Source organism: Rhipicephalus microplus, unplaced genomic scaffold, assembly GCF_043290135.1.
Source record: "Rhipicephalus microplus isolate Deutch F79 unplaced genomic scaffold, USDA_Rmic scaffold_14, whole genome shotgun sequence".
NCBI lineage: Eukaryota > Metazoa > Arthropoda > Arachnida > Ixodida > Ixodidae > Rhipicephalus > Rhipicephalus microplus.
Window position 1 is genome coordinate 32,477,709 of NW_027464587.1, and position 144,179 is coordinate 32,621,887.

The following is a 144,179-nucleotide window of genomic DNA, read 5'->3' on the forward strand; positions in this document are numbered from 1 at the left end:
ATATATATATATATAAGTTGTGTGCGAATGCCGCTGAGTTATTCCAGTTACAACATTACCAGTCCATTTTCAGTGCACAGGCCTAAGTGTGCGCCTGCGCTTGGGTCCGTACTGTTACCTTTGAGGATCAATGTGAGCGCAATGACTAATCTTGCTTCCGATATATGCCTGGTATGTGATCAGTTGCTTCCAACAGAAGGTTCGTGCCTTATCTGTTCAGAGTGTGATTATGGTTATCATTTGGTGGCTTGATCTGGTACGAGTAAGTCAAACTACAAAGCAATGGCAGACACTGCCAAAAAAAGCTGTAAATGTCAGATGTGCGTGATCTTAGCCGCTCGAGGGCCTCCAAAAGTACCGAGGCAAGCACAGAATGAACAGTCGCTCTCTGAAAACATATGCCCATAAAAATTAATAAAAAGTTGAATGAACTGCCCGAAATCAAACAGAAGCTGTATGTCTTTTTCCAGGTCAAGGAAACCATGGAAAGTATGTAAAAGCCTTTCCAGCATCTTTCAGATCAGTACGACAAAGTATTAGCAGAAATGAAGCTTCAGTCAACTGAAATTGTTGGTTTAAAAAAAGAGTTGCACATATTCAGACCACGAACGCCGACCGGGAAGACATGGAATTGCGACAACAAATAAACAGCCTCGAACAATATAGTCGAAGAAATAATTTGGAAGTGCATGGACTTGAACATTTTTAAAATGAATATCTGTTACAAATGATCAATGCAATTGCACAGGGCTTTGAGCTACCTCAGTTAACTAAACATGATGTGGAAGGCCTTCATAGACTGCCAACTAAACGTGGCAAAACCGCAGCAATACTGGTCCATTTTTCCTCGCGTGCAATGAAAGATCAGTGGATGGAAAAAAGACAGGCTATGCGGCTGTGTAAGTGAATGGTGTACTTTCTTGATAATTTGACTGCGCAGAACAAAAAGCTTATGTGAATGATGAGGGCAAAGGCCGCAGAAAAGCATTATGACTTTGCCTGGCCCAACCATGGGAAGCTGTTTGTGCGCAAGCGAGCGGTGAACCAGCAATACAGATTTCATGTGATGCCGACCTAGAAAAGGTAATCTAGAGGATTGCCGCTGTTTCTTCGTCATTTTTATCTGTTTTACTTTTTTTTTTCATGGCAACAAAAAACACGCAGCTTTACTACGATGCTTGATGTTTTAATTTAGCGGTGCGCAGTTCTCTGGTTTGTGAAACTGACAGGATGTCGCTTTTTCACGGTAATATTAGAAGCATGAAAAATAATGAGTTTCAAATACAGACAACTTTGCGTTTCTTGAATCACAGTTTCGATATACTTGCTTTCACGGAAACTTGGTTCATAAGTGAAACTGATGTGCCGTTTTTTGGATACAAATCTGAGGGGGTATGTAGAAAAAGTCGCAAAGCTGGTGGCGTTGCATTGTACTTCAAAGAAAATTTTCAGTACGAGGTATTGTCAGATTTTTTTTTGTCTGCACTCATTAAGAATCTATTGCTGTGAAGTGTTCTGGAGCTCTGGTTGCTTGTGCTTACCGCCCCCCATCAAGTGAAACTCAAATTTGTTCAATTCGTGCGTGACCTCCTTGAATATGCATGTACCTTCAATATGCCTGTTATCTTAGTTGGAGATTTTAATATTAATCTTTTGAAAAACAGCTTGCCACGACGTTTATTTCTTGAGGTCATTAATACATTTGACTGCTCTAATGTAATCCAGTCACCAACGAGAATAACTATGGAGAGTGATACATTGCTAGATCTTTGCGTCACAAATCATGAGTTGTCACGTATTTTAGCTGGAGTGCTCACATTTGATTGAAGCGATCACCTACCTATATTTTGTTTCTTTCCCAGATTAATAAGAAAACTAAAAAACCCACCAACACAACACATATATATACCGTAGTTATAACCAAGATAATCTCGCTACGTTTCAATCCATGGTCGAAAGCATCTCGTTGAGCGACGTTTACAATGAAAAAAATCTTAGTATTGCGTACGATATCTTCGTTGAGTTAATAAAAGACAAACATGATAGCGCATTTCCTTTATTGGTGAAAAAAAACTAACAAAAAATCTCGAAAGCAATGGGTAACAAGGGAGTTATACAAATGAATTCAGGCACGTGATCAACTATTTCACAAATTTATAAAAGTAAGAGACCCAGTTTTGCTTAACGAATATAAAAAATTAGAAACAAGTTAGGCTCTGACATTAAAAGAGCCCGCAAAAAATATTACAAGAATAAACTTACCGCAGTCTCAAACTGTCCAAAGAAAATATGGAATTGTCTCCACGAATTAATGGGCAAGGTTACCTGTCATGTCCCTAGTGCACTAACAATCGAACACTCGATAATATCGATTATAGTGGCGGTGCTTTGGCAGACAAATTTAATGAGCACTTCCTAGCTTCTGGAGAACCGTCTCACAATGAAGATAGAAAGCATGAAATTAATGGGTACATGGCTGCTCCAGTCGTCAGTACCATATTTTTAAAACCGTGCAGTGAGCATGAAGTGTTCACTTTCCTGAGTATATTAGATAAAGGTACTGCCGCAGGAGCAGATGCAATCAAGGCAGAACCAATTATTGCTGTTGCCGATTTATTCAGTGCCCCACTGCAGCACATATGTAATGATGCTTTAGATCAGGGTGTTTTTCCAGACAGTATGAAAATTGCAAGAGTGGTTGTTTTGCACAAAAGTGGGCCTTATGACGACATCTATAATTAGAGACCTATATCTGTCCTACCTTTCTTTTCTAAACTGTTAGAATACTTGATAAAAGATAGACTTTGTAATATTTTAACAGTAGACAAGTCCTCGCGAATGAGCAGTTCGGGTTTCGTCAAGGGAAGTCAACGGAGATGGCACTACTCAGCGTAAAAGAAAAAAATACTTTCTAATATAGATGAAAAGCGATTCACTGCTTGACTTTTTTTAGATTTAAAAAAAGCATTTGACTCTATTAAACACGATATTTTATTTTATAAGCTACCATTTTATGACATTCGAGGAGTAGCCTTAAAATGGGCATGTCAGCTGGCCGCAGGAAGCAGCGATGTCAAACCCTTTCGTCTTCTTAATGCAGATACTTCTGCTGGGAACGTCACGGACGGCCAGCGACTATTCACCGCCGTACCTTATCGCCACGGATCACGGAAACTGCGCAAGGGATGCACTACCCCACGTGGAATTCAACTGGACACCGCCCCCTACATCGACCGATATAAAGACCCAACGTGCGCAAGACTGCTTCAGTGGGCATGTCAGCTGGCCGCAGGAAGCAGCGATGTCAAACCCTTTCGTCTTCTTAATGCAGATACTTCTGCTGGGAACGTCACGGACGGCCAGCGACTATTCACCGCCGTACCTTATCGCCACGGATCACGGAAACTGCGCAAGGGATGCACTACCCCACGTGGAATTCAACTGGACACCGCCCCCTACATCGACCGATATAAAGACCCAACGTGCGCAAGACTGCTTCAGTGGGCATGTCAGCTGGCCGCAGGAAGCAGCGATGTAAACCCTTTCGTCTTCTTAATGCAGATACTTCTGCTGGGAACGTCACGGACGGCCAGCGACTATTCACCGCCGTACCTTATCGCCACGGATCACGGAAACTGCGCAAGGGATGCACTACCCCACGTGGAATTCAACTGGACACCGCCCCCTACATCGACCGATATAAAGACCCAACGTGCGCAAGACTGCTTCAGTGGGCATGTCAGCTGGCCGCAGGAAGCAGCGATGTAAACCCTTTCGTCTTCTTAATGCAGATACTTCTGCTGGGAACGTCACGGACGGCCAGCGACTATTCACCGCCGTACCTTATCGCCACGGATCACGGAAACTGCGCAAGGGATGCACTACCCCACGTGGAATTCAACTGGACACCGCCCCCTACATCGACCGATATAAAGACCCAACGTGCGCAAGACTGCTTCAGTGGGCATGTCAGCTGGCCGCAGGAAGCAGCGATGTCAAACCCTTTCGTCTTCTTAATGCAGATACTTCTGCTGGGAACGTCACGGACGGCCAGCGACTATTCACCGCCGTACCTTATCGCCACGGATCACGGAAACTGCGCAAGGGATGCACTACCCCACGTGGAATTCAACTGGACACCGCCCCCTACATCGACCGATATAAAGACCCAACGTGCGCAAGACTGCTTCAGTGGGCATGTCAGCTGGCCGCAGGAAGCAGCGATGTAAACCCTTTCGTCTTCTTAATGCAGATACTTCTGCTGGGAACGTCACGGACGGCCAGCGACTATTCACCGCCGTACCTTATCGCCACGGATCACGGAAACTGCGCAAGGGATGCACTACCCCACGTGGAATTCAACTGGACACCGCCCCCTACATCGACCGATATAAAGACCCAACGTGCGCAAGACTGCTTCAGTGGGCATGTCAGCTGGCCGCAGGAAGCAGCGATGTCAAACCCTTTCGTCTTCTTAATGCAGATACTTCTGCTGGGAACGTCACGGACGGCCAGCGACTATTCACCGCCGTACCTTATCGCCACGGATCACGGAAACTGCGCAAGGGATGCACTACCCCACGTGGAATTCAACTGGACACCGCCCCCTACATCGACCGATATAAAGACCCAACGTGCGCAAGACTGCTTCAGTGGGCATGTCAGCTGGCCGCAGGAAGCAGCGATGTCAAACCCTTTCGTCTTCTTAATGCAGATACTTCTGCTGGGAACGTCACGGACGGCCAGCGACTATTCACCGCCGTACCTTATCGCCACGGATCACGGAAACTGCGCAAGGGATGCACTACCCCACGTGGAATTCAACTGGACACCGCCCCCTACATCGACCGATATAAAGACCCAACGTGCGCAAGACTGCTTCAGTGGGCATGTCAGCTGGCCGCAGGAAGCAGCGATGTCAAACCCTTTCGTCTTCCTAATGCAGGTTAATGAAAAAAGCTCGTCTGTAAAAACGAGCAATCGATGTTTTCTCCAGCTGACATGCCCAAACAGCGTATGTGAATGCTTCTCGTTTGCCATGGATGTTATCCTTTCTCTCCTAATGCTTTCTGGGGATGTAGAGCCCAACCCAGGGCCTCTCATCGAGGAGGCGCTGAAGGAAATTCTGGATGGTCAGAAGAACATTCAGGATAGGCTTGAGGCTATAGAAACAAAACTTAAGAACGTTGAGGAATGTACGGCTGTAATCAAACAATTCCATAATAAGTTCAGTCAGCTCAAGAACAGCATAAATGCATTAGAAAACCAGATGGTAGACCTGGAGGACAGAAGTAGGCGCAATAATTTGATAGTGTTCGGGCTTCCAGAAGTCGTGAACGAGACAGCAGAAGGGCTCGCTAAGAGTGTAATCGAAGACTTATTTCAGAAAACATTAGACGTCACGGTATGTTCAATTGAAAGAATGTACAGGTTGGGACGCAAAACTGCTCACCGGCCACGCCCGGTTATAGTGAGGTTGATGGATCACCGCGAAAAATTAGCCGTGTTGATAAACTGCCCTAAACTAAAAGGGGGGGGGGGCATATTCGTATCAGAGGACTTTTCGGCCACTACCCGGCAAATAAGAAAGCAGCTTTGGGATAGCGCAAAAGAAGCCAAAAAAGCGGGCCAGAAGGTAAAGCTCATGCACAACAAAATCAAAATTGACGATGACATGGTTGAATGGGACAATGCCCAAGCGAAAAGAATTCCTATCTCTCAGCGCAATACCAGAACAGACTCGGCGCAATGAACTACTAAAGAGCGTAAAAAGAAGACACTCCGTTGCATGAATTTAAATGCTCGCAGCATAATAAACAAAACCACGGACTTAGAAAGCCTTATTATCACGTATAAACCACATATTTTGATAATAACTGAAACTTGGCTACACTGTGATAATGGCGATTCTGAAGTAACACCCCCCGGATTCAAGGTATACCACAAGGACAGAGGCTCTCGAGGGGGAGGTGTTACTATTCTGTTTTTAGAATCTTCACGTGTAGTCAGATTACCCGATATGGATGGACTAGAATGTGTCGTCGTTAAAGCAATATTTGAAGAACTTCACATCATTATTGGCACCTTTTATCGCCCTCCTAGCTGCGACACGTTTGTCGAAATATTTAACGAGTTCTTGTGCTCCTATGGCAAACATTCCACTAATATGCTCCTGGCGGGTGACTTTAATTTCCCTTCCGTAGACTGGAAAAACGACGTACCTGAAGCCCTTAGTGCTGGTTCGGAGCCGTTTGTTGACTGCGTAGTGCTTCATGGTTTAACACAACTGGTTACTACACCCACCCGAGTGCAAAATGAAGCTGAGTCCGTTTTAGACCTGTTCCTTGTAAATAACGGCATTATGCGACGAAATCCCCAAGGTGAGGTTTTTCAGAGTATATCGGACCATAAAATCACCTGCCTCACTATGCAATTAAACGCTCCGCTTCAAGCTACAAAAGAACAACGTCTAATACCCGATTTCACACGTGCTAGTGATGTAGACATACTTGATGTGCTTGACAGCTCGTTTCCTGAATTTGTTTCTATGTGCGGATCAAAAGAATATTCCATTGACCACATCTGGGGTTTCTTTAAATGCGTAGTGTTTGACACAATGAATAAATTTGTACCCTTCCGGAGGAAAGTACTGAGGCGGGATAATCCGTGGATGAATAAAGAAATCGTACGCATGGGACGAAAACTAAAAAAGCAAAGAAAGCAATGTAAGCAGCGCCCATCAACAGCTGCCTCTAATAGAATGTATGATTTGCGAATGCAACTGAAAAACAAAATTAAGACAGCAAAAGAGCATTATCAGCAAGTGTCGTTAAAAGAATTCATGATTTCGTCTCCAGACAAGTTCTGGCGTTATCTCGCACCGAAAAAGAACACTATTATCAGCCTTTACGTAGACGATGAGCGTGTTTACGACAGCCTAGATGTTGCAGATGCTTTGAACCGGTATTTCTGTTCAGTGTTTACTGATGACGATGGAAATATCCCGCAATTTCCTTGTTTTATTGAAGTGCCTCCTATCAGTGACGTGTGTGTCAATGAAGAAGGTGTCTTTTCCCTTCTGCTTCATCTAGATGTTAAAAAGTCCCAAGGTGTTGATGGCATACCCAACGCTTTTCTTGTGAGATATGCTGAGTGGTGCGCGAAGTACTTGTGTTTACTATTTAACAAATCTCTCGAGTGCTCTGAACTTCCCGAGGATTGGGTGTATGCTAAAATCACTCCAATACCGAAAGGTAACGAAAACCGTTCTCACTTATCGTCATACAGACCGATTTCTATTCTCTCAACATGTGTCAAAACGCTCGAACATATCATATTTAAGCACATTTCACAATTTCTCGAGAGCAATTGCATTGTGGACGCCCGACAGCATGGCTTCCGCCGGGGACGGTCCACTGTAACTCAGCTTCTGGAAACGGTTCACGACTTCGCTGCAACACTGGACAAACGGGGGCAAGTGGACGTCATATTCTTAGATTTTGAGAAGGCGTTTGACCGTGTGTCGCACTCAAAATTGCTGAGTAAATTGACGGCCATTTGGAAAAATGAAACTTTAGTGGCATGGATTAAATCATACCTTTCCTACAGGCAAGAGAGCGTAGCCGTTAACGGCGCATGTTCTGTGGCCTCGCCAGTACTTTCGGGCGTCCCACAGGGCTCTGTTCTCGGGCCACTTTTCTTTCTCGTTTTTATTACGATATTGTACATGACATACCGGTAAAAATTAAACTTTTCGCAGATGACTGCGTTCTTTACAATGAAATCTGCAACCATAACGATCAGGCCGTCTTAAACGCGTCACTTGAAAAAATACAAACATGGTGTACTAGGTGGCAGATGACTCTTAATTACAAAAAAAAACTGTTTCAATGACCATTACACGCAAAAAGGCCCCGTTGAAGCACAGGTACCAAATAAACAATCATAGTCTAGCTGAAGTATCATGCTTCAAATATTTAGGAGTTTTAATCACATCCGATCTGAAATGGAACGAGCACGTCACGTACATTCAGAAAAAGGCAATGCGAAAACTGGGATACTTAAGAAGAATGTTACCGAAAGCTTCTCAGGATACCAAACTGCTAGCTTACAAAACTTACATCAGACCACTATTAGAATATGCTTCAATTATCTGGGACCCATACACTCTAGTTAATACCAATAAGCTTGAGAGCATACAAAGAAAAGCCGCGCGATTTGTTTACAGTTCATACAGCTGGAAAACGTCTCCTACGAGTCTTCTCCGCAGGGCCGGTTTGGAAAGCCTTGCGGTAAGACGTTATCATGATCGGCTAAAATTTTTTTATTTGATGTATAACGATAGACTTCAAATTGACAAGGAAGCGTACATCCAGCCGAGCATTTGCCGCCCAACACGATCCAATCGCCCAATGAAAGTCGCTGAATTTTCGTGTAAAACAAACGTCTTCAAAAATTCCTTTTTTCCCCGTACGTGCCATGAGTAGAATCTGTTACCTGCTAATGTTGTGCAATGTTCTGATGTCTCATCTTTTCTTCGTGCCCTGTTGAATTCGGCATGATTTAGTCTTCAATAGTAGTTGTTATCCTACCGATTGCACTTGTACAGTATATTCCGGTTCCGTTTTTTTTCCGGTTCAAAGTGTACCCTTAGAAGTGATTGTTATGCTTGTATGTTATCCTGTTTTCTTCTTTTGTATCGCCCACGCCTGCTCAAAGCCTTGCACCCAAGCTAGCAGTAACCACCTGTAAATAAATAAATAATATAATTCGCAGTTATATTTCGCATAGACTGCAGTACACGCGTTATAAGGTGTTACGACCGGCCCTAGGGAACCAAGCAAGAGAAGTGGGGGAGAACCGGTTCTTGACCGACTGTGTCGTCCACTCCCACCTTCCATTCAGGCTCCTCCTCTCGCCGGGAGAACTCCGGAATCTGCTGTGCGTTCGTGACCATGTTTGGGCATTTTTTAGGGCGCCGTGACCATATATGGACATCGTTGTGCCACTCCATGTGTTGTGAGGTGCGTTTCCCCCTCTCTCGTGGCCGAGGTGCCGGAGCCACCGTATTGGCTGACGATGCGGACAGTGCGCCCAGTGTCGGCAACGCGGCGCTATAAAATGCCGAAGACGTTTTGTATCTCTTCTCTCTTTGGATCAGTTGATCACTTCTCCTCATGTAAATAAATCTCTGTCGTTCGTTTGGGCGCTTCTTCTCGCTGAATTGTTGGACGATGGATCCTGCGACGGGGCCAGCTACCGAAAACGAGACCGGCAGGACCCGGAGTTCCAACAACTGGATGGCAGCGGTGGGATGCTGATAACCCCGAAAGCGACCACTGGACGGAGTGAGCCCGAAGTCCAACAACGGGACGACAGGAGAAGGATGACACGAGCTCATCGACTTCCAGAGGGAATCTAACGGCACTTCTGAGAGGCACGACGCCGGAGACATGACTGCGAACTGGGTGAGTGCCGGCTTTCTCTGTTAAATTTTACCAGGCATTTACTCTATGTGTTAAGTAAAAGCTGGTAGAGAGGGGCTGTCTTGGTCATTGGGTTAACAGGTAACTTGCGTCAGGCAGAAATTGTGTGATAGCTTGGTTAGGCTCTTTCTGTCAGTGGCGTCAAGGTTAACAGTGGCAGGGCAGGATTCCGTATAAGAGCTTTTTGAAGCTTTATTTGTAGACTAAGTTAACGGAAAACTTGAGGCAAGGCAGAAACCTAGAGCTGTCGTTGCCGTCAAGGTTAAGTAGTTGCAGGACAGGAATCTTTGTGGAACAGAGACAGCGGTACTGGAGGCAGCCATGAATCTGAAATCCCTGCGAAAGTCCATGTTGTTGCTACTTGCAAGGGAGTTGAATCTGGAGGTGTCGGACTCTCAAAGAAAGCCAGATCTGATAGAGGCGATTCTCGCATTGGGGGCGGAGGATGACGAGCTGTCAGAATGTGTCGAGGAGATTCAGGAGAGGCAAGCGGCAGAGGCCGAAGGAAAGGCGGCCGAGGCCGAAAGAAAGGCGGCCGAGGCCGAAAGAAAGGCGGCCGAGGCCGAAGGAAAGGCGGTGGAGGCCGAAAGGAAAGCGGCAGAAGCCGAGGCAGATAAGATGCGAAAGCACGAGCTTGAAATGAAGCGCCCCGAGCTAGAGATTAGCCATAATAGTAGAGCAGGAGGCAGCGAGGCATTCGGTACCGCAGAGCGGGTCAGGTTCAAAATGACGGACCTAATGAGATCATACAAGCTAGGGGAGGACATTGGGCTGTTTCTCGTCAACTTTGAGAGAACTTCTGAAAGGCAAGGTTTCAGCCAGGATACATGGCCTCAACGCTTGTTGTCCCTAATTCCAGGGGAGGCCTCAGAAGTAATCGCGTGCCTCACGAAAGAGGAGGCTGACGAGTACAGTGAGGTAAAGTCGAGCCTTCTCAAGAAATACAGGTTGTCAGCGGAAGGTTTCAGACAAAAAGTTCGCAACGCCGTAAAAGAGAACAATGATTCATACCCGGAGTTTGCTTACAAGTTAATGGCCAACATGGGGGAGTGGCTCAAAGAGGCAAAGGCGTATGGGAATCATGACAAGGTGCTCGAGTGTATCGGTCTGGAACAATTCTATCAAAGGTTACCAGAAAAGGTGAGGTCCTGGGTGCAGGATAGACCGGACGTGAACACCGTAACGAAAGCCGCAGAGCTCGCTGAAGAATTCGTTACGCGCCGCGCCCTCGGGGCAAACAGCGAGCCTGAAAGGGAAAAATTCCTACTACCGAATAAGGCGCCGTTTAGAAAACAACCGACAAGTCTCGCACAAAAGGGTGAGGAAAACAATTCATCTAACCATGGGGCGTCGGCAGAGGCAAGCAAAAGGAAATTTGAGGCGAGAAAACCGGCTGCTTGTTTCAATTGCCACGAAACAGGGCACTTCGCGAAATACTGCCCAAAAGAAAAGGTGGCCTTTTTATCTGTAAATGAAGCCGACGAGAACATGAAGTTGTTAGAGCCCTACATGTACGACCTTACCGTGAACGGCAAGCAGTGTCGGGTTCTTAGAGACTCCGCAGCCACTATGGACGTAGTTCATCCATCCTTTGTTCAGTCCGGACAGTATTCAGGAGACTGTGCCTGGATTAGACAAGCCGTAGAAGCAAACAGTCAGTGCCTTCCCGTAGCTAAAGTTGTCCTTAAAGGCGCATTTGGTACGTTGGAAACGGAAGCCGCGGTATCGCCATATCTACCCCCTCAGTATCCTTACTTATTTTCAAATAAGTCAGATCAAATGCTGAAGCAGAAAGGTCTAACGTTGGAAGAAGGCATAGTGCAGGCACTGACCAGATCGAAGGCACGTGCGCTGGCTGCAAGAGCAACATTCACTGAGGCAAACAAGCCTCAAATCGACAACGGGCCTGGTTGCGAGTTGGACACCACGGTAACAAATTGACTTGTGCGAGAACAGGCTGCAGAAGCCGTAATCGCGGAGGCAACCATTCCTAAAGGCGACGATGAACCTTCTCTCGAATTGGAAGGGGTCAATTACGCCTTGTTGACCGAGCAAATAGAAAATGCCGTTGCTCCCAAGCCGATTCCTGGTAGTACAGAGGATAGCACAGAGGGTGACACATTCCAGGTACTAGGAAATACAAAAGAGTTGTCTGTCATGCCAACTTCGGATAATTTCAGTCGGCTGCTGCAGGTGAGCCCCGCTTCATTAATAACCGAACAAAAGGGGGACCCGATGCCTAAGCAATTCCAGGACAGTTCGAAAGAGGGAATCGCCAAACGAAATGTGAGATTCCAAGAGAGGAGCGGCATACTCTATCGAAAATATCTAGATAGGCGAGGAGTACAGTTTGACCAGGTAGTCGTACCTCAGGCGTATCGTCAGGATTTCCTTTGTTTGGTGCATGGAGGATCATGGTCAGGCCACTTAGGCGTAAAGAAGACAAAAAATCGTCTTTTACAGGAATACTACTGGCCTGGATGCTTTAAAGATGTAGAGAGGTTTGTAAAATCTTGCGATGTGTGTCAGCGAGTGGGTAAGCCGGGAGATAAGGCGAAATTTCCAATGAAGCTGGTACCCGTAATCACGGAGCCCTTTCGTCAGTTGGTAATTAACACAGTAGGTCCTTTGCCCAAGACAACTTCAGGCTACTGTTACATCCTGACCTTAATCTGCCCAGCTACTAAATTTCCAGAGGCGGTCCCGCTAAAAGAGCTAAGTTCCGTGGAAGTAGTGAACGCACTTCTGTCCGTTTTTTCCCGGGTAGGCTTTCCTGCCGAGATACAATCAGACCAGGGCACCATTTTCACGAGTGCCTTAACGACAACCTTTCTAGAGCGGTGTGGCGTGAAATTATTGCATAGTTCAGTCTACCATCCGCAGTCGAACTCGATAGAGAAGCTTCACTCCGTGATGAAGCGAGTGTTAAGAGCCTTGTGTTTTGAACGAAAAACTGACTGGGAAATGTGCTTACCTGCAACGATGTTTGCACTAAGAACTGCACCACATGAGACAACAGGGTTTACGCCAGCGGAACTTGTTTACGGCCGCAGATGGCGGTCTCCTCTTCGTATGCTAAGAGAGGCGTGGGAAGGTCAGGGTGATGATCCTGTAGTAGTGGAATATGTCCTCACCTTATTGGATCGTCTAACAAAAGCCCAAGCACTGACCGAGAGTGCGATGACCAAAGCACAGCAGAAGGCTAAGCTTTACTACGATCGGACAGCTAAAGCGCGACACCTTGCTGTAGGAGACAGGGTCATGTTGTTGAGGCCCTCCCAAAAGAATAAGCTTGAAGTGCAATGGGTCGGCCCGGCCGAGATTACTCGAAAATTGTCTGACACCAACTATGTGGTAAAATTACCAGGAAGTCGTAAGGTACACCAGGTGTATCATAGCAACTTACTCAAACCCTATAAAAAGAGGGAAGCCATCGTGAACATGACTTTAAATGTTCCGGAAGAGGTTCCGGCAGAAATTCCTGAATTAGCTCTCGAATCGGACGAAGTCCCGATCGAGAAAAGAGTTGAGGATTTAGTATCAAAGTCACAGCTGACAATGAAGCAGAAGCAGGAATTGCGTGGTCTTTTGACCGAGTTTCAGGACAGATTTGTAAGCGAGCCAGGCCGGACATCCGTCCTCACTCATGACATAGAGCTTACCTCGTCGGAACCGGTAAGATCTAAGACGTATCGGGTGTCACCTCGCTGGCTTGAGCTAATAAAAGCAGAGGTTAACAGGATGCTGGAATTGGGCGTGATTGAGCCGTGTGAAAGTGATTACACTTCCCCGTTAATTCTTGTGGAGGTACCCGGCAGAGATCCGCGTGCTTGCGTAGACTATCGTAAGTTAAACCTCATCACCATGGATCACACATACCCAATTCCCCACATTGAGGAACACGTCGAGAGGGTAAGCAGCGCGCAATTTATCTCAACGCTAGACCTAGTGAGAGGTTACTGGCAGATGCTGCTCACCGAGAGGGCGAGCCGGTATGCTGCATTTATTTCACCATTGGGGACATTCCGCCCTAAAGTGTTGAGTTTCGGCCTAAAGAACGCGCCTTACTGTTTTTCAAACTTAATGGATAAGGTTTTGCGGGGTCAAGAGGACTTCGCATTGCCTTACTTGGACGACGTCGCCGTGTTTTCCTCGTCCTGGCCAGAACACTTGGCGCATTTGAGAGCAGTACTGACACGCCTACGCGAAGCAGGTTTAACGGTAAAGGCGCCCAAGTGTCAGCTAGCACATGCAGAGGTACTCTATCTCGGGCATGTTATCGGTCGAGGGCACCGCCGTCCCTCTGAAATGAAAGTGGCAGCTATCCGAGACTTTCCCGAGCCCCGAACGAAAACCGATATTCGGGCTTTTCTTGGAATAGCTGGTTACTATCGTAAGTACATCCCTAGAGATTCCGACATTGCCAGCACTCTTACTGACGCGTTGCGCAAGACCGAGCCCCAAATGGTCGACTGGGATGAGGAGAAAGAAAAGGCTTTCCGTGTTTTGAAAGCGGCCTTGTCGAGCCAACCTTTGCTTAGTTCACCGGACTACTCGAGGCCTTTCATAGTCCAATGCGACGCTAGTGCTAGAGGCATGGGGGCAGTTCTTAGTCAAAGGGATGAGGGGGATGAAGAGCATCCCGTCCTCTATGTTAGCCGGAAACTCACCCTTCGCGAGCAGGTTTACAGCGCTAGCGAAAAGGAATGTGCGTGCTTGGTTTGGGCAGTCCAGAAACTGGCTTGTTATATTGCCGGAAGCAAGTTCATTGTGGAAGTGGACCATTGTCCTCTCACCTGGCTACAGACCATGTCCTCTAAGAACGGCCGCCTGCTGCGTTGGAGCCTCGTTTTGCAACAATATACGTTTGAAATACGCTACAAAAAGGGTGTACTCCATGGCAACGCTGATGGCTTAAGTCGATGTCCCTGACGCGAGAGGATGTCTCGAAAACTCTGGCATTTTTTTTCCTGACCTAGACAAGAGCTAGTGATTGTTTCTTTTACTCTTTTAGGTGTACTTGCTTGAAAACGTTGAAGACACGGCTATCCAGGGTTTCGGGATCGGTGTGCTTCCAGTGTTGTCGTCTTGTGTCACCTTAACGTGTGAGTAACATTTTGAATAAATTGTGTATTTGCTTTAATATCAGTTAAAGGAGAAAATTGCCTGGTGGAGTTTGGCGGAATTGTCCGGCGCTCACCGGCTGAGTAGTTGTGTTTTCATGTGCGTATGTGATGTCTGTTGAGCCCACAATGAAGCAAGTGGTGCCCTCTACTTCATCAAAGACGGTCGTCACCAAACCGACTGCCGGCGCTGATCTCTCCGGACAGTGGCTGCAAACCTCAGCCCATCGAGATCTTTACCCCCCCGCGCGAGAGACTGTTACGACCGGCCCTAGGGAACCAAGCAAGAGAAGTGGGGGAGAACCGGTTCTTGACCGACTGTGTCGTCCACCCCCACCTCCCCATTCAGGCTCCTCCTCTCGCCGGGAGAACTCCGGAATCTGCTGTGCGTTCGTGACCATGTTTGGGCATTTTTTAGGGCGCCGTGACCATATATGGACATCGTTGTGCCACTCCATGTGTTGTGAGGTGCGTTTCCCCCTCTCTCGTGGCCGAGGTGCCGGAGCCACCGTATTGGCTGACGATGCGGACAGTGCGCTCAGTGTCGGCAACGCGGCGCTATAAAATGCCGAAGACGTTTTGTATCTCTTCTCTCTTTGGATCAGTTGATCACTTCTCCACATGTAAATAAATCTCTGTCGTTCGTTCGGGCGCTTCTTTCTCACTGAATTGTCGGACGATGGATCCTGCGACGGGGCCAGCTACCGAAAACGAGACCGGCAGGACCCGGAGTTCCAACAAAGGGCTATCCATCAGAGTTTAAAGAATTATTATATGGCGTACCGCAAGGATATATTTTAGGTCCACTATTCTTTATTTTCTATATCAATGATATTATAGCCATCCCAAGAACTCCTGCAATCCCTCTGTACGCAGATGATAATAGTGTGTTTTCTCTGGCATGCAACTCGATAAAATAGGCGTTCAAGCTAATGCATGGTTAAAATAATTATCATTACGGTTCCATATAAATAAACTTAACCTGAATGTTAGTAAAACAAAAGTTATTATATTTAAAGCACGTAACAAACCACATAATTTTGAACTTCAGCTTGCATTTGAAAATAGTGTAATTGAACGTGTTTCTTCCTACAAGATTTTAGGTGTCTTTTTTGAAGAACGCTTAGATTGGTCCCATCTCTATAATAAAATTCAAGCCAACATATCAAGGTCCCTCGCTGCGCTCCACAAGCTTAGAGATCTTGTTCCGAAATCTATAAAGTGGCAGCTATATTACACCCTAATTCATTCACTTCACTACTGCATAATGATTGGGGGGTCTACATCTAAAAATAATCTTGTTAGGCTAATAAGATTGCAGAAGAAAGCAATACGATATGTAGAAAACCTATCATACCATGATCACACAGGTTCATACTTTTTAGGACAATGTGTTCTAAAGGTGAATCAACTATATGAGTTTCATTTACTGTGTTATATTTTTAACGAAATTAAGCTTAATCCTTCTAGATATATTGAACTGCAATCTAGTAGCTATGTGTCTTATGAATTAAGATACGACCATTATAGAATTCCACTTGTCCGAACCACCTACGGAACGCAAGCACTTACGTATTTAATTCCCAGTCTTCTCAACAAACATACTCAGGTTATAGAAATCGCACAGAAATCTTTGTCTCTGAAATCTTTCAAAAAATAAATCAAAGCTTACCTCTATCCTGCCCTCAAGATTGATAAGTTCTGTATATAGCAGTCATGTGTTTCTCTGGTTTTGTTATTTGTAGTGTTATGAATCTTTCTTTATTACTGTACAAGTATGTACTCAATTTACTCTGTACAAAAACAATGTTACACAGGCAATATTAGTGTGTTATATTGTATTTATTTTTATATTGTATGCTCTGAGTGGTGCTTTCGGGTACTTGGGTCCCGTCAGGCAGAGGACCTCTGCCTTTTGCCTTAGTATCCGAGACATACATTTGTCTGAAATAAAGACAACAACAACAACTACTACAATCCACGCTCATGATGCACTCACTGCCATTTCGCTAGCATCACATATACAAAATTTGGTATTGTGGTACGTGAGTGGATGACAAATTATATGGCTGGTGTGTACATGATAATCATGAGATGCGTGTGATGTGACAACATGACTACATGCCATGCTCATGATGCGCTGGCGGCCGTTTCGCTAGCTTCACTTATACCTCATTTGGTATTACGGGACGTGAATAGATGACGAAGGTATGAGACTGTTGTAAACATGATTTAATTGAGATGCGTGTCATGTAACAAAACATGACTACATGCTACGCTCATCATGCGCTCACGGCCGTTTCGCTAGCTTCACATGTACTGAATTCGGTATTACGTGACGCGAACAGATGAAGTAGGTCAACGACACAACCAAACAAGATACTCACGGCATGCGTTTCGGCGCACACGCTCGACGAAACGAACACGACGCGCGTGCGCGCCGGCGTTCGTTTCGTCGTGTCACGCCGGTGTTGCCACGCCAGGCGACGGTCGTGCCGTATACCAACACCACCTAGACTATTCACAAGGCCCGTTCATACCCCCCTCTCCAGACGGCATACGCCAAGCTAGTTGTCCGATGTTATGACCGGCACAGCAAGGAGGTGGCTTGCAAGGGACGCTCATCGGCGTAACGGTCAAACGCTGTCCGCGTCCTGCAGGAACGCGGGAGGCGTCTGTGTGCGCCGCAGGAAATGCACATCAGCGTCGCTGGGACACACAGTCAGCGTCTAGCACGTGCACGGACGGCTATAAAAGGAGCGTGTCGGGATTGCGCTGTGCTCGCTCTCTGGACTCCACTGACCCGCTCGTCTCGAGTGCGCTCTGGGCCCTTGTGATGGAAAGGCGCGTCTGTACGCTCTCGTTGCAATGTACTTCTCTTGCAAATATGTAAATTAAACGCATCTTCTACTTGTTCGTGAGACGCGTCGCAAGAGTCGTCCTTCGCCGGATCCTGGGTGGCAGCCTCAACCCCTCCCCGGACATATCACCGACTGTCCAGTGGCCGAGGACGCGTCGCTCAGGTGGTGGTGTTGGTCACCCCGCGCACTTTTTTACCCCGAACGGCGGACAAGCCACGACAGGTTTGCCTTTCATCGCTACCTGCTTCGCTGGTTAAACTGCGTTAGGCTTGGTGCTGCATCGCACTGCTCTGAGTCTTCGTCCGTTCCCACGTATCCTATTTTATTGGTGTTGTATTTGTGAGTATGTGATTACACATCGATCAGTGTGACATGGGACGTTGTTGTGTTCCCGGGTGCCGTGGCAATTATGACAGTGGTCCCAAAGTGCGTGTTTTCGCATTCCCTAAGGATGAAGCTCGGAAGAAGTCTTGGATAAAAGCCATTCTGCGAAAGGATTTCACACCAAGCATACACTCAAAGGTGAGAAACTGCTGAAGCTTGTTGTCTTACTGGCTCTATCGCATTTCTGGTGTTCTGGCTCTGTTACTGTTGAACGGAGCGAGTATCGTGAGTGGTGATGGTAGTTTTGTCGCGCTTCCGGTAGGGCAGTGCGGCAAAATAGAACAGAAATACTCAGGCTCATGTCAAAGTTCCCATTAGCCCGTTTCGTATGAAAGTAATGAAGTCACTGTTATGCTTGGCGCAGGTCTGTGAACTCCACTTCCTCGAGGCTGACTTCATCACGAAGCTGTCACATTTCGACGCAGCGTTGGGACGGACATTGACAGTCGACAGCGAGAGGGTGCGCCTAGTGTCAGATGCTACACCATCGGTGTTTCCGAACTGTCTGTCCTACCTGAGCACGAATGGCAATCGTCGAGAATCTCCTGTCTCGAAACGAGCTCGAATGGAAGACGAGGCCTTGAGCAAAGCGATTAAGGACTCTATATGCGCAAAAAAAAGCGAAGAGGAGAGAAATGCTGTGTCCTCTTTCGAACACTTAAGAGGCAAGCTTTCTGCTGTATGCAGTAATGATTTCTGCACCATCAAGGCCAACGATCATTGTGTGATGTTTCTCCGCATCGAAGATAATCCTTCACCGCACGTGAGGTTTTCCGTCACTGTGCTTGCTGATCTCTCACTGGCAGTCTCAGCAGATATGATCAAGCTGGTTTTATTACCTTGCGGAGGCACAGTTCCAGACGCAGTGCGCGACATCCGGACGTTGTCCTCACTGCTCCAGCAGCTGGAAAACCACATGACTGAGACGAATGAAGTTGCAAGTCTGTCGAAAACAGCGACAGTGTTGCAGCCTATCGGCTCCTTATTCAATGAACTGTCCCAAGATAGTGACACGACCGAAGAACAAAGTGCTTTGTTTCGTTTCTAAATGAGCAAATAGCTCTCGCACTCGCTGCCCCCATTCGTCGCTACAGTGCTGAAACATTAGTGTTTTCTAGCATCCTGCACTCCATATCTCCGCACGCCTATAACTTTGCCAGATCAGCGTCGACGTTGACTTTACCCCATCCTTCAACCCTGCGCCGCGTTTGTTCGAAGTATGGAGGCGATCCACTGAAGGAGCAACACGAAGCGAACTTCCTCTCTTACATTCGAGAAAGAGTGAAGTGCATGCAGCCGCACGAAAATACGGCGACGCTAATGGTTGATGAAATTCATATCAAGCCATACTTCGATTATAAAGGGTGCAGCATAGTTGGATCTGCAGCCAATTCTCAAGAGGCAGCCACAACCGCTCATGTTTTCATGCTTCGGTCGCTCTTGTCATCAAACAAAGATGTGCTTCACATTCTTCCTGTTGCTAAAATGACCACCGAAATTCTACATGAATTCTGCAAGAAAGTAATTTTAGAAGTGGAATCTATGGACCTCAGGGTCATTGCTGTAATTACCGACAACAATTCCCTCAACCAGAAAATGATGTCGTTTTTCTCAGAGAAACAGGAAGTAAGCATTGTATATCCTCATCCAGCCGACAACAATCGGCCTCTGTTTTATGTCGTAGACCCTGTGCACATACTGAAATGCATCAGGAACAACTGGATAAATCAAAAAACGAAGGTATATGCTTTTACTTTCCTGAAGTGAGCCTGTCAGGAATATTGCCCAACGGGCCGCCCAGAATGAAAGCAGCATCATTTGAAGCCGTACGGCAGCTGTATGCACTGGAGCAGACATCGTTTCTCAAGCTTGGCTACAAGCTAAATTCCAAGGCAATCAATCCAACCCCTATGGAGAGACAAAATGTAAAGTTGGTGTTAAACGTCATTAATCCGTTTGTATCAAACGCACTTGAGACGTTTGGCGATGCCCTTGAAACCACATGTGCCAGTTCAACAGCTCTCTTCATAAACATCATATCGACGTGGTGGAAAATCGTCAACGTGAAGACCCCTTCGAAAGGTCGCCCACTGAACGACACCCTTCGAAATCCACTGAATTCTACGGTGGATCAACAGCTGGTTTTCCTTAGTGGCATGGTAGACTGGCTGGATGCTTGGAGCAGCGTCAACATGAGCCGTGGCTGCTTGACAAGGGAAACACATTCTGCGTTGAGACTCACTTGCTACTCCCTTGTTGAGCTGTCGCGGTATTGTTTAGAAGAACTGAAGTTCAAGTATGTCTTGCTGGGAAAATTTCAAACTGACACTTTTGAAGATCGCTTCGGTCGCTACCGTCAGCTTGCTGGTGCACAATATCATGTTTCCATGAGGCAGCTTCTGGAGTCGGAAAAAAAATTCGTCTGCAAAAGCTGCTGATGCTTCCGCAGCCAGACATCAGCAGCGAAAGTGACACAGAAGTATCGCAACTTAACTTCTCTGTTCACATCTCAAATGATGAAATTTCCAACCCAAAGCATGACATGAAGGTCGTTGCTTATATCGCTGGATATTGTGCTCATTCAGCTCTGAAGAAGCTGTCATGCGCATTTTGCAGCAGCGTGCTCGTCCTGGAGAGCAGGAACATAGATGTGGAAGGTAACACAATGATTGACAACTTGTCAAGAGGAAGCTTAAAGTTTCCGCAGCCATGCACTGTGCACATGGTGCTGGTGACAACGCTTGTTGTCGAAAAGCTCACCAAGGGAGAATATGTAAAGGCGTTCCTCGTGTCGAACAACCAACGTGGCATTGTAAGCTCCATTACCACATCACTGCTAGGAGATGTTGAGCTAGAGACTTGTGAAATGGCCATACCTGTGAGACTATCGTGCGGCATGTAGTGCGTGTTGCAACAAATGTCGCTCTGAACAACTTTTGTAGACTTCAAAATGACAACATCCAAAGCACCGCACAAAAAAAGGCAGCTGACAGAAAAATCGAAACCTTGAGCAAGAAATGAGGTAGGATGGTTTTAGCCTTTCGTCCTAATAAAACCACTTCTACAAATGCATTTCTGACTATTACAGTTTGATCACTAAAGTGTAAAGGCAGGCGCAAACAAATACAGACCGCGCAGGAACAAAAAAAGAACAAAAAAAGAAACACCGGCTTTCAATAAGTGCCCACAGCAGATATAACGAGAACGAGTGGCGACGACGGCCGGGGTGCAGGTGGGCAACTAGCGTGACGTCGCGCTCTCCCTGGAGGTGCCTTGTGAATAGTCTAGGTGGTGTTGCGTATACTCGCAGGCACGCGCCGCACTGCGTTGCTTTGACGCATGCGCCTTTCAGCGCGCCCGGCATCCCTTCACCACGAAAAGACAGACGCAGTGCTGTCTAGGTATCGCATCGGCGCAAAATGCAGCATGCCGCATTTCGCGCCGGTTGACATCGGGCCGCGCCCCGCCGCAGTGGTCGAGTGGTTAAGGTACTCGGTTGCTAACCCGCTGGTAGCGGGATCGATTCCCGGCTGCGGCGGCTGCATTTCCGATGAAGGCGGAAATGTTGTAGGCGCGTGTGCTAAGATTCAGGTGCATGTTAAAAAAACACAGTGGTTAAAATTTCCGGAGCCCTCTACTACGGCGTCTCTCAGAATCCTATGATGGTTTCGGGACGTTGAACCCCATATATCAATCAAATCCCATCGGGCTGCGCCGATGGACGCTTGTCGCGTCGGTCGCGCCTGACGTGAGACTGTAGACTTCTCGCGTTTTCCTAACGTATAGTGTCGCTGTGCCCTGCGTGCGCGCGCGTCAACGTCATGTCGGAGTATATTGGGCCCTTCATGATGCACTCGAACCTGTTTCGCCAGCTCCTCACATACCAATATTGGTGTTACGTGACATCAATGGATGACGAACTTATATCGCTGGTGCAAACATAATCATGACACGTGTGTCACGCAAGAACATGACAACATACCACGTTCAAAGCGAGCTCGCTGCCTGACACGTGACGCGAATAGATGACGAAGGTAAGCGACACCCAAACATGATAATCACGACACGGATGTCTTACACGTCATAATTTACTTCCAGCTCGTATCGTTGTGGTGATTTTCAAGTGGCATATCAACCTTCCTAATTCATGCATCGCATATCATCGATTTCCACTGCATGTGGGATCAGCCAATTTTTTTCAAATGTGAAGCAATTATTAGCGAACTTCGGTGATATTGAGCCTATCTATCTATCTATCTATCTATCTATCTATCTATCTATCTATCTATCTATCTATCTATCTATCTATCTATTTATTTATCTATCTAGCCGCCTATGACTATTACCTCTCCTGGTCGTTTGAATAATGGTATCGATACGAAACATGGTATGGCATAACATGACTCTGAGGCGAGCATATCTGACTAGCCATAACATGAAAATCATGAAAAGTGTGTCATAAATGTCATGACTTTTATTTCATGGTCTTGCTGCCCTTGCGCTGGTCGCGTTCATATGACATGTTGCGAAACTGGTATGTTATGACATGATTGGACGGCGAACACAAGCGACAGACCCTAAGGTGGAAATCATGATATGCATGTCATGTAAGTCATGAGTCATGACTACACGCCACGCTTATGATGCGCTCACAGCCGCCTCGCTAGATTGACATATACCGAATTCGGCATTACGTGATGCGAGTGAATGATGAAGGTATATGACTGGTGCAAACATTTGATTTTGATTGATATGTGGGGTTGAGCGTCCCGAAACAGCCATATGTATATGAGAAACGCCATAGTGGAGGGCTCCGGAAGTTTCGACCACCTGGGGGTGTTAAACGTGCACCCTAATCTGAGCAAACGGGCCTACAACATTTCCGCCTCCATCGCTGGTGCAAACATGATAATCATGACACGCGTGCCATGTGACTTTATGAATACAAGCCAAAGTCATGATGACTCCCGGCCGTTTCGCTTGCTTCACATACACCAAAACTTGTATTGCGGGACATGAATTGACAAAAAAGGAATGTAACTGGTGCAAGCATTATAATCATGCGATGCGTGTCATGTAACACGACTACATGCTACGCTCATGTTGCGCTCGCGCCTGTCTCACTGGCTTCACAGGTACCAAATTCAGTATTACGTTACTGCGAACGGACGGCATATGTAAATGACATATCCAAACATGATAAACATGACATGCGTGCCATGTAACAACATGACTACATGCCGCACTCATGATGCGCTCGGGGCCGTTTCGCTAGATTCATACATGCCGAATTTGGCATTACATAACGTTAATGGATGACGAAGGTACGTGACTGGTGCAAACATAATACTTATGAGATGCGTGTCATATAAGAGCATGACTACGTGCCACTGTCAAGGTGCCGATACTTAAACGTTGCCCGGTGTGCGTGCGCTCCAGCGTTCGTTTCGTCGCGCCATGCCAGCCATGCCACGCCAGGCGCTGATATGCCTGGCATATATTTGCAGGCACGCGCCGCACTGCGCTGCTTTGACGCATGCGCGTTTCAGCATGGCCAGCGTCAATTCGTCACGATCTAGGGAGACGCAGCTCATTCCGAGTAACGTGGTTGATGTGAAATGCAGCATGTCGCATTTCGCACCGGCATCCGCCGGGCTGCGCTGACAGACGCTAGTCGCGTCTGGCGTCAGAGTGTTCGCTTTCAGCTAGCGTAGCATAGCTGCGCCCATGCATGCGCTCGTCAACGTTACGTCGCAGTATAATGGGCCCTTCATGATGCTCTCCCCACCGTTTCGCTAGCTTCCCATATTCCAAGTTTGGTAATACGGGACGTGATTGAATGACGAATGTATTTGTCTAGTGCAAACATGATAATCATGAGAGGCGTGTCATGTAACAACACGACCACATACCACTCTCATGATGTGCTCAGGGTCGTTTCTCTAGCTTCACATATACCAAATTGGTATTGCATGACGTGAATAGACAGTGAAGTTAAATGACACGCCCGAACGTGACAATAACTATATGTGTATCATGTAAAACATGACTACATGCTACGCTCATTGCACGCTCACAGCCGTTTCGCTAGCTCCACATATACCAAATTTAGTACCAGGTGGCATCAATAGATAATGAAGGTAAATGACACGTTCAAACATATTAATTATGACATGGAAGAAATGTACGGCATAATTTTTCTTCCGCCTGATAACATTGTTCTGATTTTAAACTAACGTATAAACCTTCGTCATGCATGCTTTGCATATCATTGAATCCCACTGTACGTGAGATCTGCCTTATTTGTTTTTACTCGAGCTAGATATTCGCTAGAAAAACATGCCAATAAAGAATAGCATGCACCGACGACTTTTTTTAAGCAATTATAAAGCGCCCCATGCACATAGTTCGAGTTGACAACGACTGAAGGTAAAACTCTTCCAAGCCTCAGCTGAATAACTACTCGTAGAAACGGGTATCTTGTGTCTCGAAGAAATATAAAACGAATGACGACCTGCCTTAAAAACAAATGTGAAAGACTGAGACCACCAAACCAAACAGAGCAAAAAAGATAATGCGACTAAACCGTTCCCACACTGATTCCCATGCAGGAAAATTGGCAGATTTCACGTATAGTGAGAATCGATTGATTGATTGATTGATATGTGGGGTTTAACGTCCCAAAACCACCTTACGATTATTAGAGATGCCATAATAGTGAGAGTCGATGATATGCGAAGCACGAAATAGAAATGTTGATATATATCACTTTAAGATCAGCACAACGTTAGAAGGTAGAGGTAAATGATGCCGTACATGACTTCCGTCTCTTATCATGTTTGGATGTTTCGGTTACCTTCGTCATCTATTGACGTCACGCGATACCAAAGTTAGTATATCTAGAGCTAGTGAAACGGCCGCGAGCCCGTTCTAAGCGTGATGTGCTTACATGACACGCTTGTAAGTATTATCACGTTTATATATATTTCAGTCTATATTTATATATAATATATATATTTATATATATAATATATATAAACTTTATAATATATATATATTCTATATTTATATATTTATTTATATAAATATATTACACATTTCAATCATATATTTTGTCATCTAATAACCTCGTGTAACGCCAACTTTGGTATATGTGGAGCTAGAAAAAAAATGGCAGCATATCCACGGAGTGAATGAGGGAGAGTGGGGCGGAGAATTCGTCCGTCCATTCGTACTTGCTTCCGTCCGTCCATGCGTCCGTTAGTGTGACCGTACATGCGTCCATCAGCCCGTCCGTGCGTGCGTCTGTTCGTGCGTCCGTCCCTGCGTTCGTCCATGCAGCCGCCCCTGCGTCCGTTCATGCGTCCATCCATGCATCTGTCTATGTGTCCGTTCGTCCATCTATTCAACACTCCAAGTACCACCATCTCGCATCTTTTCATCATATATTCCCCATACAGAAGCACCGCCATCCAGCGGACATTCCAAGGACTAAACGAGAGGTGGCACACGCACACTTTCTTACGGCTTGCGCTCCGGGTCCACTTCCCACCTTTAACCACCTCGAGTTCATGGTATATACTAGTTCACTGTATTCATGGCACTGCAGCCGAACGCTCGCTAAACCTTTCGAAAACCAAGGAGGTTACGCCCAGCGAGTACGACGTAGCAAACTTTTTCAGTCAGATAGTGCTCAATGTACATGCCAATGGCTGCTAATGGGAAATGAGAGGCGGAGAACTCGGTTTTTACTTTCTTGCGGCTTGCGCTTCGTATTTACTTCCCATTTTTAACCCCCTCAAGTTCATTCATGGTATATACAAGTTCATTGTAGTCATGGCACTGCGGCTCAACGCTCGCTAAACCTTTGTAAAGCTAAGGAGGTTACACCCAGTGATTATAACGTAGCAATCCTTTCTTGTCAGATAGTGCTCAATGTACATGCCAATGGCTGCTAATGGTGATCGCAGCCTGCGCGTTAGCTAAAAGCCGAATGCTCCTCTCTCTGATTCCCCATTAGCAGCCATTGACATGTACATTGAGCACTATTTTTTATTGTTCAACAACGCACAGAATAAGTCTCTCACCGGTACCACCTTGGAGGTCAAAATGTTGTACTTGTTACATACTACGGGGGACGAACGGGTGCCGCTATAAAGAGCTTCGCCCCTAAAAGGACCCTGAGCACATCACGAAGTGCTCAATATACTGATATGTAGCGTTGACGCGCTCGCACGCTGGGCACAGTGACGCTACGTTTGAAAAACGCGAGCACACTACAGTCTGAAGCCAAGTGCGTCTAGCGTCCGTCGGTGCGGCCCGACGGCAACCAGCGTGAAATGCGACATTCTGCATTTCGTGCTGATGCGTTACCCAGACAACACTGCATCTCACTCTTTTCGTGACGGAGGGACGCCAGACGCGCTGGAACGCGCATGTGTTAAAGCAACGCAGCGCGGCGCTGCGTTGCTTTAACACATGCACATAAATATAAATAGCACATAAATAACACACATAAATAGACGTAGCCACGAGCGCCGAGCCCATTCAGACATAGGGTATATTAACATGCAGGGTGGTAGGAACAGGCCGAAGTGGGAAGAGATAGAAGAACGGCTAAGAGAAGAGAGGCCGATGGTATACGGTTTTGTAGAAACACATTTCAGGGACATGGAACAACCTCCGAACAATCCGGACTACGCGTGGAAATATTGTAATAGAACAGAAGGCCGCAGAAAGGGGGGTGGTATTGGGGCATTCATTCATAAAAGTACAGACTGGCAAAGGGTCAAGCAGGAGCGCAAGGAACATTTATGGCTAAAAGGGAAAGTGGCAGGTCAAATGACACTCCTTGATTTCGTGCACTTGTGGACGGGAGCAAAGGCCAGAGAGGAAAACCAGGCAATGGTAGAGTGTATATTAAATGACATTCAGGAGTTAGGAAGAGAGTGCGAGATAACTATACTAGGAGGCATGAATGCGCACATAGAAGATATAGATGGGTATACCGACACCGACAGGCAAAATGATCAAGCGTATGTGTGAAAGGCTTGATTTGATCATTTGCAACAGTACCGAGAAGTGTGAAGGGCAAATAACATGGGAGGTATGAAGGGTGCAGTCGACGATATATTGCGCACTGATGTCACATAGGATGTATGATAAGCTCAGGGTAACGCACATAGATGAAGGTTGCTCCAGAAGTGTGTGTAGTGATCACAAACGTATCAAGCTTACTTTTGGAAGAGCAATTAAAGTGGGAAGGAGACAAGATGAGCAACAACATGAAAATTTTTATTCAGAAAGGCAAATTGAAATAGCCTATAAACAAATTGAGAAAGTAATCACGGAGGATAATAAGACAGTGTGGACATACACGAATCTAATTAGACTCTTTGAGCTAGAGCTTGCTAAGACGCGTAAAAGTCAGCCCGGAAAAGAAGACACAAACCCAAAAGTTGGTGGGATGAGGAAGTTAAGAGAGCCATAGCAAAACGTCACTAAGCCTCTAGGGAACACAGACATGCTAAGCAGCTGGGTGAACCGACAGATGATGTTGAAAGAAAATGGGAAACCCTTCTAAGCTGTAGCAGGGCTGCATCCCTTCTGATCAATGAAAAGATTAGAAGAAAGGGAGCTCAGTGGCTGGCAGAAGTACATAAAAAAGATAGAAAGGCAGCTGCGAAGTTTTGGAACCATCTAAACTCCCTAAGAAATGAGACGAGCCTAGAGCAGAGTTTTATAACTACAGCCCAAGGTGCCAGGCTAGAAGGGGACGAAGCTATTGAGTATATAAGAACAAGGTTGACAGAAAATTTTTAACAAAGAAGTACTTTATGCATCACAATAGACAAGGACGAATCAAGTGGTGCAATGGCTCCATTTTCACAACGAGAGTGGGAAACGGCTGAGAAAAGGGTTCCTAGTAGTACATCAACAGGCCCAGATGGCATTCCAATTAGGCTGATAAAGACATTAGGTCCGAAGTCTAAGCAGGCTTTAAGAGAGGCAGTGATCAAAATAATAATCGATGGTGAAGGTCCCGATGGATTGAAACTTAGCAGGATAAGCATGATCTATAAAGGAAAGGGGGACAAAGCTGACATAAACAACTACCATCCTATAACAGTGACATCAGTGGTCTACAGGCTGGCGATGCAGATTATAAAGGAAAGACTGCAGGCATGGATAGAAGATGAGGGGGTGCTGGGGGAACTGCAGAAGGGGTTTCGGAAACACAGGAGGTTGGAAGATAATCGGTTCTCACTGACGCAGTGCATCGAAATAGCAGAAAAGGAACACGGGCCCCTGTGGCTATCATTCTTGCATATCAAGGGAGCGTACGATAGCGTGGTTCAAGAGGAATTGTGGGGAATAATGGACACACTAGGCTAGGAACATGTAGTCACTATTCTTTTAAAGGGTATCTATAAAGGTAACAAGGTAGTTATAAAGTGGGAAAAACAGGTATCCAAGCCTGCAGAGGTAAAACGGGGGCTTAGGCAGGGTTGCTCCATGTCACCCTTATTATTCATGATGTACCTACAAGGATTAGAGGCAAAATTAGAGGGAAGTGGGCTGGGCTTCAACCTCTCTTTAGTCAAACAAGGAAAACTTATTGATCAGGCACTACCAGCATTAATGTACGCAGATGATATAGTGCTAATGGCCAACAGCAAGGAAGATTTGCAGAGATTGGTGGACATCAGCGGTAATGAGGGAGATAGGTTAGATTTTAGATTCAGTAAGGAAAAATCAGTCATGATTTTCAATGACAATGAAGGTAGTGAGCTTAGGATACAGGAGGTCACGCTAGAGATAACAGATAAATACAAATATCTGGGCGTATGGATAAGCAATGTGACCGAGTACCTGAGGCAACACGAAATATACGTGACGACTAAAGGTAACAGGAATGCAGCAGTGATGAAAAATAGGGCACTGTGGAATTACAATAGGTATGATGTTGTGAGAAGAATATGGAAAGGGGTCATGGTTCCTGGGCTGACGTTCACCATTTCGGTCTTGTGCATGATATCAGAAGTCCAAGCAAGATTAGAAATTAAGCAACGTGGAATGGGTAGGCTTGCTTTAGGAGCTCACGGGAATACACCAAATCAGGAAGTACAAGGTGATATGGGATGGACATCATTTGAGGGCAGGGAAGCTAGCAGCGAGATAAAATTTGAGAAGCGATTGAGAAAAATGAAGGAGCAGTGTTGGGCTAGGAAGGTTTTCAGCTATTTGTACATGAAGAATGTCGATACAAATTGGAGGAAGCGAACAGGGAAGTTGACTGGTAAATACTTAGAAAACATCAGGTGGCCAAACCAAAAAGAACTATCGGTTAAAAAGAAAGTGAAGAAAACGGAGGTTGACATGTGGAAAATGGGCATGATTAAGAAGTCCGCACTAAAGATCTATCGAACTTTTAAGCAGGAAATTGCCAAGGAAAGGATCTATGATAATACTCGGGGTAGTTCTCTACTGTTTGAGGCAAGGACGGGAGTACTGCGAACCAAGACATATCGGGCCAAATACGAAGGGGTAGACACAGTATGCAGTGCGTGTGGAGAGGAAGAAGAAACTGCCGAACACTTGATAATGTTCTGTAAAGGGCTTCACCCTATAGTTCAGGATGATGGAGCAGTGTTTTTCAAAGCACTGGGGTTTAGGGCCGGGAGGGCAAAATAGACTTTAAGCAAGTAGACTTAACTAGAAGGAGGCTATCTGATTGGTGGCTAAAGTCAAGGCACGAGTGAAAATTAAACTCTTCACTGCAAAGTACGAATCCTCAAACTCACTTTTAAAAAAATAAAAAATTAATATAGTTTAGGGTTCATTAAGTATTATGGCTTGGTGGCGCTAGCCACCGCCCGATTTGAAGGGTACAGCCATATCCATCCATCCATCCATCCATCCATCCATCCATCCATCTATCCATCCATCCGCGTTTAGCACAGGACGGGCGACTGGCGTGGCAACGCCAGCGTGACACGACAAAATGAACGCCGACGAGGACGCGCACCGCGTCACGTCGAAATGTATTGGCACCTTGACTGTGGCATGTATTCATGTTGTCACATGACACGCATCTCATTATATCATGTTTGAACCAGTGACATACCTTCATCATCCATTAGCGTCACGTAATATCAAATCTGACATATGTGAAGGTAGCGAAATAGCCGCAAGCGCATCATGAGAATGGCATGTAGTCATGTTCGTACATGACATGCATGTCGTGATTATCTTGTTTGGATGTTTCATTTCTCATGATGGCCGTTCGCGTCGCGTAATACCAAGTTTTGTACCTCCGAAGCTAGCGAAACGGCCGCGAGTGCATCATGAGCGTAGCATGTGGTCATGTTGTTAAATGAATCGCAATTTATGTTTATCATGTTTGCACCAGTATCGTACCTTCGTCATCCATTCACGCCCCGTAATACCAAGCTGCATATAGGTGAAGCTAGCGAAACGGCCACCAGCGTTTAATGAGCGTGGTATGTAGTCATGTTGTTACATGACACGCATCTCAGAATTATCATGTTTGCCGCAGCCACATACCTTCGTCATCCATTTAGGTACTATAATACCAAATTCGGTATATGTGACGCTAGCGAAACGGCCACGAGCGCATCATGAGCGTGGCATGTAGTCATGTTGTTACACGACACGCATGTCATAATTTTCATGTAAGAGTCTGTCGCTTGTGTTCGCCATGCAATCACGCCATACCAGACCAGTTTTGCAACATGCCATGTGAACGAAACCACGGCAAGAGCTCCAGGACCATGCAATGTAAATCATGACATTCATGACATACAGGTGATCGTTTTCATGTTATCACCAGTCAAATATGTTATTTATGCAATCATGTTATGCTATACCAAGTGTAGTTTGAATACCATTATCGAAACGGCCTGGAGAGCTGAAAGTCTTAAGTGGCTAGATAGATAGATAGATAGATAGATAGATAGATAGATAGATAGATAGACAAACAGACAGATTGATTGATTGATTGATTGATTGATTGATTGATTGATTGATAGATAGATAGATAGGTAGATAGATAGATAGATAGATAGATAGATAGATAGATAGATAGATAGATAGATAGATAGATAGATAGATAGATAGATAGATAGATAGATAGATAGATAGATAGATAGATAGATAGATAGATAGATAGATACGCTCAAGGTCACCGACGTTCGCAAAGAAATGTTTCGTAGTCAAAAATACTGCAAATACATGGTGCATCTTCTGCACGTTTGTACGCGAGCAATGCAAAACCTGTCTTACATGAAACATTCGAGAGGATGTACCCTAGTTATGTCAGGTGAATCACCGTTATGTTGTCAGGAAAGGAAGAGCCAAAGAAGGCGAAACGCAAAGAGGGAATAACACGCTCGATTGTGCAACTCCAGAAGCTCCTTTAGGGCCCTTATATATAGACTGGGCGTGCAAACACAGACAAAAGAGATCAATCAGTAAAGACACCGCAAACTCTCCTCTGGAAAGTTGCGAAACTGCAATCAAAAAGGTGAAATGATGTATCTTGCGGCTAGATTTCTTGCTGGGTTAAAATTAGACAAACGGTGGCACGCCACAATTATTGCGTGGAGGCGGCGGCGTGGACTTTCTCGGACCTTGGGCGGGGGCGCGAACGGCGTGAGCAAAAACGGATAGCGGCGGCGGTGCGGTGCGGCGGCCTTATCTCTAGTTGCACTTTGTCACAGTTAGCTACATTGTTCTGTGTTGATTATAAAGCAGAGTTGTGTGTTGAATGTTGGCTTTATAGAAGTGCAGCTAAACTTTCATGCTGACTGCACTACTGCCTAATGTTAACTGGTATTGGAATGCCTATCTCATGGTTATGGTGTGGTTGCTACAGTTGGTCGATGTAGCGGGCATTAGACCTGAGCACTTCTAGCTTCGTACACGCGAAATTACCTTTTATGAAACATTGGCTGTAGTATTCTTCGCTGAAGCAATTGCCAACAATTATGATGCAACGCAGGCAACTTCAGCCACGCCCACGCTAACTGCGTTGCAATCCAGGTATACCAGAATCGAGTGTACGCCTGCCACATCTGCCACTATGACTTCAACATCCGCTGGGACAACCAGAAGGTACGTCAAGGCTACGACCACATGCGCCAGCTGGCGTTTGACTTATGTTTTTCTGCATATCACACAGCCACAACCCATCCCTTCGAGAAATGTCAAACTTTCACTTTCCAATTTCCAATTTCATTTTCCAATACTTGGGAAGAGAAGAAACATAACTTAGCGGTTGTCCTAATTTTATTACCAAAGGTTTCAACCGGTGGACCTGTCTTCGTCGGGGTTTGCGAATAAGTGCGACGCTATGCGAACATGCCGCATCGACATGGTGGTGCAAGAAGGAAACGGGAGAGAGCGACAAATTCGTGGTGTTTTGCAGTGGTGACATGTGCTGTGCCCAACAGTTTTTTTTTCGTCTCATTCGCTGGAGCAAACCAAAAAGAAAGAAAAAGGAAACAAAGAAAAAAGAAGAAAATAAACAGGGGGTAAGAGGAGAAAGGAAGAGGGGGATCGGGCGGCTTCCGCGCCGCGTCTTTTAGGTGTGGCAGATTTGGCTAGTTGGTATGGCATGACGATAGTTAAAGCGCGAGAACAAAACGACGACACAGAGACAAGAAGGACACGAAAGACACGAGCGCTAAAAAAGACATGAGCGCTCGTGTCTTTCGTGTCCGTCTTGTCTCTGTGTCGTCGTTTTGTTCTCGCGCTTTCACTATCGTCACGTCTTTTAAGGTCACGGAGGGACATTGTGGGTGAGCTTGGATGGCAGGCAATTACCTGTAGTAAGACGAGGGACTCCGGCAGGGAGAGTGCCTGATTCGGCCCCTTCTGTGGTCAGTTAGAAAAAGAAAAAGCTAACCACGTGTTTCGTTTTCACTGAAACTATACTCACACATTCAATATGTGGGGGAGGGGCAGATTTCGGGGCAAAGATGGTGAAAGCACAAAAGGCTGTTTGGAAAGTAAAGCCGACATCTAGGGCTGGAAGGCACACGTTGTCATTATGACTGCGTGCTTGTGTCCAGCCCTTTTGTACCACTCCCCGAAGCGCGTTTGATTGAAATCGGCTGGAGCTGGTTGGCCTCTCCCACTTACAGATAATAAGGCGAACATAAGTTAAACAGAATGGCAAAGAAAATATAAAGAAAGGTGAACATTACACAGAAAAACTGTGTAACGCATTTTCCAAATTCCCTTACGTTGTTTGTTGCACAATCGCGTTGGGTAAACTATTCCACATATCTATTGTGTTTGGGAAAAAGAAGTGGCGGAAAGCATTGGTGCGTGTGAAATAAGGTTAAATTGCTCTACTATTATTAAGACGATCACAGCGCCTTCCAGGGGGCTGAAGATATAAATATTTATTTTTGTTTGCCCGCTTTTAATGTTAAAAATAAATATGAGGCGATGTTCGCGCCTGCGATATTCCAAAGAGTCAAGCTCACAGGACTTTAACAAAGCTGTGACTGAGTGTTTGCAACGGTATCAACCGCATATGAAATCGTTCAAATTTTGTACACCACACCTTTTAGTGAGGTGACCACAATATTAGCATATTCAAAAACAGGACGTATGAATGTTTTGTAAGCAGTCAGTTTTACAACTGGTTAACCACGTTCCAGTATTTTTTCTTTGGGAAATCCAGTTTTTGTTTGCCTTAGAACAGATGTTATCGATATGCGAGTGCCATTTCAATGTGTGTATATTACTAAGTCCTAAGTATATGAAACAAGCGGGATCATTTAAAGGGTGACTTCCGATGTGATACGTGAATGACAATTCCCGCCTACTAGATTAAATATGCGTAAATGTTGTCTTGCTATAGATTATTTCCATGTCCCATATTATACACCACTGATTCAATGCCTTTAAGCGCCTGTTCAGATTAATTTGGTCACTTTCGCAAGTAACCGGGGAAAAAATCAAGCAGTCTTCTGCAAAAAGTGTCATTTTATTAGGAACCTCAACTATTAAACATAGATCATTAACAAATATCAGAAAAAGAATTGGTCCTAAAACAGATCTTTGGGGAACACCCAAGTAGACGGTCACTGGTCTTGAAGTCTAATTTTCAATTTTTACAGCCTGTTGACGTGCGGATAAATAGGCCTCTATCCATTTTATTACTTCTCCACTTATTTATAATCTTTCAAGCTTGAAAAGTAATTTACGATGAAAGACTTTAGCAAAGGCTTTCCTAAAATCGACACAAATTACATCAGTCTGCCGAAGGGCATTGCTGTTTTTATTGAAATCATGGATCGTTTCAGCTAATTGTGTCACAGTAGAAAGGCCATGCCGAAACCCCTGTGGGCTTGTGCAAAGTAACCGGTTAGAATCGAGAAAACTAAGAATGTGTGTTGCTAATAGATGTTCCAGAACTTTACAGCAAACTGACGTCAAGGATACGGACCAGTAATTGTTTAATAAAGAAAGGTTACCATTTTTAAAAATCGGAATTACAACTGCAGTGCGCCAGTCTTCTGGAAGTGATTGCGTCTCAACCGATTTCACAAATATTATTTCTAAATCAAACGAGACCCACTCTGCGTATCTCTTCAGAAACTCTGTTGGTAGGTTATCCGGACCACTTTATTTTTTCGCATCTAGCTCAAGTAGTGACAGAAAAACACCTTAGCGTTTCAGGTTCCATTGCGGTTGTTGCATTGTTACTGATGAATGCCTCTATCTTATCGTCATGGTCTACTGTGAAAATGGACTGGAAGAAGCGAATAAAAGTATCGGCTAAGTCCTAAACTTTTGTCAGCATACAACCCTCGTGTTTGATCTGCTCAATTGTTTCCTTTCTGTCACTGACGTAATGCCAGAATTTCAATGGCGAACTTCTAAGGAAGTTCACAAGCGTTTGGCTAAATAACTCTTTGTTTTTGGAATTCACAAGGGCTTCTTTCAACTTTGCCCTGCGGAGGGTTAGACACACATGCGCGACCGCGCTTATCTCGTGGTTGGGAGAATCATACGCCTCGAGCCTTTATTGGAATGACAGTGTTGTAGTTATCGGGCTCACAAAGGTCACTGCGCTTGCCGTACAGTCTCCGTTTGCAAAAGGGTGTGCTTTTTTGACACAGCGAAGTAACAACCGAGACACTTGTTCTGTTCATCTCTACCTATAAGTACGTTTCGTGCGCTGTTTGTGAGCAACGCGATGCCTGTTTCGATCTACTTGCCACTGTTCACGTGACATTCCATTTTCTTGATATTGCATTAATCGCTTCAGCTTTGCTGCTGAGCCTTGTCATTTTTGTTATTTTTTGGCAAGCTTGTCCATGCCCGTCTTCTCTTTAATTTGCTGAAACATAAAACGGCTGTTCTTTCGAATGCTACGTAGATTTTGGTCATCATTGAAAGCAGCACTTCTTACAATGCACTTGAGTTGTCAGACCTTCTAGTGCTTAGTACTGCATGGAAGGTTTTCTGCTGAAAGCCCACAATACATTTTATAAATGAGATGCTGAGCTAGCATCTTGTTTTGCAAATGAGCCAAATATGGTGAATTTGTTCTTGGGTTAAATGCCTGGGCTTATTAGGATCACGTGCTACGTGACGCGAAAACAAGCAGAAAAAGTGTTTACACTCGCCGTCATACCTACAGGCAGCGCTGACAGTGGTCCCAACTTTCCTTCGCATATATGACCAATAAAGTGGATGGGGGGAAGCCGCTATGGTAGGCCAAATGGTAGAAAATCAGACGTCGCATTCGAAGATCACTGGTTCGGTCTTTTCTCAAGGCAAGTTAACTTTCTATTTAACTTTCTTCGCATATCTATTACATGTACTTCATAAAACAACCCGTATACTTTCTTTAGCTTAATTGTCTGTTAATTTCATTATTACTACGTTGTGATGTGTTATTTATACTGTTAATGACGTACACCATTGTCGGATGTGAAACCTTTTTTTATACTTTTAGTTTATAAAGTCCTTCTTCTTAGGTTAACCAACACACAAAAACCAGCAAGTGTTTGGGGTGACTAGCATACAATGTGTACCCGCAGAGTTTCATCGACTGGTTACTCGACAGCGACAACCTGGCCGACCACGTGCTGTTCGCTCTGAGTGTGCTCTTCACGCTAAGCCTGGTGCTGGTGCTGACGTTTGCCTGGCTCCAGGCCACGCAAACGCTGGCGCGCTTCTCCTGGCTGTTGGCTTTGCCACTCGCCCTTCTGCTGCTGCTGCAGAGCTTCACCTGGATGGGCTTCGCCTTCTACAGCCTTTGGCAAGTGCGCTCTTTAGGACATATGCAGGGGGAGTCTGATTACAGCACCTTCTAAATGAAAGATGCACCATGAAAGTTTTTATCGTCATTGTCATCCTTATCAGCCTGGTTAAGCCCACTGCCGAAAAAAAGGCCTCTCCCACGTTTTTTTTTTCACTAAACCAAAAGTTGTGCTTCTTAAGGCCACGTTACCCTCACCAACCTCTTAATATTCTCTGCCCACCTGAATTTAGGTCTCCTCATAGCGCTTTGGCCTTCTCTAGAAATGCAGCCTGTCACTCTTCATAACCAGCTGTTATTTCGCTTTCGCACTACATGTCCCATCCAGGCCGATTTCTTCTTAATGATTTTGTTTAAAACAGTCGTTCTTCGAAATAGAGAACCATGGATCCGAGGGAGTATGCGGCGCCTTTTTGGAGCACTGCGAAGCCCAGCCATACAAAAACTAGCGAGTGAGGGATCTCACGCAAGTCATGCTCCAGCCCACTAGAAACACGTCACAATAGGAGCTTCCGGGCCTGCTCCGGCGTGCCAGCTATGCGTCGTGTCACGTCACTGCTCCTCGCACTTGCGCGCAACTGCTCACCGTAATACACGCGAAAGTGGTTGTAAGGTCTGGCGTCTCAAGCCAAGGGGGGTGTCTTCTTTGTCGCAAAAGGGTGTGCTTCCCAAGGAGCCGATTCTCTGGAGACGATAATTCCGGCGTAAGGATGACCGTTCCGGTAAGAAGACCGTGGTCGGTGGCCACTTTTAGCAACCAGCTAGATGGTCCCCGGCCAGCGGATTGCCGGCTGCGACAAGAGGACAGTGTATAGACACCCATCCATCAAAATTAGAGTCCGTGGGATGGCTGTCATGCTGGACAGCGTAGTCACCTCGCAGTAATGGCAGGAGGCCCGCAGCCAAAGGCGCCACCATTGTGTGCGTGCGCATAGTTCGCGGACCGTAGTGTGCAGGCCGGTCCTTTCATCTCTCTCTCTCTCTGACCGAGAGGTTGAGTGCTTAAATAAGAAAGCGAGAGGAGAGGACCGCAACAAATATATTTGAGTCTACCCACAAACGGACTGAATTGTTTTGGTTGGCCGTGAGAAGGATTGGGAAGGGCAACGGAGGGGTTCAAACCTAGCTCCCGACTCCTCGCGGTGGTTCTGGTCGCAGGAAAGAGTGTACTGCACTATCGGCTTTGCCGAGGCAACATGCGACGGTTTCAACGGTGAAAGACTCTTGTAAATATGTACATAAGTTTCTGTACATGAAGTCGAGTTGTTGCAACGTATCGAAAGGCGCTGGTCTTCATCCTTTACAAGCAGCAGCAGCTACGACAAGACAAGATGGACACTAAGCCACCAACCTTCCACCCGCTTCTGTAGCAACAGCCACTATGCAGTTGAGAGAGCTCTGCTCAAGGAAACAGAGGGAGTGGGCAGAAGGTTGAATTTTACTGTGGTAAACTTTGGGAAAGTTAAAAAATGATTACAAAACGCTACAGAAATGACCAAGCTTGCCCTTATTCGCACAAGGCTTGAAAAACAAAAACGAAGCTGGACTGTTCTGAAGTCTTATTTGCTTGCTTCTAGGATGTGGAAAGGCGATTTAGGTAGGTGATTCGGGGTTGTTTCTAGGTTATCACCAAAGAAGTGTTTGAGTTAACAGACGTCCCTCGAAAATCCAGAAGCACAATCTCGCGCTGAAACCTAGCGTTCCCACCTATGCTGGTAGGTCGCCATTCGCGTGGGGCTTCTACCATCTTAGGTTCTTCTCGCAGAGACCGTTGTCTTCCTCTTTCATAGCATTGTTTCGTTGCATGGTTTTGCGACTTCGGCTGTAGACCGCACATCTTATTTGGAGGCTGCTGATGTCGAATTCACGTAGCACTTTACTTTGTTCTTCGCCAGAAAGAGACAAAACACACTTATTTCATGATGAGTGCAGTGTTACGACATGCCCAACGCATTTTTGCTCATTAAAAGGTGTCGCTTTCCACTATTAGTACAAGAAGGGTCCTCTAAACATCCGTAGCTGAGAACCAATGATTTAAGAGGTCATTTGCACTCACTCGTTTATGACCCACTCACTTATATTCTTCAACCAATTAAGCTTACGCCTACCAGTTTTTTTTTCTATCCATTGCTCACTGCGTGGTGCTATATTGAGATTGAACTCCTTTCTTAAAGGGACACAGACGCGGCTTTGTGCTCGTGAATTTATAGCAAATTTAGTATCTGCGACCTGTTAAATATGCCTACAACAGGTTTTTTTTTGCAATTTCAAATGCGAAGCATTTCTTAGCGAACTTCGGTGACTTTGAGCGTATCTATCTATCTATCTATCTATCTATCTATCTATCTATCTATCTATCTATCTATCTATCTATCTATCTATCTATCTATCTATCTATCTATCTATCTATCTAACTATCTATATATCTATATAGCTAGCTAGCTAGCTAGCTAGCTAGCTGGCCTAAGACTTTTTGCTCTCCTGGCCGTTTCGTTAATGGTATAAATGCCAAATTTGGCATGAAATAACATCACTGTATGACAAGCATAACTGACCAGTCATAACCTAACTATATTGACATGAATGCCATGAATGTCTGATTTACCTTTATGGCCTTGGTGCTCTTGCGGTGCTTTGGTTCACATAACATGTTGCCAAACTAGCATGGTATTCCATGGCAGCATGGTGAACAAAAGGGACATACCCTAACGTGTAAATTTTAATATGCCTGCCATGTAAGTCATGAGTCATGACTACGCACAACGCTCATGGTACGCTCACGATCGTTTTCCTAGCTTCACATGTACAAAATTGCGTGTTAAGGAACGTGAACAGATTACGAAAGTATGTGACAGGTGTAAGCATGATAATCACGAGACGCGTGTCATGTAACAGCATGACTACATGTCACACTCATGATGCGCTCGCGGTCATTTCGCTAGCTTCACATGCACCAAATTTGGTATTACGGAAACTGAATGGACAACGAGGGTATGTAACTGGTGCAAACATGATAGCCCCGCCGCGGTCGTCTGGTGGCTATGGGGCTCGGCTGCTGACCCGCAGGTCACGGGTTGGAATCCCGGCTGCGGTGGCTCCATTTGCGATGGAGGCGGAAATGTTGTAGGCGTGTGTGCTCAGATTTGGGTACACGTTAAGGAATCTCAGGTGCTCAACATTTCCGGAGCCTTCTACTATGGCATCTCTAATAATCATATCGTGGTTTTGGGACCTTAAACTCAACATATCAATCAAATCAATCAATGGTGCAAACATGATAATTATGAGACGCGCGCCATCTAACAACATGACTACATCCACACTCAAGATGTGCTCGCCGGCGTTTCGGTAGCTTCTCATAAACCAAATTTGATATTACGTGACGTGAATGAATGACAAATATATGTGACTGGTGAAAACGTGATAATAGTGAGACGCGTGTCATGTAAGAACATGACTACATATCATACTAACGATGCAGTCACGGCCATCTCGCTAGCTTCACATATACCACATTTGGTATTACGTGACGTGAATTGATCACGAAGGTATGTGTCTGGTGCAAACACGATAATCATGAGAGGCGTGTCATGTAACAACATGACTATATGCCACAATCATGATGCGCTTGCGGTAATTTCGCTAGCTTCACATACAACACATTTGGTATTATTGGACACAAGTGGATGCAAAGGTATGTGATAGGTGCAAACATGATAATCATGAGATGCATGTAATGCAAAAACATGACTACATGCTGCGCTCATGATGCGCCGCAGCCGTTTCACTAGCTTGCCATGGAGCGAATTTGGTATTACATGACGCGAATGGATGACATATCTAAATGTATGTCCGAACATGATAATCATGGCATGCGTGTCATGTAAACACATGACTACATGCCACACTCATGATGCACTCGCCGTCGTTTCACAAGCTTCACATATGTGAAATTTGGTGTTACGTCAAATGAATGGATGGCAAAGGTATGTGACTGGTGCAAACATGATAATCAAGAGATGCGTGTCATGTAAGAGCATGACTACGTGCCACACTAAACATGACTATGCGCCAAAACACTTTGACGAGACCCTGTGCGCGTGCGCGCCAGCACTTGTTTCGTCGCGTCACGCCGGCGATGCCACACCAGGCGCCGATCTGCCTGCCATATACTCGCAGGCGCACGCCGCATTGCGTTGCTTTGACGCATGCGCGTTTGCGCGCCCTGACGTCCTTGCGTCCCGAAGCTAAGCAGACGCGGAGCTGTCAAGGTAGCGTCGTCGGCGCGAAATGCTGCAGCATGTCGAATTTCGTGCCGGTTCCCACCGGGCCTCGCCGACAGACGCTGGTCGCGTCTAGCGTCAGACTGCACAGTGCTCGCGTTTTTTTTTTCTGCTAGCGTAGTGTCGTAGCACTCCGCGTGCGCGCGTGTCAATGTTACGTGCGCTCTCCGCCCTTTCACTAGCGTCGCATATACCAAGTTTGATTGATTCATTTGTGGGGTTTAACGTCCCAAAACCACCATTTGATTATGAGAGACGCCGTAGTGGAGGGCTCCGGAAATTTTGACCACCTGGGGTTCTTTAACGTGCACCCAAATCTGAGTACACGGGCCTCCAACATTTCCGCCTCCATCGAAAATGCAGCCGCCGCAGCCGGGAATCGAGCCCGCGACCTGCGGGTCAGCAGCCGAGTACCTTAGCCACTAGACCACCGCGGCGGGGCATACCAAGTTTGGTATTACGGGACATGAATGGACGATGAAGGTATTTATGTGACGCGTCCAAACATGATAATTGTGGTATTCGTGTCATGTAAAACATGACTACATGCTGGACTCATAATGTGCTCGCGGCCGTTACGCTAGCTGCACATATACCAAATTTGGCACCAGGGGACGTAAATAGATGACGAAGATAAATGACACGTCCAAACCTTATAGTCATGACATGAAAGTCATGTATGGCATAATTTACCTCTGCCTCGTAATGTGCTGGTTTTAACGTGTCATATCAACCTTCCTCATTCGTGCTTCGCATATCAGCGATTCCTCTTGTTTGTGGAGGCTGCCATTTTTTAATAAACAAAAGCGCTATAGAAGAGCAACCTTTGACCAAGGAAACGCACCCCGGAGCATGCGAACTGCAGGGACAGCGCGTGGGATATAAAAGACACGTGAAGAGGTGACGTCAACGCAAGAGTGAGCCACCGGGTGACCTGCGTCGCTCAGTCAGCTGAGCTTGTTTACTTCAGGATTGTGTCTAGTTTTTGATGCGATCTGCTGCCTAGCGAAGCATGTGTTCTGCTAGTTCGTAGGGATTTTTGGCCAATGCACCATTCTCTCCTTCTAATTAGATATTCGCTATCCACCGCACCGCGGATGTCTAGTAGCTAAGATACTCGGCTGCTGACCGTGCAGGTCGTGGGAATGAATCCCGGCTGTGGCGGCTTCAATTTATATGGAGTTGAAAATGTTGTAGGGCCATGTGCTCAGATTTTTGGCACGATGAATAACTGCGCGTGGTCGAAATTTCAGGAGCCCTCCACAACGGCGGGATAGTCGCTAAGGGGCCATGGAGTGTGGACGCACGTCGCATCGGCTCCACGGATTTTCTCCGGTTTTTGACAATTACTAGTATGCTACTCTTTTGAAATATTTCCAAGTGACTGCGAAAGTTTTGTGGACTCTCCCGATACCAGCTTTAAGCAGGTGAGCCCGTAATTTGGCTACTCCGAGAAGATTTTTTGTACCGCCACGCTGGCCCGATAAGCCAGTCGATGGGCATGCATGCCCGTCGACTGGCTTGTCGGTAGGCTATGGTACACTCTAAACCGGAATTCAGCAAAGTTGGACTAACTGCAGTCATTAAACCAACGGACGAATGGTTCGTCCAACAGGAACTAAATGCGTGACAGTGCGTGTCGTGCGTAAACGCCGGGTGATGAAAGGACGAACGGGGTGAGTAACTGCGCCGCGATCGCCTTCTGTCCATGCTGCACTGCAATGCTCGGCATGGTCAGCGATCACGAAAACAAGTTATCTCGGCTATACACCACTGTAAAAGCGAAGCACTATGAAACGAATAGAAGATGCTATGAGAGGCAAGTGCAACGCGCAATCAGTGCACACAGCAAGCGCCCTCGCGTTTCGACCATGCCGGCACGGGTGGGCCGAAACCAAGTGAAAGTCTCCGCGAACATGGGCAATGCGGATAACTCGCTTCTATGTGCTGAATTAGAATTACGAAGAACACTGACAACGCTAATAAAAGTAAGCTGTTCGTCAGTGGTCATGTACCGGCACAATCACTGGCCACAACTTCAAAGCGATATATAGAAAAAAGTAGGCTTCGTTCATCATCAGTATCAAGCTGGCTGCTGGTGTGATTGCATTGCCGGCACACGCGAAGGAGACGTCGCATACAATTTATTTAACGGAAAATAACGTCTTCTGCATTAAAGCTCAGAAAAACTTATGCCTTTTTCTAAATGTGACAATTGTTGTCAAACATCAAGCGTGAAGGCGATCGCGGATACGACCAATCGTGTGGCCGGCGTTGCACAGCACGCGACTTACCAGCATTATGAAAGAACCGTGCCTACGAACGGTCTCCTCGCTGTATGTATACAGATATCTACATCACTCCGTACGACACTACAAGCATTGGACACCTACCTATCGTTGATTTGTGTCTATAAAATAACAACGACACAACTTCTAGAAGAGCCGCGCGTTGCGATCACCGTTGGTCGTTTAGCCGTACTCCTGGTAAGCCTAGCGACGCCGTGGGCAAGCCGACACGGCATCACATCGTGGAGGCGCCTGGCTGCTTCGCCGGCTTTCCTGCATGAGCGCCACTGCTATGTTTCTGTTTGCGGACTCGTGCATCAGCACTGCGAACGCTGGTTCCGCCGACATTATCGAAAGCCAGCTGGTGATTCATATTCTCTGACTGGAGGGATTTGATGATTAGATAGATCGGTATTAAAAGATCGGTGCGCTTCGGTGTTACGAATAAGCCCATGCAAATTTTCACGTTACGGTATCAATGCATTATTGTTTTTTTGAGCTAAGTAAAAGTCACCCACTGGCACTACATGGAAGGTTAAAATACTGTGCTATATTTATCCGATAGCATCTCTGTATTGTAGCGCGGGAAGCCAGTGTTCGTGGTGTATTACTTTGAAATAATAATGCGTATATATATATATATATATATATATATATATATATATATATATATATATATATATATATATACATGTGTGTTGCATGACTATATAATGCCTTCTTCAGTGCTGACTGAATTGGCATAAACTTGAAAGATACCGCACAAGTGTAGGGCTGCCATTTTTTGCCGTTCGTCTAGACGCGGTTCAACTGTTAGTCCCACTAAAGCACTCTACTTGGACCGACATTTAAACCAAGTGGAGTAAAGGCTAGGGGGTAACAGCTGAACCCTTCCAGTTGCTCCCGCAGTTAGTTCAAAATGGTTCAAAATTTGTGGCTCCCCATTTAGTCCCCTAAAGAACCAATGGCATACCCCACTTTAGTTCTTTTTGGCTTACAGTGTAAGCCTGACGCGTTGATGTCGTAAACCGGTGCTACCCATCCGCTGGGATGGCGTCTTAAACGAACGTCGTGCAAGTCAACAGAGAGGAGCTATCACCGACGGAGTTCGGGCAAAAGCAAGGATGGCATGAAATAAAGCGTAAAACCAAGAAGGCGGCTGGAGGCGCCGACCAAGCGACAGACCAACAAGAAACGCTAGCAAGTTCCAACACTGTAAACAAAAATGAGCCCATAAGGGCGTTTTGAGCAGGTTATGTGCGCTGTTTGTTACATCTCAAAATACGAACTCTCTTGAATAGGCATAAAATGGACTGAAACCATTGTTGTACCACGATCATCAAGAATGGGAAAGTATGGGAGTTAAACCAGTCTGAAATGAGAATGACTGAAAAATAAATCGAAAAAAATATGGTGTGGGTCAGAAGGGTGTATCTGAATACGTCCATTTGGACAAGAAAAAACAAGCGAGAACGATCATTCGAAGCCTTAGCGTCAACGTCGCAAAAGTTATTTCAGTAGGCAAGTTTGAGATAACCCGCGCCGCGCCGATGCTCTTCAAAAAGTTCATAAACCGCGCCTTACGATCCGGCGTATCAAAAACGACACGCAAGCCCGGCGGAGAAAATGCTGTGGACTGTGCCATCATCTGTATTTCGGAGCGCGGAAAAGTGCGTCACTTCTGAACTACTTTCTGTTCGTCGAGGCAGCCAGCGGCGGCCGGAACGAAGTCGTCGATGTTGTCTAATTTTCAAGCCGAGGATACATGGTAAGTAAATCCGAATGAACTTAGTGCGTTATTTGTTCGTGTGTGTGTGCGCTACGGCAACCCAATCAGTTGTTTGAAGGCTGGCGCTGGGTTCACATTCGACATTTGTTCTCTCCATAGCGAAAGCAACAATACTCGCCAGGAATTCAATCGTTTCACCACCTAAGCCACCGAAAACCTACGCCGCGAAGCCGGAACGAAAAAATCGGTCCAATTTTCCCCGTCACGCGTAAGCAAATCCTCTTTTCAATCCACGGCCGACTATCTAAAAACCATGCGATCTGAATAGCCGGCCGCAGATGCAACATGGCTGTGAAAGCGTCGGCGGTGGTTCGCAACGGCTATAATTGCAAACTACTCGTGCAGCTCTGCGAAGCTTGATGGCCTCAATGAGGACGCGTTCATCGAGATACTAGTTTGCATTACAATCGCCGAGAACACTGGAAGTAGGCGGTGCAGCCAAGGTGCAGTTGCAGCGAGTCGGCATGCCCGGACGTGTCTCGTGTTTCTGCACAGCCGGCTGAAAGCGACGCTGCCGCTGCCGGTGCCTTCGCTCGTGCCGTTTTTGCTGGCGTATATCTCCCCAAACAAAGTTTCAAAAAGTGCGAGTTGTGTGTTTACAGTACTTTACGTGAAAACTGGAATTCGGTAAGGAACATAGCGCTCAGAAAGCAGGCAAACTCAAATTATTTCACAAAAGCAGCAGCGGCCGCATCATTCCCCGGGCCCGTAACAAATGTGATCATTTCAGACGCTTTCGGACGTGGTTTTCCGGCTGCTATGGTGTTTTCGTTTTACTTTTTAACAGGAGCGTAGCCAGGGGGTGGCACACACCATGCCCGTGCCCCCCCCCCCCTCTGAAATTTTTGTTCGTTGGCATATGGAGCAGAAAATACCCATTTTAAAAGAAGTGCCCCCTTCCCCCGAGAAAAAATTTTGGCTAGGCACCTAATTTTTATGTGTGAAGGCGGCATGTGTGTTGCAAGCCTGTACTTTCTACAGCGTCAATCGAGGGGAAAGAAAATTAGGAATGGCCATACATGCAAAGAGTGTGTGACGCAAATGCGCAATTTTGTTGCCAAGGCCACCGTGGGGTAGTCGTAACGCCACTTGAGGTCACCAAAAAACCTCGCATTGCTTTGGTGTGCTTTTATTTAGTGCTGTTAACACTCGGTGTTTTGAGCCACGATGTGTAGCATTCGGCCAGAAAGTTCTTCCATACAGAGCGAACTTACTTGAGTTGCTGCAGCGTGCGGTCACTCAGAATGCGTGCGTTTAATATTATTCATCTGATCGAAATGAACCATAATCAATATGTTTTTCGCAAGTTCAAGTTTAGTTTTTATGTTTCGTTTTTTTTTCGAAAAGGCATGTAGTAAGAGAGGCTGATTAATAGCTACGATTTTAAACATGCGCTGTAGGAGAATAGCGGCCGAAAGGCTGATACGTCGCTTAATCTGTTTTTCCTCAACACATGTGAACCTTTTGTGTCAACAGTCAATACATGTGACACCTAAATAAGTTTCTTTAAGATCCAGTCAGTAAAGAGTAGTCAGCCTCTTTCTGGGCTTATCTCCTCTGGCCCATGGGGAACTCGACTTGAATTATTTGACCACGATTATGTTTGCCTTATCGGGGCTAATTATGCTCGGCTAAATGAAGTGATACCATTATCAATTATGCCTAATTAGATTTGGATATACTTAACTTGACTCACCTCGTCTCATTTAAGAGTTACATGGATTAACATGAAAACAGCAAACGACATTGCCTAATTAAAATTAGCTTAATTTATTCTGATTATACGTGGCTTTTACAGGTTATATTATGCTACACTATGCTTGAGTAGTTTTTGCTACAGTTTGGCGCAACAAAGCAAGGTAAACTTGGCTTAAAGTGACAAGGGTAAGCTGGGCTGAAGAAAATTTAATTTTTTATACTTGGCTTCATTCGGTTATATGGTCATCAGTTAGCCTATGCTTAGTTAGGCTAACTGATGAAAAAAAAAAAAGCTACGCGCCCAGCACTTCAATTCGCGCTACCTAAGCTGCTGCGTCAAAGAGCTGCATAGATTTGATGGAACAAAGAAAAGCAACACTCGGTTGTTGTTTCGGCTACGAGCTCCGTAACTCCGTCAAACTAAGTGCTTTGCAAGGCCACCTGATTACGCCTAAACAGGCGGCAGACTTCAGCAGGCAGTGTGCATAGATGGCACGTCGATGCGTCCTGCCATGCAACCCCGTGGTCTGCACACTTTCGCTTACGCCTGTACGTTTGAGACACGTTGCAAGCTGTACTAGGCTGGTGCTGCATGCAATAACGTCCTTATAAACTTTTGAGCTCATCATGGCAGTCTAAGCAGTGCAATAAGTACTTGCACCTGAATGCTGCATGTTCTGTGTTTGTTACACTCATAATTCATAATTTTCGTCATTATTTTCCGAGTCACATTTTTTTTACTAGGCGGCATCCAACTTAACTCTTGCAACAAAATATAATTGACGCTTAACTCTGGCACCTTTCAGAAAGAAGATGCACACTAAAAGCCAGATATTACTTTACCTATGGCTGTTCTCTTTTGCGGTAAACTAAGCATTAGTTGTCATGTGCCTACTGATATTTCTTTTCATTTCTATCAAGCTGTGGCCATCATGTGTCGTTTGGACTGCTTTTTCATGCGTTGAGCAGTCATAATAAAACTGTGGGAAATCAGCGGGATTTGCGTGGAAGTTAGTCCATCTTACTGTGTGACGATAAAGTACGCAAATAAAATTTTGAGCACAGATCATGCATATAGGGGTGAGCAGTTGCATTCAAAAACTCAGTGAAAACCTTTCCAAGCTATACTACAATGTTTCTTCCGTCACTGTATTATTGTGGACGTGCGCTAGGCTCAATATAGTACTGCATGATTAAAAGACATTCAGCTGCGAAGTCAACATTGCAAGGGCTTTGATTGGCTTCATCGTGGCTCTTCTTTTTCCAATTCATATTGTCGTCACAGTATAAAGCTCACAGGCAATTTGAATTCACTGTACCAGGTAGGCAAGTAGCAGGAGAGTTGGCAAATTATTCTCTGCCTTAGTACCTGCTGTGCTGCTACCTCTGGTTGACGTTGTCAATTTTGTTCGAATATGTTATAAATTGATCATGTAGTGACAAATACGAGCTCTAAAAACGACGAAGAAGACGTTTGTTGTGGCGGAGGCTCGTGCTGCTGCAGCTGCTGCTGAAACCACAGGGTGCTGTCTCGGTGCTTTTAGGCCCAATAAACAGTTGCTCCACCCCGGCGTGCGTCTAACAGTATTCTTACATTTGGGGGAGAGTGCTGGTTGTTTCAAACTGGAACTTCGTTCCCAGACTCTACCTCAGCCCCTCGCCTCGCCAATGCCTGAAAACATGACCCAGCCCCCTGCAGTGATAATCCCATCTCTCACCTCTTCCGAAATGCCACGACAGCGAGATCCAGTGATTTTCAACGCGACCGACGACCAAGACGCCAAAGACTGGCTGTCTCAGTATGAATAGGTAAGCGCCCACAATAAGCGGATGACACAGACAACCTCGCTTACCTCAATTTCTATCTCGCGGGTGTGGCAGAACTGTGCTTTAACAACCACAAAGCGGAAATATTCTCTTGGTCAACCTTCCAGACGCGCTTCGCAGAAATCTTTGGCAGACCTGCTGTTCGCAAGCTCCGCGCCGAATAGCGCCTGCGCTGCCGCGCACAGCGCTCAGGCGAGGCTTTTACTTCGTATAATGAGGATGTTGTGGACCTCTGCCGTCGTATGGATTCCGACATGTCTGACACTGACAAAATACGGCACATCATGAAAGGTATCGAGGACGACGCCTTTCACATGCTCGTAGCGAAAAACCCGCAAACCGTCGCCCAGCTTATTCAGCACTGTCAGAGTTTCGACGAGCTGCGGAGAGAGTGGATTTCTACTCGACGTCCAAACCTCGACACGACCTCTACATCTGGGTTAAGCATTGGCGCTGTTTCCTCCGAACAAACCACGTTAATGCAGCAAATCCAGCAGTTTGTGCGAGAAGACGTTTCGCGCCAATTGTCTCTTGTGCCGTACGTCCCGACCAGTGCGCACACGCTGACCCCAACGCTCCGCAAAACAATCGAAGAGCAAGTTTCTGACGACCTGTCTCCCACATACAATCCTCCGCTTATCTCCGCCCCTCTCACGCTAAGGCCGCCAGACAATCGCCGCCGTCGCTACTAACCGTCACGCATCTTGCTAGACAGCCCCGTCCTCTGTACGCAGTAAGTCCACCTACCCGTCGCCACCCACCTCCTGTTCACCATCGCACACCACCATCAACAAACCCTTAGCACACTCCATACAACAGGCCAATTTGCTATTTCTGCCAGCTTCCTGGTCATGTAACACGCTACTGCCGTTGTCGCGATTACAACCCAACTGCTGGTGAGGCGACTTACGACTCCTATCGTCCAGAGCCACCACAGCTGTCTTCGTTTCCCCCCACGTTGGATCAGTCGCCGCCACGTAGCCGCGGCTTCGACAGGAATCGGTCACCCTCACTACGGCGCCGCTCTATTTCTCCGGTGCTTCCTCGATCACCATGCGCCTAAACGGAAAACTGACCATCGCAGTTCCCGAAGCTAGAGCTGCGCACATATCGAAACCTTCAAGGCCTCCGTTTTTACCTACTAATAAAATAACTGTGCATATTGATGGTGTACCTGCGAAAGCACTCGTTGATACTGGTGCTGCCGTGTCTGTGCTAAGTGGTGAACTGTGCCGCAAGTTGAAGAAGCGTACGCTGCCGCTTTCCGATATCTCTCTCCGCCCGGCCACTGCGCATCACATCCAACCTTCTGCGCCATGCACAGCTCGACTGGTGATTCAAAAATTTTTCTATGTAGTCGCATTGGTCGTGTCTTCTCCATGTTCACACGATATCATATTAGGCTGGGACTTCCTTTGCGCTCATCATGCCGTCGTTCACTGTGCGCGTGCCAAACTAGAGTTACCGACGATGTGTGAACTGCCCCTGTGTGAAGCGCCGACGTCTGAAGGACCTTTTTTCAAGCCGCTATCTTCCCGAGTCACCGTAGCCACGGACACTCACATCCCTTCTCTATCCTGTGGTCATGTGCCACTCTTCTGCGACGACGCACCCTCTGTCACCGGCCTCTTTATCCCCTCCGACACCTTCGGTTCTCGCAAAAGCTTCCTTCTCCCGTTCGCAGTTGTCACCGTAGAAAACTCACGTGGCTACATTTAAATAACGAACTCGTTTCTTTCCCCGGCCATTATATTCCGCGGTGAACTCCTCGGTCACCTTGAGGAAATTGATTCTGTTTCATACACTCACCTACCTGATGACTTGTCATCATCTCACTTAAACACCATTATCTCTGATACCGCTCCCACTTCATCTCCGAAGGTTGTTTCCCCATTAATTGAACCTAAACTTCCCGCTGCTCAGCGCACCCAACCCCTGGCTTTACTCAATCGTTTCAAGATGTCGCTTGACCATAGCCAACCTTCTTTGGGTCGCATGCCTACCATCGTTCACAAAATCGAAACCGGTAGCCGTGCACCTTTGCGCCAGCGCCCATATCGAGTTTCTCACGCTGAACGCCGTGCCATTCATAATCATGTGAACGATATGCTTCGACGTGGTGTAATAAAACCTTCAAACAGCCCTTGGGCCTCTCCGGTTGTACTGGTGAAAAAAAAGAATGGCGGCATCACATTTTGCGTCGATTACAGGCGTCTTAACAAGATCGCCAGAAAAGATGTTTATCCGCTGCCCAGAATCGATGACGCCCTCGATTTCCTGCAAGGAGTAGAGTTCTTTTCTTCTTCAGATCTTCGATCCGGCTACTGGCAGGTCCCTATAAATGAAGCCGACCGCTCCAAGACTGCGTTTGTAACGCCTGGCGGATTGTACGAGTTTAACATAATACCATTCGGCCTCTGTAATGCGCCTGCCACCTTCGAGCGTCTCATGGACAACATCCTTAGAGGCTTTAAATGGAACACATGCCTGTGCTATTTGGATGACGTCGTAGTTTTCTCGACGGACTTGAACTCCCACCTCAGCCACTTCGCAAGCGTCCTGACTTGTCTTTCGAACGCTGGACAGCAGCTGAATTTGAAGAAATGCCTCTTCGCTGCCCGCCACCTTACCATCTTAGGGCATGTTGTTAGCAAACATGGTGTCCGTCCTAATTCAGCCAAGCTTCACGCTGACGCCGACTTTCCCAGGCTGGCTACACTAAAAGAACTGCGTAGCTTCGTTGGGCTCTGCTTATATTTTCGCCGTTTTGTGCGTAATTTTACCACCATAATCGCACCCCTGACGCAGCTACTTGCTGACAACCAACACCTCTCGGCATGGCCCCAGCATGCTACGAAAAATTCGCGTCTTTACGCCATCTTCTGGCATCCCCACTTATTCTACGCTACTTTGATCCGGACGCTCCAAGCGAAATCCATAAGGATGCTAGTGGAGTTGGCCTCGGCGCTATTCTTGCCCAGATAAATCTGGCTTCAATGAGTATGATGTATCGTTCGCTAGTCGCAACTTCACTAAAGCAGAAAAGAACTATTGAGTCACCGAGAAACAATGCCTTGCCATTGTTTGGGCAATCACAAAATTCCGACCTTACGTATATGGCCGCCCATTTGACGTCGTGACTGATCACCACGCATTGTGTTGGTTGTCACCATTAAAAGACCAATCTGGTCACCTAGCTCGCTGGGCACTACGTCTCCAAGATTACGATATTCGTGTAATTTATCGGTCCGGCCGCAAGCATTCGGACGCCGACGCTCTTTCTCGCTCGCCACTTCCTCACAATTATGTTGCAGCGTCTGTTTCCAGCTGCGAATGTTCTTCACTTGAACAGGGTGACATGTCCGCTGAGCAACGCCAGGATCCTTGGATAGCGTCTCTCAGAGTACCTGTCTCAGACGTCCCCACGTACCGACAACCGTTTACTTTTACGAACTGCTCGCCATTTCACCATTCGTGACGGTTTTCTGTACCGGTGAAACTACCTATCTGATGGCCGCAAATGATTGCCGATAATACCTCGCCACCTACGTTCTGACGTCTGTGCCTCCTTCCACGCGGATCCGCAATGCGCCCACGCAGGTGTAGTGAAGACGTATGCTCGCCTACGAATTCGATATTACTGGCGCGGAATGTACCGCTTTGTTAGGCAGTACGTCTGTTCATGTTTCTCGTGCCAACGCCGGAAGAGCTCCCCTCACACAACCACAGGGCCACTCAAGCCACTACCTGGTCCTTCTCGGCCTTTCAGTCACATCGCAATCGACTTGTATGGTCCCTTACTATACACACCAAATGGAAACCGCTGGGTCATCGTAGCCGTGGGCCACCTTACGCACTACGCCGAAACTTCGGCGCTTCCCGAGGCCGCTGCGCGTGAAGTCGCCCTGTTAATTCTGCAGAACCTCGTCCTTTGGCATAGTGCACCTCACGAGCTTCTCAGTGACCGTGGGCGTTCCTTCTTGTCGGAAGCTGTAGAAGCCCTCCTACGCGAATGCAACATCGTGCGCCGAACAATGACCGCATACCACCCCCAAGCCAACGGGGTGACCGAGCGATTTAATCGCACGCTGGGTGACATACCCTCCATGTATGTTTCTGATGACCATATGAACTGGGAACGCATACTGCCATTCGTTACGCTTACAATAGCGCAATTCAATCGACAACTGGATTCTCCCCATTCTTCCTTCATTATGGTCGGGAACCTTCATCGTTCTTGGGCACTATCCTTCTGTACCGCCCAGATCCTTCAGAATCGACAACTTTGGCCGAAGCCGCCACATATGCCGAAGATTGTCGGCAGCTAGCACGTTCAATAACTACGCACGATTAGGCTCGCCAGAAGCACTCGCATGACCGACGCTCATCCCCTTCGTCATACGCACCTGGGACAATCGTGTGGCTCCGCGTGCCATCGTCTGCCCCAGGCCTTTGCTCAAAGTTCATACCCAAGTATGACTGTCCGTACCAGATCCTGCGCTAGACTTCACCAGTCAACTACAGAGTTTAACCTATTCAGCCACTTACAGATCAACAGCGCCGTGGGCACGAGACTGTGCACGTCTAGCGTCTAAAATCTCACTACGACCCACCAGTCCTGTCTGTGCCATAGGTCGCCAGGATGGCTCCTTTTGCACTGGGGAGTCAATGTATGAACAAATACGGGCTCTAAAAACGACGAAGAAGACGTTTGTTGTGGTGGAGGCTCGTGCTGCTGCAGCTGCTGCTGAAACCGCTGGTTGCTGTCTTGGTGTTTTTAGGCCAAATAAACGGTTGCTCCACCCCGGCGTGCGTCTAACAGTATTCTTACAATCATTACATATCTTTGCTGTGTTGTTTCAATACTTGTGAACCTTCGTAGGATTCAATTTATTGCCTCAACTGCTATTCGACATTCTTCTATCAACGACTACGGCACTTAGCAACAAGTGTTCAGCTGAGAGGTAGACCTAGTTTGGGTCCATTTTGAAATTTAAGACATTAGGACATTTTTAAAAATTTTAAGGCAAAAAAATCATTGGTGTATAAAGACTTTTTGCACTTACTTTGAGTATCACAAGTAGGTTTTTGCCACTATGCAATTCATAACAATTGATGTATAAAACTATTTGATATTTTGAAAAATTTTAATTCTCACATTTTTATCTAAGGCATTCCAAAATTGTCTGCTCCCTCAAGACATAGCTTGAATAAAATTCTTACAGAATATCTGTATGGTGAGAAAAAACATTTGAACCAGATTTTGCTAAAAGTGGACGTCAAAATAGTTGTTGACATGTAATGTGCCTGCTGAATGGATACTGTATGTCTGCTCCCAAAAGCCATTGAAGACTTCACGCAGCCTTTCAACTACGAATCAGATTCTGTGTACCCGAGTCTCACATACATTTGTGTGAAAGTGTATGAAACAAACCTAATAAATCCACCAAATGAGCTAACCCATTTGCTTTAGAAACATAACTGAATCAAATTTAGCAAGATTAAACAAAAGAGGAATAGCAAATAATTATAAGCAAAGTGAAAGGAATGTTAGCGTCATGGTGCAAGCTTTTGTATGGCGTTTTATTGCCAATTATTTTAGGGATGTTGATAGCTTCACATGATACTATGTGTTTCACAATATTGCCTATATAAAAAAGAAACATTTCTGGCTAATAAATTATTTGCTTTTTCACTCCAGAGCCGTGGCTGCTAGTGTGAAACTTTAATTCTGTCAATCGGGGTAAGACTTGTGTCTCAGGACCTGCTGCACAATATTCATAAGGATGTACTGGCTTCATACGGACATCGCATGTGCAATAACCACAGGGCCAGTTACGAATCCGAAAAATCAGAAAGTAGCGTTTTTGTTTATCCGACCAAGACATGCTCCTGTCTGCAGATCAGATGAATTGAACTCTTAAGTTGAGAGCTTTCAATCCTATGTCGAGCGTTCGGAGCTTCAGGGCTAATGACATAACTGGATAGAAGGAGTTGTGCCTATTTTACCAATTATTGGCACAGAAGCATACGAAATTCACAAAAATTCGGTTCTGTAATCGCCAGGAGAAAAGCTCTTCGTGAAAGTGGGAGAACTAGTTCAAATTCACTGCTGCTCGAAAATGTCTGTAATTGTGAAAAGGTGTCAATTAAGTCGCAAATTTAAGCTTCACAATGCAAGTAACGAAGATTTGTAATATATTTTAAGGACCCAACCCGGAATTGCGACTGTTCTGGCGGTTGATCTGCACGACAGAATGGTAGCTTGAATTTAACTCACGTTTGAAATCGCCTGCTTTTGACAAGTGATAGACCACAATACCAACTCCTAAAATAAAAGCTGGAAACCTGGATAAGCGCTTAAATGCAGTGATAAAAGAAGCATTGCTGAAAGTACTGTCCCTCCCCCCCCTCTCCCTCCGAAGACGCTGAGCAAGAAGTTCAAAGTGAATGGGCCATGAAACGAAACAGGTATTGCTGTCGCAAGGCCCAATTGCCAGAAAATCGATTTGACAAAAGGTAGTCATGCTCGCTATGCTCATCAACAAACACGTGCCGCACAAGCATAGATGAAGGCTAAATGCATGTAGTCGTTTTATTAAAACCACCAGAAAAACATGAATGCGCTACAAACAACTAAGCAGTCGCATCGGCAAAAAAAATTATTGTGGGGCGACGCTTACTAGAAAGTGCCGCGATTCTTAAATTAAGGTTTACACATGGCCACAGCAGCCAATATATGTAGAACTATGCTTCAAAATAGTGAATTGTTTGGCTAGTTTACACTTGGCCTAGTTTAGCGAAGGCTTGGAATCAAAGGAAGACTACTTAGAAGACGCTCAACTTGCAACCGAGTGTATCTTGAAAAATATCTCGGCGCAAAAACAAATACGCTGGCACAGAGTAATGTTTGGGGCACGCGAAGGATGGCCTGTCGGTAGATGGCGCCCGACAAAAAGGGAAGTTAATGAAAAGAGGCTGCCCAGACGTGAACTAAGCAGTTTTTTTTTTTCGGAACGCTTGTTTGTAGTCGAACCCCATGAGCCTTTGTTCAGCGCACCTTGTGCTGTGGAATAACGCGCACGGCGGTAGCGCTCTCACGGGGAGCCAGACTGAGGAATAAGTGGTCGCTGTCGCAACACGGCTCCCGAGAAGATAATGTGGCGCCATGATGTAACAATACGTGTGGATATACGTCAGAATCGTGTTTACTAACGCGAGACAGCCGACCGGCCGTCTAGACAGGCTTGTTGTCGCACTAATGTATCATTTGGGCTGTACGTCATTGAAATGACGGAGTTTTTAGCCGATGCTCGGAGGATAGCAAAGTGTGGAAACGCAGAGGTGGAGACCCATCTCTGAGGAAAGGGAGTTGTTTGCTGCATTGGTGGAGCATCGAGTAGGGCTGGTCCCACAAGGCTGTCTCAGTTGAGCCGGGAGGTATTTATTGAATAGAAATGGAGAGAAGGGGACCTTGGTGCTCGAGGTCGAGATATTGAAGCGGGGACAGAGGTCGTGCGTAGTGCAGACTCTTATCTAAGGTTGATACTACATCGAAAAGTTGGTGTCGATGTGTGGAGTATATGAAAGGCTCGGCAAGTACCGCGGACATTAATATTAATGCAGCCCAGTGCTTACTGTGTGGTTGGTTTAGTGGCCACCCCAACCTTTGTTTGTAAGTAAGTGTCAGTGTGTAAATAAACCGAAGTTTATATCAATCTCAACTCACAGTCACATGTGATTTCACTGAACCAACAGCAAATATCTGGGTAAAAAACGTGTTAACAATGTACTATATCATTAAAGGAGCATGCTTGATCGGTTTTTTGATTTACCAGCATTCAAGAAAGTTTATTTACTTCATTGTCAGATGCCCCGCCGTGGTGGTCTAGTGGCTAAGGTACTCGGCTGCTGACCCGCAGGTCCCGGGTTTAAATCCCGGCTGCGGCGGCTGCATTTCCGATGGAGGCGGAAATATTGTAGGCCTGTGTGCTCAGATTTCGGTGCACATTAAAGAAACCCAGGTATTCTAAATTTCCGCAGCCCTCCACTACGGTGTTTCTCATAATCATATTGTCGTTTTGGGACATTAAACCCCACATATCAATCAATCAATTCATTGTCAGATACACCGATGCTGCACTTATGCGTGCATCTGCGGCAACTTTAATCTTTCCCGCCTGTAATATTTTGCGCTCACACTTGTCCTCAGCCCTGCCCTTAACGTTCGCCTCCTCGAAAAGTGCATTGCAGCCAAATGTACTGCAATGCGCAGGAAAATGCATTCTATTGTTCCGAGCATTCATCGTAGTTGTGTGCTCTCAGAGTCTATCGTTGAGACAATGGCCTCTTAGGTCGATGTATGCTTTGCCACTGCTGAATGGTATCTTATATACCACTTCCGTAGCACAGCAGACAAATGGCTTCCTATGCTTTTTGACATACTTCTTTCTCTGTTCTTTCACATGCAAGAAGTGCACAAACAGAAAAGCTTTCAGGATGCCGTGATGACGAAGTTTGCGCCCTGCTTTGCAGGTATCCTCTTAACGTTGCGTGAAATCGTGTAATTGTAGCGAATTGCAACAAACTTGATGAACTTGTTGGACCTCTGTCGGGTTGGCATGCTGGGTGAAACCGCAATCTGCTCCAGAAGGTAGGATGCTATGCCAATGAGCAATGTGCAAAGAAAACCCAAAGTTTGAAGGCACGAAATCGGGTGGTCAAAGCTGAAGTTGACCTTTAGAGAGCATGACTCGGTCAGAGCCGAGTTGAGGCTCGAAGAACCAATCCCCCTTTTCACCAATATAGTATGTAAAGAGTCAAAAGGGAGAACAGCTTTTTTTGACCGTAGCTTATACTCCCAAAAAATGTGGTCATCACATGTTTTCTGGATGGCATCATTGTCGGTACGGTCCATTTTAAAGGATAATCAAGGTGAACCCTGCTTAAAGCAGTGTTCAACCAACAATACAATCCAGTTTTTGATTTAGCATTGTTTTTCAATTGTGACGACCACATTTGCTGTGAGTATTATCCACGATGAAAAAAAAGCTAGCCTCCCATACGACACTTCCCATACCATACTGGTGAAAAGAGGGATCACTTCTTCATGCCTCAACGCGACTGACCAAGTTATGCTATCATAAGGACACCCTTAGTTTTGACTGCCAGATTGTGCTCCTTCTAACATCAGGTTTTTATTGCACATTGCTCGTTGCCATGGCATTCTCCCTTCTCAGCAGACTGCGACTTCCCTGAGTGCGCTAAAATGACAGAGGTCCAACAAGTTTGTTGTAATTCCTTAGATTCACATGGTTTCACACAACCTTAAGACAATGTTCAAAGCAAAACGTAGACCTTGTCTTCTCAGCATCCTTGAAGCTTTTTCATTTATGCACTCTTGCACGTGACAGAGCATAGAAAGAAGTCTGTTGAAAGAAACTCAAGAAGCTATTTGTCCCCTGTGCTACGGAAGTGGTATATAAGGTACTAGATAGTTGTGGCAAAGCTTACATCGTCCAAACAGGCCGATGTCATAACGATGGACTCGGAGGGCATGTAACTACGGCAAATGCTCAGAACAATGGGGTGCACCTACCTGCGCGTTGCAGTACATTTGGCTGCAATGCATTTTTCGAGGAGGCGAGTGTCAAGGGCAGGGCCAAGGACAAGTGTGAGCGCAAAATCTTACAGGCGGGAAAGATTAGAATTACCGGAAATGCATTCATCAGTGCATAATTGGTGCATCTGACAATGAAGAAAGTAAACTACCTTGAACGCAGTTTAGTCTTAAAACTGATTAAGCATGCCCCTTTCATGGTATCGTAGACTGTTAACACGTTTTTTACCCAGATATTTGTTGTTGGTTCAGTGAAAATCACGTGCGACTGTGCCTGCACATTTGTTTTTGCTCTGAGATACTTTTCAAAATGATGTTGGTTTCGAATTAACCATCTTCCTCGAAGTCTTTTTTTTTCCTTCCAAGTCTTTGCTCTTTTAGGCCAAATATACCTAGGAGTGTGAGAAAAACTGAGTTTAACACGGGTCGTTGTAAGGAACAATGCATGAGAGAGAGTGAATGTGTCAGGGCGATGCAATGTATATGAGGAATACACAGGGCAACCTGCGGTTTTGTTAACTGCTGTCAAAGAAAGTGAACAGGAGTTACCTTTGCTGCTGTAAAATTGCTGCCTTAAAAAGGTTTCTTGAAGTAACAAATTTCTTTGCAGCATATTAGTAACAGAGCAGATAATCTGCATGCGGAGCCTTCAAGCACCTTTTTAATTGATTTGTGCTGTCAAAAACTTCAAAACACAAAAGCTTCTGGCACGACAGCATCGTGATCGGTGTAGTTAATATGGATCTATAGTGTCAAGTAGCCCAGCAAGGACTTGAGTTGAATAGCTGCATACGAGATCCTGTTTACGTTTTTATTTTCTGTACTGCTGTACTACCAAAATATGTGCTCAATTTATCTTCAAATGCAAAAATGTCCTGCTCCTGAAGTGCCGAGCTGCATGTTTTTGCAGCAGGAATAAGGAGTGAAATTCACGACTGAAAAAACTGCAGTGCACAGCTGCAGCAGTTATTAGGGTGAGCAAAAAAGTGCGCCTTTTTTGAAAATTATAACTTATGTTCTGTGCATTGATTCCTATGTTTTTTATTGATGCTGTGGGCACTTATGTCTTGCCACAGTACAGCAGTATGACATTTACTACACATTTGCTGCATGGAACATAGGAGACACCTTGCTTAGTTTGCCATCCATTCCAGCTACCACCACTTTTTTGACACCACACCTGAACAAGCCTGTTCATTGTAAAAAAAGTGTCAAGGGGGAAATTGTGCCTTCTAGATACTCTCTAGAGCTAATGTGCCTCCTGATAAAGTCAAGGCACTACACATGACCGGAATGGTTCTCGTTCACATGTCGCCTTCTTACTGGTTTTTCCTTTTTGAATCAAAGCTTCAGGAACATCTGTATGTGGCATCATATTGCTGCCTGCAGCCGAAGTGTGGTGTACTGCCTAAATGCTAAAACTCTGCATCTTATGGTCGCATGAACATTGAAAGCAGAATTCATGCATGACATAATTCTTCTTTTCACAAATTTCCAATGGGATGACCTAAATGACAAAGACATAGACTTTCAGCTTTACTGATGTTTAGAGCAGACTTATCACTACAGGGCAAGATGAAGAGGCACACACACAGGCACTTGTGTGTGCACGGAGTTCAAGGTGCCCTCCTTTCTTTTCTTCCATTTTATTTTATTAAGGCTGCACTTAACATCAACAAGGCCAGAAGTCAACCTATGCCAAAAGCTTGTGTGATTTAGGTCAGCACATTGGGAATTTATTAAAATAGAAATTGTGTCGTTATATATGAGATCTGCTTTCAAAAGCTTTTGTCAGTGTAAATTGCAGTAGAGCTTTAACACTCGGGTATTACATTATGTTTAGGTTGCAAGCTACAATGATGCTCCTAACGGCCGTTACCGAAGCCGTGAATAAAAAAACCGAGAGGGTGATGTATGACTATGTGCTGTCATGCTAGTTGTCGCACCTTACTTTCATGCTGTCACACGTCAACCCAAGAGAGTGGTTAGCACCAGCGATATTTCTATGGCTTGTTCTGTATGAAACAAGCTGGCTAAGCAGTGCTTCTGTATATGTAGGGGGGGGGGTAGTAGTAGACACTAGTCAAGCATGGAGTCTGCTATATCTAGCGCAGCACCTTTGATACACACCATACCTTACTCTAGTAACAAGACCTTCATCAGGCAAACTGGGCATTGAATAATTGAGCAACTTAAGGAATATGAAGAGTGCGTAAATGACATTGCAAAAAGAATGCATCTTGTTGCTCATATGAACTATACTGCTGCAGCTGTGCCTCATGATTTTGTGAGACACTGATTTTTGGCAGAAGCAAGAGTAAATATGTTAATATGTTGCTTGCACCTAAGCTTCCCAAATCATGAAAATGGGAAAGCTTCGTATCATTGATACTTCTATAATTTTTTCTAAACCCGTTAATTTTCAATTCGTGCATTCACTTCACTGTTTACTATCTGTGTGTTGGCATGTTATATGTTTTGCTGCATATGCAATGGCATGCAGCAATGGCATTTATAAGTGGCCGACTGTTTATTCACATTAGCAAAAACTGTTGAACAATCTGAATAATCGAGAGTCCGAAAGAAAGGACTAGGCAGAAAAAGAGCACCTTTATTGGATCAGTGGCCAGAAAAAGTAGTGCACGTCAGCACACAAGCACAGTTACAGGCGATTAGCCTGCCTGTCTTGCAGCTAGTGCTTGGCCATAACTGTATGTCATAGCACTGTTGAGACGTGTGCTAAGTCTGCATAGCATTGGTGTGGGCGGCACTTCAGGGGAGTCATTATAAGCCACTTTTCACCCATCGTTGCCCGACTCAAACTCCTAAGCAGCATCAGATTGAAGTCTCCCCACTTTGAACTTGTGAATTATTACAGCTTCTTTCACCGCCATCTGTGTCTTGTAAATTCTGGATTCTCTTGTTAGTGCCAACGAGAAAAATTGGAATTGGTAGCATCTGAGCCTTTTTAGCAGGCATTGCAACAAACAAAAAAGCTACACACAAAACACGCTTGACCACAGAAATCATTCAATGAATACCCGGCCAAAAACGGCCATTACGTGCAGCCCAAAAACACATGGCCTTCGAAATTGACAGTTGTGATTTCTGCATTGACTTTTACCCTGACACAATCTCCAGCCATCTCCAGCCATCTCCAGCCATAGCCACTGCAACCCTTTAGTTCTGGCAGCCTAATTATTCTAAAAACAATGCGGGCAGGTGGTCATGGCATTCGACGCAGCATTCAATCAGCCAGCCGGAATGCAGAAAATGTGAACAGTGCACCGTGAGGCATCTAAACTCTCGGTCCTTAGTTTTCAATGCTTCAGTAGGATAAGTGGCGATGCCACAGAGATGTCCGAATGAATGGGCATGTTCGAATTTTCAGCGTTCGAAGAAACGGTGGCTGACTGTGCATGTTGCAAAAAGAACAAAGATGTTAGGGCCAGTGCTGGTCTTTTTTATTCGTTGGCGGGTCTGCCAGGCTTGCACTCAAGACTTCTCCATAAAAAGGATGTGCTTTGTGACAGACAGTTATAAATATATCGAAACGCGCTAGCGAAGATTCGACGAAGAGGAGGACGAGACTCGACTGGCTCGCGAGCGACGCTGTGGATCCTTCGCTGAGCTACACCTCTACATTACCCATCTTGTATATAAACGCGTTCCATCGTCACAATTGTGGTGGAAGGTGCTTGGTAAGCTAGCTACTACCAAGTGATACCGGAGAGGCACCGTCCCCTAACGGCGGAACCGCTACACGAGCTTCGCCGCAGCCGTCGACTAGCGGGCTTGGCACTATTACTTCAAGAAATGAGCTCGGACGGAGACAACAAGCAACCAGCCGCAAGGACGTCACCCTACCACTACAGGGAGCCGCGGACCTTCATAGGGAAACCCGGCGATGACGTGGACGAATGGCTAAGCCACTATCAGCGGGGTAGCCGTTCGAACGGTTGGAATGCGGCTAGCCAGCTGTCTCACGTGAGGCTCTTCCTCGATTTCACGGCGCTGGTATGGCTTGAGAACCATGAAGACACATTGACAACCTGGGATCAGTTTGTGGAGGAAATTAAGAAATGCTTTGGAGACCCAGCAACGAAGAAGAAACGTGCCGAGCAGACGTTGTCGCAGAGGGCTCAAGTCACCAGTGAGACATGCCGAACCTACATTGAAAAGATTCTGAAGTTGTGCAAGTCGGTGGATGCCCACATGACGGAAGAAGACAAAGTGGGCCATATACTCAAGGGCATCGCCGATGACGTCTACCACTTCCTCATTGGCAAGGAGAGCCTGAAATGTGTGCCCGACGTGATTAACCACTACCTAACCTTCGAGGCTCTTAAAACTCGTCGCATCACATCGAAGTTCGGAAGTCTGGCCAACGTCACGACTGTTGCCACCGTCGATGTCTGCCAAAATTCTCTACCTGCCGACCTTTCCTCCACCATTCGTCAGATTGTACGGGAGGAACTGCGTCGCCATGTCTCTGTTCTCATGCAAGCTGGAGACCCGCAGTGTGATACACTATTCCCAAGCATCAATGCTGTGAGTTTCGATGAGCGCAGTTACTCCACCCGCAGTCCACGGCTGAGGGCTCCGCCACCACAGGCTACTTACGTCGAGTCGTCTTATGCGCCCCGCAGCAGTTATAGCTACGACAGCCAACCGCCTCCGTTTGTGTCCGAGTGGCAACAGTTCCCTGAGCATCCTCTCCACACCGCAGCATTCAATGTGCCTCGGGAACGCCCCGTGTGCTACCAGTGCGTTGTTCCCGGACATATCGCCTGGTTTTGCCCATCGCGACGTCGCCCACGCACGACGTTTTCTGACCGACCAGCGATGCTTGCACGGCGAAGCCAACAGCCCGATTACGCCTATTGGCCTTCGGCTTCAACTGCCCAGAAGCATGGGCACCGGCCGAACATCCGCAGTGACTCGCCTGCCTCTGTGAGGAGCTTGACGCCACCTACTATGCGCCAGTGACGGTCCCCATCTCCCCGTCCCCGACCGCGGCTTTCCTCTCCGCCACCGGGAAACTAGCCGGCGCGGCCGATGGAGGCGAAGTCGCTGGACGTACCGCTTTGCACAGAAGTATGCCTCCATTAGATCACATGCTTCACAACAAGGTTCATGTATTCATTGACGATGTTCCCACGATGGCTCTGGTAGACACCGGTGCAACAGTTTCTGTGATGAGTTTAGTTTTCAAGGAGAGACTTGGCCGCAAGGTTATGTTTTATTGGGATAAATCTTCTACTTTTCGAGCAGTCAGCGGCACGGTTTTGTGTCCAGTAGGTGTGTGCACTGTGTCTGTTCGTGTTGCTGGTAAAGCGTTCAAGGCAGAATTTGCCGTGCTCGCTCATTCCACGCATCAGGTTATCCTTGGAATTGACTTCTTGCACGAGTGCCATGCGACTGTCGACTGCGGGGCAGGCGAGGTTCTGTTGTCCGCCCTCGCCCAGCAGCCTCAACGTAGCGGAGACGACAACCTCGTTGTAGTTAAAGACACTATTCTACCGGCATGGTCTACTGCCAGCGTGCCCGTTGCTGCTTCGAATGCCGACTCGAGTTTCAGTTCTCCTGATATTGTGATTGAGCCGTTGCCTTTGCCTTGCATGAAGAAAAACATCTTTCTGCCGCGCTGCGTTGTGTCTCTCACCGAGGGAAAAACTAAATTATGGGTAGTTAACTGCTCATCCGAGTCTGTTGTACTACCAGAGGGAATGCGCCTTGCCATGTTTGAAGGGCAGTGCAGTATCTGCATAGGAGCTCTCAGCAATGCGGCAAATTCGGACTATGCTGATGTATTCGGCACGGAATACGAATTTTATAAGATGGTTAGCAAGTCTATTCCCTCGCATAAGCGCAAAGTGTTGGTTACACTGCTGGCCAGGCACGCTAAAGTATTTGATCTTGCACGGAAGTCGCATAGACGTCAGACGCCCAGCACACGCACTCGTCACAAGTTCGACACCGGATCTGTGCACCCCCTCAGACAGAAACCTTATCGAGTTTCCGCGACAGAGCGCAAGGTAATTTGAGAGCAAGTCAGCGAGATGCTAACCTCTGGCGTAATTCAAGAGTCGTCAAGTCCCTGGGCCGCGCCTGTTATCTTGGTCAAGAAAAAAAATGGGTCCTGCAGGTTCTGCGTTGACTACCGACGTCTCAGCTCTATAACTAAGAAGGACGTGTACCCGCTTACTCGCATCAATGATGTCACCGACTGCCTGCATTCAGCGTCCTATTTTTCATCGGTGGACTTGCGATCCGGGCATTGGCAGATCCCCACGGATCCGGCTGACAAAGAAAAGACGGCCTTTGTTACATCCGACGGTCTGTGTGAGTTTAATGTTATGCCATTCAGCTTGTGTAATGCCCCCGCCACATTTGAAAGATATATGGACACCGTTTTACGGGGCCTCAAATGGGAAATTCGCCTGTGTTACCTGGACGATGTGGTGATTTTTGGCCGAACATTTGAAGAACATAATCATCGCCTTGACCTCGTTCTAACCTGTCTCGAGAAAGCTGCGCTTACACTGAACTCAAAAAAATGTCGCTTTAGAGAACGTGAAACCTTGGTTCTGGGACACCTGGTGGATAAAAATGGCGTGAGACCGGACCCACAGAAAGTCACCGCTGTCAGCAACTTCAAGCAGCGGCAGTCCCCCAGGGAGTTGCGTAGCTTCCTGGGCCTGTGTTCTTACTTTCGTCGATTTGTTCCAAATTTCGCTTATAAAGCACAACCACTGACAGCCTTGCTGCAAAAGGATGTCCCTTTCCACTGGACACCGGATTTCGAAGCAGCCTTTAAGCAGCTTCGGTTCATACTGACTTCAGGACCGGTACTACGCCATTTCGATCCTTCTGCTGAAACGGAAATTCACACAGATGCCAGTGGAATCGGCCTCGGTGCAGTGCTCGTTCAGCGCCATGACAATACTGAACACGTGGTCGCTTACGCGAGTCGTTCGTTGAGGAAGGCAGAACGAAATTACACACTCACAGAACAGGAGTGCCTCGCAGTCGTTTTCGCCGTGCACAAGTTTCGCAAATACATCTATGGCCGTCGCTTCTGATGATCGGTAATCATGATGGTCGGAATGATGGTCGGTAATCACCGACCATCATTCTCTATGCTGCTAGGCCTCCGAGACCCATCTGGACGACTGACGCGATGGGCTTTCCGCTTCCAGGAGTTCGACTTCACAGCACGCTACAAGAGCGGTAACTGGCACGCAGACGCCGACTGCATATCGCGCCTTCCTCTACCGACGACTGAGTGCGACGCTGACAACTTCGACCAGTATATCGGAGCTATTGCCTCTGAGTTCCCTGATCTCGCGACTTTCCGGACAGCCCAACAAGAGAACCGCTCCTTAGATTCTCTGTTCGCCTCCGCAAATGAACACGCAAACCCAAGCTCTTTTGTGGTTCATGACGGCGTCCTTTACAAGAAGAATTATTCCGGACAAGGCGCCCGTCTAGCCGGCTAGCGAAGATTCGACGAAGAGGAGGACGAGACTCGTCTGGCTCGCGAGCGACGCTGTTGATCCTTCGCAGAGCTACACTTCTACATTACCCATCTTGTAAATAAACGCGTTTCATCGTCACAATAATCAGAGTGTGTATGTGTGAATGAAAGTAGAAGAAACAGCTTTTTTTCTCGCATGACTACATCGCAGGCCCACTTGCAAGGCGCACACACTGTGGTGGCAGATGTAACCTCCTTGACGTGCGAAATATCAGTCATCTGACTCAGTCATCAGTCAGTGTTTTATTCGGCTAGATCAAGTTTTAGTGGCTCATGCTGAGGGACTGTGCTAGTGCATAATGCAGCAACCAATTGAACAGCAACATGAATGAGCATGAACATTTGAGTTAACCTCCCAATACATAACAACCTGACCTAAATGAAGTATCAACAACTCCCCGATTCGCTTACTGCACTTACTTAGCACCAGTAGACTCTTCTCTGTTCCCCAAAGTGAAATCTACCTGCAATGCACACCACCATGCTTCTTCAGAGAAACTTGTGCGCATGCCCTTTAAGGAATCCTGACAGCGAAAGATTTGTTTGCAACTTTTTTTTTACAAAAATTTGTAGCTTTGCTTGACATTGTGTCGTTATGTATGAAATCCGCTTTCAAAAGCTTGTCAGTGTAAATTGCAGTAGAGCTTCAACACTCGGGTATTACATCATATTTTGACTGCAAGCTATATTGCTGTTCCTAACGGCCTTTACCGAAGCTGTGAATTTAAAAAAAAAATCCGACATTGAAACATAACTGCTCTAACGCATTGTATATTCAATACTAGTGCATTAATTAAGATATTGTGTCGATTAAAAATCCCGCCTAAGTATCCTAACAAACAAGCACCACACAGCGTGAAATTGCCTCAGACTGCATGCGCTGAAGCGTCGGTCAAGAGACACATGCTTCAGCGCATGCAGTCTCAAAATCGGGAGTCCTGCGGGTGGTGAAGAATCGATAAACAGTGTGAGGCCTTTGATCATATCCCCCTGAGATAGAAGGAGGAGAACCACTGCCGTAAGCAGCCTAAACTACTGTGAGAGCAACCCGGCAACAGAGCAAGGAGGGGCGAGGTGGCACTTTCCACCGGGTGCCAGTTTAGGTATGGTGGGCACCCCAGAAATGTTCTCTGTTCTGGACAATGCTCACCTGACTCATAGAACGTCACGCGCGACCTCTGTTTGCATCAAATCAGAGATGTAGATTGGTGCTAATAACTCGGATGAGCACTCACTCTTACTTTAAAATGAAATAAAATATTTTAGAGCAGCGCTCTTCAATATTAACTAGTCATAAGTGCCTCCGCATGCCGGACTGTCTGACAACACAACCGGTTCAATTTTTCAAATTTGGTGTCAAGGATCGTTTAAAAACCTTTCGAAAATAATCTACAAATATTCACTTTAGTATTGAAGAAGCCATCGGCAAAACTGTGTCGGTGGTCAAAACCTCTGAGGCTTTCGAATAACTAAGCAGCGCCTTGAATGAACTTTTTTTTTCAGAACCTTTTTTATATACAAAAGCCTTATCAAGGTAAGCTCGAGTTTTCAGGGAAAGAATGAACAGACACACAGAAGTGCAGGTTGCAAGAAATATAAAGCTGCATGAGGTCTGTATGTGCTGGAAGTGTTAACACTGCCACTAGCCTTGACGCCGAGTATGGAACACTTTTTCTGCCTGCTGGAATGGTGAAGTACGTAATATTTTATGAGTTTGAAGCTGACTAAATATCTTTACATACTACCTGAGGGCATTGAGTCTGACAGAATGAAACCCTTACTATGAATGAACAGATTAAGGGGAAGTTTAAGGGATTGTGTACACGCATTAGGTACGTTAGAAATAATGAACAAGTTGGTGGAGCATCGGACGTATTCCAAGCTTGAAGGTTTGGTCTCTGCCAAAAAAAAAAACATCTTTTTAAGCACAATTCTCGCAGTTACACTATAATTATTTTAAATAACACCCCCTGTATTTTCATCGGTTTCCTTCTTATTATTAACATTTTGTTAAGGTTGGAAAACGAGATCTTAACACTCCCAACTTTTTCGTTCATTTCCTACTATGAAGAGCTTTATGATGGTGAACGCTTTGCACGAAGCAGAATTCCAGCAAGAATCTTTTCACATGCACATCAGGTTTCACGCTACAAATTAAGGCATTATTATTAGGACGGGTTGAAGAAACAGCGAGACCATTCGCCTTTGTGTACCCTATTTGCAAATTTTACGACGTTATGGTAAGGCAATACTTCCATCTTTTTGTTGGGCGCTTTGGCTACAAGCTTCGATTTTCTTCTTTGAGAAACTTGTTTTCGATTTTGAAACTAGCCTTTTACTTTACCCAACATCACCACAGTAATTTCAATTAGCGCCCATAGTGAATAATGAACCACTTACGAAAATTCTTTCAGTACAATCCCTGTTTCGAACGCCGGTTCTTTTAAAATTTTGCTGGGCCTCATTCTTCGTAATTTCGGCTCACCAAGCACTTGAAATCTTCTTCTTGCAAAACAGATATAATTGTCCGTGACACCACCAAAATAAGACATGGTGAAACATGCATTTTAAACCTCATTTAGACAGAATGCGCGTGGTTAAAAAATATTTTTCTATTGGTTCAACAGCATCAACACACCATGTTACAGTTTCGCTCAGTTTTGTTTATTTTGCAATAAAGTTGCGCCTGTGATAGTCCGTTACCATGTGATATCAGTCCTAGCTACTTACGCTACTCGTAATGGCCTTTATGTTCAAACACAAAGTAGCCCAATGAATGACTCTTTTTAAAGTGTTGCTTTATTTCTTCTATCGCAGAAACGAGCGCTCTTTTGGCCTTATCTGGTGCAGAAAAGCATGCTGTTTCGGCGCTTCACTATGATTGGCAGCTTGTTTTTCAAGTGTAGTCAGCATTTTCTGGAATAGCCTATCTTCTGGCACCCCATGTGGAATACACATAAAAAGCACACAGAAAGTTGTTCACAGAGCATGCATTATTCAAATTTTATACAAACAGCTGTATTTCGAAGGTATTGACATGAATTAAAAATGGTGGTGTAAATTTTGCCCTGCTGCTTTTTTTTCTCATAAAAGTGTTTCTCTTCTAGTACTGGCTTGATAGGTTTGATTTCAGGTAATAATAACGTTTTCATTGACGCTACCTTTGCCTTAAGAGTTGTGGCAGGGCATTCAAACCACCACATATGTTGTATAAATGCTGCCTCAAAATGATTTTCTATGGAGTCATGGTTCTTGATTACTCGACTGGCTTTTTGACTGGGCCCAAATAGGTCATGCTCAATGCAAAATTTTGGTAAATGTAACAGGTTGATTGGTGTTACATTCTGTGCGGCATTGATTTTTCACCTGCCATGGCCTCTGTAATTGACACCATAATTAATACAGTACAGTTACTCTCAACAATGTTTTTTCTGGCCTAATTGTCAATTGAATAACTGTTGTGTTGCCTTGCGAAAAATAAGCCCATCGAAAACACTTTTTTTTGTTAATTTGCACTAAGTTAAGTCGTTGTAGCTTGGTCATGACAGGCCAAGCCAACCAGCGTTCTTCAGACCATCACAAGTATGGCCCACGAAATTTCACATTTCTCAAAAAACTCTCCTGGTGGTTTATTATGGTTGCCAAAAGTTTTCGTGCCTATTGTAGGTCTGTAGTTCTGTGCCGACTGAGCTAGAGGGCATCAAAAAGCAATTTTGTCTATAAAATGTTTTGCAATTCACTCGATAAACTGGTATTTGTGGCGATGTAATGAAGCAACGTGAGTGTAAAAATAATGACTCATTTAAGTATATCAATTCTTCAAGGGCTTCTCACACCTGCAAAACAGAATAGTTGCGAAATTCGGTAGTTTTTTTTTTTTTCAGGAAACATGGCAAGCTCAAAGAACACAGACAGATTATGTGCAGCTGGCCTGTTTGACATGCTAAAAATTAAAAAGTATTTAGGCACGGAACGTATAGCCGATCGTCTGAGAAAAAAATTTGTGATTTTCCCTTTGTTTTGGGGTGGGGGGAGAAGCTCTATATTCAGCGTCAATTTCACCATGATGCTTTGGCAAAATATATGCATAATATCTCACTTGAAAGCGTTATGGATTAGCTGAACATACGCGCAGTCCTTTTCTTTGTGTCCGCGTCTGAGTAGTTTGCTCACCCTTCAAAACAATCATGTATTACCAACTTTCCCAAACAACTATATTAGAAGTTACTAGAAAGTATCAATTTTAAACCAAAAATATTTTTTTATTTGAGTGTTTCCTTTACAGCTTTTGACCTACGTAACTCTGCAGCATGATCCACTTGCAAAGACAATTTTCAGCCCAATCGATTGATTGATTTGTGGGGTCTAACTTCCGAAAACCCTCATATGATTATAAGAGACGTCTTAGTGGAGGCTCCAAAAATTTCGACCACCTGGGGTTCTTAAACGTGCACCCAAATGAGCACCAGAACGGGTGGTCACATCCCTCAGAGACTGGGCATAAACTACAAGCGAAAAGGTCGGAATACTCAGACATATTTGAGAGCGCATTGTCGTTCTACCGTTGCCCACAAATATACATTCCACTCATCACATAGGTCGGCACGAAAAACCTGCGGGGGATCAGGGAAAAAAATTTGGCAACAGTCAAGCCGCCATTTACGTATAGGTGCGGCCCGTTACGAGCGGCAACGCGGTACGCCGTAGCCATCAGGAATCGCGCAGGAAAGTGCATCGCGAGCACTACAATACGCACGGAAGAAACGGAGGTGGCCGAAGAAGCAGTGATTGGCCTCGCTATAGCTACCACGAATGCCGAAGTGATCATAGGTGACTCTCAGGCGGCAATATGCAACATCGCCAGGGGCCGGATCTCCCGCGAAGCAGCACACATTCTCGAAATTCGAGAATGCAGTATTTGCCACAAAAACGGCAGTTTCCACGTATGAACCTCCGCCCACATAGATCCTCCACCCACGGGCAACTCGACTACCCACGCCGCAGCTCGAGGCATTGTACGCCAAGCTGTGGCACCTGCCGGCAGCCCCGATGTGTCGCCGATATCGAGGACAATGTGGTATTCGACGTGGGGGGATCGCATGACCACTTTCGGAGATATCACCCAACACTACAGACTGAACACTTGCAAATATGCCCCATCACACGAAAAACTAAACCAGAAACAGGAGGCTCCTTGGAGACAATTACAGACTCACACGTACCCGAACCCAATGATCCTACGCCTCTGTTATCCAGACATTTACACATTCGACGACTATAAAGCGTGTGGAGAAAGAGCGACGCTGCAGCACATGTTTGTGAGTGCACCGGTAGCATGCTACAGTCCTCTATGAAAACCGTAGACATGGCAGTCTCGAACCTCGAGGCGTGATGGGAGGCGGCTCTGCTCAGCCGCGACTTTAGGCGATCAACTGTGGGCCATCCGGCACGCCCAGGAAGTCGCCCGTGTCAAAGGATTCGAGGCCGTCACCGTGAGTGGGGTGCTTGTAGCCCCACCCCGCTAAATACCGCCGGACATTTTTTAATAAAGTATTTACTCGCTCCTCTACCGCGTCTCTCATAAACATATGGTGGTTTTGGGAAGACAACTCCACTAATCATCATCAAATTGGATTTTCGCCACCCGACACTTCCTATTTGTGTTTCAGCGGGGTCGAAAGGGACTCACGATGCCGAAATACGGCACGGCATGTTGTTCTACCGTTGCACAATCGGTCATGATCAGGTCGCCTTTCACTAGTTTTCTCGGGATGAGAAAATGGCTGCAAAGTGAGTCGAAGCAGTTACAATAAAAAGACTTCAAACCTCAGAGAAATTTGCTAGTATCAACGATCAAGTGTGTGCGACTGAACAGCGACGAGGTTCTTTCTGTGTTTCCTCACCAGAGGGAGCACTCGCAGCCCCGTATTTGTAAGTCGTTCCAATGACCCCATCTTTGCCATGTCCCATTGTTGCTCTAAAATAATTTCATGTGTGCTTCCGATTCGTTGGCGCAGGCCCTGGCGCTACCGGTTCAATGTTGGCCCAGTTTTAACATTTTTACCAGGCACTAAGTAATAAGACCGACTACACACCATTGCGAGAGAGGCCAGAGCAAAAAAGGAAGCGCTGCTCCTTCTGTCGGTCACAAGAGAGTTTTTGTGAGACGAAATATTTGATTTTCTCACGCAAAGGTCACCAACCTGATATTGAGCTGAATAACCTACTTGTAGCTGCAGCACACACTCTCCTCTCTAACTACGTGTCTATGAAGACAGGGGTTCAAAAGAGTACAATTAAACTGCAGAAGGTTTGCAAATGAGTGAGAACAGTTTTTATGCATGCTCTAGAAGGTGGGCGTGGGCGTGTTTGTGTAAATGAAGAATGAATGAAATTGAGCCTATTGATTTCCTCCCATTGTGGGTCCATCAAATTCCGCTCTTATAGACCGATCATACGTTCAATAACGATCTTTGAGTTTTTTCGTGGAAAAGATGGTCCAGAGGTGAATCTACAAACGCTTAAAGCGCAATACATTATTCAAACCAGTGACTTATTTGACTCAAAAGGCAGAAGGAAGCTGTTAAGCATGTAAAAGTCCTTTTTAGCGCTTTATCTTTTACTGGGACACCACGGTGGCAATAGATTCACAGCTTCCCGTACACGCGCTCGCTTGGGCAAAGCAAGTGACGTCACGGCGACAGTGAGCAGGCCTGATAATATTATTCTAGGTGGCATTGGCTGACTGCGCTCACCGGCAGGCAATACTGGTTCTATCTGTTGAAATTGGGTAGTTGTTGTACGGCAAAGTGGGAAAGTCTTAACGAGTTCGCTGTCCATCTGTACATGATCGAGCTGGTTGCCAAGGTAAGAGCGACGACCGAAGATGGTATCAGCGCCACTGATGCACACAGGCAATGAATCGACTCACATCTAGCCACCTTCACCCGCATCGGAAACATAGACTTCTACGTAACAAAGAGAATCACGAACTGAACACAACATAAAAGAGACTGTATTTCCGACACAAAGAATTCACCATCGCTTAAGCTTGCCTTCACCTTTATCTTTCTCATCTTTAATCGCCACACCAGCAGCTGTGGCTGCGCTCCTCCACCGTATTCACCATGCAACACTTTCCAACGGGAAAAGAGGTGGGGGTCCAGAAGAAAACGAAGGTTATCTATAATGCCACCCTGCAATGCGGCCGCGCATGCCTTCATTTATTTATTTATTTATTGGTACCTCAAGGGTCCCGAGGGACGTTACATGAGGGGTGGGTATCATAAGTAAAGAGAAAACGATAAACAATATAACAATACACATCAATAAGACTAAAACACAAAATGTAGATACAAATGGCGGCAATAAAAATAAGACAATTCATTTCACAAAAGCAAGTCCAAAGGCATCAATTCATTTATGTTCGATAGTATATCGGAAGCGTGTTGCGTCACGGACAAGTGCAACATCTTTTGGAAGGCCATTCCAGTCTCGGGCAGTTCTGACGAAGAATGACTGATGGAATGTAGTGGTACGAGTACGGGGTGGAATTACTGCGTTCAGGTGGCTTGTTCGGGATGTACGATGAGTCAGTTGAATCAACCGACTGTCGCGAGGCATGGTGTGAAAGAACTTGTGGTAGAGGCAAAGGCGTGAGATGCGGCGACGAGCGTCAAGGGGCACCAGGTCCAGCTTAGATGTTAGAGACGAAACACTTGTGTGATACGAGTACTCAGAAAGGATAAATCTGGCGGAACGTTTCTGGACTGATTGGAGAGCTTTAGTGAGATTAGATTGGTGGGCGTCAAAAATAGCAGAGGCATATTCAAGTTTAGGTCACATGAGCGTTATGTATGCAAGTAATCTTGCATGTGACTGAGCCATGAAAAGGTTTCGGCAAATGTAACCAAGCATTTTATTCGCTGAACTGATAATGTGGGTTATATGATCCGTCCAAAGACAGGTGAAGTCCTGTCCTTTGACGGATGTGGGTTATATGAACCGTCTTGAGACAGGTGAAGTCCTAGGTACTTGAAAGAATGCACATTAGCTATAATGCTGTTATTAATCCTATACACGGAAGGTGCATAGTTGGGTCGACGATGGAATAAATGTTCACGGTCTTACTGGTATTCAGTGACATGAGCCATGTGGTACACCAGTCTTGAATACGAAGTAGGTCTTCCTGAAAAGTACAAACGTTGGAGGAGTTATTGATAGGGCGGTACACGACGCAATCATCTGCAAAAAGACGTATTTCATAGGTTACAGTAGATGGCAGGTCATTGATGTAGATTAGGAAGAGGAGCGGCCCTAGAACAGTGCCTTGAGGCACGCCAGACAGAACGGGTGAAATGGATTATGTGTAGTTAGCGTATACGAACTGTTTCCGGTTGGGTAAGAAACACTCACTTCAATTGCTAACAAGCGAATGAATGTTTAGGCGTGACAATTTCCACAAAAGACGAGAATGAGGAACCTTTTTGAAGGCCTTTTCAAAATCTAGGAATAGAGCATCGGTTGGAATGTTACTGTCTAAGTTTAAAAGAATGTCATGAGTGAATAGAGCAAGTTGAGATTCGCATGAATGAACCTTCCTGAAACTATGTTGATTTAGATGAAAGAAGTTCACCGAGCTTAGCAAATGAGCAACTTGAGAGTAGATGACGTGTTTTATGATCTTAGAGCATATGCTGGTGAGAGAAATGGGACGGTAGTTTCCAGGGGAAGACCGTTCACTTTTTTTGAAGACTGGAATGACCTTCCCTGTCCTCCAGTTGTCTGGCACTGTACCTGTGTCAAGTGAGTGCTGAAAGATAATACAAAGAATCGGACTGCACATATATTTTGTACCTTTTAGTACTTTCGCGTTGATTCCGTCAATACCGCAGGATGAAGAACACTTCAGGGAGTCAATGACCTTGACAATGCCCTCTGCCCCGAATTCAATACCCTCCATTGAAAGAAAATTGAAATATGGAAAGTGTGGTAATGCATCTGTACTTTCTTTTGGGAACACTGAACAAAACACTAGCTTCGGTGTGTCGGGAACTTCGGAATCAGCAATGGGTGTCCCCGTGTTATGACATAATGAAATGGCACTTTTATTGTCAGGCTTCATCGATTTCCAAAAACGGCGCGGGTTAGACTGCAGCATTTTGGTATGGTAGTCGAATAGTAGTCATGCTTGGCGCGTGCTTTTAATGAGTTGTACTTTTTAACGACCTCATTATGCTTTTGCCAGGCCGAGGATGAACCAGTTCGTTTAGCACCTCGAAATAATCGCTTTTTTTATTACTAAAGCTTTTTAAAGACTTTTTAAACCAGGGGGAACGTGCGTTTTTTATTTATAGCTATAGTTGGGATGTAAAGATTCAATAAACGCAGCATTTCGGCTTTGAATAGTATCCAATAGCTCTCAGTTGAATGCTGCCGATATGTAAGGGCAAGTTTCTCGTGAAAAACAGAAAGTTCACGGTTGATGCTGGAATAATTGGCTTTGTCGTAAGCGTGAGTAATTTTTTAGATTTCTTGCTTTTTAAGATGTTGCAAGGAAATGTTGCATGAATGACGTTGTGGCCACTAAAACCACGGATATACGTAGGGGGGGGGCACATTATCTGGGTGTGACGTGAAAAGGAGGTCCAAGACTGTTGACGAGGGTCGGGTTACTCGGGTAGGTTTATTGACCAGCTGTGAGAGGCTAAAAAACAAACATATGTTTACAAATTCTGCGGCCTTGTTATTTTGTGCAAGACATGACGCAACATTACATCTATCTATTGAAGGAAAATTGAAATCACCGAATAATAAAACGGTAGTGTTGGGATACGTCGTTGTTCTAACAATGCTTCGTGAAAAGACGAAAGAAAGGAGCTATCGGCACTTGGTGGACGGTAGCAACAGCCGATTAACATGCGCGGTGAAATGGCGTGGCAGCACGTCTTAACCATTTCCAGAGAAGTTTTTACATTTACAGCACAGCACTTAAGCAAACGATGTATGGCAATCGCCACACCGCCCCCACGGTTATCATTAAAGCGGTCCTTGCGAAACATATCAAAATCTGGCAGATCAGGAAGAATCTCGGTATCAAGTATGTTAGAGGTTAGCCACGTTTCCGTCAACAGAATGACGTTGCTAGAAGAAGAAGAGATCAAGGCGCATAACGGATCACGTTTTGGCATCAAGCTGCAAATGTTAGTGATAAGCAAGGAGAGATCATGCTTAACACTCTGATTCGGTCTTCGTGGATTTTGCTCTCGTTGCTAGGCCTGACGTTTGACAACCAACTGCTTAGCCAGATCAAAAACGTATGTTTTAGTGCCACAGATGAGCTTGCCATAACGGAGCTTAAACGGGGAGTGCTGCGCTTTTCCAAATTCGATAAGGCGTCTTCTGGCTACACGAATTTCCGGGGCAAAGTCTTCACTGATGCCATAATCTGTGCCTTTCAGTTTACTCCTAGACGAAAGGAGTGTTTCTTTATCCTTGAAGTGGGCAAATGTTACTATTATCAGTCGCCGTTTCCCTTCGCGGTGAGCTCCGAGTCCACGGGCACGTTCTATGTCAGGACTTTGAATAGTCATGCCCAGGATTTTGTGACAGAGATCAATAACCAGTTCTTCACTGACACGCCACGCCTCGTTTCGCACATCACTGAACCCGTAAAAGATCAGGTTGCACCTTCGGGATGTGCTTTCCATGTGGCTAATCCGGTCAGACAGCCTAGTTACCTGAGCAGCGCTGTTAGTGGCAACACTTTCAATGATGTCAATTTGAGACTGAACATTTGAAAGCGATAGTAAGTCAGATTCTATTTTGGTCAACCGTGAGCTCAGGTCATTGAACGTTTTCTTCATGTTCATCAAGGGCTGATCTGATTGAACCTAACTGCTCAAGCATCGCCGACTACCCAGATTGCAACGTCTTCAGTATATCAAGCATGTCAGTAGGCACCACACAGCGTTCATTCCTAGGTCCAGGATTAGTCTCGATATCACCTGCTAATAACAATTTCAACAGCATTTTGGCACAATCGAGAACTACAGAGAAGGAGCACCATGGGCTCGGCAAAACAAGTAATGATCGGTATCCAGTTCGCTTAGCGTAAAGACAGTGGTAATTCGTTACCTGCGTAGCGAAGAAGTCAAGCGGGTTAGGATGACTCATCGCCGGTGTGCCGCCGAGCCCACTAGGCGCGGTGAGCGTCTGCCGGGGCTTTATATTGGTGTTCCAAGGAACGGTGACGCTGTCAGACGATAGCGTGCCCGAAATCCAAGATACCAGCTGATGACCACGAGGCAACCGTAGTGATAGCGTTGGTGGTGATGCGCATTCCGGTGCACAGTGCAGGCCGGGCTGGCACACCCCGTCATGGTGAGGTGACGCGTTCACAGGCAGGTGGCCAGCCCCGCATGGTAGTGGAGACCCGGTAGGCTGGTCGAAGTTCTGCAGTAGCATCAGGATCCAGGGCAGCACGAAGAACTGCGTAGAGTAGTCAAGTGCGTTAGGATGACCCATCACCGTAGTGCCGCCGAGCCCACTCCACCCTATTATGCCACCCTGCATTGCGGCAGCGCACGCCTTCAAGGTTGTGTTGGCACATACGAATGTTGAAAGGCTATTCGATGCCATGACGACCGTTACTGACGTGCTCTCTAGAAGCTGGACACTTTGGTAGTCCGTGCTTTCCTTTCGCTAGCTGATTAGTCGGAAGCCAAGAACCATCACGGCGATGAATATGATCATGGAACGCAGTTCGAGAATGTGACCTTTGCTCACGGGGCTTCGCAATATCTTCAGTTCTGCCTTGACGTGTGCAGATAGTTGGATTGGGAAGAGCAGTGGTGAGGTCAAGACTTCCTTCATCGGTGTTCGCTGGGATGGTTGTTATTGCTGTGGCAAATGTCACGGGTGTCTTATCAGACGGGGGCACGTTCGGAGGCTTTCAAGCGTTTACGAGATTCTTGCCGCAGTATTTAACACTGACGCTCCCGCTCCACTTCATGACATACCTTGGAGCTTGTACACCTTTCTCGTCAAGGTCTCTTTAAGTATAAGCTTTGTGGATTCCTTGCGTCGTCTACACTTTCCGTTCTTTTTTCTCTTTGTCCTTGCACTTGCTTTGAGCGCCACACTTACCACTACAGCATTTCTGCAAGATCGCGTCAGTAGAACCGCAGTTGGTAGATTCCACACGCACGGGATTGGCGGCGTTCGGCACTTTTTTGATATTCTGCATAGCGGTAATTTCCTAGATATCAGGGGTACTGATATCTAGGAAATTGCAAACTTATGCATTGTTCTTCCGAAAGTATTTGCTCTTTAGGTTCCACTGTCCTACAGCGTCAGTTACATCCCTCTTTGATCTCCAGTTTCGAGGCACCTTCACAAACCTAGCTAGTTGCGGACAATAAAATTGCTGCAGTGCTTCCTTCATCGCGCTCACGAGCTCGTTCTTGATTCCATTCATTCTTCCCATCCCACCACTGCCACCAAATGTAACGAAGAGAGTTGCACGAAGAAAACACCAGAAAAGAACACTATACTTCCGACACAAACATGTCCTCATTTCCTAAGCCTCACTTCGTCTTCGTCTTTCTCATCCTCAATGGCCACACCAGCAAGTGTCGCTGCGCTATTCTACCGTATTTACCACGTAACAGTATCGGATAGAAGCCAGTGCTTAATTTCACTATAGTAAACTGATAGAAATGATACACGCAATCGTAAATATTTACTCTGATAAGGAACAGCAGTATTGGCACTCGCTTTTAACCGTGCATTGGTAAGGTCCTTTCTAAGTGCGGGCATTGTGCGGAAACATCAGCTCTTCGTGAATTTCAAGGATCAGCGTGCAACGTAGTTGATGCAGTAAGTGTCGTGCTTTGCAGGAAGCAAGAAACATGCATTGAGCCATCGTTCTACCGCAATGTTATAGGTGGACAGCTAAGTGAGCGCTGCCACGTGGACAGCTAGGAATTTGATTATGCTTCATGAGGTGTTGCAAAGATCGAATGTTTCGGTAGCGATTAATTGTTGTCTAGGTAATGCTAAGAGTGATCGTTGCATCAATGCATTGATTATTATGAACTTTGATAGAAAAATACCACCTGAGCTGGAATTGAAATAAAAGCTTCCGTGTTGCGCAGTCTCTTTCATGGGTGATCAAGACTGGTGCTGATAAATATTCTGTAAAAGCCCCATTGAGAGCTGTCGCTGCAACAGTGAAATCGCGGCTTACTGGGTGCATGATCGAGTAAAAGTACAATAAATGATGTCTGCGTGACGGTTCGTGATGCGCGCGTTCTAGATTCGAAGTGATGGTCACGGAACTGAAGAAGCAGAATGAGCTGATCACAGCTGCGGTAAGCCCATGCTCTCCAACTAACTAATCACTGCATGGCACATAGGTTGTCTTACAGCCTTGCTTCAGTTCTAGGGGGGAAGCTCCTCTTGGTCTAACCTTGTCTTGCGTCAGGCGTAGCCCGCACTATCAGTGAAACACAGACAAACAGACAGATAGATGGATGGAAGAAAGGACAGATAGATGCACTAATGGACGGACGCACGGTTGGAAGGACGGATGTATGGATGAAAGCACGGACATACATACATACATACATACATACATACATACATACATACATACATACATACATACATACATACATACATACATACATACATACAGAGAGACAGACAGACAAGCAGACAGACGGACGAATGGACGGACGGAAGCTTAGCCCCAGTCTTCATCGTTCACTCCGTGGACATGCTGTGAATTCTTTTCTTGTCGCGAAGGCAACCCAAGTGAGAGCGAGGCTGCTAAGCACGAGAAACCTAATAGCCATATATTTTTGGGGGAGACGCTTCCAGCGCCGGCAAGTGCGAATGGATTCAAGTCGGCTCCTGCTTTTTCAACAATCTTCAGCGGTTTTCCCATCGACACCTCGAAGAATTGTGTATTTTCTAAAACAGCAAGATCCACAGATTCTGGCGATTTCAACTTTATTTGGGTGGGTGATTTTTTTGTACATTTCCCGGAACGTTGAACATTAGGGCCGCGTTAGGCCTACTTCGCTAGGTAGGCGGTGAGTGAGGCCTCAACCTAAGTTCACGGCCGCCTTCGTTTTAGAAATGGAAGAAGGTGGTAGGAATTATGCCAGCGACTGTAATTGTGGAAGAAATGGACACGAGTCCTGGCGAGCTGGGAAATGCCAGGTTCACTGCTGCATTTCTTTCCCGGAAAAGTGACGTAAAACGCGGATCGTCGGGAGGCGGCGGTCACCATGGTGGAATGCGAGCGTCCGCCTGCTATGGCAAGGTAGAGGGAGCGGTGCTACGAGGCTCATTGTGGGCTGCAGGATTTTTATGTATGTCGAGGCTGCCGTGGAATGATATTAAGGTTATAGTCTTTCCACGTTGTGGGCTAAATGTGGTGAAGGCGGACATTGTTCTCCTAGCTCAGGCTCTATCTACGGCGGCAGGCCTGACTGAGGATCAGACAAAGGAGGATATGGTATGCCACAACAAAGTGCAGAGTTTTGTTGTCATTTCTACCCCACACGAGTTCAATGCGATGAAGTATGCGGGTGTCTGCAAGATTGCACTCGTCTGTGGTCGTTTGAGTTGTCTGCATATACCGCGCCTCCTGAGAACTCCTGTAAAGGGGTTCTTCGCAAGATTGACGCATCGATTGTTGATGAAGCGCTTAATTGCATGATTGTTACTGGTCGTAACCCAACGGTCTTGGAGGTGAAGTGCATTAAAACCATGTCGGCTGTAGTGGTGCTTTTCGATGGCATGAAGGTTCCTAACACGGTCGTGTGAAGAACGGCACTTGCCCATGCCATGCTACTTTTATGGTGCATTCAGACGACGGACCGAATCCGGATTTGTCGTGGACGCGGACAGCTAATCCGCGGATGGTCCGCCTGCAGGCGCATCCACACGACGGACGGTGTCCTAGGGGAAAACAGCCGGATTACCCTCGACAGCAGATTCGGCGCTCACTTGCGCCCGCTGGCAGCAGACCGGTTTGAGAGTATTCAACATGGATGCCCGCAAGAAGCGAAGCTTGGCTGCGATGTCTGTCGTGTTGTGACAAATGAACGAGTAGTGTTATTCTTTCAGGAGAAAAGGGAGTTGCTAGCAGAATATTCGTTCAACTACATTATTCCCCACTTGTAGAACTTCTAAACGTGTCTCCCGCCTTTTTTTAGAAGCGGCACGTCACCGGTTGCAGAAGTTGGAATATTTCACCACCATGACGGCTAAGAATCTCGCGTGTTAAGCGACGGCGGCGACATTTCCCGAACCACCAAAAGTGATTTCTGCATATTTAATCACCTGAGAACAAAGACTTCGGAAACTAAGTAAACAATGCTCAAGCGTAGATGATGCCGACCAGTCATGCAGCTGTCCGCGAGCCATGGAGGACATGCCGCGAGCAGACGAAAAGTGTACTGGTTGCCACCGACCCCAAGCTATTCCGCTGAAGTACCGGCTCTCCCCCGCCAGAATCCCGATGTGAGAAACAGGTTGGGTTCATCCGTCCGCGAGCCGCGCGGACGAGTCGCGGACGAGGGGAATCGCTGATGTGAGGTCACGTGACGCGCCGTCCGTCCCGCCACATCGGGATTCGATCCGTCGTCTGAATGCACCATTATCGTTGGCAGGTAGACGTTTGTGATGCCTGTGGTGAAGTTGGTCATCGGGCTGACGTCTGCCCTAGCAGTGCAGAGGAGAAGGCAAAGTGTGTTGGATAGGGAGTTCCCGTGGACTCGGGCCCGACGGATGAAGTTCAGCATCTTGTGTGTGAGCCAAAGTATGGGTTGTGCGGGGGCCCGCATCTTACGGTCTGCAAAAAATGCAAAAAGTGCTTTTGGGTGCCGTTTGCGGTGAGGCACCGGAGGTGGTGGGCAGCAGTCTTTACACCATCAGGCGTCGGCGCGGTCCCGAAGCAAGAGTCGCAGGCAACCTTAGAAGCATACAACGTGGGCGGACAAAGTTGAGAATCAGCCGAAACCTGGGCATACTGAACGGAGATGCCAGTCACCGGTGAGAGGCATGTCAGAGCATGCTGTAAATCCACGTATGCAAGCTCTCGAAGCCGAGAATAAGCAGCTAAAGAGGGACTTAGTGGAACACATTACGGATTTTGAGGTCGTTCAAGGAGACGCCACAAGACGATCGCAAAGATGGTCCCCTTTGGAGTAAGCCAAGGGCATAGCCCTAGCTCCTTCTGAGGAGCAATCGGAAAGTACGGCTGCTGTCGTGGCAGTCGAGTTGAAAGCTACCCCGTATTCTGTGAGAGATTGCGTAGATATTAGGTCCGCACGTATGAGAAAAAATGTTAGATTGTACGATGAATGTTCTTACCTCTTTGGATGGCAGGATCATGGTGTTGGAGCTTCAAAATGCTCTTGCTAGCGGTAGGCATGAGCTGGTATACCGAATCGCAGCTGCGTGGGTTATGTCCTTGCAGGAAGACCAGTGCAGCTCATTATATGATGGTGTGTGCTATGTAAACATCATAGGGACGGCGGGGTGATTTAGGATCTGGCAGTAGAACTGTGCCATTTTCAGAAAACATTGGGATGCAATGGTGCAGATGGTCTGATCGGCAGAAATAAGCCGGAAGTCCTTTTGTTACAGTGAACGTTGAAGGGGAAGGATTCAACCTGTCCCATGCACGAAGGGGTCGCCAGCCGTGGAATCATGGGACAAGAGATAGCAATCCTGGGGGCGAAGGGGTTGTCTTTCCTCACGCATGATATACCTCAGTACAAATCTTGGCTTGAAGCCCAGTTGGTGGAAATTATTCTGGGTCACAAATGTCAGGTCTGTATTTTTGTTCTCAATGTATATAGTTCTCCTTCAGACAGGCAGAGAGACTGAGACTTTTTTTTCGGCTGTGGTTTAGAAAGCTACAGATGAGGCCTGGGTTGTATCAGGAGATTTTAACGCCCCCAATATTGCATGGGGCACACCCGCAGTACTCATAAGGGTACGCGTTAAGCCAACTGGGCCTCGGAGTTTGTGTTGACGTTGACAACATACCCTAGGTTTCCGACGAGAAGGGGAGATTCGGTTAAGAGAGGTACCCGTCCTTATCAGGTATTCCTTACGTATGCGGACGGGAAGGGGGGTAACTTCCGGGAAGACTCAGGCAGCGATGACTACCTACTGGAGACACGTATTGAGATACGGCTACCACCAACTTTCAAACACAAATAGGTGGACTGGGATAGGTGGACTCCTCAAATAGGTGGACTCCTCAGGCGCATTTGCAAGGGAGATGCCTCAGATGACAGTGATTTTGAAGGTATCTTTCTCGGCTGCAATGGGCAGTAGAAAGAGCTACGAAAGATATTGAAACGCAGCTGGAAGTTAAGTAAATGGACCTTAAAATGGCGCATTTAGTTGAAGATTAAAATGGCCTGCTTAGTTGGTGGAGTTTGCAGAGACTTGCTATGAGGTTTAGGGCGAGGATATCCTTGCTCAATAAAGAAATGGAGACTTACGCCAAAAAGCTTGGCGGGAAACGATGAATGTAAAAGTGTAATGAGACGGACAGCAGCATGCGCAGAGGTAGCAGGTGGGGCCTGCTCAAGAGTCTTCTTAATGACAAGGCATCGAAGGTGGCGACTTTCCTGCAAACGGGCCGGATCATTAGGAAGCAGATTCATATGGGACTAATGGAGGCGGAGATTTTCCATGAGCTTGCCGCTCAATACCTGTCTCTTAGAAAAGGAAACGTGACTGGGTATTACATGTTGAGCGATTATGGAGATGCGGACAGGCCGGAGCTTGATGCTCAATTTACATTGTCAGAAATTAGGCATGTTCTGGCCAACCTTAATGGTAAATCTGCTGCTGGTCCAGACGAGATCTCAAATAGGCTCCTAGTTTACCTTGACGATAAAGTGATTGAAATTCTTGCAAAAGAAATTTTTTACGCGTGGACTACAGTGGCAGGTGCTGACTGAGTGGCGTACTGCCATGGTAGTCCTCATCTTTGTGCCAGGTAAACCTCCACATGTAGGCAACCTGCATCCGATTTCACTGACGTCATGTCTGGGCAAGGCTGCAGAACATGCGATTCATGACCGGGTCACGCAGTTCGTTGAGCAACTGAATTCTTGAGACACAATCTGGTTTGGTTCCGGCTAGCATTTTTCACACACGATGCCCTTGTTTTTATTTAACGGGCCATTCTGGATAATCATACGCGTGATTCCAAGGCAATCTTGGTTTGGATCTTGCTAAGGCGTTTGATACGGTTGCTCATGAGCATATTCTGAGAAAAATCTCCTGTATGAGTTTGGGACGCGAAATTTATTCGTCCACGCAATCTTTTCTTGCGGGGAGGAGAGCACTTCGTAGCTTTGGCTTGGTCTTGAGGGACGAGTATGCAAGCCGCAAGGGTCCGTCTAGTCCTCTTTCCTCTTCAATATTGCTCTGCACAGGCTGTCAAAACTGGTACCAGGAGTGTCTTGCGTTGGGCAAGCTATTCAGGCCGACAAAATTAACGCATGGAGCATGGGTGGCTATCTAGCCACGCATGAAGAGCTCCTGCAGGAGGCGCTGGACGTCACTGAGCGTTTTCTAGAGGGTAGAAGCCTGGCGCTCTCTTCAAAGAAGTTGGAGCTCTGGCTATTTCGGAAGGCGCACCAGGGCATGCGGAATCTCGAGCCTTAAGTTTGGATGCCTTTCCAGTGAAGCTGGCGTGTCGAATGGTGATGGTAGTTCTAATAGTAGAGTCTATGAAGATCCTGGGTCTCTAAATTAAGCACGAGGCTGTAACGAAGGTGCCTTGAGCGAACAAAAGCTCAGGCGAGCAATGTCCTGCGCCTGATCTCTCAGATTACGAGCAAGCGTGGTAGTTTGAGAGAGAATCTTCTCCCTCAGGCGTTGAACGCATTCTTTATTATATATGTGAAAATGCGGTTTCATATTTGCAATGGACTGGGACAGAGGAGAAGAAGATTGATACGCTAATCAGGGTCGGGCTCAAGAGGATTCTGGGGATTCCACAGACTACTAGCACTGAACGGCTACGGAGCTTGGTTTGCGCAACACGATCGATGAGTTGATTGAAGCGTACTTTGCGGCACAGGTGCCACGTCTGACCCGCACCAAGGCTGACTTGACAATCTTGAATGAGGCTGGCATTGCGGCTCCTAGGGTTGTGGTGTACGAAGAAGTTCAGGTCACACGTGCACGAGCGGGAGGATATTTTGATGGGTTCTACTGGGCGCAACGTTCAGCCGGTACAGACACCGTGTGGCTCGAGCTCGGGCGATATTCTTCGAAAAGTACGTAGTGATACTAAAGTGGTGCTTTTTGTAGACGCTGCGCAGTACAGTACGTGGCAGGCCTTTAGTGTGTCAGTCGTCAATGGTAAATGGCAGCTGGAGTTCTGGGTTTTCAGTCTGTATAGATCAGGTGACAGTTGCAGAAGAGGTGGTCATTGCATTAGCTCTTGAGGCAGCAGAGGTGCCTTTTGCGATTTACTCAGTTCCAAGGTCAGTAGCCCGGCCCTTTCTAGGAGGTTTGATTTCGCAGCAGGTGGGCAATCTCATTCGGAGTGGTCACACACAGGCGAGATGGGCTGATGGTCACAATATCTCTTGGTTTCCCGCGCACGTTGAGGGCATTGATTGGGTTAATTTTAATGCCAGCACTCACACTCTTTCAGGTGAATGAATGAACCGTGTGCGGGATGGTGAAGTGTCTGGGAAGAATATTGACATCAGAAAGGATGCTTTGACAACGTTCAATGAGATTGCGTCCGGCTACAAGTTGACTCGGAGGCGTTTTCTCGCTTTCTAATGTCTGGCTCAACAGAGCCCAAGGAATCGCTTTTCGGCTCCTACAGTCGGGCACATATTTCTGGCCACGAACGTACCATAGGATGGAGCCGGACTTTCATGGAGGGTGTCTTTGTTGTGACTTAGAGAGTTGCTCACTAACGCACACGCTCTGGCATGGGCCATTGAATGTGGACGATGATTTATGTAATGAAAACTCGTTGCGGCCGAGCCTATACAGCCCGGACTTTGGTCTACAAGGACTGACTGTCTGGAGGGCCGGGTCACGTGTTTTCATATTATAATCCGAGAGATGTATGGGGGAAATGCGCCGCCGCTATTCGCTGAAGTTGGTAGCATGATATAACACACTTCCAGCCTTTTTTTGGTTTTTTGTTTTGTTTTCTTTGAGCAAAATGGCGGGGCCCACAGAGTGGTTTTGCGAAGCTGGTTGAAGACTTGCGACGTAAAAATTGGGGTATTTTTGCCAACATGTGTTGCGCGCAGCTGTGTAGATCGTTTTACAATGAAGGCAGCGGTGCTTAACAATAATCCGGGAGTGTGTAGTGCACGCCCCTTTGGCATGCAATCATGTGTTTGACACGATGCAAGAAAATTTCGTTTGCGCTCCCACGCTGAAGTCACGCTCCGTACAGATTGAGCCGTCCGTGTGCCGGATGACATGACGGACGTCAGATTGTTTGGGCTTTTCGCTCCCAAATGTTTTTGCGGTTGCTGGTGATGCATGCGCGGATTATTTCATTATAGACGACGTGGTGTATGCTTAGATTGTGTTACAGTGAGCTAGATGGCTCACTTTATTTGTGTGGTGATGGGTGAAGTGGTGCTCAATGTAAATCAGAGAGCATGTGCACGCCTTTCTGGCGTGATATTTATCATAAGATTGTGTGTTTGCCATGACGCAAGAAACTCGAGGACTTAATTTCGCTCGCGTATGAGTGAAGTCTTATAGAAATACGGTGAAAAAAAGACAAGAGGCGATTTGTAAATATTATTAATTCATCACAACTTGGCTCGATGCCATTGTAACTAAACTTGATGGTATAGAAAGGTTAAATAAGAAATAAGTTTCAGAAAAAGCGTCAATTTAAACTTATAAGCAGCTTCTGGTAAGTGTACCTCATTTTGCAATAAACAGGCAGCAGTCATTTCTCAGCCTTCCGTGTGAGCTAAGTTAGTGTTAATCAGTACTATGACTTGAGCATGTTAGAGAACACCTTATGAAAATGTCGGCGTGCAATGAATGAGGCATGCACAACCAAGTAGTAGCATCAATAGGTTGCCCATCAGGACCGGAGCATCGAAACCGAAAAAGCAAAGTACATTTAAGGGCTTATTTTCTTTGTTAGACACAATGTTAATGAGATCCAACAGGCAAAGATGTCCAAAAAATGAGTACACTTAAGGGCTAGTTTTGCTTGTTAGACACAATGTTAATGAGATCTAATAAACAATCAATCAAAATGGCACGATGCCTTGTTAGATTTGAATAATTGTCTGTCTAACAAAGCAAAGAAGCCCTAAATGTACTTATTTCATTTGTTCATTGCCAGCGTCTTATTCTGACAGACTTGGTGCCTTCAGGTAGTATACGAGAAATTAGTGGTCACCTGCCAGCTCATAATAAGCTGATGGATTACACGACACCAAATAGACACAAAAAAGTGTTCCACGCTAACAGTCAAGGCTACTGTTCACGCTCTCACGTTTGATTTTCATGTACCCTGTTGAGTTGATGAGGAGATGGCCGCTGTGATAGCTCAGTTGGTAGAGCATTCGACGTGTTATTAGAAGGTTGCAAATTTGGTCTCTGCCTAGGAGGTATTTTTTTGTCCAATTTCATATCTTCGCAGTTGCATTTCGAAACTAAAACAGGGCATATTGGTAAACGAAGGACAAGCTTAACAACGTGAGCTTGGAAAAAAAGACACCCGAGCGCCTGGAGAACAATTAGCAAATGTCGATACACGAAATGATGTGCCTGGAGAATGTGTCCATGCTTTTAGAGTTCTGCTATGTCAAATGTGATACACGATGGTGGAAACACGTTTGATGTAAGAAATATCTAAATATGCACATCGCCTACAACTGCCCTGCAAAGGTTGAGAAATTACACAGATAAATGCACCTACCACGTGTACTCACCTTGCCGAAACAATGACTTATGTCATGGTATTTGAGCACAGGCTCTTTTAAATAATGAAATGTGCAAGGTTCACTAATGAGATTGATGTAACAATGCAAGATTCTTTGCCCTCTTAAAAAGCGTTTGTTTTTCTTCTACACTTTTTATTCAGATGCATACATTATAACTTGCCCAAAAGGTCATATTTCGTAACTAGAAACCAAAGACAGCAATTAATTTTTTATTGCGAAACCAACACTACCTTGACCTTCTTCGACATGTTAACTTTAAGCTATTTTCCTTCATATCTTATTTCCTATTCATTTGCATACTGTGCCTAGTTTTTCATCAGGCTAGCTTATTGCACCACTAAGAAGATTGCTTGTTTGCCAAAGGCTCAATACTTCATTAAATATGTGCTCCTTTATTCATTAAAGCAAAACATATAACTGCTTCTTGAAGCAGGCCAGAAGATTTTTGAAGGTACTTCAGTAAGCTATTGGCATCTGCTCTTACCAAATAAGCATCTGTTTTTAAAGTAGGTAATAAGTTATATGGATGCCGTAGTGATTGTTCTGGAAAAAATGTTGACAAATTTTGAACAAAGTGAACCAGGATAATTAGCAGGTCAGGTTAGCTCTCCATTGCATAAACTATAATACATTTGCCATTACTTGGCACTAACCAATCTTCTTGAGGGACATATGCATATGCGGGAGTGGTCAAAATATGCATGAATCATGTCATGCTTTTTAAAAGGCATTTGTATCTTTTATCACAAATAACAGGGTGCTCTATAATGGTCATCGCATGACGGAGAATCAATAAGCATTAAAATGCTTCTAGATTTCAAGTATTTATGTTACCTGTAACAAAATTGTACAATATTTTTTCAGGAGAGACAAGTCGGCGTGAGTACTACAATAACAGAGCAGAGTGAGTTGGTTTGTATTCCTGTTAGGAGACAGCGCACACAAACAAGAACGTCAGAGAGAAATAAAAGTGCTACAATCACCGACTAACAACTGAAAAGATGCATAACAGCAGGAAAGAAAACAGACACACAAATTTGCAGGCGCATATTACATTTGTCTGTGTTTGCATGCCATATATTTTAACTTTGCGCTAGTGATAACAATAAACTACTGGTGTAGATTCCAACCTTCGCATCTATGGTTCTGTTAAAGCACTTAGTCACATCATTATTGCTTCGAGGCTGAAGTGCTGCTCAAGTTATTTTCCAAAAAACTAAGTTATATGAAAGCAGTTGTTATGAAATATATGTAAAAAAATTTGCAGATACCACGTACAGTGAGAATCGATGATATGTGAAGCACGAATAAGAATTTCTGATATGTCACTTTAAAATCAGCACAACATTACGAGGTAGAGTTAAATGATGCCGTGCATGATTTCCGTACCATAATTATCATGCTTGCATGTGTCGTTTACCTTAGTCATCTATTCACGTCATGTGACATCAAATTGAGTGTATGTGGAGCTACCGAAACAGCCGTAAGCACGCTAAGAGGGTGATATGTTGTCATGTTCTTAGATGACATGCGTGTCAGGATTATCAGGCATTGCACCAGTCATATATTGCGTCACCCATTGACGTCATGTAACACCAAATTTGGTATATGTGGAGCTATCGAAACGGGCGCGAGCACATCATGAAGGGCCCAACATACTCCAATGTAGCGTTGACGCGCGTGCACGCTGGGCACAGTGACGCTACGTTACCAAAACGCGAGCACTCTATAGTGTGACTCCAGGTGCGACCAGCGTCCGTCGGCACGGCCCGATAGCAACCAGCGCGAAATGCGAAATGCAGGATTTCGCGCCGATGCGTTACCCAGACAACACTGCGTCTCCCTTTTTTCTTGCCGGAGGGACGCTGGACGCACTGAAATGCGCATGCTTCAAAGCAGCACAGCGCGGTGCGCGCCTGCTAGTATATGGCATAACAATCGCCTGACTTGCCAACGCAGGCGTTACACGACCAAATGAACGCCAGCGAGCCTACGCACTGCGTCATGTTGAAATGCATTGGCGCCTTGACAGGGGTATGTAATCATGTTCTCACATGACACGAATCTCATGATTATTATGTTTGCACCAGTCACATACCTTCGTCATCTATTGGGAATACGTAATACCGAAATTTGCATATGTAAAGCTAGTGAAATGGCTGCGACCGCATTATCACTGTACCATGTAGTCATGTTGCTACTTGACACGCATGTCGTGATTATCATGTTTGGACGTGTCATTGACAAATGTGATCCGTTCGCGTCGCGTAATACCAAGTTTTGTACATGTAAAGCTAGCGGAACGGCGGCAAGCACATCATGAGCGTAGCATGTAGTCATGTTGTTCATGCCACGCATCTGATTTTTCTTGTTTGCGCCAGTATCATACCTTCGCCATCCATTCACGTCCCGTAATACGAAATTCAGTATATAAGAGGCTAGCGAAATGGTGGCAAGCGCATCATGAGCGTGGCATGTAGTGATGCTGTTACAAGTCACGCATGTCATTATTTTCATGTTAGGGTCTGTCGCTTGTGTTCTCTATGCACTCATGCCATGCCATACCAGTTTGACAACATGCCATGTGAATGAAACCACCGTAAGAGCTGCATGACGATGAAATGTAAATAATGAGATTTAGGAAATAGGTAACATAATTTTCATGTTATGACTAGTCAAATATGCTTCTCATATAGTCTTGTTATGGCACACCAAGTTTGGTGTCGATACCGTTATTAAAACGGCTACGAGAGCTAAAAGTCCTAAGCGGCTAAAGTGATAGATAGATAGATAGATAGATAGATAGATAGATAGATAGATAGATAGATAGATAGATAGATAGATAGATAGATAGATAGATAGATAGATAGATAGATAGATAGATAGATAGATGTTCGAGGTGTTCAGGTAGACAGTGCGACATCTTTTGAGCAGCTCATCGATGGAGTTCGAGAGAAACACGCGTCCACGGCTACTCAGTAATTGACGAGGTGCACCGTGCCGCAAAATCAGATGTTCAAGGAGAAAGGACGCAACGTCTTTTGCAGTGGTAGCAGGCAGCGCAGATGTTTCAGCGTAGCGTGTCAAATGATCGACGGCGACGATAATCCACCAGTTCCCTCAAATGGTTTTGGGTGGAGGACCTTAAATATCAATTCCGACGGGGTAGGATAGTCTCACTAGGCAGGTTAATGGTTCCAAAGGGCCAGCAGTGCTGTGAGAAGGCGTCTTGCGGCGTTGACAAGTGGTGCATGACTGAACGTACTGGCGAACGTGCCGATACATGCCGTGCCCGTGATAACTTAGATGAAGGCGAGAGTAAGTCTTGAATACTCCAGCCACACTGGGGGTCATCGTGAAAGGCAGCGCATATGTCCGAACGCGAATACGAGCGATGACAAGGAGCCACCTAAGGCCGTCCGTCGCGTAATTGTGGCGATACAACAAGCCTTCACGGAGAGCAAAATGTCTTGCTTGATGAGAGGGGGAGCGTGAAGTTGATTCTGACGAACTGTGAGAAAAGACGTCGAGCAAAAAATTCATCCAGGGATCCTTGCACTGCTCGGATGGCATGTCAGTGATGCTCAGTGAAACGCTGTCAGTGAAACGCTGTTATTGGACGGTCTAGTTCAGCCATTGGCACTTGCCATTAAACACAGCGCATATCCAGTGAAGAGAAAAACTCCGCACCTTGAAGGTCATCCAAGGGGTCATCAATGCGTGGCAGGGGATAAGGGATAAACATCCTTGCGTGTGATCTTGTTTAGTCGAAGATAATCCACGCAAAACCTGATGGAGCCATCCTTTTTTCACACGAGGACCACTGGCGAAGGACAAGAATTGTGTGAGTGTTGAATAACACTACGTTGCAGCATCTCGTTGACGTGTTGAGTGATGACGTCACGCTCAGCCTGCGAGACGTGGTAGGGGCGCTGACGAAGTGGACTATGATGACCCGAGTCGATATGGTGAGCGACAACTGACGTGTGTCCCAAGGGAGGTTGTACGTGGTCGAAGGAGCTGCAGAAACGGTCAAGTAGTTGAATGAGCTGATTGCGCTGGTCTTGCGTAAGGCCGGTGTTTACACTGCGCAACAGAACCTCTTCGTCAGGTAGTGAGGGTGCGGTGGCAGCTGTGACAGCATCCACGAACATCGGCGTTGTATTAGAAGGGGCATCGAAAGGAAAGATCTCATTATAATGTATTGGGAGTGTCAACACTCCCAATACATTCGCCATGCAATAGGTAGCGGGACAAATGAACGAATTGCACACGTACACGGCACTGGAGCCATCGGCAAGTGTAATGACTGCAAACGGGACAAGAAGGTTCCGGCGACGAGCGCATGCTTGCGATGGCATAAAGAGAGCAGTAAAATTGGGGACGTAGTTGCAAAAAAAAGATACCGCGGCGACCGCAAAAGCAGAGATGACGACGTCAGCGGTGACGACCACCTTTTTGGGGGAGCAAGGGAAATCTATAAATGTCGGGCTGATTGGAAACAAAACGAGCGGGAACAAAATGGAAACAAAACGAGAGGGGTAGACGGGACACAAAAACATTCTTTAAAGTGTGTTTGTTTAACATGTCTGGGAAAAGTCGCATTACACCACCTACAAAGCAAAGGTGGCGTTGAACAACCAAAACAGTTGTCTTTGAACAAGAACACCGGTCAGCTTCATTAAAGTTTTATCCGTGAGGCCGAAACCACGCGAGCAAAACTGAACAAAGACGCTCCGGTCGCAAGCAGACGGGAGCGACTGAATGTCCCCCAGCTGCATGTGAACGCTTTTCTCTGCTTCGAGTTCTGACATCTGAGAAGAAGTGCACTCTGTAACTAGAGGCCCCACTAAAAACCCAGAAGCTTCGTCTGCACTGAAAAAAACTGGTCTCTTGAAATTTATCGCCTCTTATGTCTGTCTCTGAACCTTCGTTGCATTGCATAGAACCCAATGCTTCATTAAGGCAATATTGCCTACCCACGTCGCTATCTCCTGGCGGTAGCACCTCCGGCTGTATACTTTCTGGTTTGACGAAAACTCTTCTTTTATGAGCAAATCATCTTGGCATTTTATCAACTTCGGGACACCTGTCATTTCCGACTGGCGACAGACGTAGCACTCACCAACTACCTCAGCTGCACCTTTTCTGTTTATCATGTCTGGTCTATCTTGAATCTCTTCGTTTACTCTGCTCTGACCACGGGCACGTTTTGCCAGGACACTGTGAAGCTCAAGCCTCAATCGCTTCATTTCCCTTTCATGACGAGCAGCTTGCCTTTTCCGTCTGGAGATCTCTCTTCCAATCGCAATCCGCCCTCCTTTTTCAACTTGCTAACGCATCGCCTGTACGAGCTCACAAGCATCGCAAAGCCTCTCCTCATCGATGCCGGAATCTTCAATTACCTGTAATAAATGCGGCTTCCTATGTACCCTAGACTCATCAACACTCAGCTCTTCACACAAAAGGACCAAATCTGTTTTTTTTACTTGTTCAACCTGGTGGTCGCCCAGTGCAGACTTCTGTTGCTCAAGCTGCTGTGAAATACTTCAATACACACTGTCTTTACAAAGCAGCAACCAATCTACCCCTTTAGAAAGACATCACCATCTAACCAAAACAGCTGGTAGAATCTCTACGGAAATTGAGCACTCACCAGCATTGATTCCAGGAAAGAACACGACTAGATCCAACCGAATCCCACCGTTGCCGACCAGTTTATATGTTCGAAGAGTTGGGCCTACGCAGACACATAGGTGCCGGAGCAGGAGGACTCTTGCGATGCTTCTTGCTCACAAAAAACACAGATAATTTATTAAACTATTTACAGAGCTTGACAGACTACGTGAGCAGACACGCCTTTGAATGGTATGACAGGCCCAAGCGAAAGCATGAGAAAGAGCACCCAGTGAACATGCGACGCGCTTTGTATACCCACGTCCGTGCACGCGCTTCTTGTCCGACGTCGAATGCGGGTCTCAGCGACGCCGATGCGCGTTCCATGTGGCGCACGTGGACGCCTCTCGCGTTGCTGCAGGGCACTAACAGCGTTAACAGGGTCCACCGATGAATGACTCTTGCATGGCTATGTCCTTGCTCCGCCAGTCATACCCACCTCTCATTTTGTTGCATTTGAAACCTCACCTACGATTAACAATATTTAAATTATTGAATCACGATTGTTTAACCTTTAAGCCACATTCTGTGACTCTTTGAAGCGGTAACCTTATGTTATGTGACCACTTTTTCATAGAAGTGTGGCAGCTTGGGCTAGTTGGTATGGCATGACGATAGTTATAGCGCGAGAACAAAATGACGACATAGAGACAAGAAGGACATAGTGTCCTTCTTGTCCCTGTGTCGTTGTTTTGTTCTCGCGCTATAACTATCGTCACTTTTTCATGTTATTCTTTCATGCGATTGGTGGAAAGATGTACGGAAGGCGAGGGTCTCGTGCTAAAGTGATATTTTTTGTCCCTCACGACGCAATCTTGCGTCTTTGATGAAGAACAGTAAATATTGAGCATGCTGCCAGTCCTGTAGTTAATGTTGAGCAAAACACAAGGGCGACTAATCTTTCTTGATGACGTATACATAGATAGATGTGTGAGGTCTAACGTCCCAAAGCTACCATATGATAGAGACGCCGTAGTGAAGGGGCCCGGAAATTTCGACCACCTGGTGTTGCAATTAACGTGCACCCAAATCCGGGCACATGGGCCTACAGCATTTTCGCCTCTATCAATCCTGCATCCGCCGCAGCCGATATTAGATCTTGCGACATGCGGGTCAGCAGCTGAGTGGCTTAGCCAGTAGAACCACCTCAGCGGGGCTTAGGCTAAGGGTAGGAGCACACATATCTTTTGTGAATGGATTTCTGGTGCCATTTCCTGGCACCTGTTCAAGGTACTAAAACATACAATTTGCTTCAAAACTTAAAACCACTTCATATATTGTGGTGTTGTATTCCTGCTTCCAGTGAAAAATCATCTAAGTTTGGCTGCTGCATGGTATGGTAACGAGAGCAGAAGTGTAATTTTATTGTGATCATAGAATTATGTCTCTTTTAAATAGCATGCATTGTGAAGTACTTTTCTTTCACATAGGCAATTTTATTATGTCACAGTTTAGTAGGCCTATTCGCAGTTAATGAGTTTGCAGAATATTTGGTTTTGGAACACAGTGAAGTGATAAATGGCACAATAAAACACAGACAAAAAAGACAGACATGTGCAGTGGCTCAAAAATGAGTTCCTTTTCAGAAGTTCACTAAAGATAGAGCATTTAGTTTTTTAATGAGTGAATTTGTCTAACTCCTTTTGTCTGTCTTTCCATACTGTGTATTACTTCATAAACTTTTTCGTAGTTCTTTTTTCTTGCAAAGCAAACTTTTCGAGGTCCACTTGTAAATATTTGTATCAACAACACTTTTGTGTAACACATGTTTAGCGACAGTAATAAAAAGTGCGTAAAATATTTTGAACAACTCTCTCTTGAAATGGCACATGTGCCTGTGCTGTGCAACTATGTTTCTGAAATACGTAGTCATGTTTTTGTTTCACAATACACTTCTTAAATATTCAGGTTAATGAACAACAGTGGACTCTACTACTTGCCCTGCATGTTTGAATCAGCATGACAGAGGTGTGCATTAAGGTGACATCCACCGTTCTGTGCTTCACATTTTAATTTTTTTCAAGAAAAGTCCATTCATGGTTAGACGTTAGTTTATCTGTCAGTTTGGGATGGACAACTGGGCTATTTACTTTTTATTGTGGCAAGGGTTATACTCTGCGCATTTCGTGTCCTTCCTAATTGAAGAGTTGCATCTGGGGAACGCCTAGGCTCCAACCGCTCTACTCTACTACACGAGTTTCATGAGCACTGTGCGCGTTAACAGAGCGCCAGCTGGCAGTGCGTCACGTGATATAGAAAGAAATAAGATTGCAAAGGACCCTTGGGTGAACGCGCAGTGTCGCGAGAAACAGCACCCCGTCACAAAACGACTAAGACTGAAACAAGTTCGTCTCATCTTAGTTTACATGCAAAACAGAAGATAATTATGTCGGGTTTAACATTCCAAAACCACGGTATGATTATGAGAGACGCATAGTAGAGGTCTCCGGAAATTTCGACCACCTGAGATTTTTAACGTGTGCCCAAATTTGAGCACACGGGCTTACAGCACTTTCGCCTGCATTGAAAATTCAGCCACCACAGCTGGGGTTCAGTCCCGCGTTGAACAAAAGACCACAGCGCAAATTCTACATGTGAAACAATCCTTTTACCTCATAACAGCTGACATCCGAAGTAGTACAAATGGCACGTTTTCTTCGCCAGCTGGCCGCCTGAACGAATGAGTAATAAATAAAAAATAGCAGCACACCAGCTGTCTACGAACAGAACTTGTTTCAGTGACACTGTCACCGTTCAACTTAAGGCTTCAACAAGCTTCACAGACGTATTGCTAAACTAGCGTCTACACGTGCCACCATTTTGCTTAAAAAGATGTAAAAACAACAAAAACACGGGAAGCGCGTTTAGATCAGGTGACCACCTTCAGCCAATAGCGGTGCCGCATTTCTCCCATACATGTCTTGGGATATTATGGGTACGGCGAAGCGGCAAGGAACATGCCGATAACCAAGCAATTCTTGTTCACTGTACAGGTTTTCCTGCTAGTCAACTCAACCAGCACGTGTCAAGCGTTTCCTGTGCATGACGCAAGGTACGAAAGCGTATTCTGCCAGAACTGGTCACCAACGGTTCTACATCTGATTGGACCTCGTGACATACTCTAGACCGGGACAACACCACTGCTGGCTATAAAGTACGGCCCACAGCATTTCTTCTTCAGTGGGCACGGCGAAGCGGCAGGGAACATGCCGATAACCAAGCAATTCTTGTTCACTGTCCAGGTTTTCCTGCTAGTCAACTCAACCAGCACGTGTCAAGCGTTTCCTGTGCATGATGCGGGATACGACAGCGTATTCTGCCAGAACTGGTCACCAACGGTTCTACATCTGATTGGACCTCGTGACTTACTCTTGACCGGGACAACACCACTGCTGGCTACAAAGGACGGCCCACAGTATTTCTTCTTCAGTGGGCACGGCGAAGCGGCAGGGAACATGCCGATAACCAAGCAATTCTTGTTCACTGTCTATGTTAGTTCAACCTATTCCAACGTACGCAGTGATGATCGTACACTCCTTGTTCTGCCGTGCCCATAGACATGTGTTCTCATTGCGTATAGTTGTTTTCATGCCTGTGAACTCGCCGTCTGTGGTGACGTAGAAGAAAATGCTGGTCCAACAGTCGAAGAAATGTTTGAGCCACTAATGAAGGGTCAGTCATCAATTATAACAGAGCTTTCTGATATACGAAGTAGGCTGACAGACACCGAAAATGTTGTCACTTTGTTAAATAATCGTTGGACCAAACTGGATAAGGTATTACACGATCTACGCGAAAAATCTTCGCAAATTCAGACCCTACAGAATAAAGCACTTTCCCTTGAGAATGTAATTGAGCAACAGATAAGCAAACAAACTGACCTTGAAGACCGCAGTCGACGGTCCAGTCTTGTTGTCTATGGTATTGAGGACTAGGCTGATGGAAGTGATCAAGTGTTGCGTACGCAAGTCATCGATAATGTGTTCACAAAAATACTCAAAAACCCCAGCACATCCGTTGCAAGAATTCACTGTCTCGGGAAGCGAGTTGGAAATAGACCAGTGATCGTATATTTCCAGGATTTTCTAGAGAAGGAAGCTATCCTACGTAGTGGCAGCAAACTCAAAGGTACTAATATATTATTCCAAAACGATTTCAGTAAATCCACGCTACGCAAGCGCAAACTGTTATGGCAATTCGCGAGAGCCGATAAGGCAAACGGCGAAAGCGTCTCGCTTATCTATGATAAGCTGAAGATCGATGGTGTAAGTTATACCTGGGATGACACTAGGCAACAACGCATTGCCTTGAGCACTCGTGTAACTCGTGTTAAACCCTTTCCGGGTACTGCGCACATGGCATCTGCAAACAAAGTCACACCTGCCGAGCTTTGACGGGAAGCTTGCGGTGCACCAAAACAACTAAGGATCCTAAATATGAATGCCCGAATCATAGAAAATAAAACTGCTGAGTTATAAAGTCTCTTGTACAAATATGATCCCCATCTGACGGTCATAAGTGAAACATGGTTGCACGGTGGTGCCAGCGACGACTGTATTGTACCTGACTCGCACCAAATATTCCGTCGCGACCACTCTTCTCGGGGAGGAGGCGTTGCTGTCATATTAAAAAAATTGTTCTCAGTCACTCTGCTTCCGCAGATTGATTCTCATCAAACCCTCTTTTTGAAAGTGAGTTTCTGGGGTCATGTGTTTACAGTTTGCGCTGTATAGAGGCCACCGTCTTCACCACCCGAGTTTCTAACGATGCTTTTGGATTATATGACAGCAACAAATCTGGGAAAGATTATTATCGCGGGTGATTTTAACATGCCATCTATGAACTGCACGACTGACCACCTTTCCAAAACAGATGATAACCCACTTCTTGACATACTGGTGGCATGTGAATTGGACCAAGTGGTAAAGGAGGTCACCCGTCCGTCTGGTGATGGTGGCACAATTTCGGATCTTGTTTTTATCAGCAAATCTACGTTACAGCATGATGTTTGCTTAGAAGAGGGTATATCAGACCATAAGTTCGTTTTTATTACTTGTTCTGTTGAAAACTGTGCTAAAAACGCAAAGCCCAAGGCAAACGTTATTAGTAACTTTGCCCGTGCTGACGACCAGGCAATCTTAGACGAGCTTTGGGCGTTTGCCGACAACGTATCAAATGAAAATCCCCTCTCCCTATGGCTTGAATTTAAGAGGATGGTCTTCGGTTGTATTCGTACCTATGTCCCTCGTAAAAAAATCAAAACAAACCGAGCTAGTCCCTGGGTAGACAGGAATATCGTTCATTTAAAGCGGAAACTGAAACGGGCCAAGAAAACAAAACCACCAAGAGCTGAACTCATTCAGAGTCTTAAAACACAGCTTTAAGCACGTTTATCTACAGCCAGAAAGAAATATTTTTTGACCACGTCGCCAAATTTTATAAAAACACAACCACAAAAGTTCTGGCGCTATGTGGGCGGCAGTAAAAAACGCTTGGAACAAACTGAACAAAACAATGTCCTTATAGCTCAACCGAGGACCATTGCTAATACAATGAACGAGTATGTCCATTCGGTCTTCTCTCTCCAGACTGAAACAAAGGGGCTGTTCATGAATGTGACTGATATTGATCCTGGATTTATATCTTGCGAAGGCATTCTTGCACTTCTGCTGGATATAATTGAAAAGTCGTCTGAAGGACCAGACCTAATTCCAAAAGCGTTTTTGCGCCATTATGCCGAGCCGATATCGCACATTTTGACCGCCATCTTTCGTTTATGCTTGCGCCACGCAGTTTTGCCTGAAGATTGGCGCCTAGCTCGCGTTGTGGCTGTCTTTAACAAGGAAATAGCTTGAAAATAGAAATTTATCGACCCATCTCACTAACATCAACCTGCTGCAAAATTTTGGAACACACAATCGCCTCTTTTATTAACAAATTTCTGAAAACAGCGTCCTTTCCGAGTTCGAACATGGGTTCCCCAAAGGCCTTTCTACCACTACTCAACTTGTTACAACCACTCATAAAATGGCACAAGTTTTATATTCATCCAGCCAAATAGATTTAGTCTTTCTTGACTTCAGTAAAGCTTTTGATCGCGTACCCCATGATAAACTACTCACTAAGCTTTCTTCTCTGGGCCTTCCTGCGTTTATAATTAACTGGATCAAATCATATTTAACAAACAGAGCACAGTTTGTGAAAGTCGACGGGTGCGCATCTGAAAGACATGGTTTGACATCTGGCGTTCCACAGGGCAGTGTTTTGGGAGCAGTTCTTTTTTTAATTTACATCAATGACATAACATCTGCTATTGACCCGAGAGTTTCCATAAAATTGTTTGCAGACGACTGTATTATTTTCAAGGAAATCACGGGCACCGATGACCAAGTCTTGTTAAACGGTGGTTTGACGGAAGTTGGTCAGTGGTGCACCACCTGGGGTATGAGCTTGAACGCTGACAAAATAGTTCTACTTCGTGTAACGAAGAAAAAAACAACCCTTTCAGTTTTCCTATTCATTAAATGGTGCACCAGTGGTAGAAAAAAGCCAGTACAAATACCTCGGGATAACGTTCACCAATACTCTGTCGTGGTCAAAGCACATAGAAAACATCTGAGCACCTGCCACACGCAAGTCAGGCCTTTTACGGCATAAACTCAGAGCGTCACCAACTCATGTCAAATTACTGGCCTTCAAAATGATAATACTTCCTAAACTGCAAAGCGCTTTGGTCGTATGGGACCCCTTCCTTAAAAAAGATAAGTACGTGCTTTAAATAGTGCAAAGACGTGCTATACGCTTCGTTTTCAATAAATATAGGACCACCAACTCGCCAACTTCTCTAATTCTGGCGAATAGCATTTCAACCCTGGAATATAGACGAAAAATTGATAGGCTGAAACTGCTGTTTGCTCATTATACTGGTTACACAAAGGTAAACGCATCGGTATACATTCAGCCATTTCAATCGCGCCCCGCGAGATATCGGCACACGCACAATTTGCTTCCGTATTGAGCCCACTCAAACATGTTCACGAATTTGTCTTTCCCACGTACAGTATCGGAATGGAGTTCACTGCCTGAAGTGGTTTTCACATCTCAGGCTATTTGCCATTTTGAGCGTGCCATATTGTCTACACTGTAGTCTGTACTCGACTTGCTTTACTGTTTATCGCAATTGTGAATCTATAACAGGGAGATAGACCCATTACCGTTGTTCTGAAGGTCGTATTAACCTGTGTTTAAGCTCATCTATATATCTCTGTATAATGTACTTATCTTCTGTATTTTCTGCACATCATTCATCTATCTCGCTCACGTGTGTTTTTCACTTAATTTTTGTGCATCTCCTGCTTGGTCTTTTTCAAGACCGCAGTATGTTGTAAATAAAAATAAATAAATAAAATTATACATAACACGCACCCGGGCCATCGCTGAGTGTCTTCCCCATTTTGTGCCGACCTGTGAGCAGCCGCCAACTAGCTGATGGGACTATAGGACCTCGTTCAACCAGAGCCTCTCGTGTTGCAATAAATGTTTTATGTATGTATATACCGCAATTTGAGTGAGTTTGTACTTGAACATGGCGACAATTAGAGCGCGTAAACAAACAACAAACGAAAGACAGAGTCAAAGAGACGAGCGATCACTTCAAACAGAAGTTTATTCACAAGCAAGGCCCGGCATTATCTTACACTGAACACGGAAATGCATGCGTGAAACTACAATTAAACATTGGCCCTGTATCTTCATATTTCAGTGTAAATTTCATCGCAAGATACTAGTTTTGCGTGGGGAAAGAGTGAAAAAAAATATTTGATGTTCTGTGCGAGAAAACAGTGAATTGCATTCTGGAGGCGCTAGGTTGCAGTGCCTAGATGCGTACAGCGGATGCGAAAGAGCGCACCAATTCATGTGAAATATCAGCTCTATCTGGCTGTTATCAAAGAAAAAGAAGGATGGCGTGTGCGGCTGTCTCGGAGGCGTGAAGGTGTAAAACGTGAAACGACGGGTAGGTCCCACCACCTTAACGTCTTAAACACTTGCCTTTTTGTGCATAGCGTTGAAATGACAGCGCAGCGTGATAAATGCTACAGTTCTTAGAATTACTTCTGTATGCCTTCTATAGTACGAAAAAAAACACCGCAGAATGTTGACGTGTTCCTATTCGCCGGTGTTTGACGTGAACCTCAGATATGCACAATATTTTCTTTTTATTTACCATCGCACGAGTATGAACGCTGAAACTGGAGCAGTATTGGTCGGCGCTACGAATGGGATTAGGTTTCGGCCATACCGCAAAATATTTTAGTGAAAAAAACAGACAAACTGACAAACATAGAGACAGGATTACCAAAATGTTTGCGTCGAACTTCCCTAAGAAAGACTATCGTCTCAAAAAAATCTGAGGTCAGCTGTCACCTCAGCGTTAAAAAATGTAAAAGAAACACGTGTCTTCTAATGTCTCCTTCGCATGAAGACATCAAACAGAAACATAAAAATTGGCAGCATACCCACGCAGGGAATTGTTGAGAGTGGGGCGAAGCATCCGTTCGTTTTTTTCGTTCTTGCTTCCGTGCATTAATGCATCCGTCTGTGTGACCGTCCATGCGTTCATTCGCTCATCCGTGCGTGTGTCTGTTCGTGCGTCCGCACGTCCATCTGTGTGTGCGCCCCTGCGTCCGTCCATGCATCCGCCCCTGCGTTCGTCCATGCGTCCATCCGTCGGTGCAGCCATCCGTGAGTCTGTCGATGCATTCGTCTGTGTGTCCGTTCGTCCACCTATTCAACACTCCAAGTACTACCATCTCGCATCTTTTCATCATATATTTTTCATATAGAAGCACCATCATCCAGTGGACATTCCAAGGACTGAACGAGGGGAGGCACACGCACACTCTCTTAGGGCTAGATTTTCGTGTATACTTCCCTCCTTAACCACCTCTAGTTCGTAGTATATACTAGTTCACTGTATTCATGGCACTGCGGCGCAACGCTCGCTAAACCTTTCTAAAACTAAGGAGGTTACACCCATCGAGTATAACTTAGCAACTTTTTCCTGTGAGATAGTGCTCAATGTACATGCCAATGGCTGCTAAGGGATAATTAGAGACAGGAGAATTCGGCTTTTAGGTAACGCGCACACTGCGATTTCTTTATTGTTAAACAATGCACAGAATAAATCTCCCACTGGCACAACCTTTGAGGTCAAAATCTAAGACTGGTTATACACTAGGACTACGACTACGACTACGAGGGACGAACGGGTGCTGCTATAAGGAGCTTCGCCCCTAAACAACAGAGGTGAAAGACCACACATGTCATGGCAAACAAGCAAGTGGCTATCGCTAGCCTGCTCTCAGCGTCAAAAACCTATCTCAATAAGCCACTTCACAGGTTAGTAGGTTAATAGATGTCTGGCTGACGCACGTGGAAGCAATTTTGTGAGTATAGACGGCCTCCAGTAGTTCTCTTGTTCTGTTTTTGTGCCGTAAAAAAAAAGTATTGCTCAACTTGAAACTGCACCCACATATTGACAGTGCCGTGCGAGGTGTGAATATGTAGCACCTTTTAGGGAGCTATAGTGCTCCCTTAGCCTGATATTAAGGCAGCGGCCAGTATTGGCTGCATGCGAAGGGAGTGCTATTAACAACGTTTGAAACACAAAGGAACAAAAGACAATCTATGGTTAATGTATCATGTGGACTGCTTCGACAATCTTTTGTTGTGTAGGCGCTTGTGAAGAGCCTGACAAATGAAACCTATGTTATGCTTGACATTGAAAACTACGCCCAGATTGTATCGGGGGGCGACCTTCTTCAGTCGATGAGAAAGAGCAGGAACATATGGAAAGATGTCGTAGTTACTGCTCTCCTCCACGGGAGCAACTATTTGTTCATCATTCGTTTTTGCCTTGACGAGACTCAAGCGCCTTTGGCTCGCTGTGGCGATAGTGCGTTCAATGTAGCCAGACTCGCGCAGTTTTTTAGCGTCGTACCTAGATTGGTTTTTAAAACTCAAAGCAGGCCAGCGACATCCACTTGCTTGCCATGACATGTCTGTTCTTTCACCTGAGTTGTTTGATGATTCTGTATCATGTCTTCATACGTAGGGAACACGTGTTGATGTAGCATTTTTTTTAAACTATCAGGTGATAGTTGTGCTCCGGTTTTTTTAGAATGTAGTTTCACGCATGCATTTTCACGTTCGGTGTATGATGAAACCTGTCCTTTTCTGAAAATAAACTTATAAACTTTAATTCGAATCGAGCGCTCGTCTGTTTGATTCGGTCTTTCGGTTCTTGGCTGCTTGTAGTGGTTCTAAATACCACTATGATAAACTGTTGATGAAGATGATGATAAGTCAGGTTTAACGTCCCAAATCCACCATTAGATTGTGAGAGATGCCGCAGTGGAGAGCTTAGAAAATTTTGACCACCTGGGGTTCCTAATGTGCGCACAAATCTGAGCACACGGGCCTACAACAATTCCTCCTCCATCGGAAATGGAGTCGCCGCAGTTGTGATTCAATCCCGCGACCTGCGGGTCAGGAGCCGAGTGCCTTAGCAACAAGGCCACCACGGCGGAGCAGAATGATAAACTGCTCGGCAAAATAAAAGAGATCCTTAAGTTCAATAGCTGACTCAGCCACTCACGTGGTACAAATAAAGTTTTTTTCAAACGAAACAGAATTTTAGAATGTTTCTGATATAACGAATAAATTTTCATTCTCTCATCTCCGGCAAGTATATACACAGGGTGTAATGTTTCACTCAACCCTAATTTACCGAATTGTTTGGACAGAAACCCAGCTTTTCCTGAAGAAGCTCAGGGAGAAAAAGAAGGTAATTTTCTTTCTATTTTCACAAGCACGGCTCTTCCTTCGAAAGTGCGCTCTAATGCTTTAGCGTTCAACGCTCGCTCGCCCTAGTGTTTGACTTTTTTTTTGATGAGGCCGTCCTTTTTCTCCGCCCCCCTCTTACAAATAACAGTAGATGTACCACTTGGTAGCACTTTGTATATGGTAATACCGAATGGCATTGGGAGTGCCAGTGGTTCCTTCCAATATTTTATCGTCTCAGTCGACACTGATCGCCTACTCGATCGACACTCTCTGCTCGGCCTGCACGCATAATTATTGTGTTCATTATCCGAATTGATGTATATATGTTGCCTGCCACAGCTAAATTGATTGGAATAATTTCCCGAAGCTGACTTTACCGCTTCCGGTGAAGCACGCATGTTTTGGGAGTGACGGCCGCTCGGCTCGACTTTCGGTGAGGCCGTGTGGGATGCGCTTCTGCGCAGCCCAAACCTTCACAAAATTTTGGCTGTTCAGTGCACCCGTGGCAGTGTCGGTGGGCTGGACCGGCCATTCTCTAGGTAAGAGTAGCTAGGTGACGCGGGGCAAGCTCAGCGTCTGCACGGGACCCAACGAATATGGCTTTGTATTATTTCTCTTGGCGTAACCTGCATCGTCCAGAAAACATGTTGTACACCATGACAGCAACGCCTTCAGCAGCCCTGGTGGCTTTTCTTGGCGCTTCTGAGTGGGCTACTACCAAAAACAATGCTGTGGTAGCATTTCTGTGTCGCTTGGTTACAATGTTGGATACAGGAGGACCGAATAATTATTTATGCAATTTTATGCCATCCCCGTTTTAACAAAATAATCGGGCCAGGAGATAACTTCGTTAAGTGAAATTTCATATGCACGTTCTGCAGTCTGTCACCTGCTAATTTTCGCTTGCAGGTTATACCGAAAGGCGTATCTGATATGGAAGGTCCAGTCGCCGCCACCAGCTCTTCGTCACCGGCTGGAGTCGCAGGCGGTGGCATCGGGACGTCGTTGAGATTTGGTATTGAGTGCGTCGACTTTCGTGGCTTGCCGACGACACAGCGTGCAATGCAACGCTTGTCGGCAATTCTGTACGAGCTGTATGGTGCTCGCACTCTTTAGCTCGAGTCAAGGAGCCGCATTGAGCGCGTAATTGTTACTTTGACTATTTTACATTTCATGCCTACAGAACTATAGCGCTCGCTTTGCATATAATGTATGATATCACACTTTCTACCACATAAATATTTTGAAGTTCTTTCCAACGCTCATGTGCTCTGTCGTAGGATTAGTGAGTAGTTCAAGGCTGTGCCGTAACATTTAGGATTATGATTACACGTTCACTATAACAGAAACTCTGTGGCACTTCTCACAGCGACATTAGTTTCCCCATCAACTACATCACTTTCCCGAGATCTATCAGCATAATCTTCCAATACTAATCACTGAATATCGGCGCAGCATGCCCGAAGTCGCTTTTGCATCACTAAAACTAAGCCAGTCAAATGATGTGCAAGTTGCAGAATAGCACTCAATATTTCACACTGAGGAGGTTGACTAACCTTCTCTTACCTTTGTTTCGCGATTTTACTTTCTTAGGACCTTTGTCTACAGTGAATGTGTTCTTGTTTTCTTAGAATATATATTGTTTCAAATTCAAAGTTAAGGCTCTTCAAAGCGTAACCTTCTCTAGCGCATAACAACTTGGTCGCTATTTCTCGGTACCTTCATGTGTATGTTGACTCGTTTATTCACATTTCACTTTTGCTCTTGTCATGTGCTTTTTATGATTTTTAAACTGTTTGATTGCTGCTTTTTGTTTTTCTGTTTTATTGATTTACAGCGCCTCCTAATCGTAATACCCTTTAACTGAGCCTTCAAAGGTATGTTTTAAATACACAAGCAAAACAAAATAGCTTCAGTGTATATAAACACATTTCGCTTTATTGCGATGCCACAAGGTGCAATATTAAAGATTGTTTGCCGTCCTACGCAGAATGAAACGCACACAATTCATTGACTAAGCTTTCCTCGTTCGTCTTTCGTGTCTTTGAATGATTGATATGTGGGTTTTAACGTCCCAAAACCACCACTTCATTATTAGAGACGCCGTAGTAAAGGGCTCCAGGAATTTCGACCACGTGGGGTTCTTTACCGTGCACCCAAATCTGAGCCCATGGGCCTACAACCTTTCCGCCTCCATAGAAAATGCAGCCGCCGCAGCTGGGATTTGATCCCGCGACCTGCATGTCAGCAGCCGAGTACCTTAGCAACAAGACCACCACGGCGGGGAAGTCTTTCGTGTCCTGAAATCCGTGGTAGCACAATTGTGGCTATCATGACACGCCACAGACACTGGGTAAATCCCACTTATCTCCACAAAGGCAACAGCTAGCCGTACAGACATTTATATATATATTGTAATGAAGAGGAAGTAGATAGGCGCAAGGACAGCAGCATCGTGTGTGCAGCAGAGGCACGAGCGAGTGGACCAGGCTTGGAGCTGTGCGCTCTCACTGGCTCGAGTAAAACAATTCATCTTTATATTTGGTCGAGCTCTGCTAGGTACCATTTCCCTGTGCCATCCTGGAACTCTGTTCTCGGAAACTACCATCTGCCATGCCAGACACGGACCAGCAGACGCTTCCTTCGCCACGCATCACCTGCGCTCAAAGTTTTCTGCTGCGAGAGCTTCTAATGTTCATTGATTGATTGATTTGTGGGGTTTAACGCCCCAAAACCACCATATGATTATGAGAGACGCCGTAGTGGAGGGCTCCGGAAATTTAGACCACCTGGGGTTCTTTAACGTGCACCCAAATCTGAGCACACGGGCCTACAACATTTCCGCCTCCATCGGAAATGCAGCCGCCGCAGCCGGGAATCAAACCCGCGACCTGCGGGTCAGCAGCCGAGTACCTTAGCCCCTAGACCACTGCGGCGGGGCAGCCTCTAATCTTCAGCGGAACTGACGAAAACGACGTTGAAGCCTGTTTGTCGACTTACAAGCGGGTTTGCGCCCTGAACAAGTGCGACGACGCGCAGAAGTTGACGCGGGTATCGTTCTATGTCGCGGTTGTGGTAATTCTGTGGTTCAGAAACCACAAGGACGACGTTCGAACGTGGTCACTCTTCAAAACAGCAATCACGGCAGTATTTGATCGACCCGCCATTAGAAAAATCTGCGCCGAATAGCGTGTGTGCCCGACGTTCACAAATTACATTGAAGACGTTGTTGATCTGTGCAGACGCGTCAACGCTGACATGATGGAAACCGACAAAATAAAGCACATAAATAAAAAAGGATCGAGGTCTCCCGTTTCAAAGAATACGATGAAGACTTGTCCATACCTCATCAGCTGAAGGCTTTTCAACTCAACCATCACAGTTACGCGAAGTCTTCCCGCAGTAAGCGTATTTCCCGAACAAGACTTCAGAGTAAATATTCCACCATTGTACCATCATATGACTCGTCCGAATACACTTCACGCATTACGACACCAACTAGAGACTTGCACCTCGCATCAAAGAAGGTAATGCCACCGTATGCCGATAGGAATGTAGACCATTTTGCCAAAAGAGCGTGCCTACGGTCGGATTTTTCACGGGCAGTTAAATCGGCATTTCCAATGTATTTGCGGCACCATAATACTTCAAGTATTACTGAACAACCCGAATCACTTGATGCTTCGTGTCGCACACATGGCCCACACGGCTTCGGACGCGTGACGGCATTTACGCATGACGAGTTAGCAAATCCGCATGAAACCAAACCAGACAACGAATGTTCACAGGAACATCATTCGTTCAAAGTATTCAGCTTAGCAGTTCCATCTCCTGTCATCAACTTTACTGATAAACCTGATGAAGCACCTCATAAGTTCGTAGCATTTACGCATGACAAGTTAGTGAATCCGCACGAAACCAAACCACACAACGAATGTTCACAGAAATCTCATTTGTTCAAAGTATTCAACTCAGCAGTTCCACAAAGCCAGAAGCATTCACAGTCAGCATCTTGCGAACAAAAGTGTTCTGCAGAAGCGTCGAGTGTTCATCAATGTCAAGATCGAAGCGACGTGAATCCAGTGTACAACCTCACTGCCTATAATGAAAACAAAACTGCAGGTGCGACTTCTGATGACATAAGTACTCTTCAGGCAACCAATGAACGGTTTATAAATACAGAAGATTCAAGTGCACAAAACCCGGCACATTGTTTTGCGCCGGAAACAGTTGCATTGGTTGGCGTCGTAGAAGCCTGCGGAGAACTTGCCAAGAATCCTGGCGCACCACGATCAATCTCACACCATAAGCAAGTTGACAAAACCAAGAAACTACAACGTCAACGTATACTTCAACATTGTCAACGACGAAAGAAAACGTCATCGAGTGCACTCTTAAGGCTTAAAGAACATTACAAAAAGGCCCATCGTGGTGGATACATTGTCCACCGAAGATCAAGAATGTGCCTTCCATCAAAACATCTGCGACATCGCCATAGAAAAATCTCCAAAAGCCACAAAAGCACCCCTGGTACTCGGCAGAAACACAGGCAGCACCCAATCAACCTCGATCAACGCGCACGCAAGCTGCCTGCACGGTCGGTGCCACGACGAAGAATTCAATGCCTACGATATCCGAACTGTCTATTGTGCAAGGCGTTCGAACCTCTTTTGTTCTTCACAAGAAAGCCGGCTGCGATTTCAGCTATCTCCATGTCCAAAGCATTCTTGTGTTATCCAGGACGCAACCATCAGCCTCGCCCGCCAGATCTCTTATTGATATCACCGGACTGCCACACTCTCCCCTCAAGTCTTAGCGGCGAAGAAGACAACACGTGCATTTTAAAACTTGTGAAACTACCTCTTTATTTTGACATTGGTGACTTCCAAGCCACTCCTTGTTTACTTTTTCTTGTTTGTAAGTTTTAACTCATGCCTTCTCTCGGGGGGAGGGGGAATCGTGTGACGCATGAAGCGATGGTTGGTAAAGGCAGAGAAGGAAGAAGTCAGAGAACGGCATAAACATGGCGTATGAGCCAGGCCGCGTCACCCAGGCGTCATAGCGTCACATATATATATATATATATATATATATATATATATATATATATATATATATATATATATATATATATGATGACTGGGTGACGTGGCCTGGCCATGTTTATTCCATTCTCACTTCTTCCTTCTCGGCTTCTACTACAAGTCACTGCCTTCCTACGTCACAGAATTCCCCCTCCCCCCAAAAGAATGAGGGCGTTACAATCAAAAAACAACACAAAGCATAAAGTGAAGAATGTCACAATACACAGTAGTTCGACCTCAGAAGGGAGTTTCTTAACTCGCACAAAAGCTTCACAGCAGAGGGCAGCAGTCCGGTCATATCTAGGGTAGCTCTGGTGGACGAGGCAGGCTGTTGCGCCCGGGATAGCATAACCCCGCCATGCACATCTGCACTGATGATGACACGACTTGTGGTCTTGTGAAGAACGAACACGGCTTGAAATCTGTGTAGCATGGGATCGACGGATGTCTTTGGCATCGGATCCAGCGCCGTAGTGGCAACAGACGCTTTGCTTCTAGTCGGCGTGCGTGAGAAGCAAGGCTGATGGGACGATGTCTTTTTTTCTCCGTTGTGTACGTGGTAGCTTCATGTCTCTCTCGTAGCTTTATGTGGCATTCTCTCAGTTTATTGGATTGCAGACTTGGCCTTGGAAACTGGTGCAGAAAACTTTTTCGACGTTGCTTTCAGCGAAGATGGTTTAGGCATTGATTTTGTCTTTGCTCCTTTAATTGCTGTTGTCTGTGATGACCTTTGAGCCACAAGTGTACTCGTGAGGAGGTTTCACTTGATCATTGTTCTTGTTCGAGTAGCCGTTGTAGTTCCTGGAGTTCGTGGAGTTGCCTTTGTTGAAATTGCTCATTTTGTTGCGAAAGTCGGTCAGATGGGCATCTTTCAGGAACATGAGTCTGCTTTTCTTTGCATGATGATGTGATGAGTAGATAGCCGGTAGTAGATACTGTACTGCTGGGCTTGTCTTGCGATGAAGGCATCGTGACAGACTGATAAAAAAGCTCCCAAGGTAGTTGTGAGTCATCATTGATTGTAAATGCTTCTGTCAGTTCACAATGCGCCGGTGCTGGTGGATTCGAAATTCCTGCAGTGCTTTGACTCACATGTGTGTTATCACTTGACAATGAGAGCACAACAGACATGGCTTCGAGTGGTTCTGATGGCGTATGTTTTTTTTTTTTTTTTGCAGCGTGATAAGGCTGAGAACTTTGTCTGTCGAAGTACCCTGGTCCGGAACGTCAAGGTATGTGCTGGTATTGTGAGGATTCACCAGCTCATCACGCGTAAAATCCGTCGCACGTTCGAAACTGTCTGGGTCTTGTGTGTTACGTGAAGCATCAACGGATTCGGTGGTTGAGTAAAATGTGAAGCGTTGTGAAGCAGTGAACACGTTGAAAATGCCGATTTCATTGCTCTAGGGAAAGCCGGCTTTAGGTTTTGTCTTTTGGTGTAATAGTCTAGATTCCTTTCGGTATACGGAGGCTTTATCTTGCCTGTTGCGACGTTCAAGTTGCCAGTCAGTGTTTGAATGCGTGACGTTTTTTCTGAAGAGTCATATGATGGTACAATGGTGGTATATTTTCTCTGAGGTCTCGTTTGGAAAATAGGCTTACTGCGGGAAGACTTCGCGTAACTGTGATGGGTGAGTTGAAAAGTCTTCCGCTGATGAAGTATGGACAGGTCTTCATAGTATTCTTTGAAACGGGTGATCATTTCTTCTTTGATCTTTTTCCAAGTCTCATCGTTCTCGAAGATGTGGGTGAAGTAAAATTTGAATGCCTCACCTGGGATGTAGTCAGTAAAGTTGATTACCATCTCCCGTTCCGACAAGGATGCAGTGGTGGCGTGGAGCTCGAACAGGTTAAACCAGTCCTGTACGGGTCCGTCGTCCGCTGATCCTGTGTACTTAGGGATGTCGAGGTCTGTCCTTGATGATGCCATGGTGCTATATACGACATACAGTGATGATCCGCCTCTGCAGCCCACACACGGTCAAGGCGTCATGTTGAGGGCTTCGTTGATGATGCGTGAGAAGTGGAGTGGCTTCCAGGTCTTTATCCTGCCTACTCGTGTGAAACTATGATGACTCGCTGACGTGGCCTGGCTCATACGCCATGTTTATTTCATTCTCACTTCTACTTTCTTGGCTTCTACTACAAGTCACTGCCTTCCTACGTCAGCTCGAACAGGTTGAACCAGTCCTCTAAGGGTCCGTCGTCCGCTGATCTTGTGTACTTCGGGATGTCGAGGTCTGTCAGTGATGATGCCATAGTGCTAGTTATGACATACAGTGATGATACGCTTCTGCAGTCTACATACGGTCAAGGCGTCATGTTGAGGGCTTCGTTGATGATGCGTCACTGGTGAACTGGCTTCTAGGTCTTCATCCTGCCAACTCATGTGACGCCATCATGACTCGGTGACGTGGCCTGGCTCATACGCCATGTTCATTCCATTCACTCCTTCCTTCTCGGCTTCTACTACAAGTCACTGTCTTCCTACGTCACACACACACACACACACATACACACATATATATATATATATATATGTATATATATATATATATATATATATATATATATATATATATATATATATATATATATATATATATATATATATATATATATATATATATATATATATATATATATATATATATATCTTGAAAATCTTCCTGGATTCCGGTCGAGTTATAAGTCACCAGATGAAGCGAACGCGCAAACGAAAAACAATTCTTTATTGCCACCGTTACGGCGGTGCCGGCCTTCGTCAGGGCATACATGCATATGACAGTAGCACACACTTCTTAAGAACGTAGCATGGGAGCGCCCTATTGCGAATAATCCCTCTTAACAATATTGACATACATAAATGTTAACAAAAAATATATCCAACCATACGCAGCGTTTTGCAGAAATTGGAGCAGCAGTGCGCGATACGGAATATGGGAAGGCAAGGTGACCTGAAAATATATGATACAAATAATATGACGGGCACTTGTGATGTCGCAACATTTGTGTATTAATAAAAACAATTAAAGAAGGCAATGCCATGTTAAGTCATGTTCGTTGTCAATGAAATGTACATGAGCATAATATCACCATTCATGTCACAATGTGGTAACAGTGTGCATGCGTTCTGTTCCACTGATGTGTCACCGATGGCACCACAACGTAACTACAGCAGTGAACAAACGTGTATGTGGGCTACGGTGGTTGATTTATCTGTTTTGCCGGCAAAAACGTAAGGCTCCCTGTGTTCTCGTTAATTTCAGACGCTATCGTGTTAAATTTATGGATAAGAAAAGATTCACAAACTTCCGTTTCGTACTGTGATTTAAAACCGGATTCGAGTATTGTGGCAGTTATGTTGTCGAAAGGGTGGACTGGGGTAGCGAGGTGTTTGGACAGGGGAAGGCTAGGCAGGCCCAAAACGTGTGACTTGTGAATATTGACGCGCAACCGGAAAGCTGTCTCCATTTGACCAATACAATAGAGGTCACACATTAAGCATTGAAGCAAGTAGATTGCATTTTTCGTGTCGCAGTCGAAATTTTCTTTTATCCCGAAAGGGAAGTTTGGCGCAGAGCTCTTGAGAATTCGCGACATGGTCATGTGGGGGCACACCTCGCAGCATGCCTTGTTACATGGGTGACATTCCACATGGACTGGCTTTGATATTTTAAATGACGTAAGTATGTCTCGTAGGTTTCTCCATCGGTGGTAAACTGCTCGTGGAAGCTGGGGGAAGACGTCTTTGAGACGATTTCTCTGTATTTGTATGTTGTAGGGCTTTTTGACGATGTCGTTAGCATTTGGGATCGACGAAGAATGTGACAGAAATAAATTAATGTGCTTCCGGTGCGCAGGCTCTTTATTTGATTTTAGAAGTGCTCTTCAGTCCATTGCATCGGTGCGCATGATCGCATTGTCGACAATCTGAGGCGGGTACTGTTGTACAGTTGGGGCATCACGAAGCTTATTGCAGTTTTCAATAAAGTTTGAATTTTCAGAGCACAGCCTTTTGAAACGAAGTGCTTCACTGTAGGGTATACTCGTCTTACAATGTTTTACATGGCTGCTTTTGAAATGAAGGTATTGGTGAACGTCGGTGGGTTTTCTGTATACTTTAGTAGATTATTTTTCGCCGCAAAGAGATACTGTCACATTTAGGAAACAGATGGATTCCTTCGAGTACGATTATTCAATGAAATGAATGGATGAACCTTGTTAAAGTCTGCAATGAAAGCCACGAGTTCCGCTTCGCCGCGATGCCAGATAAAAAAATGTCTAAGAAACGTTTGTAGTAGTACGGTTGTAGTCTACACGTTGAAAGAAAATGATTTTCCAATTGGCCTATAATTATATTCACGTATTTTAAACTAATATTAGTGCCTATTGAAGTGCCACTGACTTGTACGTAGTCAGTGGCACTTCAGTGGCACTTCAACACACCATCAGTGGCACCGCCAAACTCAAAATTGTTAAGCTCCAGGATGAGTTTTATAATGTGACTAATGTGCACCTATAAACAGATTTGTCCCATGATGAGTCATCATAAGCATCCACTACTGCACGAATGCCGTCTTTGTGGTGAATATTAGTATAAAGTGACGCAACATCTAATGTTACCATAAATGAGAGTTACGGTTAGGTCGATGATGTCAGCGAGGAAATAAGAAGCGTCCTTCAGATAGGACGGAAAAGTTGGAGGTCTTATACTAATCAGGCCAACGACATAGCTTGAAAGCAGTTCAGTGACAGTGCCAATGCTTGACACTATAGGACGACCATGGTTATTTAGCTTATGTAATTTAGACAATAGGTAGAACCATCCTGGAACAGGGCTCAGGGGGTCTAATGAGTGCTTTGCTTTGTCGGGAAGTTTGTCATCCAGTATTCAATGCTTTATTGTATCAGTAACGACGTCCTTAATATTTCCGGTGGGGTTTTCACTGAGTAGCTTGTAAAACGTGTCATTATCTAACTGTCTTTGAGCTTCATGAACGTAGACCGTTGTGTCCATTATCACAATTGCGCCTCATTTATCGGCGGGTTTTATTACAATATCTGCGGTTTCTTGTAAATTCTCCGGTTGCGCTTCAATAATCACAGGTCACACGTCTTGGGCCTGCCTAGCCTTCCCCTGTCCAAACACCTCGCTACCCCAGGCACTCTTTCGACAACATAAATGCCACAATACTCGAATCCGGTTTTAAATCACACTACGAAAAGGAAAATCGGGAATCTTTTGTTATTCATAAATTTATTGCCATAGGGTCTGGAATAAACGAGAACCCAGGGAGGCTTAAGTTTTTGCCGGCAAAACAAATAATTCAACCACTGTAGCCCACATACACGTTTGTTCACTGCTGTAATTACGTTGTGGTGCCATCGGAGACACGTCAGATAGTTGACCAGAACGCATGCACACTTTGTTACCACATTGTGACATCAATGGTGATATTATGCTCATGTATATTTCATTGACAACGAACGTGACTTGACATGGCATTGTCTTCTTTTATTGTTTTTATTCATACACAAGTGTTGCGATATCACAAGTGTCCGTCATATTATTTGTATCATATGTTTTCAAGTAACCTTGCCTTCCCATATTCTGTATCACGCACTGCTGCTCCGCTATCTACAAAATGCTACGTATATCTGAATATCTTTTTGTTAACATGTAGGTATGTCAATATTCTTAAGAGTGATTAATCACAAAGGGGGGCCCCCATGGTACGTCCTTAAGAAGTGCGTGTTACTGTCATATGCATGTATACCCTGATAAAAGCCCCGGCCGTAACGTTGGCAATAAAGCATCAGTTAAGTTTTCCTTTTCGTTCGTTGATCTCCTTGATATGGATTGAAGTCCCGTCAAGGAGATGATCGGCGTCGATGAAGCAGGAGGCAGGTTGGAGGTAATGAAAACTTGAAGGTATATTACAGCGAAATATTTACAGTCATATGTACATCTTGCCGAAGCACACTCATGATAACACAGACATCAACAGCGTCTTACTCTTCTACTTAACTTTTCTTAAGTTAGAGCCTAGAACACTGTTACTACATACAACGTACTTAGTCTCACTGTTCGACCACCAAGTGGTTACGGCCCAGACAAAAGTTGCATCGTACGGAGTCGTACTGATCTATCAGTTAAGTGATTGCAGCCTCGACTGAAGAAGAACGGATTCCCCCCAGTCTTAAGCATCTTGCGGTAACAAAGAAAAAGGGGAGGGGGCCACTGCTGGTCCGCCTCAACATTCTCTCATCCAATCTGTTTCCACTAAGACTAAGTCACTCCCTACTGGGCTGACCTTACTCTCGACATCAGCGCTTCTACAGTTTAAACAGGCGTTTTGGTACTCTTTCCCATCATGTCTCTCTCTCTCCACCTCCCACGCGCTCAGGAATTCTAACGCTCGGGAGATATTGGCATTGTAGACCCGGTACATTCATGCCCTTTCCCACACCCAGCAAGCCAAGACGAACCTCCAAAGCCGGAAATTGAATGATTGCGCGCGGAACGTAATTGCCCCCGCAGGTAGCAAGCGGCCTTTGACTTTCTCCGCTTACCTTGTGCTCGGGCCGTGCATCGCTGCGAATTTGAGCCGATCGCCAGAATAGAGCGTGTCGCCTACTCCTACTGAGCTCGCGCCCGGCAGCCGAGGCAGGACGGGGTCGCTTAATCCCATTGTGCGTTTGCCCCCGGCAGCGGCGACTTGTCTCTAAACCACAAACATTCCAAGCCGGTTGGCAAAGCGGGTTCGTTTCACATTGTGTGTTTGTCCCCAGCATCGGAGGAGACGAACGTAGTTTGCATTCCAGAGGATAAGTGGTGTATAGTTACACGGGCATACCGAGAGAGAGTCGAGAAAGAAGCTTTGTATAACGTAGCTTCCCGCGCTGTCGTCCCATGCTCACAGGAAGCAATTTGCGACCTTGCCGAGAGAGATCCGAGAAAGAAGCTTTGAATAACGTAGCTTCTGGTGCTGTCCCATCCGCACGATCAACTTATGAGCGGCAAAACCTAACACGTCCCTCCCAAAGAGTATACTGGGCTGTCTTACGCTCAGTGATACGATAAAGCACTGCCGCGATTAAGTCACTGGATTTTCTAACCACACAACAGTTGTACACAAGCATCAAACACAATTGCAAGTCAACACTACAGGAGAATACACTAAACGAAAACAAATACATGCTAAACAATCAAGTACAGCATTGCTGCTTCAAGCAGTGAGATCACTAGTGTCTGTTTCTTGAATTGTCAATCACACAGTCCACAATATACAGCAGCACGTGGGCAGGAACATTCACGTCCCCCCAAGTTGACATGGCACTGTTATTCTGATGGCTTCCATGAACTATTCTGAAGCCTAGATAACGCATCCGCATTACCGTTACATACTCCCTTCCGATGTTGCACCGACACATGATATCGCTGTAAAGCCAGCGCCCATCTTGTTAATTTCGCCCCGTGCGGAGTCGAAGTTGTAAGGTACGACAGCGGATTGTGGTCGGAAACGACGTTTACTATGGCACCGAAAAGCCAGTAGTCAAACTTCTTTAAGGCCCATATTATTGCGAACGCTTCCCTCTCAATTGTCGACCAACGCATCTGGGTCGGTGAGAAGCGGTGGCTTGCAAAGGCAATAGGCTTCTCTTCTCCCTCGGCCGACATTTGTGCCAAACATGCTCCCGCCGCCGTAGCTGATGCGTCAGTGAAAAGCCAGTAGGGCTGAGATGGCTCAGGGGTGTTTAGCGCCACAGCCTCGCACAGAGATCGTTTGAGAGTCTCAAATGCCGCCTGAGCTTCCTCCGGCCAGGGTATCTTATTAGGTACCGCTTTCTTTGTTAACAGCGTGAGCGGGCTCGTCACCTCTGCATATCCTCGGACGTACTCTCGATAATAGCCGCAAAGTCTTAACAGGCTGCGTAGTTCCTTTTTGGTGCGCGGTGGTACCAAGTTCTTAACTGCTGCTATCTTTTCTGGGTCTGGTGCGTGTGTCCCTGAACCCACAATATGCCCCAGGTAATGTATGTGGGATTGCGCAATCTGACACTTCTCCGGGCTGGCTTTCAGTCCCGCCTTCTCTAAGACCTTAAGAATAACGTCGAGATGCCTTAAGTGCTTCTCCCAAGTGCTAGAAAAAATAGCAATGTCATCTAGGTATGCCGTAGCATACACTTGATGTTGCGACAAGAGTTTGTTCACCATTCTTTGAAAGGTTGCCGCGGAATTTTTCAGCCCGAAAGGCATCACTTTCCATGCGTATTGACCTTCATGCGTTACAAATGCGGCGAATTTCTGACTCTTTTCTTCCATCGGTACCTGCCAGTACCCGCGCCTAAGGTCCACTACCGTAATGAACTGCGCTCTGCCTACTCGGAAAATCAATTCCTGGGGATTCATCATCGGGAACGCATCCGCTTTGGTGACGGCATTTAGCGCTCTGTAGTCCACACACATGCCGATAGTCCCATCTTTTTTTCCGACGCATACTACCGGGTGTGCAAACTCACTCTCCGTGGGGTAGATCAACTTCCAAGTCAAAAGTTCGTCAACTTGCCGGCTGACTTCTTTCTTTAATAGTTCCGGCACCCAATACGGAAACGCCTTTTTTGGCTGGTGACCCGGTTCTATTTTTATTTTATGTTCATCTACCTTTGCTATACCCGGAGTGCCGTCAAAGAGTGTGCGATATCTTTGGAACACCGCCTGTATTTCCTCCTGCGCGTCAGCATCAAGGTGAGCAACCTTCTCGCTCGTTACCACTAGCTCTTACCGCTTCACAGTGGCTGGCTGTGGGGCATATTCCACCTCCCCAAAATCATGGTCCTCATCGAAGACGACCCCAACATGACTGACTCTTGCATAGTAAGGTCGAATGTTGTTGGCGTGGACACTTTTCACCTTTCCCTCAGATGTTTCTACGCGGTGAGAATGTTCGCGCTCACGTCCAACCACTGTGAATGGGCCCAGCCATTTAGGTGACATTTTACCACTCCGATCATTGTCGAAAACTACAACTTGGTCGCCAACGTTAAAAGTTTTGAGCCTGCGGCTGCGATTATAACCACCGGCGTAACTCTCCTGCTGAGTTGCACTAGTTAGCTCAGCTATATTAGCGGCCGTCTCAAGCTGCTCCTTAAGCTGTTGTAAATACTTGGCGGGGTTTTCTCTCAATGTTGCGGGCACCGGCATTTCTCCCGTCCAAGTCTTCTGCAGTATTAGAAGCGGTCCCGTGGGATTCCTTTCATACAATAGACGAAACGGAGCTACTCCGGTTACCTCATGGGGGACTTCCCGATAAGCCCATAAAACCATTGGGATCAATTTGTCCCAATTCTTGAAGTCTCTTTGAATGACATGATACAACATGTTTTTGAGTACTCGGTTCCACCTTTCTACAACTCCATTACTCTCTGGGTGTTCTGGGATTGAAAATCTTGGCATGCAACCTAATTTCTCCAGCATCGTTTGCGTGAGCTGCGATTTGAAATTAGTGCCCTGATCGGAACAGATCATCTCCGGAACGCCTGTGCGACTGAATATCTTAATCAGTGCATCACAAGTCGCCTTAGCTGTCAAAGAGCGCAGTGGAATCACCTCTGGCCACCTTGTGCAAAGATCCACTAAGCACAGTGCGTACTTATGCCCTCTCGCTGACGGTGTGTCTAGGGGTCCGATCACATCTACATTGACAACTTGGAAAGGGTGCTCGAGTCTAGTGAGCGGAGTTATAGGCACTTTATCCGTGCGACGCTTGTCTGAACGAATTTGACATTCATGGCACGAACGACAATGCTCTATTATCTCCTTCGCCATACCCGGCCAAAAAAAATTATACCTAATGCGAGCTCTTGTTTTCTTTGACCCTAGGTGCCCCCCGCATAGTGACTCGTGTGCTAAGTGCATCACCTCAGTGCGCTTATCTTTGGGGACAACTAGCTGACTCACTCGAGTGCCTGCTATTGAGTCGCAGTGTTATAATAGTCCGTCTGAAATAAACATGCCGGATTTCCCACTGCGCGCATCTTCCCAACATTTCTTTAGCGTAGTGTCACCCAACTGCACATTGCGGAACTCTACTCTTTGGCCTAATGACGCCTCCCTTTCTCCATCAGTTTGCGCCTCTTCCCCGGAATCATCTTTCTCCTCCAAAGTAAGATTGCAGGCAACTACCTTTTGTTTCTCTACTGCTCGTTCCGCCTCGTGAGCAGGCTCGGACAGCGCTCGACAGGGTGCCAGAGGGCTGCTGGCCTTCAACAAAAACTTCCAATCGTCCTTGGTCAACAAACAATCTGTGCCCTCGACGAGTTCATCAGTTAACGCGCACAGTAGGTCGACGTTCTGAGGCTCCGTAACCTCTCGCGGGCTATTTAATTTGACCGGTAACGTAGCTAGCCTTGCCTCGATAGTTTTACCGAAAGCGGACACCAATCTTACCGTGCCAGACGGCTCTACCACACTTCGCGGAAGCAGACTCTCCCGGATGACGGTTATCTCACTCCCCGTATCCAAAATCGCGTTTGCGGATATGCCTGCACATGATACACGAATTAATTGCAGTTTATCTGTGCCTTCACCCTCGTGTTTCAGAGACTTCACCTTTGTGCTAAGTACTCCAGTAGGTATTTCAGTATCCGTCTCGTGGGATAACGTTACCTTTTGAACCTTCCGCTTTGGCTCGGTAGCCTTCTTGGGGTTGTTCTCCTTATCACTAGCCTTCGGGCACTCTTTAGCGAAATGGCCTGAGCCGTGACATGAGTGGCATTTCAGAGCCCCTTTCTCAACTCGCGTCGCCGGCTTCTGCCCCATTTCTACACTTGGTTGCTTTGAAGCACGCCCTTTCCCTTTCGCTTGTTCGAACGTTTGGAGCACTTTCGCGATCTCAGTTGGCCTAAGCCATCCCTCGCCTTCTCTTAATCTCACATACTCAAGACCCTCCGTACTAAAGCCCGATTTTATGCGGTCAGCAACCATGAGTTCTGCCATCACTTCTACCGTGTCGGCTTCTCTCACTTGGAGGTAGTATGAGAAATAAGTTTTCACGCGGGACGCGAACTGTGCCCACGTCTCTTCTTTACGCTTTACGGCTCTTCCGAACCTCAGCAGGTACTCTGCCGGAGAAAGCTTCAGTTCCGTCAGCACTGCTGCTTTAACTGACTCATAATCTGCACTCTCTTCAGGGTTGAGGTTACGCAGTAGGTAACGGACTCGCTCAGTTAGCGCTGGCATAACCAAATGCACGCGGCTCTCGTGCGGTACCTGGTAAGTAGCAAACAGTTTTTCTACTTCCTCAAACCATAATGGGACATCCGCGTCACTCGGCAGGTGGAACCCTTTTAGCACTTGTGCACATTGCTGAACATAATCGAAACCCCGGCGCCTCTGATCACCCGTCTCCGACCCAGAGTTGAACAACGTGCCATTGAGACGTTCCGCGTTCATTCTAGCCTGCAATAAATTTTCGTACTGAATCTGAAGATTAAGTTTTTGAATTTCCAGCTCGAGCGTTCTCGCTTCGCTTGATTTCGGCAAAACCTGAGATGCCTGATTGATCGATTCTTGCCTATGAGTAGGCACTGTCAATACCATCATTGGATGGTTCTCGGCTCCGACTCACATCTGCCGCACTCGTACCCTCATCATCATTAGACTCCATTGTTTTAGCACCCCCGCGTGTTCTCATCATGTGCTCTACACATAAACTGCCATGCCAACTAGAGAAGAACGCAAGAAATCCTGCTCACTCTTTGCTGTATGAACTGTCGTTCCCGGATCTCCTCCACGGTGCCGGCGTTGGCTGCTGTGGGAGCGTCTCGACTTTGCCGCTGGTGGCTGTTGGATGCCTTGCCCCTCGGTCCTCTCAGCGCTGGTCCAGTGTATGGTGCTGCAGAGCTCGCCGATCCCTGTCGACTGCGCCAGTTAAGTTTTCCTTTTCGTTCGTTGATCTCCTTGATATGGATTGAAGTCTCGTCAAGGAGATGATCGGCGTCGATGAAGCAGGAGGCAGGTTGGAGGTAATGAAAACTTAAAGGTATATTACAGCGAAATATTTACAGTCATATGTACATCTTGCCGAAGCACACTCATGATAACACAGACATCAACAGCGTCTTACTCTTCTACTTAACTTTTCTTAAGTTAGAGCCTAGAACACTGTTACTACATACAACGTACTTAGTCTCACTGTTCGACCACCAAGTGGTTACGGCCCAGACAAAAGTTGCATCGTACGGAGTCGTACTGATCTATCAGTTAAGTGATTGCAGCCTCGACTGAAGAGAAACGGATTCCCTCCAGTCTTAAGCATCTTGCGGTAACAAAGAAAAAGGGGAGAAAGCCACTGCTGGTCCGCCTCAACATTCTCTCATCCAATCTGTTTCCACTAAGACTAAGTCACTCCCTACTGGGCTGACCTTACTCTCGACATCAGCGCTTCTACAGTTTAAACAGGCGTTTTGGTACTCTTTCCCATCATGTCTCTCTCTCTCCACCTCCCACGCGCTCAGGAATTCTTACGCTCGGGAGATATTGGCATTGTAGACCCGGTACATTCATGCCCTTTCCCACACCCAGCGAGCCGAGACGAACCTCCAAAGCCGGAAATTGAATGATTGCGCGCGGAACGTAATTGCCCCCGCAGGTAGCAAGCGGCCTTTGACTTTCTCCGCTTACCTTGTGCTCGGGTCGTGCATCGCTGCGAATTTGAGCCGATCGCCAGAATAGAGCGTGTCGCCTACTCCTACTGAGCTCGCGCCCGGCAGCCGAGGCAGGACGGGGTCGCTTAATCCCATTGTGCGTTTGCCCCCGGCACCGGCGACTTGTCTCTAAACCACAAACATTCCAAGCCGGTTGGCAAAGCGGGTTCGTTTCACATTGTGTGTTTGTCCCCAGCATCGGAGGAGACGGACGTAGTTTGCATTCCAGAGGATAAGTGGTGTATAGTTACACGGACATACCTAGAGAGAGTCGAAGAAGAAGCTTTGTATAACGTAGCTTCCCGCGCTGTCGTCCCATGCCCACAGGAAGCAATTTGCGACCTTGCCGAAAAAGATCCGAGAAAGAAGCTTTGAATAACGTAGCTTCTGGTGCTGTCCCATCCGCACGATCAACATATGAGCGGCAAAACCTAACAGCATCGTTTTTCGTTTTCTCGTTCGCTTCATCTGGTTACTTTGTATATATATATATATATATATATATATATATATATATATATATATATATATATATATGTGTGTGTGTGTGTGTGTGTGTGTGTGTGTGTGTGTGTGTGCGTGTGTGTGTGTCTGTGTGTGTGCGTATGTGTGTATTTGTTACTATACGAGGAACTCTAACATGCGATTACTCTAATATGCTATGCACTCTAAGGCAAAAGGGTGTTAAAAGGGTGTGTGGTTCGTCTTTTTGGGGACTAATGGGGCTGCCACAACCATTAATTTCTTTAAGGACTAACGGCACCGTGCCTAATAGTTAGTCCCCTCAAGGGAATAACATTTAGTCCCTACACACCTTAGTGAGTAACCACTAGTCCCACAGTTTACCCCAAAGGACTACTATTTAGTCGTCACATTTGCATTTGATAGAGCAGCTGTTAATCTCTACATTTACACCTTACCCGGCAACCGTTAGCCCGCACAGTTTCACATTGCCGGACGAACGGTTCATCCAGTCAAATACTCCAATCGGATGAACTTTTTGTTTCAGTTCAAACATTCTTTTTTATTTATTTTCCGCCAGGCCTAATACTTTTTTCGCTTGTTTTTCTGCGCAGTGAGCAACAAACTGCGCAGGAAAGAACATGCGGAACAGTAGTTAGCCACCTATCTGTAACTGCTTTCGCAGTCACGGCAACAACGAACGACAAAAGTGAGACATCGAAATATTTTATTTTTCTACATACACATGAAGTTTCTTCATTAATTTAAGTGAATTCATGGTGAAGTGTACAAGTCCAGTCTCGTTATCAAATATTGTTCACTTCTTGATGAGCTCCTTCGACTGAAGCGATAGATGACAGGCATTGCAGACGCCAGCTCACGCAGCCTTCTGCCTGCTGTGTTCCCACGGCTGCACGTACAATAATACAGTAAAAATAGTTAGACACACGTGACAGAAGATGAAGATGCACTCATGTGACAAGTACGTGCACGTTAATATAAAAACAAGCGTTAAAATATGACACACAAATAACTTCATCTTCACATCTCGTACAATCTTTCTGAAGCTGCTCGGACGAAAGAGACGGATGACAGGCATCACAGATGCCAGCGCACACAGTTTTCAGCATGCTGTGTGCCCACGGCTGCACCATAAGTATGTAAAATAGTGAGTCACACATGACAGAGGATGAATACAAATGCATATGAGAATTACGTGCAAGGTGGAATGAAAACATACGTGAGATATGACGTGCTAATAATTTCACCGTGATGTCACACATAGTCAGACTCATTTCGATCCCCGTAGCGCAACAGCTTGAGAGCGGCGGCTGCAGCCACAACTCCGCGAACCTCCGTGCCGCTAACAAGTCGGCGAGTCCTAAGCGAACGACGTCGTTTAGCTCGAGCAAGCGAAAGCGAGACCAAACACGGCGTTGCACGCGGAGTGTTTGCCGCCAGCGAACTTCGAACAGAAAAGCGAGCGTACACTTCGCCGCCGCCACGAACAGCGCCCAGCTGGTTTTGAACTAGTGCCGAAGAAATCGACAGTAATGCAGCCCTTTTTTCATGAAGTCGAGCGAGTGCAGCGCGCAAATGCGATTCCGCCGCTGCGGCCAACGGACGGCGCCGAGCTGCTTGCGACCGACTGTAATGGCGACCGATTTTCAGTGAGTTCCGACGCTAGCAAAAGCTCCGCCAGCCCGTGATGGTGCACTTACAGCGCGCGACATACTACAACCAAGCTCTTTACGAGAACCCGCAACGTGTTTTCGACGACTACCAACACAGCGATGAGGTCTCAGCCTAATATCGTCAGCCTGGAGCTCACCGCGGTGGTGAAGACAGGCGAGCACTCGCTGAGATAGCGTTCGGGAGGCCGACGGCAATAGTGGCCAATTTCAAGGCGGTCGCAAAGCGCAGGCGAACTGCAGACGTCCAAGCTGACCTTCGCAAAGGATTTCGTGCGTGCGATATACAACACGACTGAGCCCATTGCTTGCAAGTGCGATCCTTATGGCACAAGCGACAAGTAGAGTAGAAGAAAGAATGATAACCTACTTGCCTTAGAATCCAGCGCTGTTTTCTGCCCTGAGTCGGACTGAAGTATATATCTGATAGGCCTGTTGACTTCTCGGCCGCCATATTGGTTCCCAACTGTTGCTGTCGTGTGTTGGTCGTGACTATCTTAAAGCCAGAGATATACAGCGTGGCGTGGTGACGTGTCGAGGCTTGCTCCAGACATCATGGGTGCAGCGAAACGCAAAAGCAGCAGCCCACGATCATCCAAGCGTACACACAAGAACCACGTCATAATTCTTACATCATCGAATCCAGGCGGCCGTGGTCGAACACTCCGAGTGCGACACACCACGAACCGTCGCCGGCAAAATACGGGGAAAGACTCAGCCAGCAGAGGAGGAGAAGGACATGTGTTCTGTGGAGAAGGAGAGCTGGTCACTTTGGTAGCGCTGTTCGCGCTGCCTGCAATGCCCGGGTGGTTCATACCAGTGGAGACCGAGTGGTTTAGCGCCACACGCTTCCCTCTGTGGTCGCTCCTCAACGGTTTATCCGTTCATCGAGCGCGCCTATTGGGCTCCGTTACTCCTTTTTCGGGTAATTTTGCCTTAGAGTGTACATACTCGAATGACACGCGTGCACTATGCAGTACATTGTACAAACATAAACACCATTTAGGATTCGCTTCAATAATCACAGAGTACATGTGAAATCAGCCCCAACTATACCGCTATTAAAATATCTCAAACTTCCCGACCATGCATTCGACAAACTATCAGTAACGTTCTTAAAGACAGGATTGAAATAAAACTGAGAACCTGAACAACAAGAGTCGTACTTTATCCCCCGATTTAACACCCTCGATAGAGGAATAATGAATGAGAATCTGGGTACACTTGCTGCAATTAAAGCATTAGAAAACAATAACAGCAATTACGAAAAAAATAACTGAGTGAACGGCAATGCAGCTGCGAAAGGCAATGGACAACTCGAAATATTTCCAAGTGTAACTACTCTTCTTAAGTACAGCTGTTTGTTTCTGTTTTTACCTCACTATTTAATCAATTGTGCCAAACATGACATGCCCAACAGCGATTCTGCTCACGGTCGGGAGGCCCCCACTGCAGGCGTAACCCAAAGCGGGCAAGAATTGCCATTGCACCCGCTTGCCAGCCTCTGCCGCAATACGCGGCACCCCTCTTTCTACGACGAGTTATCGACGGGGCGCTGAGTAGTTAAAGGCTGAAACTTCTTTTAAAAGCTCTTTTTCCCTTACACCAAACCGCCAGAGCTAGGAGGCGCCGTCTGGTCGGGAACAACGCGTTAGTGAATGGAAGGATACACAGACCACAGACATCCAATAGGTGAAAAGGAGAAAAGGGAGAGAGATGGAGAGGGAAAAAAGAATGAAAGGGGGCGCCCAGGGAGTCAACCCTATATTCGCCTTTTTCTCTTTTTTCTCTTTTCTCTTTTCCTTTTAGGGGCGAAGCTCCTTAGGGCGTGGGCTGTGCGTCCCCTGTATGTAGCCACCTCTCGTTTATTTCTTGCAGTGTTCACTAGATGGCGGTACCATCCCCTGCATGTAGCCATTTCTCGTTTAGTTCTCGCAGTGTTCTCTAGATAGCGGTACTTGTAGCTGATTATGAAAAGATGCAAGATGTTATAAACTAGACGACGGTATACTTGTAGTTGATGAAAAGATGTGAGATGTTATAAAATAGAAATGATGTCGCATATGGAGCGTGTCATTGGTGGAAGGCAATCGTTCGATTTAGTGCAGTGACGTACGCTAGGGGGAGCGTTGTAATAAAATCGAGTGGGCAAAATGTACGGAGGATTCAGGGTTTACCAGGTTTACCTCCGGAGCTTCGCCCACTCATCATCATTCACTTCGTGGATATGGCGGCACTTTTTTTTCTTCTTTTTCTTTTCTCCTTCTTTTTTCTTTCGTTTTTTCCTCTTTCTATTTCTCCCCCTCTGATTTAGGATTGTATAAAGCTGAGCAACAGCAAACTGTACCCTCAATCCTGATGAAGGCCGGACTCTAGGCCGAAACATCGAAATAAACCACGTTGTGACCGCTCACGGAGGATGTACTTGACTACTTGCAGCGCAACAGCCGCTCAATCACCATGCCTGCCGCACACACACACACACACACACACACACACACCACACACACAAACACACACACACACACACACATATATATATATATATATATATATATATATGTGTGTGTGTGTGTCTCCAACTACTTTTGGACCATATATATATATATATATATATATATATATATATATATATATATATATATATGGTCCAAAGGTAGTTGGAGAAGAGATTTTAGACACAACGTAGCTGTTGCTGTTGCCTTAATTTTATTTTCAAAGGCAAAGGTTTCGACCAGTGAGCTTGTCTTGGTCAGGATTCGCGAACAAGTGGCAATTGTTCGCAAACCCTGACTGAAATGGGTACCGGGGCGACTGAGCTATTAATTCAACAATTATGTAAGTATGGTAAGTTCACCCCTATGCAATGTGTACATTCGTTCATCCGTATATCTGTCCATTCGTCCGTCCGTTCATCCATCTGTTTAAATGTCCAACTGTTCATCTGTCCGTTTAGCGCCTCGGGGACAATAGAGTCTTTTTAGCAGTACCAACGATACAGCGAAAAAAGCGCACTCGACCTTGCTCCTAATGCCATGGCAGCGTGCGCTCGTGTGCTTATCTGCCACACGCAATTTGCCCCGCGGCGATTACACGCTCATGCGTTCAAGCACTTATCTCGCGGTGGGAATAATCGCACGCCTTGGGATTTCAGCAGGATGATTGTATTGTTGTTCCAGGGCTCCTAATGTTCATTGCGCTCACTCCACAGTCTCCGTTTGTGAAAAAGCCGCACTTTTCGGAAACAGCAAAGTAACAAATGAGAGATTTGTTCGCGTTCATCTGTACTGTGAGTAGGTTTCATGCGTCATCTCTGCGTTAGAGAGGCGGTGCACCTTTAAATGTGCTTGCCATTCTTCACGTGAAAATTAATTCGTTGCTGTCACACCTAATAGTTCGCCTTTGAGGCAAAGCTGTAACATTTTTATGCGTTCGTTGGGTCAACTATGCTGATGCCAGCCTCCCAAAACTCAAACTGCAACTGAATACCCACACAACAAAAAACGAAAACATACGTGTAAGGAAGAGACTTTATGTGTGATCAAAAATACGACAGCACTACATTTTAATAACCGCCCCGTCAATTTGTCATCGATCCCTGCATTCATCCGTAGGTCTGTCCATTCGTCCGTCCGTTCATCCATCTGTCCAAATGTCTAACTGTTCATCTGTCCGTCACACGCTTCCTTTATTCTTTCAATGCCAGCCAGCTGCGCCCAATCCAACAACTCGTCTGGCCCTTTGCTGCTCTCGCCCATTGCGTAGCCTACATTCGAGCTTTGTGGTCATGGTAGACAGGACCCCTCATGCAATGTCTCACGACAGAAAGCATATGAAGTAATTATTTGTTTTGTTGTATACAGATTCATGGAGAATAACCTTGCATTTCTCGTGTTCACATTGTTCGTGGTCAAGCTGAATGAAAAATATACGGTGATGTCAGATGTCGTGTAGCAGATCGCCAACCAACGGGCAAGCGTCATTGCAATACTACTGCATGCGAAGCGCTGTGACCTGATCGCGGCGTTGACCGTGCAACAAAGAAGAAGCACATAGGAACTAACCTGACAGACGTCGTTATTCGAGTGCGAACCACGTCCATCTCATCTCCTGGACAAAGCGATGTGAAGCACCTATGGCGTTAGCAGAAATTCCTATCATGTAGCGTCGCATCACCACCACTCCATGAATATAGTGGACTGACGGCTACCGTTGAGGAGCGCACGTTTGCACTAACGTTTAAATTAATGAAGGAGGCGTTAGTCTATCTTTATACCATTCGGAAAATATCAACATAGACATTATTAACCTTAGGACCTAAAACTTCGCCCTCTCGTAGTTACTCAATTGGTGTAAATGCACTAAGTTTTCTTGACGCTCTCAAAATGAAATCACAAGTGTGTTTGCGCCAGTCCTTCGTGGATGTAAACTGTCAATGACCTTCACTGCATTGCACTTAACTGCAGTTGATCTTAACCCGATGTGACAACTGTGTCCTAGGAGTACAAAAGTAGCGTTCATAAAACAGGATCGCAATCACTGTACCTCCAATTGATGCTTCAAGAACATTACGATTCATCTGAAAAGCAGTTGCGAGAGATCGCGTGGCTTTGTGGCAAAATATTCGGTTGCCACGCAAAATGCCATAATTCAACTTCTGCTCGGAATAAGACATTTTTACTTCAAATTGATCGGCTTGATGCACCAGATGTCAGCCTACATTTAGCGCTCACGCGTTAAATAATCCGTCTTGTTTCTAGCCATTCCTGGGTAGATATAGAATATCAATCATCTGTGACACATGCCCGCGTACAAGTGGTACATACGTGCTCGCGGGTATGTGCTTCTGTCTGGAAGAAAGTGCTTGATGATGTAATTGACGCGTTTGATACCATATTGATGTCACGACCAGCAAGTAATATTCTTGAAGCCATTATACCTTTCCATAGTAATTTTGATTTACCCCAACGAGATGATCGCGAGAGAACCTATATCTAGGCGGATAGATAGATAGATAGATATATAGATAGATAGATAGATAGATAGATAGATAGATAGATAGATAGATAGATAGATAGATAGATAGATAGATAGATAGATAGATAGATAGATAGATAGATAGATAGATAGATAGATAGATAGATAGATAGATAGATAGATAGATAGATAGATAGATAGATAGATAGATAGATACCAAACGTTCTTGCTATACAAAAAAAAAATGCTTCGCATTCAAAATGAAGATGGAGCCCTCTCCTCCACCACCTTTCAGGGTTCCCAGTTCTTAGCGTCGTGCAGATTGAAGCATCTTCTTGGTCATCACTGTCTTCGCTATTGCGCTGTGCATCGCTCCTGTTGTGAGCAATATTGCCAATAAACTTAGGATCACCATTACTGTTAAATATCAGCAGCGTTCTTTTTTTAGGAAGGACTTCTTCTGCAGTGAGGTATTTTCCTGTCAACAATAGCACCATCGCAAGACCCACAGATACCAATTGGGTACATGCAGTTTAAACGCCTGTTTACTGACTTTTATTACTAATATGCATAAAGTCGATTGCAACTTGACCGAAGACCCTTTAGTAGTGCTGTCCCAGATACTGGGTAAAAGCAACTACTGGAACCTCCAGAAAAATGTGATTGCAAAAACGCGATTGCTTTCCGCATAGACGAAGAAGACACGTTTTCTGAGAAATGCCGTTTTCATACACACCACCCAATATTGGAGTTTGGCCGTGTCTTGTTTTCTGGAGCACCCGCCTACAAAATTAGACCACTGGTTCTCCTCAAACGCGAAGCGTTACGTATATGTCTTGGGCTCCCTAAACTTGTCGCAATGGATATTATATATAAGGAAGCGCGCCTGCCTTCTCCTCATGCTAGGTTCCCAGTATTAGCAGTCCGTACCTTCCAAAAAATATACGCATCCCCACATACGAGTTTAAAATTTGTTTTCATTAATTAGCCGACGTCCTTTTTTAACCAACAGTGGTCTAGATTAAGGCGTTCACAAATCATCGTCGTACAGAAGCTTCAGAAAACATTACAAGTTAACCTTCGTGAAGAACGGGTACTAAGAACACCTAGTCAAACACTGAAAATAAACTTTGAGAACATATTTCCTGATAATTGCAAAACTCTTCCCAGTTGATTCCTAAATGCCATTTTGAAAGACCACCTGGCAAGATTATACATAAAGATTGTAATAGCAACTAATGCTTCAGTTCGCAAACAGAAGACAGGAGCGGAATTGCATCTCCAGTTTTAGAATGGTCTTTTTCGATTCATTTACCCGATTTTACACCTATTTATCAAGCGGATATACTTGCAACTCTATTAGCTGTACGAAAATAACCTCAATCAATAACATATGATATTATTCTTTCAGAGTGCTTGTCTTTGAGTAGTTCATTACGGCGACTAATATGTCCAATGCTTTAAATGTATTTTACGCCCTTGCCCTAAGACATTTACGACTCATTCGTTCGGTGTGGATACCAGGGTATAAAGGTTTAACTCTCAATGAATATGCAGATGGACTCGCCTTGGCCTCATATAATTATCCCATAATTTCTATATTGCCGACGATAGCATTTATCGCCGTGGCACGCTTTGAAAAATTTTGTCATATCAGATCAGTTCGAAAAACCTCGCTTAACAACATCAGATTTTTCTCACCTCAATTACCCTAGAAAAATCGAGGGTGCTCCTCTAGAATGGCGGAGTATCAAAACGAGACTAAGATGCCGAGTCCCTCCCCTGAACATTTATCTACACAGGTGAGGTCTGGCACAATCTCCCATGTGCCTCCACTGCAACGAAAGTGAATCCCTCAATCATGTCTTCTTAACATGCAGGTTATATACAAACCAAACGAAGAGACTGTTAGAAGAACCTCTCCGTAGGTTGGCTCTAAATTTGTCCCTTCCGGTGGTCCTTTCCTTTGGAGGTACTGAAAAGAGATTTAGCCACAGGAACGTTTGCGAGGCCGTATGCGATTTTCTAAAGGCAAGAAAACGAGTAGATTGTTAAGCTGAGGCATAGATTCATTTTATTTCAAACTACATTATCTTGTTTCTTTGTTGTATTACCTCTATTTCATTTCTAATCTATCGTTTACCAATCGGTTCTTTGTTTACACATTTTTATGTAAATATACCAGCTAGTAAAACGAATCCATCTCACATATAAGACACCGTCCGTTTTATCACCTATCCCCCGTGGTAGAATGTGCCAAGAGTCTGACGAACAACCAATCACCCAACACACCGCGAGTCAGAAATGTGAGTTAGTAAACGCCCTCTCATTGAGTCTAAGTAGGGTAATACACTCGCTCTGATAAATTAAGGTTGCAGGTGAAAATTATTCGGTTCAGTACTAGCTCCACTTTCTTCAGAAAAGGGACTGAAAAGCAAAATGCAAGTCTTTAGCTCAAGGCATACAAACAGGCACTCGCGATAACTCAAACAGGAATGTCTTACTGCTCAGCCAACCTGACCCTGCAATCGGCAGGCCATCTAGCATGTGGCTGAACTGGGAGATGTCATAATTATTGCCTCTGATTCAGATATGAAGTGTGCACATGTTCTTCATTGTGTTCTATATTTGTCTGGGTAATGATAAAACTACAAGAATGTGTGAAAAACATAATAAATTTCAGAGCTGTTGAGATACAGATATGGCAAGCAGGCTGCTGGTGATTTTGCCCGAATTTTTACTCTGCTGTTTTAGTTGCTTTCGCATTCACAACTCATATTAAAAGCTTAGATGTTCTATATTTTGAATAACTGTACTCGTATTTCAGTACCAGTTATCATTCTTCAAGTGATGTCCTTTGAATCTCGGTCCCAGTTTCCATGGTTTGACACAATGAATCAAGAAGAATTGGTATCTGTGGAAAATCAACTGCTGCGACAAACCTATGGCATAAAAATACTGGCTCCCAACAGAGTCAATGGACACATTTTGCCGTACCAGTTTCCTCAAAATAAATAAAGACTTACTTCGCTGCATTTTCGCGACTGTTACCTAGGGCCATGCCGTGCGCCATGTGAAATTAGGATTTCTTTTTGGTTCTTATGTGCTCGTTTGAAGTGCGTAAGCATTTCTTTGACGCATGCCCCACCTCTCAATCTTATTTAGAAGCAACGAACACGTGAGTATAAAAAATGCTAGCAATGGTTCCTCTCGGCACTGCTGTACCCGTCACAATCAAACATGTTCTTTCGGTAGGACACATACCCGTTACGTTTCATAATATTAAGGGGTCCACTACAACGTAACCTTTCAATTGTTGCAACGCAAACCGATGCAAACCATGTCATAATTCCTACAAACGGATTATTAAGTAACTATAGCCATAAGGAGAACACAGAATCAACATCAAAAAACTCTCATTACGACATAATTTTTCTTTTATATATGGGGATAGAAGACAAGGAGAGCTTTCAAAGAACCGCTACTCTGGGCAGCAAGCGAACATAATCAAGCGAGTTACTGGGCTCTCACAACAGCCTAAGCAGGCCATGTAGTTTTTTTGTCATTTACTTACGACGCACTTTCACATACCTTTGGGACCAGGCCTCATACTGGCGCGCTGAGTTGCAAATGGATGGCTCACATTCTTTGTCGCCCCGTGTGCCGCAAAATCGCGGGCTTCAAGGTGAAGACGAAATCGTCTTTCACTTGATTCGGCATCCTGAATCACGATATGCATGAACAACGCAATGGCTACATACATGTTGTCAATTACGCGTAATGTTTGCACTGTTTACCCAGAACGCACTCGAGTACATCACACTTGGATTGAACGGAACAAATTTCGCGTACAAAACAGCGGCACGGTCGGTTTATTTATTTAATATTTATTTTAATATACCTACCGCTTGCAAGGACACTACTGAAGGGGATTTACCTTCTGGTGCTATGGTATAACATCAGAGTGTCCTGTGGTGAAGTAGCCAATCATGTGCAGGCCTGGTTGCTACCTCTGTATCATTTAAATTCTAAGTATGCATGTCCAGTAGCAATCAGACTTTTCACCTTGTTTTCCACCCGCTTTCACCTACTGAATAAGTGGTAATTTCCAGAGTAACCTAGAAGAAAGGGAATGTCCGAAGCACCAAGTGAATACTGTGGGATGGGTTAGGGCCTTTCACGGTGACCTCCCGCACCACGGCGCTGCTATCGCGGCTTTTTCCGCGGTGAAAGCCTCGTGAAAAAAGTGAGCATCTGCTACGCATTGGATAATTTGGCTGTATTTAGCCAACATATAGACACTTCGTGCAATAGTTAATAACACGTCGCTGCATGGTAATACTGTTGTGACACACCCAGAGAGAACGTGTTTATGTGTTGCTAAGCGGGGCTTTTTGTAATGTTTTTTAGCTGCTTCGTGCACTTCACGCCCGTATGAGGAAGAAATTCTGCGTGCATCCATCTGGAGCGAAAGTGTTTAACTTACCCTATTGCAAAAACAGCGTCCCCAGCGTGATGCCAGTACGTTTTTTGCTACTGGTACACGCTGGAGACATGGTACACGGTTGTGATCACTGGTACTTCGCTGGGCGCACTGGTAAATAGCTGTGTCACACTGGTATGGGCGCTGGCTTAATCTCTGTGATGGACATACACACTGCGAAGCACTGGAATTTTTACTGGCAAGCGCTGGTGAGTACTGGAGCACGAACTGTTTCTACCGGCGCAGCGTGCACATTATTGTAGCGTGTGCCGTTGTATCTTGCGGTGTCTTTGAATATAAAACACTTGATTCGACTGCACGGAGAGATTCTACCATAACAGATACGGGGCATATGTAAATTTTTCGGCGCACGTACGTATCGCAGCAATAATAATGCACCTGTTTCGCATATGCCTTGACGAATACCGCCTATATTCGCATCAGCCGTGTATTGCTGCAACTATTCGAAGTTGCAGTGTTTGTAAGCCTGCAACTGCACGCCACTCCTAACAGAAACAGGAAACTGTTTTTGCCGCCTGGTTGACAAAACGTAAATGAGCTCTCTCGATTGCTTCGCAAGGTTTCCCAGCGGAGACGAGAAAAAAAATGTCTTTCGATTCTGCCACACCACATAAATCGATTTCTGGCCATGCTTATCCTTCTACTTATTATTTATTTATTTATGTATTTATTTATTACATACTGCTGACCTGTTTACCAGGTCTTAAGCAGGAGTGGGTCAACAGAAATATTTACTACAAAAAACATAATTGACATCACACAGCATACTGACAGTGGTTCCAATTCAACACATTTGTATTAATTTACGAAAAACGAAAGAATAACATTACAATAATGGCATAGTTTTGCTGACTGAAACGTACTAAAAAATGGAAGCATCGCGTAACTCTGGGCTGCATGACTGCACAAAAATGTTAGTGGTTATTGAGAGCATGTAAAAATAAATCAACTGTTGGACGCTGTACAGCATCGGGTGATAGGCAATTCCACTCCCGGGTAGTTCTTGGAAAAAATGAATACTTGAATGTGTCTGTGCCGTTTACGTAATCTAAAACTTTCTTTGAATGATGGGAGCGCACAGCACATTCACTTGTTTGTCTAATGTGCACTGTTTTGTTGATACCAATTTTGTTGTGAAAAATGAGGTAAAAAAGCTTCAGCCTCTCCATTCTTCTTCTCTCCTGTAGTTTTTCGAGATCCGCTTTAATCAGTAGAAGTGAAGGGGAAGTACGTCAACTATCCCGGCTGCGTCGGCTGCATTTCCGATGGAGGCGGAAATGTTGTAGGCCCGTGTGCTCTGATTTGGGTGGACGTTAAAGAACCCCAGGTGGTCTAAATTTCCGGAGCCCTCCACTACGGCGTCTCTCATAATCATATAGTGGTTTTGGGACGTTAAACCCCACATATCAATCAATCAAGTACGTCAACTATAACAGTTAAAACAAAACGGCCAGATTTTCTTTGGACCATTTCTATTTTTTTATTATTGGACTAGGTAAAGGGTTCCCACACTGCAGCTCCATATTCTAATACTGGTCTAATGGAAGTTTTGTACGCGAGAAGTTTGATGTGTGGTGTGGCATTCACAAGCTTCCTTCGCAAATAGTCAAGCTTTTTCATTGCCTTTCTTTCAACGTATTCTATGTGTTCATTCCATTTTAAGTCTGATGTGAATATGAGTCCTGAATATTTGTGTTTAGTGACTTCGGATAACGCATGACCATTGACGTGATAAGTAAACAGAAGCGGCTATTTCTTACACATAACTCACATTGCTACTGTTTTTTATAAATAATTGTCATCTGCCAATTTTCATACCACGTTTGTAGCTGTTGGACCTCTGAGCCTCTCTCCTGCGGCGTGGCTCACATCAAGCAAAACACGTATTGCCAGATGAAAGGCTTTATTGGAACTAAAGAAGAAAGAAAAAGAAAAGGGTAAGCTGGCGCTGCCACGAGGCGAAGCGTCAGCTCGTGAGGAGGCTCAATAATGATGATGACTGCTATTCTGCTGCGAGGGACGAATAAAGGAACTCACAACAGTCTCCCGCGCCGACAGATGACGTTAGGTGGCTTCCAATGGGTACAGTAGCTGCACAGGATGCTTCACAGCAGTGCCGTCGGGCAAGCGTAGAAATCAAGTCCTCACGATGCCGTCACGTCCACCGATCAGTTCTTCTATGCGAACCAAGGTCCACAGTTGCCTGGGACAACGTTTTTCTCCGAGTAAAACTACATTGCCTTCCTTCAATAGGTGATTTCTTTTTGCTTGGTTGAATGTGTAATTCCCGAGTTCATTGAGGTACTCCATTAACCAACGAGACCAGAAAGTTTGCAGATCCTCTTCTCTCTTGCTCCAAAGTTTCTTCAGTTTATCGTTGGTCGACTCGGTTTTGATTTTGAGGTCCTAAGGTGGTAGCGTTGTCAGTCTTCTTCAACGAGAAAATCTGCTGGAGATAGGGGGCACGCCTCATTCACATCATTGTACACATATGTTAAAGCCGAGAATTTATTACTGCTTCCACTTCCGTTAGTAACGTGACCAACTCTGTCTGATTTACCAAATGTCAACCAAGCATTTTCTTCAAGCAGGTCTTCACAGAACGTACGAGTCTCTCGTAAAATCCGCCCCACCAAGGAGCACTCGGGCAAATTAATTTCCACTGAATCTTCGAGGAAGAGAAATATGCAAGTACATCGGGATGCCGAATTGTTCGCCAGAGCTTCTCTAGATCTTTGGACGTTTTGACGAAGGTTCAGGCAATGACGCTGTACATGGTGTGACATAGGCCTCGACGTGATACGAATCTCCGAAGTGCACAAAGGAAAGCCACCGTCGTCGAATCTTCAACATGTTCCAAGTGAACAGCTTTTGTTACAGTACAAGTAAAAAAGCGATGTAAGAGCGATGGTGAAGATGCCCTTTGATGTAAAGTGGGCCCGCAAAATCTACTCCACTTACAAGAAACGGAGGCGCTTGCTAACAACGATCTTGGGGCATACAAGGTGAAACTTGTTCAACTGGTTTAGACTGTAGGCGTTTACAGATGACACACCATCGTATTGTTTTTTTTTTCACCAGCTGTCGTAATTGTGGAATTCAGTATTAATACCTTATTTGAGTCAGTGTGTCTCGTACTCCTCAGTGGAAGACTTTTTCGTGAGCATAATTGATGATTAAAGTAACGAGGTGACAGTCTTTCGGTAGGACAATTGGATGGCGAGAACCGTACGAGTCGTCCGTAATCTGAACTTTTTCTTGCACTCGAAGCAGCCCGTTGTTGTCGAGGAACCATCTTAATTGTTCAACTGGACTTTGGGAAGGAATCGGATTCTCGTTTGCGACGCAGTTGGCTTCGTTACAAACGTGAGCTCTCTGTTCTACGCGAATCAAGCAGCACTCCGCCTGTTGAATTTCTTCAGCAGACAGCTCCTTGAACCTAGTGCTTTCCTTCTTCAACTTTTTAAAATAACAGAAGACCCATGCCGTTACTCTTACAAGTTTTGTGAGGCTGCTGAATCATTCGTTATCAATCAGCGTTGGCATCGATGTTCTCGTGATGACAGCGTGGATATTGATTTCTGGCCCCGTCTCAGCTGCCGTTTTCCGTTTTCGAGGTCAAGGTTCCCCCTGAATTCAGGCCAAAATGTACAAGACATGGCAAGCCATCCGGGTCTATACCACCACAACTGTGATTTACTCTGTTTGTGTACAGTCAAGCCTCGAGTGAGCAAATCTGCAGGGTTTTCTTTTCCGGGACAAAATTGCCATCAAGAATATTTTGTCAAATTTCTGTTCTCCGGCGTCCTCAGTCCGTACGAATGCCTTCCAAGAAACGGGGTCCTTGTAAATCCAGCAAAGTTTAATCTGGGAATCTCACCAAAATGTTACTTCACCAATGCCCAGGTTGCAGTTCTTGATGATGTAGGCATATAAGTGGGCTGCAAGCAAAGCTGAAAATAACTCCAGCCTCGCCAAGGTAATCGTCTTTAACGGTGCAACTCTTGTCTTTGCCATTAATAGTATAGTGTGGACGGTACCACTTGAGTCGACGGTACGAAGGTAGGCTACAGCACCGTATGCTGACCCACTAGCGTCAGAAATGATGTGCAGTTCTGCCTCTTGATAAGCGCCTTCGCTGCCCGCTTCGATGAACCTGGGAATACTGATCTCATGTAGCATGGCTACCTCCTTGCTCAATTTTTTCCCAACAGCCGACAGCTTCATTGGCATGGTGTCGTCCCAGCCGAGGTTTTCTTTCCAGAGATCTTGTAGGAAGATCTTCGCCCTTACTGTAAAGGATGACAGAAACCACAAAGGGTCGTACATCCTTGCAACATATTGGAGCACAAAGCGCTTGGTAATTCGATGCTCCTCCATAAACTGCAGAATATCCTGGGGCCTAAACGAAAAGATATCCGTCTGTTTGTTCCAATAAAGTCTCAGGACTTTCAGAGGTCCAGAAGGTGAGCAAAGTGATTTTTCGGAAGAAGTGACTCCTTGTACAAAGACGGCAGATACAACGGGGTCATTGCTGGCCCATTTACGAAAGTTCATTGAAGCATATTTGAAGATTCAATTATCTGTTTTTGCATTTCAATAGCTTGTTAACTGGTGTAAGTGCCAATAAGAATATCATTCAAATATAAGGAGTCTTGCAATGGGCGGGCTGTCGAAGGAAAGCGATTTTCTTTGGACCTGAAAAGGTGCTTTAAGGTTGCACTCAATAGGAAAGGACTTGAAGTAGCTCCAAAGGGCACTCTCGTCATTCTCCAAACTTCTGTTTCTGGTAGTGCGCTGTCCACTTGAGGTGAAGTTTTGAACCACAAGAAGCGAAGTGCATCTCTGTCATGTTTTGCAGGCCAATTTGAAGGAACGCCTTCCCAACATCCACATTCATTGCTACATTGTAGCGTCGGAAACGAAGCAGTAGCGTCACTACGCCGGGATTTAGATTTGGGCCGGCATCTAGATTGTCGTTTAAGGACTACATCCCGGATTCGTGAGACGAAGCGTCGAACACGATGCGTACCTTCGTACTAGATCGGTCATCTCGTATGACGGCTCGGTGTGGCATATAATACCGGGTTCCAATTGGTTGGTCTTCTTTTGAAGGTACTTTTTCAGCATATCCCTCTTCGAGGTACATTCGAATAGTTGCTTCGTATTGTTTTAAGAGCTCACTATCTTTGTTTAGCTTCTTCATCAAACTGTGCAGACGTTTGAGTGCAACTGCGTGGTTTTCACCCAGATCAACCCTTTCCTTCCACGGTTGCGCCACTTCATATCGATTGTTTTTCTTATTGATGTTCTCATAATTTGCCAGCATTGATTCAGCGACCGTCGTTTCTTCATTTTCCGCCTGGATACCGGTGTTTTCTATATCTCGGAAAGAAGTTAAAAGTTTCGAGATATCTCGCTCGGTCACTGTGGATCGTAGGACTACAATACTGGCACACTGTGTAACATTGGCTGCAGTAGACAATGGTCCTTACACAGTCCATCCCAGTTTCGTCTTGACGGCTTTCAACTTTTCGAACACCGGCTTCACAGTACCCGTTACTATATCCCAATAATAGTCTGATCCAATAAGGACCACAATCTGTTTGTCTTCTACTCCTTGTAAAGAGAGAGCTCGCGTATCCAGGTGCATCTTGTTCATTTCTCTTATTACGTTTTCTTCTGGTGCCGGAATGAATTCAGTTCATATCGTGTCCACCACGAGTGCCTCTATTGAAATCGGAAGCTTCTGGTTCGCAGGGAAAATCGATACACGTGCTTTCTTCATGGTTTTTCGTATGTTATTACCCCTGAACACACCGATGGCTAACATTTCTTCTTCTATTAGTTCGATTCCAAGTCTTCCATTAGCTTTGGTTGTAATGAAGCTTCGCTGACTTCCGCCATCCAAGAGGACTTGGTAGCGACCGGATGATTTAGTGTCCAATACGGTGGCTGTCAGACTCTGGAGCATTACGACTGACCTTGCCTGCTTGGACTCCAGATTGACCGACGCAGATGTCACCTTCTTGTCGTTTTTGATGTCGTCGGATGCGCAGACAGATGTTGCGTGCCTTCTTGCGCATTTGCCGCATTTTAAACGGCTTCTGCAATCTTTTGCCATGTGGCCCTGCTTTAGGCAACGAAAGCATCGTCCAGCTTTGATGAGCGTCTCCCTTTTCTTTGAGAAGTCGATATTCTTTGTATAACAGACTTCGGCAGAATGCTTTTCAGACCGGCAGAACAGGCAATTTTGTGGACTTTTTGTTGAGCTTTGTGAAGCAGCTGTCGGGGAAACGTCACGTGGATGACTGTTTTTTAGTCCTCCCTTATCTGGGACTCGGCGAGTTTCTGTTACGTCTTGTTCAGCAATAGCTTCCCGACAAGTGAGTTGAAGTTGGAAAAACTCCAGAAGCATTCGAAGATCATTATCTTCCGGAACCGTTACACGGTTTGAATTGCCTTGCGTATTCGAAGAGGATGCAGCTGACGAGGATGCCTTGTGCATCTCATGAAAACGCAGCACCATGTCCTTCGGTAGAACTCTTAGCAGGATTTCCTGAAGCATGGAGCAATAAGTTGTCGAGTTTGTGCCAAGCGCTTTGAGGCTTCGAATATGAACCTGTGCCTTGTCGTAAAGTTGCCTCAGCTTACGAACGTCTGCTGATGACGACACCGGCTTTAGATCCAGCAAACCTTGCAAATGGTCGTGCACTATGATCTGTTCATCTCCGAAACGCTTCTTTGAATTTCAATAGCGTCTTTATAGCACTCTTCGGTAGCTTGTAATCCCAATATGGCTGATGCCGACACGACGGTAACCAAACTGTTCAAGTAGTTGAACTTGTCAGCTGTGCTTAACTCGCTGTAGTTGTGGACTGCTGATGTAATCTGCGTCCAAAATCTCGGCCATAGTCTGCGGTCACCATTAAATTTTACGAGTTCTAGTTGGGGAAGCTTGCTTTTGCCAGATAATAACGGGTGAACGTTCGTAAGTAGTGGGGCTGGAGGAGCCAGACATTCATTCAGCTCGACTCGTGGATTCGCTGTGAGAGTAATAACCTTGTCGCGGTGTTCTCCAGCGTCTAACGTCTCGCTGTCCAACAGGTCGTCAGGCGTCTTCTCAAAAATAGCCTCATTCATTTTCTCTATCTGACCATAAAATGAGCTTCTTCGGTCGAGGAATACACTTACTGCTGCTGCCGTGAGGGCTTGATTTCCTCGCAAGTGGTCTTCCGCCTCGGACAACAGGACATCCAGTTGGGACCGCAGGCTGTGGCGTCGTCTAAGATATCGTTTCATTCTGCCTCCCGCAGTCGATGTATCTCGCCAAGATCGCAGGCACTGTTTTCCGAGGATGTTGCGGCTCTTAACGTCGATGATGTTGGCGTCGTCAAAGGTCCCGGGTTTTCGGCACCATGTGTTGGACCTCTGAGCCTTTCTGCTGCGGCGCAGCTCACATCAAGCAAAACACGTATTGCCAGATGAAAGGCTTTAATGGAACTAAAGAAGAAAGAAAAAGACAAAGGTGAGCTGGCGCTGCCACGAGGCCAAGCGTCAGCTCGTGAGGAGGCTCAATAATGACGATGACTGCTATTCTGCTGCGAGGGATCAATAAAGAAAGTCACAACAGTAGCGTTGCTAGTGCAGTATTCAAAGATTCTTGATCACTGTGACTATAAACTTCCTTATATATTATACAATCGTCCGCGAAAAGCTTTATTTTTACGGGCAAGTTTAGCACGATATTAATCAGAAATAACAGAAAAAACAACAGCCCCAATATTGACCCTTGAGGCACGCCCGATTTCACGGGGGCGGAACTCGAGGTGATACCATCAATGGCAACACATTGGCTCCTCATTGAAAGATAAGCAGTTATACATGCAAGTAATTTCGCATTTTTCAGAATTGGTTTGAGCTTAATTAGTAATTTCTGGTGACTCACACGATCGAAAGCTTTCTCAAGATTCATTATTATAACATCTACTTGACCATTCATATCATCGCTGCTGCTAAGTCATGAAACGTCTCAATAAGCTGTGTTACCATAGAATATCCTTTGCGAAAGCCGTGCTGAAGGGGCGTGATTAGGTTATTTCTTTTGACAAACATAGACAAATGTTTGAATATTATATGCTCTAGAATTTTGATACAAGTGCATAGCAAGGAGATAGACCTAAGCGAGGATACAAGCGAACGGTATTCAGTTTTTAGTACTGGAGTGATTTTCGCGTGCTTCCAATCACTCGGAAGTTCAGCGCGCAGGAGAGATGACTTAAAGATCAAGCATAGATATTTTGCATTCCATTCAGCACACCTTATCAGAAAGATGTTAGGTACAGAGTCAATGCCCGGGGACTTTTCTTGGATTGAGATTGAGCAGAAGCGATAGGACCCCCTTTAGTGATACAGACGTCATCGATAGGTGGCATGGTGTCATAGGTGATGAAATTAGGGGTAATGTCATCATCACGCGTGTACACTGAACAGAAGTAATCATTCATCGCCCCTGATATTTCCCTCTTGTCAGTTATACCATCACCGTTATTAGATAAGCTTGATACTTGACTTTTTTTTGGCTAAAAGGTGTTGCAAAATCTTATTTAGTGACGTCCCGAGAAAGTTTGTCAAAGCCTCGATTGACAAACTTTCTGCCTTGCAAAAAACTTTATACGGCCTCGCAAACGTACCTGGGGCTAAGTCTCTTTTCAGTGCCTCTAATGGAAAGGACCACTGGAAAGGATAAATTCAGAGCCAACTTACAGAGAGGTTCTTGTAACAGTCTCTTCATTTGGTTTGTATATACCCTGCATGTTAAGAAGAAATGATTAAGAGATTCACTTTCGTTACAGTGGAGGCACATGGGACACTGTGCCAGACCACACCTGTGTAGATAAATGTTCAGGGGAGGGACTCGGAATCAAAGCCTCGTAATTGACATCTCCTCCATTCTAGAGGAGCACCGTCGATTTTTCTAAGGTAATTAAGATGAGAAAAATCAGATCTTGCTAAGCGAGGTTTTTCAAACTTATCTGATATGATAAAGTTTTCAAAGCGTGCCACGGCGATAAATGCTAGCGTCGGCAATATAGAAATTATGGCATAATTATGTGAGGCCACTGCGAGTGCATTTGCGTATTCATTGAGAGTTAAATCTTTATGTCCTGGTATCCACACCAAGCGAATGAGTCGTAAATGTCTTAGGGCAAGGCGTAAAATACATTTATAGCATTGGCCATATCAGGCACCGTTAGTGAACTTCTCACAGACAAGCAGTCTGAAAGAATAATATCATCTGTTACTGATTGAGGTTATTCGCGTAACGCTAATAGATTTCTAAGTATATCCGCTTGATAAAAAGGTGTAAAATTGGGTGAATGAATCGAAAAAGACCATTCTAACACTGGAGATGCAATTATGACTCCTGTCTTCTCTTTGCGAACTGAAGCATCAGTTGCTATTACAATCTTTATGTATAATCTTGCGAGGTGGTCTTTCAATATGGCATTTAGGAATCTACTGGGAAGTGTTTTGCAATTATCAGGAAATATGTTCAGAAAGTTTACTTTCATTGTCTGAATAGGTGTTCTTAGTACCCGTTCTTCACGAAGGTTAACTTGTAATGTTTTCTAAAGCTTCTGTACGACGATGATTTGTGGACGCCTTAATCTAGACCACTGTTGGTTAAAAAAGGACGTCGGCTCATTAATGAAAACAAATTTTAAACTCGTATGTGAGGATGCGTATATTTTTTGGAAGGTACGGACTGCTATTACTGGGAACCTAGCATGAGGAGAAGGCAGGCGCGCTTCCTTATATATAATGTCCATTGCGACAAGTTTAGGGAGCCCAAGACATATACGTAACGCTTCGCGTTTTAGGAGAACCAGTGGTCTAATTTTGTAGGCGGGTGCTCCAGAAAACAAGACACGGCCAAACTCCAATATTGGGTGGTGTGTATGAAAACGGCATTTCTCAGAAAACGTGTCTTCTTCGTCTACGCGGAAAGCAATCGCGTTTTTGCAATCACATTTTTCTGGAGGATCTAGTAGTTCCTTTTACCCAGTATGTGGGACAGTACTACTAAAGGGCCTTCAGTCAAGTTGCAATCGATTTTATGCATATTAGTTATAAACGTCAGTAAACAGGCGTTTAAACTGCATGTACCCAATTGGTATCTGTGGGTCTTGCGACCGTGCTATTGTTGACAGGAAAATACCTCACTGCAGAAGAAATGTAAGAAGTCCTTCCTAAAAAAAGAACGATGCTGATATTTAACAGTATGGTGATCCTAAGTTTATTGGCAATATTGCTTACAACAGGAGCCATGCACAGCGCGATAGCGACGACAGTGATGACCTAGAAGATGCTTCAATCAGCACGACGCTGAGAACTAGGAACCCTGAAAGGTGGTGGAGGAGAGGGCTCCATCTTCATTTTGAATGCGAAGCATTTTTTTTTCGTATTGCAAGAACTTTTGGTATCTATCTATCTATCTATCTATCTATCTATCTATCTATCTATCTATCTATCTATCTATCTATCTATCTATTTATCTATCTATCTATCTATCTATCTATCTATCTATCTATCTATCTATGAATGTATTTATTCTATCTATCTATTTATCTATCTATCTATCTATTTATCTATCTATCTATCTATCTATCAATCTATCTATCTATCTATCTATCTATCTATCCGCCTAGATATAGGTTCTCTCGCGATCACCTTGTTGGGGTAAATCAAAATTACTAGGGAAAGGTATAATGGCTGCAAGAATATTACTTGCTGGTCGTGACATCAATATGGTAACAATCCCGTCAATTACATCATCAAGCATTTTCTTCCAGACAGAAGCACATACCCGCTAGCACGTATGTACCACTGGTACGCGGCCATGTGTCACAGATAATTAATATTCTATATCTACCCAGGAATGGTTAGAAACAAGACGGATTATTTAACGTGTGAGCACTAAATGTAGGCTGACATCTGGTGCATCAAGCCAATCAATGTGA

At 45.5% G+C, this 144,179-nt stretch overlaps 1 protein-coding gene and 1 long non-coding RNA gene across 2 annotated transcripts; one reads left to right on the plus strand and one right to left on the minus strand.

Annotated features, from left to right (window-relative positions):
* Positions 1 to 44,358: 44,358 nt before the first annotated feature.
* On the plus strand, positions 44,359 to 105,796 carry LOC142784434 (uncharacterized). The gene is made up of 2 exons (XR_012888629.1): positions 44,359 to 44,499; positions 104,636 to 105,796. It is a non-coding gene; the product is annotated as an uncharacterized LOC142784434 (long non-coding RNA).
* Positions 105,797 to 137,031: 31,235 nt separating this feature from the next.
* Positions 137,032 to 137,484, minus strand: LOC142784399 (uncharacterized). The gene has a single exon (XM_075882768.1). The coding sequence runs from the start codon at positions 137,482 to 137,484 to the stop codon at positions 137,032 to 137,034; it is 453 nt and encodes a 150-aa protein (XP_075738883.1).
* Between the last annotated feature and the right edge of the window lie 6,695 nt (positions 137,485 to 144,179).

What these genes read in the sequence shown, in the direction of transcription:
- LOC142784399 (XM_075882768.1), bottom strand. Translation starts at nt 137,484, where the DNA reads ATGTACGACCCTTTGTGGTTTCTGTCATCCTTTACAGTAAGGGCGAAG.